Genomic DNA, 107,932 nt, shown 5'->3' with positions numbered 1-107,932 from the left:
TGATGCTGGACTGAAGTGAGTCTAGATTGTGGAATCCTAAAACTGCGGCCTTTAGGGGAAACTTTGAAGATACGTCAGAGAGGATATGAAGCGCTCCCCCAGAAGACTTAAGGTTGTGGTCAGTTTCAATTTCCCCGATCAAGCTGGTGAGACTGAAAGACAGCATGCAGACTTACATTACAAAAATGAGGGACAATGCAATTCTAGTGGCTATAATGAGACACATTAGGTGACCTGAATTCTCATGTATTTGAAAAGTTCTCACCAAAAGGTTTTTAGTTTCTGCTTAATGCAGCTACATCCAAATGGCCAATAAACAACTAATACTGTCATTGTGTATGATCTGATTTTTACACACAGAAAGCTGAAAAAGAGCAGCATCTCAAAAGAGTATTTACGTACACAGTGAAGTTACTATTGATAGATTATGTAAGTGTATCCAGTAAACGGTCATCAGTGTTCATTTGCAGTGACTTTGGCTGTTGCAGTTGCCCTGAACAGACATTCTTAAACCTGTAAAATAACACGTGGGCTTTGCTACCTCTAGTGGAGAAAGGTATGCAGTGCTTACCAAAGCTGCTGTCTGTCACCCAACTCTGGGGAAACCTCTGTGTGTGGCGATAATTTACTTCTGGATCACAGCCCGTACGTACGTGAGCAGCGAGGGCCCGATCATCGCTGCTTCCAGCTTTATATTTATTTGCAACCATTCTTGTTTATGTTGTTGTTTCTTCTTTCATGTAGTGTCTGTTGTTATTTTAGCGCTGTCATATGTGCTTTCTCATAATTCATTTCCAACATGGTCACAATTGTGATGATTCATTCATTTGCTCTTTTGTTTTTATTCACATTCATTTTTTTTTTAGAATTGTTTCAGCAGAGCTGTTATACCGGCATGACTTGTCTCAGCTCCTATAACTTGCAGAGTGTTTGAGGTAGGGCACTCATATTTTGACACAAAGTACCCTTGTTTGTCTACTACAATAGCAATGTTGTTCACTTCTCCAACTATCTCACAGAATTCATTATTTCATGTCAAATGCAAGGAGTGCCATTGTTACAACCTACCCACTGCCAGGGTATGTTGTAAACACAACCTGGGGTTCACTGTAACATTAAGATTGAATAAAACTAAACTAATAAAACTAAATTGAATAAAACTGAGACCTCACCACAACATCTTCATTTGTATAGGTTTACTGTGCATGTGCCAACACTAAAGCATCTTCCTGTGCTTCACTAAATAAATGTTTGCATCTCATGAATTTGACTGTTTATCAAATAACTTTGACTTCTAAATCTCATATTTATGACTTTTTATTACACAATTATGATGTGTATCTCAAAATTTCAGCTTCTTATCTCATATCTAGGGATATACTAACATGTCTAATCTCATCATCCAGTTTTTATCTCACATTTAGGGATATACTAACATGTCTAATCTCATCATCCAGTTTTTATCTCACATTTAGGGATATACTAACATGTCTAATCTCATCATCCAGTTTTTATCTCATATTTAGGGATATACTAACATGTCTAATCTCATCATCCAGTTTTAAGGTCATATTTAGGGTATGTTGTAGCACATCCTGGGGTCAATTCAACAGTAAGATTGAATAACCGAAACTGAGACCTCACCACAAAATATGCATCTGTATAGGTTTACTGTGCATGTGCTAAAACTAAAGCATCTTCCTGTGCTTCACTACGAAAAAAATAACTCATTACTGGTGCTATATGAAGAACAACATTAGACAAGCTTTCTTTAAGACCATTTTGAGATAATACCTGTGGATATTGTACACATAGAAATGGAAACCTTCAGCAGGTGATCAGAAGTTGCTCATAATCCACGTAAAATCACAGGAAGATGTTTGACACTTAGTAAAACAACACACATGCAAGCTGTGTCTGTCTTATATGAGAAAACATGAACCTGAGTGTGTGTGTTATCCATCTAAACAAAGGGATCAGAGTCACAGCGGTGACACATTTTAGTTGTTTGTCCCGGGCTTAGAACTTGCAGTTTACACTTCTCTCATTTCTAAAGGTGGCACGTGATTTTACCCACAGACACATGGAGATACGCGACATGACCACGTCACGTCATCATTTCGAACATAAACAAACTTGACAGTAGGACGCGACGGGCCGCAGCCATCTTAAAAGTATTCAAACAACTACTTGTGGAGAAACAACGACCTCTATCGACAAGTGTTTTCATCCCGATACCAACTGACTGACATCTGACCAATCTGACGAGCACCAGGGCTGTTTCAGCATGGAGCGTGTGAGATTTTTTTTTTTTTTTTTACCATGTTGAAATCCACCGAGTTTCGCTGTCGTATTTCTACCTTGAGGCATTCTGCAGTGCTTCAATTGAAAAAAAAAAAAAAAGTTTTAAATAACTTTTAGGGGTAAAATCATGAAATTTGACAGACTCTTGACAGAAGTATCTCTATGAAGACCCAAAATAACAGGGCACAGGTTTAGAAAAGGTTTGACGGACAGGTGTACGATTTTGAGCGAGTGTAAATAAATTTGCTATAGCTAGCAAAAAGAGTCATGAAGCAAAACTAAAAACAGAATATATATATATATATATATATATATATATATATATATATATATATATATATATATATATATATATATATATATATATATATATATATATATATATATATATGTGACATGGTGTGATGCTGATATATATATATATGTGTGTGTGTGTGTGTGTGTATTTTGAATGATTCATCAGGATTCTCTCTACTTTTATGATCAGTGTCTACCATCAAATCTAGTAATAGGCTATATTAATGTGTATTTTATCTACAGTCAGGCACCCAGCAAGTTACTTGGTGTAGAATTTGTCAAAGTTATTCTCTCAATCATTATTATCCTCTAAACACTGAATGAACAGTTTACAGAGGGTAAAGGGAATTATCTCGATTAATATTGATTAAGTATCATGTGATTTTGTTGTGAAATATACAGAACATTAAGTCAATGTTAATGTTTATAGGCTCTGAAACGTGGCTACTGACTACTATTAATTCTATTGGCATTATACAAACTAGCATTTTTTAAACGGCTTATGAGAGATTTAAAATGCATTCGATTTTTATTATTTTTTTTAACCAAATCTCTTGTGACTTGAAGCAGTATGGGGTTAATATACATTAGTCATTTTGTGCATTCAGTCTATATCATTGTGTGCTCTTTGATAGTGACACAAAGAGAAGCACAGTGTCTTAGTTTCTTGCACATGACATTAGCAACGTGCAGTTTTGATGGTGTGTTTATGTGACATGTGACAGAAGATTCAAAGGGTGGTTTGTTTTCTGTCTTCAGATGGAAAAGCGTTTCACTTGGACTTCTGTCTTCTTGCCGGACCCCAACCGGCCCGACAGCCCTAGGCTGGTACTTCGTAGGGTGCCTGTACCAGCCAAGTCCAGAAGTTCCTCCCCAGAGTCTACAACCAGGTCCCATCCTAACACACCTCTGCGCTCTCCCTTCAACTCTTCCTACAACTGTCCTGCGACCTCCTCTCCCAACTCCTTCTCCACTTCCTCTTCCTCTGCCTCTTTGTCTGCCTCGAACTCTTCCTCTGCCTCTTCCTCTTCCTCTTCCCCTGCCTCTACCTCTTCCTCTTCTTCCTCCTCCCCCTCTTCCCCTGGCATGTGGACTTGTTTGGCGCAGGATGATCAAATCAGTTTAATCCTAAGGAAGGTGCTGACTTCAAGCTGCCCTCTGAGTGTGGGGGCAACCATTCCACCATGTACAACTAGCACCTGTACAAGACCTCAGACACTGACCAAGCCCCCGCTGCCCCCAGCCCGCCCTGTGCCACAGTGGGTGAGGAACCTCCGGGCCATTATGATGGAGAGAAACAGGCAGTGTGGCATTATTAAAGGATTTAAGAGACCCGCTGATAAGCCAGAAGGAGCCCCCCTGGAAAAGCGCTCCTCTAACAATTGATTTGAATGTTAAGGACCATGTACTGACATGAAGGATCATGTCCATGGGTCCATAGTGATTATTGTGTGATGTGCTGTGCTCTGCTGTGACATGATGTGACGTGTTGTGCTGTGAAGTGATGTGCTGTGTTGTGATGTGATGTGATGTGATGTGATGTGATGTGATGTATTGTGTTGTATTGTGATGTGATGTGATGTGATGTGATGTGAAGTGATGTGATGTGTTGTGTTGTGTTGTGATGTGATGTGATGTGTTGTGATGTGATGTGATGTGATGTATTGTATTGTGTTGTGTTGTGCTGTGATGTGTTGTGCTGTGAAGTGATGTGCTGTGTTGTGATGTGATGTGTTGTGTTGTGTTGTGATGTGATGTGATGTGATGTGTTGTGATGTGATGCGTTGTGATGTGATGTGATGTGATGTGATGTGATTTGATGTGATGTGATGTGCTGTGAAGTGATGTGATGTGATGTGTTGTGATGTGATGTGATGTGATGTGATGTGATGTGCTGTGATGTGATGTGCTGTGCTGTGATGTGATGTGATGTGCTGTGCTGTGCTGTGATGTGCTGTGCTGTGCTGTGATGTGATGTGATGTGATGTGATGTGATGTGCTGTGATGTGCTGTGATGTGATGTGATGTGATGTGATGTGTTGTGATGTGATGTGATGTGATGTGATGTGATGTGATGTGTTGTGATGTGATGTGATGTGATGTGATGTGCTGTGCTGTGATGTGATGTGATTTGCTGTGATGTGATGTGATGTGACACGATGTGCTGTGACACGATGTGATGTGTTGTGTTGTGACATGTTGTGTTGTGACATGATGTGTTGTGATGTGTTGTGTTGTGCTGTGATGTGACGTGCTGTGATGTGATGTGCTGTGAAATGATGTGCTGTGACGTGTTGTGCTATGCATGTTGCATGCTGTGACATCACAGCACAACTCTGGCCAGCAAAATCATAAGACAGGTTCATTCAGGTAAGATCGTCCCTATGACAGGATTTTTTCACTTTGCAACTAAACCAGCAGTTGGAATAACAAAAGGTAAGTTTGTTAGCTACACAATTTTTTTAAACATACAGAGAAGCAGTTGAGGGTGGCAGTCATGTAAACATCAAAGTAAGGGGGAGGTCTCATCCCTAATAATGTGTTGGTGCAACCTGTGTCTTAGTTTATGTTTTTAATTTTTTTTCTCCCATATCCACATTATAGAACTTTATATTGCAGTACAGTTATTAGTTTGTATTAATAAACTTGCCACCTTAAAAGATACAAAAACAACCTTTTTACAGGCAAATTCAGGCTGAGTTCGGACAAAGTATATAATATCCCCATAAAAATGTCAAACTGCACCAGTCAGTCCATTTACACCTTGTAATTTTTTTTTGTTTGTTTCAGACGAGAGCAAGAAGCTGACAGGGGAGCAAACCACACACTTCATTTCAAGAGCCTGGAACAGCAGACAGCGCGAGGAGACCGTCCCATTTGTCACAGCAGATTATTTGTACTATTTTTAAATGAGACTCAAATAAAAAGTCAAAACCTTCTTCCTTCAAAATACATTGTTTTAATGTTTTCTGTCAGGAAAATGATTTAACCCTCGAAAAAAGCCTTCCAAAATACATTTTACCATTTCAAAAATGTGTAACAGTGTAATACCTTAACTCATCATTGTTTAAGTTTTTCAGAATATGTATCACCTCTTCAAACAGTTTGCTACAGTTGTCACTCTTGAGTAATTGTTAGATCACATAATCATGAAATCAGTCTTGAAACTCAAAGTGATGAATTGACTGGATGACCGAACTGAGACTTGGCACTGATTTGCTGGTGACAGACTAGGATACATGACTTTATGCATGATCAGTGTCAGTTGTGAAAGAAATGTTATTAGTTATGTGTCTGTTTGACAGGTCAAAGCCCCATAAACTAGAAAAAAGGTCTGTTCACTCCACTTTTTGAAGGAAATCTGTAGAAAAGTTATGAATGTTGCTGTTGTAACAAAATGTTAATCCACTACTCCTCCGTTTCATATCTAAATTACTGTCTCGTGACTGTCCTTGATTGTCTCAAGCAACTTAAAAAGACATCACTTGTTTCAGTACAAGTGAATACATGAAAAAATAATTACCCATTTTGATTAATAAATGAAGCTGTTGTTAAGAAAATTGGGTTTCTCCCCACTTGTCCAGCTTCCGACCTGCAGTTGGACAGCCCATAACTTAACATGCTACAGAGACAGTGACAGCTCAGCAGAGAACAATAATTTAATATCTGCTTTCTTGCACTTGCTGGATTTTGCAAATCAAAAAAGTATCCTCAAGATCTGCCAGTAGAGGGAGCTGTTGGGACGTATGTACGGGACTGAACATCCCTCCCATCAGTCTAACTGGGTCCTCACTGTGAGGTAAAGGCATCTCTGGTGGCAAAATGGAAAGGGTTTTATTACTCAAGTGCCAAACAATTCATTTCAGTATTCTGAAGCAGCAGACAGAGCTCGGATGCTATCCCTTTGACACAGCTGAAGAACTCTACAATATTTCACATGATCAGACTGGAGAAAAGTGCCTTAAATAGAAAGTTGAAACCTTGAGGATTGAGAGGCATTATTTTTTGTATGATCCTATACACTTTTTAAAAACTTTTTTTGATGTTAAAGATTCATTCACAAGTGTAACAGAAATAACTGCGTTATTAAGTGCCAAGAGGGATTCCCATAGCATTATATTTATAATAACAACATTCATTTGTGTGCTGGTATCTAGGTGATAATAGTGATAATCAATTCAGAAATGGCTGTTCAAACAGAATAAATGACTGTAAACAACTTGAAAATCCATGGTTATGGTAAAAGCTAAATAAACTGATAAAACTGATAAACTGACATCTCACTGATCTGCTTCATTCATTTTTTTTTTTTTTACTGTACTTATTTTTCTGCAGATCCTCTCAACCTATATACAGTGAAATGTAACCATATTTGTACCAGAGATCGAATAAGACACCAGGAAGAAGATGCAAAGACATATAATAATACCATTAAGGAGAACATCAGAGTAAACAATTACTTTCCTTTTCGTCTGATTCGTCTGATAAACGATCCTATTTACTCTAGTTCAGGCGCAACGAAATTCAAACAACCCCCACACCAACAAGTAAGCTTTTACTGACCTGTTATCTCACTGATATATATGTGTTTTTATTTCCGTTATTACCTGAACCTCCGTGTCTGTAGAGGGCAGTCTGCCTCGATGCCTCTGTAGAAAAAGCATTTGTTTCTCTCCGGACACATTTACCCTGCGTACCAACAGAAAGAAGCGCCGCATTCTCACATTTCCACAAGTGTGGCTGCACAGGTGAGTTTACGTTCGTATGATAGCTGTAATGAATACTTCAGACTTTAGGCCTTCACATTCTGCGACAGTAACACGTTATCTATCGCTCACATCCTCGCAATTCGCTCTAAGAATTAACAGGCCGCGAGTAGTAGTAGTAGATCCAAAAAAAAAACAATGAATGGAGCTAGCTAGTAGGCTAGCGTTAGCATGGAATAGTCGTGACAAAAAATGTCAAATTATTGACTACCACAAGTAATTTGAGTCAATTTCATGTTTCTGTCAATCGAGATGGGTGTAGCTTTATTAAAAAAAGACCAGCTCGACAAATTTAAAGGCACAACAATATGTGAAACGCAGCCATATTCTTGTGTTGTGACATGCGTTACAACTGTCACTATGACAACCGATAAGACAGACTCCTGTGAATTAAATCCATGTGTTCCAGTTCGCTTGACTAACTTAATGTTGACTCTAAAACAAGGAGTGAAACCTGAAGCCTTTCTGTTTAGTTCATATCTAAAGCATCAGCAAGAGCTACAAAGCGTCCATGGAAACCTGGAGTCACATACACACATACTCAAAAAAATCAGGCGCTGGGCTTTTGCATACAAAATTGTAAAATATATGAATCTTCCAGACTAATCATACACATAACTGTATTGTACGATTATTTCTCTGCACTGTTAAATCAGAAGCCTTCTTCACTCCTGGTTGTGGCTTGATATCAGGTGCAGTCAGCTACCAGCTGCACAAGACAGAGAGCTTTTCAGGTTTTGGATGCCTTTTTCGAGAGTGTAACCCACTGTAATAATAAATATGGTGGTATCTTTGTGTTGTGAACAAAATACAGTAAAAAGATCTGAATTGGTGTTATTACTTTGTCCCACAGCCCCTCCTTAACCTCAGACAACAAGGTCTTTTTTCCAATGATAAAGAAAGTGAAAAGGCTGTGAGGTAGTATTTTTTGTAATGACTCACTGTTTCCGTTATGTTAGAGATGGCGACTACAAAGGTTCCAGAGGTTCGTGACATCACACGGATCGAGAGAATTGGTAAGAATCCATATTTACACTTGGACCCTGACAGTTCAGCTGACAGACACCATTTAATGAAGATAAATATGAGTTCTCATTTTCCAAATGTGTTCGATATTAACATGTTCATTCCTCTCTTGTGTATAGGAGCACACTCTCACATTCGTGGCCTTGGTTTGGATGATGCATTGGAACCGAGACAGGTAGCGTTAAGTCTTCATAGTGTGTATCTGTTGGACTTGTTTACTTCTTTAGTTGGCATTTAACATCTAAAAAGATATTTTAAGTGTATATATCTATAAGGAAATCTTGTTTACCTAGATTAGAAGTACAAGTAATTGTTAGACTACAGCAGTATCGGATTATAAGCAGCAGTGGTGTAAATTCAACAGATAAATCAAATCACAGCACAGACTGATGTGCATTATCATTATGTGTCAAATTTGGCTTCAAGTGTGCCTGTTCCTATTCACCTGCAGGTGTCTCAGGGGATGGTTGGCCAGCTGGCCTCCCGTCGGGCAGCAGGGGTCATTCTGGAGATGATCAAAGATGGCCACATCGCTGGCAGAGCAGTGCTGATCGCTGGCCAACCTGGCACAGGAAAGACTGCCATCGCTATGGGTAAGGGCCACATTGGAGGCTCTCCAGAACACAATATAATTTCACCGTCCTCCCATGGAAGTCATATTGTTGCCTTGCATTGATGTAATTGGCTTAAGTTATGTTTTCATCAAAGCAAGAGATAAATGCTGTAGCTTGAGTATACATCTAGCTGAGATTTTTTTTTCTTTTTTCTGCAGGCATCGCCCAGTCTCTTGGCCCTGACACACCCTTCACAGCGCTGGCCGGTAGTGAGATCTTCTCCCTGGAAATGAGCAAGACCGAGGCTCTCAGCCAAGCTTTTAGAAAAGCCATCGGAGTGAGGATCAAGTGAGTGAGCACACACACAGAAAAATGTGTTTTGTATTTCTAATTGTTAGAAATGAATGACTTCTCATAACTGGTTTCTTTCTACAGAGAAGAGACAGAGATAATTGAAGGAGAGGTGGTAGAAATCCAGATTGATAGACCAGCCACTGGAACGGTAGGCTGCTATAAATGCACTTTTATCATATTGCCTTATACAGTTAATCTTTTAGGCCTGCTTTGGAAAGTATTTCACAGAGTACACTTTTTGAGTTTGTACATACTGTGCTGTCATTGAAGAAAAACTCACACGTTTACTTTTGACTCTCAGGGTGCAAAGGTGGGCAAGTTGACTCTAAAGACTACGGAGATGGAGACAGTATATGACTTGGGAAACAAGATGATTGACAGCCTCAGTAAAGAAAAGGTTCAAGCAGGGTGAGTAAATCCTTTGTTATTTTATCTTTACATATCATGATTAGGGTTGTGCCTCACAACTAATTTGCCTGATGTTTAAACTTAGAATAATCAAAGAAACACACAGAAAACAGCTGAAATTGAGCACCCCCCCCACACACAATTTTGTTTATTATTTAGAACCATTTGAAACCTTTAATCACATTCTTTAATAACCAAATCCTATTTTAAATGCTGATGAAAAGATTGACTCTTTGTGCCATGCATTATTAACATTGTATGTTATCCTGAAAACATGGCGACAAAAGTTAATAAATCAACAGTATTAAACATAGCAAGACAACCTGGATGACTAAAAAACTTCATCAACAATACTAAGGAAACGTGCCTGATTATTTCAACAGAATTTTCATTGGGTGAATGCTATCCGTGGCAACTATGGGGAAAAAAGTAATTTACCAGTAATATGGATAACATCTTAGACCCAACAATTAATGGGTGTTTTTTTTTGTAAAGCAAAAGTTGGTACACAGGTAAGTAATTAGTTAGTAGTAATTAGTTAGTTAGTAATTATGTCAGTATGCAACATAAACCTGTACAATAATAGAATGATAATAAGTTGAACCAGCTAGCTGACTAATCTTGTACATCCATAATCAGGAACGCTCAGGCCTGTCAGACAGCGGTACTTAACGTAATCTGTCTCTTTCTTTCTCTGCGCCCCTCTCTCAGAGATGTTATCACCATTGACAAAGCCACTGGAAAGATCAGCAAGTTGGGTCGCTCCTTCACCAGAGCCAGAGACTATGATGCCATGGGAGCTCAGGTATCAATAAGATTTTACTGCTTCGGTCATTAATTCACACTGGCAAACTAAAGTAGAATTTCAATGACCACGGCCTCGTGTGTGTTGTCCTTGCAGACTCAGTTTGTGCAATGTCCTGAGGGAGAGCTGCAGAAAAGGAAAGAAGTGGTCCACACGGTGTCCCTCCATGAGATTGACGTCATCAACAGCCGCACACAAGGCTTCCTGGCTCTCTTCTCCGGAGACACCGGAGAAATCAAGTCCGAGGTCCGCGAGCAGATTAATGCCAAAGTGTGCGAGTGGAGGGAAGAAGGCAAGGCTGAGATCATTCCTGGGGTAGGTTCAACTACATGTGTGTATATTTATATTTGCTTTCTCTGTGATTATACTTGACTAAGTTTATACATTTGTGGCCTCAGGTGTTATTTATTGACGAGGTCCATATGCTGGACATGGAGTGCTTTTCCTTCCTGAACCGAGCCCTGGAGAGTGACTTGTCCCCAGTTCTCATCATGGCCACCAACAGAGGCATCACTCGGTACTGTTTACACCTACACTTTCTACCAATATGGATATTTTCCCCTGATACCATTATTTGGAGAACTTTATTTCTTATAATCTGTGTGTCTGGCTTGTTGTTTTGTATTTTCTATTGCAAAAATACTGAGTTCTAGTTTGAAAATATCTCTGAATAGGAATTCATTATTGAATCTAATTTCTAAGCTTTTCATCCTGAGAATGATCAAAAATGTGGATACATAAATTATGCTATATTTCTTGTGATTTTAACCCTGAATATAGCTAAGTATCCATCTCTTTTGTCTCTCAGCATCCGTGGCACAAACTATCAGAGCCCTCATGGCATCCCCATCGACCTGCTCGACCGCCTACTCATTATCGCCACCTCCCCATACACCGAAAAAGAGACGAGGCAGATCCTCAAGATCAGGTGAGAGTCTGCGTTCATCATCTGTGTTTGCTTCTTGTCAAAAGTGTTAAAAGAGTGAAGTAAACCTGCATGGTTTCATTTCAGGTGTGAGGAGGAGGATGTGGAGCTGAGCGAGGAGGCTCACACCGTCCTGACTCGCATCGGCATGGAGACGTCACTGCGCTACGCCATCCAGCTGATCAGCACTGCCGGACTGGTGTGTCGCAAACGCAAGGTAAGCTCCGTCTGAGCAACCGGAGTGATTTCAGCTAAAACACGTGTATTGAAAACAGTATTGATGTCATCTGTGTGTTTTGGCTCCTCCAGGGGACAGAAGTCCAGGTGGAGGACATCAAAAGGGTTTACTCGCTGTTCCTGGATGAGGCCAGATCTTCTCAATACATGAAGGAGTATCAGGATTCCTTCCTCTTTAACGAAACACGTGAGTTTTCTGTTCGTCCTCTCCTCTGCTAGTAATTCCTTGGCTTTGCAACCCTCACAGCAGCTGTTCACTTTGGTGCTGTAAAGTAATATCAAAGTCAAGTAATGCTTTAAAATGCTGAAACATATTCTAAGCCAGGGGCACCTGCTGTTATCTGCTGCAGTCATTAGAGAGGATTTCACTTTTCACATGCTTCTTAAACTAAAATACTGCTCTGCGCAGTGCTCATTTGGTCTGTAGTTTTGCAGCTAAGCAGAAAGAGAGAGCGACGAGAAAAAAAGATTTATACAAAGGAAAAAATTGGTAGCCTCAGCCCTCTCATTATATAATTTAGAATTAAAAATTAAACAAATCCTTCTATAATCTCGATTGTACATTAAATGACGAATAAGCGTGATGTATCTGTTGTTACATTTCAGAAACTGGTCAGATGGACACCTCGTAATGAAGACGAATGCTTCCTTTTCGTTCTCCTCTGAAGTTTTTATGTTGTCGATCCCCGTCTGCCGTTGGAGTCATTTCAACTACTGCTGCTAAAGTTGAAGTAACTGCTTCTTCAACTTTAGTGGACATTGAAGTTAGAAGTTTATTCAAATGTATTCAAGTCACTGAATTTCCCGATATTTTTCTTCTCTGTTCGAATTCAAATGTATCCACTGAACTGTGACTTAATTCTAAATTTACCATGATGCTGTTCTTCATCGAGGCCTTTCCATTCCTTCGGTGTTTTCTTTTGTTGACTTATCTTTACATGGTTTATTTTTATGAAAATGATTAAACAGGCTTTTATGAGCACACTTTGATGATTTGTCTGCTTGTTTCTCACTTAATCTTGAACGCTTAATTCAGGAGGAAACATAGATTAGATCATCGTACCAAAACTTTTGTTTAATTTACATGAATGATATGACCCACACCAGGGTTAGGGTCACAGTGATTATCTGCCATTCCTGGTTTCGTGTCTTAGTTCACCTCTGACTGCAGCCAGCAACATGTGCGCAACAGAAATGTGCTGTTTTGCACCTGCAACTACATCCAATAATGATGTCACAGTGTCCTGAGGTAGACCTGCGCATGGCTGCAGTAAGGGGTTAACTTAAAGCACTAGAGTTCTGCAAAAGCAAAATTATATAGGATTGTATGGCTAGTTACGCTAATGATAGGCTTTAAAAGTGTATGTTTGGTTGAGAGCTGTGGATTTTGTTCCCTGTGTCTTACAGTGGAATCGTGTTGCCATTATGGACATTTTAAATTACTGCAGTGGCAAAGCATGTTTCGATGTACATATTAGAATGTAAATAACATTTTCAGACAGAAGACAAAAAGAAAGGAAATAAAACATGAAATTAGTGTGAGTCTTAATTGTTTAGTTCATTATTCTTGACAATAGTTTGGCTTACGGCACCATTTTGACACAACCCTTAACAAGAAAAACAGTTTAATTAAATACCTGGCATCGTGAAAAACTCAAATTCATAATTAACAGAAAATTCTTAATGTAATGAAATTAACTTGGGACGAAAGTCTGATGGCTTGAAATTGCCGCCACAAGGTGGCACCCAAAGATCTCTCTTGACGACATCTTTTCAGCAAACAATACAATGCACGAACTATAATGAGCCACATCCACGCTTTTCAATAAGCGAGTCAAACCGCATTGCTGACGGCCTAAAAATATCTTCTAGCTGCATCAGTTGCTTGAGGCCTCCTTCTTGCATGATGGGTGTGGGCTCATACTGTAAATGACTGCAGTCAACCCACACCTCGATCTCACACCCAGTGTGAGACACTGTAGGTGCTACCCTGCTCTGACACACACGCACTATGTAACAGGCTTCCTCACACCTAGATTCTTCTGTATTTAGATAATTAGTGTTGCGGATCCCATCCTCACAACCATGTTTGTGGAGGTTTTTTTTTTTTTCCATTTTAGGTTTAATTCATCCGAAAATGTCAACGAATTCCAGTTTTAACACTAAAAGCGGCCTCGCAATTAGGCCTGCAACCATAACTGCTTATGTTCGGTGATATGTTGTCACACAAATGGCTAGTTAGATTATTAGTTAGACTATTAGATAATGTGATTGCATAATAATGCCGGTACACCCCTTTAAGTGTAATGCAAACTTTTAATTATTAACAATATTCAGACACTGGAATTGGAATGTGAAACGAATATTAAGATATCATATATAAATCACAGATTAAAAACAAAAATGATCATGGTCATGTACATATATCTTTAGGTAAACAAGATGTATCCAATAAGATAAGGTCTATATGATGGAGATTGGGCATTTCATTGGTTGCTAAATATAATTTATTCTAAAACCCCTGTGTTGAATGACGAAGAGTATTTCATATTGGCTGGCTGACACTTCATGAAATCGCCTTTCAATCAATCACACTTATTTCTGTAATTTTTAAAATAACCGAGCCTGTACTCCCAGTCATGAACATCACCCGCATCCCTCTACCAAGGAGCTTCATCTCTCACTCGACCAATTAGAGCAGATCAATCAATTTACCTGCATATAGTATGAGCAGGGCGCAGACCGTCTCCTATGTGGAAATGAATATTTAATGTTTAGTGCTGGTGGGAGAGAGCCCCGGCGCGGATTACCCTGCTGCCTGCATCCCATAAATCCCACCTCGGTCCCACGACGCTGCTGCCTACCTCCACATCTGATGGATTCACCCGCCGGATAAGAGCTGGGCTAGACTTCAGGATTGTTCAGTTGTTTGGATGTAAAACAAGCTGTGCACGCTGCTACCTTTTCCTATTGGGATAAACCCGTTTTCTGTCCGTGACTCTCAGTTTATTTAATCTTTCTTAGAATGTCAATATTGTAATCAGATTTTGGAGACTGGAGGCAGAACCCTCCTTTGAGCAGAACTGCAGCAGCCTCTGTGTTTTTAAACGTCAGACGGATTAAACTTAAACCGAAGACGTCTCCTTTTTCCAGTGTCCAGTGTTTACAGATCACATTCAGGTCAGGGCCTCTGGGTGCGAGCAGGTTTTCTTGGATTGGTTCCCTCTCTTTGTCCACACACACATACACACACACACTGTCCACAGGCTATGAGGCTGCACGGCATGCTAACATGTTGTGGCATTTTGCCTGCTGCACAGATTTGGATGCCCTTTCTCCACCACAGGAAGGCCATGCTAGCGTCCTCCAAAAATGTCCCCGTCTCACAGCGCCACGCTTCCATCTCTTGAAGCGGAGGCTGGTTAATTTGGTTCTAGAGGAAACGCAGACGTCAGAGAATGACCTTTCAATCACACCACTCAACGACCCACCCACCCACGACTGATGATTTTTGATGATTTCCACCTGGGTCACGCTGACAGGCAGGAAAAAAAGCTTTCCACTCCATCGACTGTGTCAGAGGTCGCTGGACATTCTCATAGTCCAACGAGGCTTTCGCTATGAATGCCATTAGCTTAATGTATCCGTATCAAAAATCAATTCCATCACCCATGAAGTGCATTGACTTGTTGACCAGTTCAATTGATTTGAGTTATTTACAGCTCAAGTTGGGACTGACACATGCGATCGCCCCGTCAACCTGGATCTGATCACGGTGAGTCCTTTTGGTCTTGTGCGTAGAAATTCTGCATGAACTTGTCTGAAACCACAACTGCACCTTCGTCCTGTTGAGTTTTGTACATACGTTATCCCAAATGTTCCCAGCAAGGTCCAAACCCTGAGAAATCCATAAGTTTACTCAAGGTAGCGGTGTGTTTTTCATTTGGACGTGTAGGAATGTCTGGCAAGAGACATTTTTTTTTCTTTTTTTTTCTTAAATGTATGATTATGAGGTCACTTTTGATGACACAGTGTATTGGCTTTAGAATAATGAAATCCGTCAGTGAGATTTAGTTTAGTTGCATATATAAACCCCTTCTTTGGCAGCCTGGGAACATTTCTGTCAGTGTCTCATTGCTATTAAATACCACACGATTGAATAAACTCCGCGTCCTGCAGTTGTCTTTGCAACTCTCGACTCTACACCTGACTCACGCGCCTCCTATTTGGTGCTTCTGCATAAGCGGACATCTTAAAGTGCGGGTCAGGGCCAGAAAGCCCAGTTGGCTTTCAACGAGAAAAGACCCATCAACACAATTACTACACCTTACAGATGGTACATACTCATCTGGTACAAACCCCTTCAGCATATTTCCTACGCTCCTCCACCATCCCATGTTTATTTTTGTGTCTGTCTCTACGCAGTCTCCTCTCTGACGTCGCGTTCCTCAAATACATCGAAGGATGCAAGCACCATTTGGAATGCGGTGCCTGCGAGCGCGTAGGACTCAAGTCCGTTTCCTGGGGTTTTCCGAGAAAAAATAAATCTTCACCCTCTCTCCTCCCGCTGCCATATGTGAAAGGGCCGCGCTCGTGACTCCTGTGGTGAAGTCGGAGAAAGAGGTCAGTGGAAATGCACTGTACTGTATGCGCTCTCACATATGGTACCGAATGTATATGTTCTTTTCACGTCAGAAACACAGGGTTAGGTGACGCAAAGTATTCATGCTGCATCAGATTTCACACAAAGCAAATTCAAGGATCATTTGAACAGAAAAAAAAAAAAATTGAGTTTGAATACATGATATCAATAGTAGCATTAAATGTTGAAATAAATGATGGGTTTGGGCTGCCTCAGTCCCCCCCCCGTCACTCCAGCTTGATCCAGTAGTTTTGACACTATAATCCGTTTTGCGGCACAAGTGAATACGGGGGACTGATCTGAAAGTCTGAGGCGCAACATGCATCCAGTTCCTACATCATTGTCTGAGAGCATGCAGTGGCTGCGGCAGGTCACCTGCCGTCATGAATAATCCATCGACCCAATTTATCACCCGTTTCAGAGCGCTCCCTCAATGACATTCATTCATTTGTGGTTAACAGCTCCCCGCTCCCATTCCTCCGGATGTGTGAGAGGTGAGGGAAATTGAGAGGAGAGAGCGAAGCATGAAAAGAAGCCTCGCTGGTGCAAATCATTTTTGGTTCAATTAAGGGTTTGCCAAGAGTAATGTCGGGATAATTTCTGACTTTAATGTACGACAAGGAACTTTTTAAACTGGTTGTGAGGCAGTCTCAATTTAACGTATGACTTTCAAAATGAGACTATCGATAATTTAAAAAAAAAAAGATGGGCTATGGTTGTTCTTAATGCCTGCCACAGGGTTGGATTCCAAAAAAAAAAAAAATTACAATTATTGCAATGTGGAGTGCGGAGGAGGAATTGAGGAGTTTCACAGCTAGAGGAGAGAAGCTGCTCTGTAGTTTGGTGGTGTGGCAATGGAAACGTCTGTATTACCAGACAGCAGCAGAGCAGCCGGGCTTATAACTTCACATTTGATGTCGGCCTTGCTACCGAGCTAGATCTCGCTGGTGTCTGATCATTTTGAAGACATGACATCGCTGGAGAATGTTGCACTTGCTGATGTGAACAGACTTCAACTTTTAGAACGGGGGACGGCAACGCTCTTATCGCTTTTGTCCGACTTGGCTGTCAAAGTCAACAACAACAAAGTTTTAGATTTGTAGCTATTTTAAATAGACGCCAAGGGTCAGATAGATAGTCTAAGACTTTATTCAGGTAATGACAAAGGAACTAAAAATAGAGGACCATAAAAATACCGGTCCAGGATTATTTTGCTGCGTGATGCTTCACTCCTTTATGACAGAGGTCCTTTTTTTTTTTTTTTTTTTTTCAAAATAAGTCATGGATTCATTTCCAAAACGGAGACAGTTCATCTGTATGATTTGTTTCCACATACTAGTTCCTAAGCCCTCTGTGCTGCATGTTTTAGATGTTTCCCTGCTCCAGCACACCTGATTCAAATGAATGGGTCGTCATCAGGATTCAGCAGAGCTTGATGATCATCATTGGAATCTGATGTGTCAGAGCATGGAAACTTTGTAAAACATGCAGGGTGGCGGGCCACTAAGACCAGAGCTGAGAAACACTGCATGACATTGCTCCATAAAAATATTGTGGTACTTCACATTTTCACTGAGTCAGAGTCAGAGTTGCTGCTTTTTCCACCAAATTAGCTTTGATTCTTGTTTCAAGTGAACCAGTCTGTTTTTTTTTTTTTAGCCAGTTTTGAGCTCAGCCATTCTAATCAATGAGGGGAATTGCATATTGCGTAATAACCTGCTGAATATGACATACCCACTTGGGTTTGTGCTTTTGGTCAAGGAAAACCTAACCTAAGCCATTTATTGGTTCCAGCTGGGAGCCAACTTTTCGACCAAGCCAATACAATTTAAGGTCAAAATGCTCTGAAGAAATCCTGTGTGGTGGTTCTTTGAGGGGCTCTTTCTTGGCCCACATTGATGAAGCATCCTTCGTTACAGTGGTTTCTGCTCAACACTGGTAGAAGTGTGGGTTGATTCACCACTGGACACCGACAAGATTCAAGGCACCATGAAACGAAACCAGTTCAAGACCTAATTTGGTGGAAAAGCAGTATCATACTGTGATTAGGTACAGTGTCATACTGATATCAGGATGCTAACATGCTGAAAGGAAATTGCTATAACTCTGATTTGTGCAGGTATAACAATTACCATGTTTACTCATGTCAGCCTGCTAATGTTTGCTAATAAGTATACTGCGCACAAAGTAGCAGACATTTTCATTTTGACCCGATGATGGCGGCGAATGAAAACTTCACATGTCGCCAAAGCCGTCACCATTTCATCCACACCAGGACAAGCGTGTCTGCTCTCTGAGGCAAATTCAATGGCACTGCGTCCAATAGTTGTTTTGATATTTCAGCTTGTGGCGGATTCGAATGCCAAACCAGCACTGACATCACCGGGAGCCAGAGCCGCTAGTTTGGCTGAAAAAGGCTCAGTAAGTTGTACTGGAGAAAACACCGAGGGTGGTCGTGGACACGTGGGACTGATGCTCGTCTGACTCCTCTGTTCAGGCACGGAGAGCTTTTGCTGCGATGATTCAGTGGTTCGAGCAGTGGGACTTTGTGCGCTGTAGATATACAGATCTGCTAAGCTCCGAAGTATCAGAGCATAACTGATTCAGCCCAGTTGCAGAACACTTAATCACCCAGGGAGGTGCAATATTAGCTGTACGCGTGATGTACTCCCGGATTGAAGCACTTTTAATTACACAGCAAAGAAATAATGGAATATCCTGAATTATTCTTTTCTTTCTTTTTTTTTTTTTTTTTTTTACCTATCTATATTTAACAACCAGAAATGCTGAAACGAGTCCTCTTGATATCTTGTGCTCTTGTAAGAGTGCTTGCCTGTGTGCATTTAGAATTCTGTGTGTGTACTCGTTGTTGTGGGCTGTTTGATCTATGAGTCTGCTTCAGTGTATTTTTGTGGGCCCTTGGCTGCACACACCTGCGTAACCCTGAGAGAGACGGCCATTCGTGGGGCAACACTCCATGCGTAGCGTGTGATCCGCTCATCTGCCTCCATTCACACCGAGACGTTCGCCATTCATTGCCTCACAGTCATTCACAAAGACCTCCCCCCCCCCCCGCCTTGGGCTTCGCGTGTGGCACAAATGGATGGCGTGTGCATAAATAGCCCGTGGATGTTTTTGTTTTGTTTTGTTTTTTTCCCCCCAGAGACAGTTTATGCTACAGTGGAAACGCTAGTTCTAAATATAGAATCGTGTGAGCTAAAAACAGCATCCGAAGCCAACCAACATCATTCACTCTTTGCCAAGTCGAGCATAAGCTCATGTTTAATTCACAGAACTCTGGTGTTCATAACTCCACACTTGCTGCGCCCGAGACGCTGACCCCGCCGCGGCACGTAACAAGCGCAGTTGCGGTAACACTATTCCACTGTCAATTAGCATTACATCCTCGTTAGCGAGCATGCAAATCAAATTAATCCCTCGTCGCGTTGTAGACCTTGCTGACACAGCTCGAACTGAAGCCATACTGCTCCGGGGCCCGACGGGAGGCGAGGAGCGATCATTAGAAGTGGCTGCTGGGTAATGACGTCCTCTGCCGCGGCGGCTCCGACGACCGTTTGCTTGCCATTCATGTCTTCTCGGGTCGCTCCGCGTTGGTTCCCTCATTGACATTGCTCAACCCACCATGAAGCACATCTCTTTATTCATTCCACACGGGCAGACAGCAAAGACGAGGAGCACATCTCATGCCTTCCCCCGGAACATGTGTCGGCCTCTTTAATGACACTGTAACGCGTGCAGAGCCACCCATTAATGCGGACTCTTGACAGCTGAAGGTTAGCTGGCTCCTCGGGCCTGACCGCCCGTTCACAAACGAGAAGACGTGATGCTCCGACGATGAGCGAGGAAAAGCGGGAAGAAAAACCTCTCAGCTGTTTGACATCCAACCAATGTGGCACCTATGCCGTACAATGAATGTGTGGATGTCAATTATTTTTGTACATTTTCTCCTCGAAATAGCCGCTGATGTATCGGCCTCCTCATTATTTTACCAGTTGGTGTATATCATCCTGGTTTCCTGTCTAAAACACAAGCAGGCATGTCAGGAGCATCTTGTGTTTGTTGATTATTTTGTCTTGTCGTCTACAAAGATAATATACGGTGTGCCTCAAGGATCAGTTCTTGGACATCTGCTGAATAGCTGACCTCACTATTTAGTTGTTTGAGCGATGTGAAAGTATCCTTTTTTTAATTTCTGGGGCTTTTCACCAAAGGCACTGTTAGCTGGTCGATTGGTTTGTCCACCACTTCCGTCCTGACCGAGTTCCCTCAGATGGATTGGCATTGAATCCGGAAACGAGATCCGTGTTGCGCAGAGAATGAGCTCTCACCTCGGTAATCCCCCCCATTTTTATCCGTCTCGCGTCACCGGCAGGTCAAATGGCTCTCTCATCCTGTGGAGTACCGCAACATCTCTGAAATGGATCACGACAGCATTTTGTGCAGTGCATTTTGCGGTTTTTCCGAATCACAGTGACTCACAACATCATGTAACGTTTGTCAAACAAGCAGTGGAGCAAGTTTCTGTCGGGGTTTTTAAAAATGGATGTGCTAAAAGAGCTGGACATGATGACTCACCATCCGTTCAGATTGGAAGCTGAATGCAGGGCAGTCTTGTGAGAAGACACTTTGGACCTGTGGTGGAAAGAGCACTGAAAATCTGCACGCAAATACACAAGTACACTTACTTCACTACAATATTACTCAATTACAAATCAAACTACAGATATTAAAAAGGGGTCTTCTGTGGCGTTTTGTGTTTTTGTCCATATATCAGGGTTATCATTGGCTCGTTTGTCATCGTAAAACCCTATTGGCTACAAAAATACTAAGGAAAGGTTTAGATATTAATTCAAATTATACTTGGTGCTCAGTTGTGATTTTAAAGTAAACGCAACTGGGTTAATTAGATGGTGAAATGCAAGTACGAGTAAATGTACAGCGCGGAAAAGATTACCCTTAAAAATGACAAACACAGTAATTTGAGGAGCTGTAGTTAGTTACTTCATTCCCTTCTTTTGACTGTGGCCTAAATTTCATAAAGGATATGAAAATAAATTGTTCCCCGCATCTGTTAGTAGTATTTTTTTTTTGCTCATTTCAGCTATTTGTTTGTTATTATTAGTTCAGTGTGCAGCACCTACTTTGTATAAGTAGTCAAGGAAAAAACGTCATTTGATCAGCAAAGCAGCAAATTGTTACATAAAAAGGGAATATTATACATATGTTTACAGAGCACTTTGAGTTTGAGCTTCCGCTGAGCAAGCTGCATCACCTTGTCTTCATGTGTAATTCTGTAAAAAGAAAAAGTATCATTATTTGATCCTATTTAGGAAAAAAACTACATAATGTAAGAAAGAATAAAAAAATGTGTTTTTTTAATGATTTCCATCAGTGTGATCTGAAGGGTGTTCATTATGTCTCTTTGTAATGACAGTGGTTGAGAACTTGAGCACGTCCCCGCCTCAAGTAAACCTCTAATGAAGCAACGGTCTATTTTTATCTTTTCCCCTCAATTGCACTAACAGCCTTTAGAGTCATTTGTTGTTTTTCTCTTCTCTTCTCCTCCCTGTTTCTCCTTTTGAATCCCTCATGTTCAATCCTGTTTGGTGGAAAGAAATATGTGCTACATGGGCCAGTGGATGACTTGCTTTGTCAGTGCTCATCTCTGTCTTCACGCGGTGCAGTGTGTACCGAAGTCAGTGCTCATTTCATCAATGTTTCATCCGTGTTTCATTTCTGTAGAATACATAATAATGCGCCGTGACTCTGAAATGACGCTAAAACTCTCGGTTTGTTGGATCGGCCGGTGAGAAAACAGATCCCAGGTCTCACATTCACACGCACGTGACGTTATTTCACATCCGATGAGTCTGGGAACGTCTCACCAGGTGCAGTCGGAGGCTTCTATGATTTTTCTCCACAGCACTTGCTTTGGTGGAGGTTACTGTGTTTCTCCAGTGTGAGGCAGGTTGGAAAAAGTGGGTGTCTGCAGAGAGAGGTGAGAGATTCACAGTGGAGGTGTGATGCTGCAGGCTGCACAGTCTTCTTTTTCATGTGTTCCTTCACAGACAGCCTTTTTTTTTTTTCTTTTTTCCAGTTTGAGACAGATTATCACGTCTCCTTTTCTTTACCCCGACCTCTATTTGTACTGCGCTGGTAACTTCACATTAATCATCCGGTCAGTCTAATTACACGAGTGTCTCTGCCTGCAACCAAAGCTTTTTGCGAAGTACTCAGCAAACCCAGACATTCCTACAGAGAGCGCTGCAGCCGTTACGTCAGTCGGAAATCCCTTGTTCCAGCTCACAACAGATTTTAGGAAGAAGCACGTAAATCAAATAGATTTACTTGTTGTTTAATGTACAAATCCGCGGCTCACGAGTGGTGTGAGTCATGTTTCTCGACAGATTGTTATTTTAGAAGTAATTGAGTAAGATTGTGGTCGACACCACAACAAAAACCTTTTGTGTTCTAAATTTATAATGAGACGCTGCCGAGATGAAGTAGATAGAAACCACTTTAGGTCTTTAATTTGAGCCTGTACATGTTTTCTTTAAAGCAGAGCAAGAATCAAGGATTTACTACCCTGTTGAACTGCCAGGTTTTGTTTTTAAATACAGCACAATGGATTTTAATTGTATACCCCATGCTGTGCGGTGTAGCTGGATGATTCTGTTTTGTTCTATTGATAATTGTATTACATGTTCTCAGTCACATGAGTTGCTTGACGTGTATGTTTAAAGTCCCAGTGAAACAGTCAGTGGGGTGCTGGATCCTCTGACATAGTGTGTCTTGTAAAAACAGACAGCAGCCAATAACGCAGAATGTGCATCATGCCTCACCCCAGCCACCTAACCGCCGACTCACCGATGTTGACTCTCCATGAACTGGATTAGCTGCTTACAGAGCTAATGGTAGCTACCTCCATTTGGCAGCAGTTGGTGCTCAAGGCTACTACTTAAGCAACAAAGCTACCAGTGTCTATCAATCAGGAGACTCCGTAAATTACGTCGGCGCTGTAACTGGCCTCCAATGTCGGTTTTTTTTGGAAGCCATGTAGATCCCTGGTCCATAGCTGTATGTGCATTTGCAGTTACAAGTAAAGCTATCTGTCCAGCGCTGACCCAGTTTCACCCAAGTCGCTGAATAATTTCATAAAGTTGTGTTTTCGTACAGTAATACGGGAAGGCCCGGCCCAGCAAAACACTCGTCTGTTTACGTTGCTCTCGCAGTATCATCAAATGCAGTAAAGAAAATCAAAAATCCAGTGTCTCAAAATAAAAGAATATTACAACAAAACACAATCAAAAAAGCGTTTATAAGACAGAAATGTAGCAAACTCATTACTACTCCTGTTGGAAAGGGAAATCAGCATCTCCATGCTGTATTTTCAGGCAAGGAAGCTACCAGTGACTCGCTACCTGATATGAACCCCATAGAGAATCTATGGTCGGGCGAGTCGGCTGCTCTTGAGGAAGATGAGAGACAGCAGACCCAACACTATAGAGAAGCTGAAGGCTGCTATCAAAGCAACCTGGGCTTCCACAAACACCTCAGCAGTGCCACAGGCTGATCGCCTACATAGCACGCTGCAGTGATGCAGTAATTCATGCAAAAGGAGCCCTGACTCAAGTGTTAAGTGCGTAAATTAACATACTTTTCAGACATTCGACATTTCTGTATTATAAATCCTTTTTTTTTTTAGATGTGTCTTGTCTTATAAATGTTTTGAGATACTGGACTTTTAATTTTCAAGAGCTTCATGTTTTTCACAAGATGTCCGTTTCACAAATCAAGTAAATGATTTCAAAGTAATAGTCATTTCCAAGCGTATATGTTTTTGATTCTGTTTTCTGGATCTGAAACATTACAGATGTGTTTTTTATTTTTTATTTTTATGTGACCTGGAAGCTGACTTTATCCTTCAGGAGCCGAGTAAATATCAAAACAACAGGCCCCTGTGCCTCCAAATGCACGGTAACATTAAAAAAATGGATGGCCCAAACAATGCGGCTTTCAAACCCCGAAACAAGCTGACATTTTGAAGCTTACGTCCACCGGCGGCTATTTTTCAACCTGAGTTTACCCTGCGTGTTCTACAGAGTTTGTTCTCTGTGAGTTTAAGTGCAAATGGAAATTCCAGCGCTTGCTAGAATGGCTCCCCTCTTCCTGTCTACACCCCAGTGTTTCCTGCCCGCCGCATGACTAGGTGTGTTGACTTTGAGATTGGAGCGTCTGACTTAGGGGTGCGTATCGGTCCTAGTGTGGGAACACTAACTCTTCACTTTGAGCTTCCTCTGGCTCCTATGTAATCTCCCCCCCCTCAAACTGACCGCACGTCAGGTAAAAGGATCCGTAAGAAATGTAGCTCTTCTTAATTAAAGGCCTCACGACATCTCAAGTCTTCTTTTGTCACAAATGCAGCGTATACTTACTCATTGTGTTTGTGCAGCCCTGTCATAGACAAGTCCATTAGTGCTGTTAGCTGCAGGATTAGGTAACTCTGCCCTTTTCTAATGAACGCGGGCACACAGAGGGCCTTCAGCTGTGGACTTCCTCACTTCCTGTGAAGGTAAATATTATGTTTTTTTTTCCCTTTCACTGCATCCACAGCACGGATGGAGCCCTGTGTCATGTCTGTGATGTGTCAGTGCGTCTGTACACCACTCCAGGGACTGCAGGATTACTTTACAAACTGAGCCTCACAGAGGCCTGCCTGACTGCTCCTGAACAATACAGTAGTTCATTCAGGGACTAACTCCGGCCATCTCTCACTGTGATACAAATCAAGGCTTTGTAAGTCCCTGCAGAGACGAGGAGGAAGGAAAAAATGGTGTTATGTTGTGTTTTTTTTTGGGGGGGGTTTCTGATTAAAGAAAGTCTCAGTATTAATGTAAAACATGAGTCATCCTTGTGTTCACTGCGAGGGAGCTGAACAAGTGTATGAACTCAGTCCTGACAACTACAGATGACTTGGTAACACAAAATGTTACGGAACATATCAATTACTTAACAAGAGTATGAAAAACGTGTCCCATTTCATTGAGTAAATCTCAACTGCAGGAAACAACACAAACCAGAGCGCAGTCCTTAAATGCAGAGTTACCTCACGAGACAAGAACACCACTTATCAAATGTTCTGCGGTGCAGATGGTTTTGCTCGCTGCTATCCAAAGGAACGACTGACAACAGTCAACACTGTGGTTGTCAGCCAAACTGGACAGTTGGTCTGAATGGTGATTAATCCACAAGCGGCAAGAATCCACCATCTCAAAATATCTTTCCATGTAAAAAGTTTTATGGATTGAAAGACTTTACTGCAAATTTAGTGTACCCTGTGAAGGTTCGTAACAGGGATGCACAATGTGGACTTTTTTAAAGCCGATTATGATAAGCGATAATGAAGTGCTTCTCATGCCTCCTCCTCCTCCTCCTGGTGGTGTAGACTGGCATCAGCTCTTTCTGAGTGTGTGAGAGCTACCCTTGTCAAGTCTATGAAAGCAATTTAGCTTCATGTCGTCGGCTCCATCAGCTAGAATTTCACCGATACGAAAAGAAATAGCAGATAATATGCATTTCCTAATACTGGGCTGGTGATTTATCGGTCGGTTACATATTGTGCATCCCTTGTGATTAGTTACTGTTGTTCTGTTTAACTCATAGAAAGGGGTGCATCATATTGATATCCCTTCCTTACCATTTTTATCTTGCTATAGCTGTGCTTCCTAGAGTAAAGCCCCATCTTGCAAGACTTACAAGTAGCTACTTAGCTTTGACCTGGGAATTCACACAAGGTTCTTTCATAACAAACCAGAGACAGCAGGATTCTCAAAAACTTGTTTTAATCCTCACATTCGGAGCATACAGTCATATTCACGTCCATGTTATGATGATCGTGCAGGGAAACGTGAATGTGGATGGTGGGCCCCAATGAATAGGACTGGAAAACACTGTGATAAAATATTCAATTTCAGAGTCCTGCTCAATGTTGAACATTTGAGGAGAATCTAGCCATCCCTGACTTGTAATTAAGGAACTTACATGTAGGCATAGCACAGCATGTGGTGCTAAAGCTAAATCTGAGGCTCATTCTCACTTATGTAACTCTGAAATCCCATCTTCGGTCTTTCAAAATATCACTGGCAAGACTTAGCTTTGCTCTGAAGTGAAGCAAGTTCTTTATGAAATCATCCAAAAGTAAAGAAATCATTTCTTTATGGAGACACTCTAGGATTCATTTGGATGAAACGGAGACAGCACGGTGGCGTGAAGTGATTAAATAAGTTTATTTGATTTACAGACATGTACATTTTCTATCAACCCCACGACGGGAGCATCACAGTTCAGTTCTAGAATAATATCCTTTGATTTTTTTAATTTTATCTGACACGTCTCTTGTATTGACTTGCTCTAAAAATAAAAATAACCTCTGTTTTCTGCTCAACATCAGAAAAAGGCTTCTTTATACATGATTCTTGTATGACAAGAAATAGCACATTCTCAATACATCACTTCAGTGATTATTAACACAGAATTACAACAGACTTTTCTATTCCTAAAGGATCGGCGCTAAATCGACTAAATTTGGCAAAGTGAAACTCAATTCGTGACCCATCTGACCAGAGCCGACGTCCCCTTCTCATGACGATGGTATGTCAGCACTTACTGTGAGCATGAAGTGACAGACCTCCGCGGCAGAGGCTGTGAAGCTGATGCTAGGCTATGGTTCAAATAAATCCCTGAACATTAAGTGTGCAAAATGGTTTGATCAGTTGTTCTTGAAAAAAAAAAGAAGAAAAAGGAAAACAAACGTTTACAAGAGCTACAAAAATGAACGCAAAGATACCGCACCCTAAACATCAGACCAATGCGCCGTCTCGAAACCCGTCGCACTGCGGCTCCTTTTTCGCTTTTACACGTGTGACACGTCCTATTCATGATCACAGTAAATAGGGTGAATCTTAGTGATGTAGAAAGGTACTGTGTTGTTTCGTTGTGATACAAAAGGAGGAATAAAACAGGCATTTTTCTAAACCCAAGGACACGCAACAAAGTGTAGTATACTCAAACATTAAACTTCCCTTTATAGATTATTCTTCATTATGGTAACAAACAAATAAATACATTGCATCCAAGCCATCATTTACAATATATTGAACTTGGTGCGTGATATAGCTATATATTTCTCTATTGTAGTTAATTAAAAAAACAAACAAACAAAAAAACTCATTTGGTAACATTTAAAAAAAAAAAAAACTGTTAAAAGGAAGGTAAGAAGCTTAGTTCATTAAGAAGATGTAGGTGTGTAAACACGTCAGGTCGGACAGAATCACATTCAGAGAGCTCCACGCAGTTGGAGAGAAGCTAAAGCTAATGATGTGGCAACAAGGACACAGCCCACACAGCAGCACCCCACACACAGCCAGTGAGTCACGCTCACACATCAATGCTACGAGAAAACCACCTCGACATCTCCCTTTATTCCTCCACTAAGGTCACTCTCATCCATCCATCCATCCATCCATCCATCCTCCTCCTCCTCCACCTCCTTCTGTGTTTTCTTGGAGGTCTGCAAAGTGCTTTTTTTAAAAATTCCCTTTATGCAGAAGTTTGAAAACCTTTGACTCCATTAGTGGCTTCAAGGTTTCAGCGGAATTCAATTCGCCGGGTTGATTCGCCCAAAAAGAGACGTCCTTCGAGTTAGCTTTGAGTTGAGCTTTTGAATGAATGTTTGTGTATACAAGCAATTATAGCTGATTTCCTTTTCCTTGTGGAATGGTACAAATACAACGCTGCGATTAGCCGATACACCAGATCCGAGATCTTTTTTTTCCTATAGTGTTTCTTGTCTAAATCTCTATGTGATTCTCTAGAACAGAAGGGGACTCTGTTTATCCGCTCCTTCAGTGACATCTGAGGATATGCTGCTCTGGTTTCAAACAGGGATTCCTCGCTTATCAGTTATCAGCGATAAGAGCTCGCAATCAGTCTAACCTGGGGCTGAAGAATTTCCTCTTCCTGTCGGGGATTTTGATTTCCCCTCAGAAATACACTGATGACCGTGACTCCGGCTCATGTCAGAGCTCCTTTCTTCTAATCATGGAATGGGATATCTACAATTGTGAGGGTGGGGTGGGGGGGTTCTCTTTCAACAATGCCTGTTATTGTAACCGGCGTTGTCTGGACTGGAATCCATCATTAAGAGCGACTCCGTCTCTGTGTGGGCGGTGTGTCCAGAAATTTAAAACCAACAATCAGGGAGCGTCGCCCCCACCGGCTCACTGATAAGGCAGTGTGGATAAAAAAGGTTGGTTCCTATTGCTTCTCGTGTACACAAAAAACACAGGTGCTTCTCCTTAAAATACAAAAAGAGTAGCAATCACTTTTGGGAAAAAAGCATTTACATCATAAATTATAAAATATATGTGTGTGTGTGTGTGTGTGTGTGTGTGTGTATGTATGTATGTATGTATGTATATATATATATATATATATATATATATATATATATATATATATATATATATATATATATATATATATATATATATATATATATATATATATATATATATATATATATATATATATATATATATATAGTCCAGTGTCTGCTTTAAGTCGCCCCGATTGCATCATCGTCCTTCCGAAACAATCGTAGGCAACGACCTCCAGTTTCAAATCCAACATTAAACAGAAACAACAACAAAAACAAAAAATCAAAAGAGATCACAAGAAACTTTCCCGTGAAAAGATGTGCAGAAACCTCTCACCTCTGTCATGTTCTCTGGCACTGTCTGCGCTGACTTAAGTGCTAAAAGCTACAAATAAAAACACATGTGGGGGCTCAAAAGAAACAGCTGTTGATGGGGGGTGTCCAATTCTTAAGGCTGATTCACTGACCTTTAGACAGTAACACTTTTTGGCTCTTGGCTGGCGGCTATGTTTACATGCACGGCAGAGCTGCGATCGATCATGAGAACACTGCATCCAATCTCGTAAAAAAAAAAAACACTGTGTTTACACTGGAGCTCGTGTTTTTAATACTGCCTTGAAACATGAGCAGACTGATCTGATTTGGGTTTGTTTTGACCAGGCATAAACACTTTGAGAATTATTTTCCTGCTGCACATTGCTTCGCTCCACATAGCTTGAATTTTACAGCTTCTTAGCTTCTCCGACCTCAACGCTCGGGGCCAGAAGGAATTGTGGAAAATCTGAATGGGAGCAACAGAGATGGAGCCCCGTCTACCGACTAGCAAATCTAAACAGCTTCATCAGACTAATTGAATTATAGCGTGCATGTGAACATAGTCAGCGATGACGTCATGAGGGTTGATGGCGGTCAGTGCAAATGTCTGAAGGAATGTAATGATGCTATGGCACTTGGTGCAGATTGACAGCCAATGTAACAGACAGACAGACACATAAGAGACAGACTGTTGGACAGACAGGCAGACAGACAGGGCAGGTTCATGGTCAGCATTCAGTAGTATGGCATCAGGAGTCAGAGGGGTGTCACCCCGCCTCCTCCCTGGAAGGTTCAGTGGATCCTCGCAGACAGAGGTGAGGAGGACACCAGCTGTCGCTGTCGGCGGGCCTCGGCGCACCGCTGTGCACCTTAACACCAGCCTGTGATTCGGAGGCGTTTCCGAGGAGGGGCAAGACGCGCCCTCGTTCCAGTTCTGAGCAGCCTCCGACGGGCGAGTAAAAAAGGGAAGAGCAGCAGGGGCCGAGAGGCAGAGGAGGATGATGATGATCGCTGGCGGTGATGACGGCGGTGAAGAGGACATGGGCGTGGCTTTTAAATAAGTGGAGATCAGCTGCCCCCCTGCTTTTTTTTTTTCAACCTCCATTTTTTTTTCCATCCTTCTTGAGTTTGGTTGCTCCTTCAGACTGCTTCTCATTTGGCTGTCACCTGAAAGAGAGAGAGAGAGGAAACAGTGAGCCCGGAGTCTGGCCTCACCACAGGACATTCTCATGTAATTAATGTTGAGGTCGAAAGCTCCTGGGCCATCTGTTGGGACCTTCCTGATAACGCCTACACACCACGACCAGCCTGTGACCCAAATATTTTCCTGCATACCAACACATAACAGTTTGTTTAATGCGGACCCCCCCCACCCCAAATCTGTGCAGCAGCGAGCCATAAGCCACAGCTGCTGTCTCTCTGATATGCAGATTGGGGCTTTACATTAGACGCTAATATCAGTCTCTCAGCTTACAAAACAAATATGCCACCGAGCACGTACGCAAAGACTAATGGAGGACAAGGTCTGCGCATGAAAAGTCACAGTTCTAAAGGTTTTCAGAGGAGACAACTTGGACTCCAGTTGGAGATAAGACCATCAAGCGTTTGCGGCGCCACGATCGTGACCTCTTCTGATTGGATGAGAGAGATGGCCGCGCTTCCCGCTGCTTGTTGTGTGTCTGTCATTACGGTGCCCTGGATGCTCCAGTACACAAGCCGCTACCGCTGCTACAATAGGATTAGTGCAGGGAGCTCGTGGAGCGATGTTCTGAGGCAGGGTATTGCTCTCTCTCACACACACACACACACACACACACACACACACACACACACACACACACACACACTTTTGTACAAACAAAAACAAGTGTAATAGCCTCCACTGGAGGATTACAGGATTCTCCGAAACAATGTGTTTTGGTTCTGTAGCCGCGGAGCCCGTCCTCTGTGGGATGAACCATTTTATTAGCGCCAATTGTTGCCGTAAACTCTGCGAATTGTTTATGAGCCAAACTTGAAATTAAAATGCCAGCGTGACGTAGAGATAATTAAGAGCTGTGAATGCTTTGATATGTGCAACACTGGCCTGCCTCCTCGCAGCTTCACTACAACTGTGCTGGAGACTGTTGGCTTCGCAAGCAAAGGGGAGGTCTGATTGGTCTGGCAAGAGAATAAACTGTAATCAGACTGACTTGTAGTGGTTTTTGGCTGCGAGGACGCAAATCCCAACTGCACTCAGCTGGGCGGACACTGCTATAGATTGTAACTCGCCGATGGATGGAGAAAGCTGTAAGTGTTTCGGTAAATGAGTCCAAATACACATTACTGTAAAGAGAGAAACCCTTGAGTTCTTGCAGTGACAGAGGGAAATCTGAAGGTTTTCTGTATCCGAGTGTGTGTGTCTGTGACTGTGTGTGTGTGTGTGTCTGTATATGTGTGTGTGGTCTGTGGTCGCTGCCATGAACCCACTCCACACTGCTGACTGAGGATTCGGAGCTTTTGTTGAGTGATAAGAGAGAGAAGAAGGAAAGTATGCGCCTGCAGCTGTGCAAACACTTTGAACAGTTAAAGTTCGGCGAGCAGAGACTGAATCAGAGTTTTCGCCCTCGTGATGCGACTTTCCCTCCTTTCCGCACGGGACTGCGATCGCTCAAAGAAACGAGTGCCAGCGCTCACGCTGATCTTCTGACAGCACCCAGCTCGGGCATGTCCTCCTAGTTATCATGCGGCGCGGGGTGAATCTAGTCAGCGGAGGCCGACTCCTCCTGCGGAGGAAGTTAATTGGATCTCAGCGCATCTGATCTCCGTCTGGGATTGCATCGCTGGAGATTAATGGCTCGAGATGTGTAACAGCTTAGGCGATTACTGCTTCTCTTCATCCTCGTTTGTTCACTCTCCTTCACTAAATTGCTCTCCTTCACTTCCACTCCTCATCAGAATCTAAATTCTCCCCTTCATCCACCCCAGCACTTTCACAACGCCACCACCGCCGCACTCTGTCTTCCCATGCTTTAGCGTGTCGGACCTCTGGGAACACCAGAGTGTTCACACGCCAGAGTGAGTGTGAAGGGTGAACGCTTGTCATCGGAAGGGCAACTGAACTGTGAACCGTATTGATCCGTGACACAGACCTGAGGGAGGACCTGAGGAAACATTTCCTCGCTGATTGGATTATCCCCCCCCACTCCAAAACAAATGTTGAAAATCAATCAAGAGATCGCAGAGCGCCACGGTGGTTCACTTAAGAGCAGAAGTGATCAGCTCACAGGAATATTTAACTCTAACCTCATGTAGCTCCAGTCACTGTTCTCTATAATTAGCCCTGTTTGACAGCGGGGACAAAATGCTTTAGCTGCCGTGTGTGACAGAGATCTGGTGAAACCCTCAGGCTGAAAGCATAAACTGCCACCGAAACCCGATCCGAGTGGCAGCCGCGTGGGAGCCTTTCATGTCACCTGTCATTAGCCGCGCATACTAATGTCACCCTGTCAATGGTAATGGCATTACAGCAAAAAGAACATACCGGTAGTTTTGCATATTGGAGCCCATTAACTACCAACTGTGTTTACTTGGTATTCCTGCCGGCTATTTTCCAAAGCATAGCACAACTTTTTAGATTGATTTCCTGCCTTCGACACAGCTATGGCCTCCTAATTCGCCAGTGCACAATGCAAATCAACCTTCAGAGCTTCCGAAGTTGCCTGTGATGGGTAATCCATCATGCTATTACTCTTTTTTTTTTTATTTTATATTCGCTAAGTTATGCGAGGAGGCAGCGAGTGTCAACAATCTCAGAGTTGGAACACTGAAAGACACTTCTGATGGTGAAGATTTTAAATCTGGCTGAGTTCAGATAAATATTATCTAATAGCAACACAAGTGCAACAACCATGTTTTCTTGTTGTGTGTCTTCTGAGAGAGAGACTTTTTTTCGTATATATTCTTTTATTTCTATGTCATTTACCTTAAATCTGTTGCACGGAGCGTCTCTAAGCACGGTCTGATATTGCCGCGTTGGTAATTTTCCGGGAACATTATAATTTTTGCTGCTCCATTATCCTTTCCAACCAGAACCAGAGTAAAATAGGCAGATGGGAAAAGGATGACCCTTTATGACTCATAGCTAATGCTGTGAAGGGTCTATTTTAACCCAAACCATCTTTTCCAGAACAAAGTAGTTTTGCTGCCTTAACTGAACCCAACAGAAATCCAAAAAAAAGCAGAAAAAACAATACCTTTAAGGGGCACTTTGTAGTTTTGGATAGGAAATATTAATGAGATGTTACAACTGCATTTTATTGTCTGATTACATATGGTATACAATACAGCATTGCACAATGAAACGATAAACCTGGACCTTGAACCATGACCGAAATGCTTTTAATCAGCCGATGCTCAAATGTCCGATGCCAAAGCGGCCTTGAATGCACAAAGGAGGAACTTTTCTTTTTTTACAATGGTCATAACTAACTATACAGGATGCACTGACAAGTACATATTTTATTGCGCAGCAAAAAGGAATGGACACTAAAGGTTGTCTCTGAGGTAAAATAAATCTAGACACATAAATAGGCTTGACAAAACAGTCAACAGGGGGGAAACAGTCAGTGTTAATGGGAAGACAGGATGTCTTCCGCCTGAAGGAGTTTACACCTTCATACGGTTTTCCACCAAAATCGACTGTTCCCTTCAAATACTGCAGGGAACTGCAACCGGCAGATCGCACTGCTGCCTGAACTGAACTCTAACCACCCTGCAAGAGATCCGTTCACAACTCCACTACCTGGCGCTCACAAGTCGGTGCAGTTTAATCATGAAAGATTCAAATAGGAGCACTCATCGGGGGAGCTGATGATCAAACCTTTGCTGACGTGTTTTGTTCCTCGACAAGCAAGAAATGAGGGTTGCGTTTTTTATTTTCATCACGCACACGTTCAGCGCACACGTTGGGGGCCATTTTTTTTCGCACCGTGTTTACATGCTGTACAGTATTTTGACAGATGCTTACAGGACAAATGAACCCAGACGGGGTGATGATATGACGGGGTAAAACCTTGGCCTTTTGGCAGAATATGATAACCTTTACAAATAAGCCACAGCAGATTCCTTGTCCGTCTAATCAGTGAGTCAGAGTTTAATCTTGTTATTCTTTACCGGCAACACAAGTAGCTCCCCATTGTCCTGCAGTGCAGAGTTGGCTGGTGGGCTGCCAATTATTGTCTCTTTTCTTTGCTCAGTTAATAATTATAGAGGCTTTTTTTTTTTTCTTTTTTTTTTTTTGCGCCATGTGTCTGAGTCTGATAAAGGCAGGAAGTCAGCTTAGGTCTTGATAAAATGCCCTAAATTTCACATGGCCACCACCACTCCAGGAATGCGTGGGCCCCCTCTCTTAATACAATAGGACGGGAAATGTATCGTAGATGAATCATTTGCGTATCGTCCCAAGTATCCCCTCCTTCGTTTACGCTGTCATGAAGTTTTGGATGTCCTCGGGTCCAAAGTGACTTTTAAATCCGGATGAAAAATCTTGTTTTTAGATCTCCGCGCCTCCTAACGAGAGGAGCGCTCCATGATGCCAGCCGGGTAATGAGAAGCGAGCCCTATAAATGTTAATGTCCCGAGACTGTCTCTTTGTTATCAACCCCCTTTAACCGCTCGCAGAACTGCTGATGTGAAAAGCAATAAAGCGTCTTTTAGGAGAAAAAGGCAATTTACCTGATCATACCTTGACTGAAGAGGGCGGCCGTGTCAGCTGGCTCAACCTGAGGAGAGAGGAACTGATTTAAAAAAAAAGGGTGCGCAAAAACTTTCAAGCAGATCTTCTCACATCACATTTATTGTTCACTTTTCTCCCCCCCAAATGATATTCCAACCAGCTCGCTGAGCACACGCTAGCTGTCTTTCAGTCATCACTGTCTCTGGTCCTCCAGGCCACAGGGCTCGGCCTTCCCTGACCCGCGCTGTATCTGCACTAAGGCGCAGTGGCATGGAAGATGAGACAGTTCTGCTCTCATACCTCACTAAGTGTGAATGTGGATTAAGTGAATGTGTGGAGAGAGGGGGAACACGCACTGAACCTGAGCTATAAATGGCAACCCAGCTGCCAAAAAAAGCGAACAACCTAGAAATAATAAAGCGCTCTTTAAAGCTGGAAATAGAAAGGCGCGCTCCAGTGAGTAACTCGTTCGGCTCCGCGCTTTTTTCTTTTTTTTTTTTTTTTTTTTTATAAATAGCTCTGTGTATCTGAGGACACGCTCAAAAGGGGGAGAAAAAAAAAAAGAAAGAAAAAACAGCAGCAAGGCACTCTGTGAAGTCACAGAGAAATTTTAAATTGGGGGCTTTATAGCATGAATGGAATCTATAAATATCGCAGTCATGAAACAACTCCAGTTGTACGAAGTTGTGGATGCTGTCATCTGGGTCCCTGAGGTGCTGTTTGCAGCCTGTTACATAAGAACCGCTGCTGTTTAAGTTTGAGCTTTTCAATCGTTGGGACATTTAGTACAAACCTGTCGACTTCTATAGAGGCCTTTGGTATACAATGTGAGGTATGCAATGTACGCATAGCTCTCTGTGTTTGCTGTATATACATATATATCTGAATGTAATCTTACAGGTCGGTGTATGATTAACTCATCAGTGGGTGAGGCGTTCAAGGACTGTTAAAGCGAACGAGGAGAAGCTGAATCTACTCCGACAGTTCTCAGTAGATGGAAGTATGTTCAATAAAAGCAGGATAATAATACATGTTACATTCAATATAGATTAACAAACATCATCATTCATATATACTAGGGGAGATGGAATTCAGCCATATTTAGTTACCTATGACACCTTTTTAAAGCATCAAAAGCTAATGGGGATCTGTCTAAACCTGGCAACCCAAAAGTTGTTGCCGTAAAAGTTTAGGATTGATCGATGATTAATAATATTGCTTGCAAAATGGTTACACAAGTTTAAATACTCTGAGCTTTCAAATGTAGTAGTGTAAAATAGCAGTCCATCTGTATTGAGGACTGTATTTGTGCAAAAGGACACACAGGAACAACCTCCCAGTGCCTCTGAGTGTCTCTGTTTCCTATTTGAGACATTATGAATTCCATCTGTTGCTCTATTAGCTTTGCCTTACAGCGTGTGGTGTGAAAGTTAAAGGGGCTGCGGTTAGATATAGTTTGAGTGAACATGTGCCATCTGCCCACACTGTGCCATAATGTGGTCAGATAACTAGAACCACACACTGGACCACAAACTGGTGTCTATTTCCTGGCCACAGCAGCAAGAGTGTGACTTTTTCTTGAAGTCATTGTTCCGCATTTCATTCCTTTTTCGTTCCTGGACCATACCCAACAGAAGCCACAGCGCGGCTTAGAGGAGCCTTTGCAAGGACCCCTTTGAAACTATATATTAACATTACTCAGAGGAGGCATTTACAGCCTGGATGGCAGCTTGACCCCGGGATTAAAAAAATGTAGTAAATCCACTGAAACGTAAAGTCGACATTTTCTACATTTCCTTTGCAAATGTTCACTTCCCCCCCCCCACTAAAGTGAATATAAAATCATTCGCTAAACCTTGCTCACTTCTCTCTCTGAGGGAGTTTTTGGCGTGGGAAAGACCAACTCCACAGGGTGAAGAAAAGGCGGCTGCAGACAGACGTCAGACATCAGACTGCCATCCTGTCTAAAAACCTTCCTCATCTTCAACAGGAAGGAAGTCATTTCTGAGAGCGCTGGCACCAGGGGAGTAAGTCAACGTGATAAAAAAAAAAAAAAAAAAAGTCGGAAAAAATAGTCGAGAAGAAACAAGAAGTCGTGTCTCACCCCTCCGAAAGAGGATGAGTGTGTTTGTTTTAGCCTTTTAAGGCCATGACCGGCTCCCGTGCCCGCTGGGTTCACGTCTTTGGTGTTTGACAGAGGAAAATATGAATGCATGAATGAGAGGGCGGTAGCTGGTAAAAGTCTAAGTAAGCACACTTTAACAAATTGATGGCTAGAACAGCTTGTGTCAGCTCTGGAGCACTTTTAGCTGACTGGGACTTTCTGTTGGCTCAAGGCCCTCAGAGTCTTGCAGGGCTGGCACCATTGTTGGCATCACTGGGGCAGCTTGTCCCTGACAGACGTCAAACCCCAGCATCGGGGTTAAATAGCATAGCGCTGTCGAGATGAAGTCGCATACTTTTGTGTGTCTGTAAGTGAGGCACTCAGATTAAAAGCAATATTATCGCAACTTCTTCTGAGGTGGTGTGTTTGGATTTGTTGGAGTCAGTGGAGGACATCTCCAGCAAGTTTTAAATATTTAAAGAATAAACGACTAAATAATAAATGAAATAATGATGAGTTGCTCAAACAATGTCTGAGTCACTTACTGTTTCTCGGCCTTCTCCCTGTCATCCAGGAAAAACAGGGCAGTGGCCAGGAAAAACATGCCCCCCAGGACGATGATAAAGGGACAGAGCATGAGGGCATAGCCCAGACTGAGGAACCGCCACAGCGCTGACTTGGCGTAGCTCTGCTGAAGGGCGTCGGAGATCTGTAAACCAGGCGCGCCAGCACACAATGACAAACACACACACACACACACACCAAAACCACCACACAGAGACAAAAGAGAGGAGAAATTTTATTCAAACTAATCATCCAGGGAAAGTTCTTAAAAATATCCCATCATGCTCTGACACACAACGTGACACCGTTCACATGCTCGCACCGAACGCTCTGCCAGACTGAGTCCTGCATGTTTCATCATAGCAACAGATAAAAAAAAATAAATAAATAAAACTGACACACAGCTTGATGTTGGACTCCCTGCGTTTGTTTAAAGCGAGGCGGGATTTCACAGCTAATATCTCGTATTGTCGTCGAGGGCTTGAGTGGCGCTGGCGCTCAGTCTGTCATGCGCGGCGCTGAGGAAAACAGCAGCTGGAGAACAGTGGGTGTGAGGGGAGCGCTCCTGCCTGCCAGTTGTCACTCATGAGGCAGCTCTCAAACGAGCGCAGACTGCTGCACTGACAATCGTGACTGAGGGGAGGCCGCCGCCGGTTGCTTTTTAGCACACGGTGCGGATGCGGGCGCAGCAGTAACAAGATGGGGGCTCCTCGTGCGTGCGCGAGCGAAGAGTCTGAGCGGTCATAGGTCAACCCGGAAGAAGCACATCGATTCCGCGTTAGCGTCAGCAGAATTAGACTCTCTTGAGCCGGAGAACTGCTGACAGGAGGATGTCAGAGGTACATGCACATGCGCATCGTGAGAAAAGAGAGAGGACGCTGGAGGAAAATGAATAAAACACACATGTGTGACTGAATTCTGGCGTGCGTCCATCTGCTGTGTGTGTGTGTGTGTGTGTGTTTGCGTGTGGCTGGTGCAGAGCTGTTTCGTCAGGTACAGCAAATTGCCTGCAACTTGCACATTACAGCCTCGCTAAAAATACATAGCAAACTGCCGCACGTCTAATTATCGAGCTGGAAGGCCTTTCTTGGGAGATTGCTGAGAGATTGTTCCCGGCGTTCCCCTGCCACCCACTCTGCCCGCGGCCATGTCCCACTCATACAGTATAGGAGTGTAAGTCCATTATGCGTCTCCCCGGGGGAATCTAATGTGACAACTGATTCGGTCTACGTGCTGATGGAGGGGGATCTTGGCACAGGCTCGGGAGGATTTCAGATGTACTTAAGCAATAATGCACAACAGGAAGTGGCAGTTTTGTGGCACTAACATCTGCAGGCGTTCCCACAAAAGGCAACTATGGTGCACTGGGAACACCACACTGGCTTGCAGGGACGAGCACATCATCTGCAGGTCCGTGCGGCGCTCATGTCGAAAACACAATCGTGGACCAAAAAGCACTGACTCACTCGTGCACTTTCTCCTGCGGTTGCTTAGCAATAACCGCCAGCCTGTTTTTCTTTTTTCTTGAGATTCTCCACTTTGCTCATTCAAGGGATTTCAGCCAGGCTGTACGGGAGAGAGAGTGCATCTGCCCGCGCTCAGCGTGCGTCACGACGAGTCCATCACACTCTCGTGCTAAACCTCAGCTCGGGAAGTGAGGCGGCGGGTGGTGACGCACTTGGAGCGTTCCGGGCCTCGCTGGTCGGGCGGTTTGTGGAGGAGTGAGAAACCCCCGGACATTTGGGGATGTCACTCAGAGGAGAGTCGTGACCCTGGAGGCTGGATGGAGGACCTCGGTGACCGGCTCACTAAGGGGCCATTACTGGGTAACTCTGGCTGGCAGTGTGCGTGTGTGTGCGTGGGCTGCATTATTCTGACATGTGGAGCCTCCGCAATCAAAAATCATGTTGCCAGGTTGAAACTAAAAGTGGAAATAGAGATTACTGTCAAAAGCATTGTGCATCTGCCTCTGGGCCGTCACCAAAAAAAGTCGGCACAATAATACGGTAATATTCCGCAACGGGGTGGACTTGAGCTTCCCTGCAATTAGCTGGAAAATGTATGTGCAGAAATCGGCATCAATGTCGGCATTCAGCCAAAATGAGTTTGAGAATATTGGCACACCGTTTGATGGCAAACGTCCAGTACCGCGCGTCCCTGCTTTTCAAGACTGGTTACAATATATACACGGGTAGGATTAATGTGATCCAAGCTGAGTCAATAGTTGTAAGTCCTGTATCTCTAAATGTGTCAACAGGAAGTTCGTACGATATAAACTGCCGCTGGTTGTATTTGATCTGCAGAAACAACGCGGCACCCGTCTTTGAGCTGGATTCTATTTCCCAGAATTCAGATCATTTCTAAATGCCACTTTTGTTTAGTCTTTTGAAGAAGCCTGTCAGTGCTTGCAAGATAACTTACTGCTCCTTTTGTCTGGCCTCGACGAGAGTTTTACATTTCCATTTAAGGAGGACAAAAAAAAAAAAGAGAGAGAGAAAGAAACGGGGCACTTTCAATGCGGCCCGACAGACAGCTGCGCCTCTTGCCAGCCCGTCAGGCCCCGACAGAGAATCTCCAGGCTCAGTTTGATTCACTAATCAAAGACTTCCACTTTGCCTTTGTCAGCGTGACCTCGGCTGTGAGCCAGACGCACGACAATGTAAACACACAACACAGGGCGGTTCATTCTGTTCCGGCACCAAAGTGCATCATACGTGCCGATGTAAAAAGTTAATCATTAAGGTAAACTGTGGAGATTGTGTTATGTATTAAAGCTGTGAGTGTGCTGCTGCTGCTGCAGCTGATTCTGTGTTGTTCTTGCAACAAAAAGCTCCTTTTTCTGTCTTCTTTGTGTCCTGTATGTTTAAATGAGGAATTTACAGACACATGTGCACCCATGGAATTACTATTTAACTTCAGAAATGCTCTCTATCTGGAATGAAAAGAATGCTGCTTGACAGTCTGATGTGGATCCTGTTTCACACTTCATTGAATACTGAGCAGCACTTGTATTCTGGGCCTCCTGGATGCTTTTCTTTGGGTGTATGCGTGAGGAGGGGGACGTTGGGGGTTGTGGGGAGGGACTGTGACCTTGAGAGGGCCTGGCGTCCCAGTAAGAAACACTCTCTCATCTTTCTGACCAATCAAATGCAGTAACGCCGGCCCCTCCTGGGAGCCCGTGAGATTTACTAGAAAACGCTGGTGACAGCCCGAAGAGCGGTGGTGAAATCACAACTCTGTTCACCAGCCCTCCTGAGACGTGTGCTAAAAGCTCCTCTTGTACCTCACTTCGCGCTGGCCCACTTAAAGCAAGAGCTGAACTGGTATCTGTGTGTGTGTATAGTGCGACGCTTACAGATTCACCAAAGCTACGCTTTCCAGCTGGGTATTGCGACCTGGAGTGAAACTTAAACACACACCGCCTCCTCCCTCACACCTTTGTCAAAACACAGAACTGCCTCTCGGCGAGTCTTACCAGGCCAATCAGGTACGGACTTCCCGCGTCGCCCAGGAGATGAGAGGTGAAGCTCTGAAAGGCGACCGCCGTTGCTCTCCGCGTGGGGATAACGACGAACTGCACAGGCATAGAGAGAAACAGGGACGGGGGGGGGGAAATAAATGAGATCATGTGCGATAATGAAGAGACGGAGGTAGAAAGATTCACTCAGGCACGTTAAAGCGACTCTTGCCGCCCTTCAATTATGCAGGCAGAGCCCACCTCATCGGGTCAGAACACCACAGGAAGACCTGTCAGTGAAAATGTCGGTAATGGCCCAGGCCTGTCTCTCCCCGGTCTCCATCCTAATTACAAATTAAGGAGGTGGTTGGTAAGCCCACCTGACCGAAAGTCGGATTTCAGACCTCCTCTTGCCCCCCTCTAATAAGCGCAAAGTTTTAACTCTAGTGTCGAGAGTGTGTATGAATAAAAACGCTCTCTGTGGAACTTCTGTGCTGTGCTGGAAGTCCGATGTGAGCTCACTTAGAGACTTAGCGCACAACCTATTTGAAAATGGGTGCCTGAGCCTCAGCCACGCGGCATTTCAAATCAATCTGGAATCGATTTTGGAACAGGTCCCCATTTGCTTAAGTTGTTTTGGAGAATGCTGTTTTGCTGTGAAGCTCCAGAAATGGTTTGTGGTCTACACAATATTGTCGCTTCACATCGGCAAGAGGAGGATTTTCATGTCGGGGCAAAATGTTCCCTTAGTGTCACCATTTTAGTCACATTTTTGAGTGTACCCAAACATACATCGGAGAAAAGGGTCATCTTTGGTTTGTTTTCCATGCACGGTGCATGAATCAATGTCGGTAAGTAACTATAAGCCCCACCCAAACTGTAGCCAGCTCGGTCCTACTCACACATCTCACACATCTAATCGGACGGCTGCTATTTGGTTTGCTGCAGGAATTTCCCAGTGACCCAGTCGATAAGTATAGGTTCTCAGCACTTACCATTAAAATGTCTGCTGTTATGGCCCAGTTCAGGAAAAGCAGCGTCTCTCCTATAAAGATGCAAACCTAAATAAAGGGGAAAGAAACAGAAAGTCCATTTAGTGGCACTAATTAAGATCACTGCACAAAAGGCTGTCAACCAGACACGAAGCCAAAAGAGGAGGACGCAGATATTCGTTCCGTGTGTGGGAATCTTGCTGCTGGATAAACTGCGCGCTGGTCGCTGTGGTTCGAAAACATGTTATTATGCCGTGGCCCAATTATACGTGGAGGTGCAGGCCTTCATTTTGGTTCCGTCGAGCCGAGCATTTAGCCTTGCGAGCTGAAAAAAACAGCGCGGGATGATAAGGGATGTTTATTCTCGTCGAAGCCGTGTGTTCAGTGTGGAAACATTCAAACACTTCCTAAGTTTAGATCCAGCTGCAAGATTTTGAATTTATGTCCCTCTGCTGGATGGGTGGAGCAGAGAATGTAAACTTTAAATTACACAGAAGAGTTGATGCACTCAGAGTGCTACTGTACATGCATGCACACAGGCTGGGAGCAGCTGGCGTTTTCTAATTCGCCCACCTTCTTAGAAACAGCCCCAGAGGGATTTGGTTGCAGTGGATTCTCGTGTGTCTGTGTTTGGCTGGATTCGCCTGCCGCGGTTTAACACAGCCGGTTGATGTGCGTTTCCTGCTGGGGAATAACCCCCTCTGCCAGTGTGCCAGACCTACAGTACAGTACAGAGGGCTTACAGAAAGGAGTCTGACAGCGGAGATGTAGACAAGTGTGCTCCGAGAGCTGCGAACCAGACACCGTGACCGACGCGTTGCCTCTCAGAAGACAGAAGCCCGGCCTTTTTTACTCAGATTAGCTGCGTGTTGACGGGACAACAGCTGCGAGGGGGTCAATCGGCCCTCGGCTGAGCAGCACCGACCTGTTACAGCCACTTCACGCCTTATAATGTGACACATCTGTCAGTGCCCCGCCATGAAACCTGAGCTGATCACTTACAACTGTAGCCGTACTGTACGACGACTTGAACCCTGTACGGGAGGGTCGTCTGAGAAAAAGTGAAGTCACATGTTTGAAGTCGGAATGGTTAAACTATTAACTTCCACGGTAAGATGTGAAACAACTAAAGGGTATTTCCACTATTTTTACACATTAAAATGTGTTTATAGATCTTCAGGAGAACAACTGCGTGTGTGGGAAAAAAAGCAGCATAGAGCCTTCTGCGGCTCCACAAGAGGCTGCATGTAATCTGATAAACTGCCTCCAGTGATGTCACTCAGTGGCAAAGCTGCATTGTGGGTAATGCAGGTGCCAGGTGAACAATGCATAGAATAATAAAGGCGACACATCTGGTTCTGCTGTATCAGTTTTGCTTATTTGCAATGCTAAATCAGCGGACTGCTTTTCAGAACCTGGCGCCAACATTACCCACAATGCAACTTATTTTTTCCACACATGCTGGAGTACTCATTAACATTATTTGATGTGTAAAAATATTGGGAGAAAAAAAAACTGCCCGCACCTTTTAAACTTTGTGACCGTTACAAAGATAGAGATCTGGTGTCACTCGAGTGCACCTATGCCCTTTCTGTCACACAGCCTTTGTCTGAAATTGAGTTGGACAGGTTTGAATTAATAAGGATACTGCTGAACCTCAGGTCTAATTGGCTGAGTCATGCCTCTGTCAAACAGCTGATAAATGCGCGCCCCGTCTGACCTAACAGGAGTTCATAAGAAATTTAAATTCATTAAATCCAAATCAGCACTTACGCAAGTCATTATTTGTCATTTAGGAGCTCCTTTGTTGAGCAGCTGTTAAAGGACTACAGTATGAGGAGCATGGAGCATTTGATTAATAAGGTTATCGCTCCATGGCTTCGCTCAGTCGACGTTAAGTTGGTGTGTTATCTTCGGATTAAAAAAAAAACAAAAAAAAACAGTCAATGTACAATTATGTTGCTTAACATCCTGTACATAGAAACATTCTTAAACTTACCAGGTGATGGAAATTTACTCAAAGCGTTACTTCATTCCATTTTTGGGGGTATTTGCCTTTACTTGAGTATTTACATTGCCATGAGACTACATTTATGAAGGAAATGCTTGATGGCTTTCCAGCACTATTCACGCCCAACTTGTTGAGAGTCACTTCCTTTTCCTTTGTGCCTCATAAGAGTGAGAATTTTGCGCTCGGTGAGACCAGCTGCCCGGAATGCATTGTTTCAGATGGGTGGTTGTTGAGTTGCGCCCTTTCCTGCTTCACGGGGCAATTAGACACACAAGTTGCGAAGAATTTGCCTGGCACTCTAACATTTGTCCAGATAAGGTATGAGCGTGAGTCACCTGCGGCAGCTCCTGAGGCCGTCTCAATCTAACCTGCAAATTCACGCACTTGCTGCCTCGGGGCCTGACAGGAGATGGCATCAGGCAAGGTGTCTTCTTACTGCTTTATTCCCGATTCGAACATTAACCCCGCCCAGCGAGCTTTCACAAAGCTTTCTCTTGTCAGATTGGTTACCAGACTTTCCCTTTTAAATCCCAGTCCCTCGGGCTAATCCATAATTAACATGCTAATATTGCTCTTTGTCGGGTGGATATTTTTCACCTGGTGACCTGGTGATTCTTGGAGATAGTAGCTAAGCAAATGTCCTAATCACAACTGTGGCTGTAGACACAACATGTGCAAGAGAGTTGCAGGAAACGGCTCTTACGTAAGCGCCCACGATGCTCTTCTTGGCCACCACGAAGATGAGGCAGATGAAGATGGCCGAGCCCAGCATGCTGACGGCGCACACGAGGGGGTCGGCTCGCTCCGTCCTCTGGCGGCACAGGCGCGTGGTGGCTGCCCCGATGACGACGCCTAGCAGGCCGGTCACGCAGGTGATCGCCCCGAAAATTAGGCTGGACAAAAGGGGGAAATTACTGTTAATGACGTCAAAAACAAAAATAAGTTACCTAAAATGTAACTAAAATAAAACATGAAGGAACAAAAGTGATGAAGGTACTCCAGTGGATGCTGCCTTATTTGTTGGGAGTATGACTTTGAAAGGTCGCCAGCTCTTACGTACTGAACCTTTAAATCAAATATATATTGTGCATATTTCCTTAAAACCAACATGGGCTATAATAAATGGTGCATCACTGAAATACCTCAAAAATGAATCGACATACATTTTTTTTATTTAATGGCATAAATTCACCTTAAGCCAGCTCATTCAGCTTTTTATAAGCGGCACACAAGGGCCTGCCAGTATTCTTCTCTTTTACCGGGGTTTCAGATTACACCGGCGACTTCAAAAGATCGCTCCCCCTGTTTAGTCATTAACCTCTCACCTGTCTGTGCTGCTGCAGACCTCCTTTGTGCAGGCCTCGGCAGTCTTCTGCACCACCTGCGCTCTGACCAGGTACAGAGGAATCCACATACCAAACGCACCTGTGGCGAAGGACACGGCGGCGGACGCCAGGGAGGAGAACACGTAGCTCCGGCTGGCGGTGAAGAAGCACACGCACACACAAAACGAACACCAACCAGGTGATTATCGCGGCATTACAAATAAACAAGCCACTGTTCCCTGTCACGCAACCTCAAACATCTCTCCGGCTCTGATAACAACCGCAAACAGATCAGCCAGATAATAGGGGAACACAGGAGGAGTTTGGGGGATTATCTGATTATCTCCAAGGTAAGAAAATGAGAATTTAAAGGAGCTCCAGAAAGGAAATATATGCAGTTAATGCTGCCAGTTTTCTGTTGGAGATGAAAATAACACAGGATTTAACACTTTTCCATAGGTGGTTAATGTGGGACACTGTGTACATGCAGGGGATGACTAGGCGGTTGTTACATTAAACCTGCATGGCTATATTAAAGCAGCTATATGGATTTTATAGCATTTTTTTTTTTTTAGAGATGAAGCCCAAAGGTCGTATAATAACAAGGGCCTACAGTGTCTTGGATGCAAAGCTCCCTTCACAGCTCGGCAGCGTTGCAGAGTGGTGCTGAGTGAGCGATACTGGCCCACTGTGTATCGTGTTGACATTTCCGTGCCTCTAATAGCTACCATAAAAAGATCTCATATATAAAGCTTGTCACCTATCATTCAACAAGCTAAATTGTTAGCATGAGTGGCTTTTAGTAGGGGGAGATGGTGGTGGTGGTGGTGAGTCTAAAGGGGCCTACAGTCATCACTCCCAAAAACCTGCTGCATTCTCTGTCGCCTGTCAGGACTGGACGCCTTACTTTTTGGCGAGGGCCTTCATGTCACAGCACCAGGAAGTGCGCGTCTTGATGCGGCCCATCTGGTCAGCGCTGCCCCTCTTCGGCTCCGGCACGAAGACGAGGATCAGGGTTCCCGCGGTGATCCCTAAAACTGGGGACACCTACCCGGGGGGGGGGGGGACGGACAAGAAAAAGACCCTGTTAGACCCCCGGACACATCGCATGACATGCTGCTTGGAGTGGGCGGGGTTTGGGAGAGATGCAGGACAAGGAGCTGTGTGTTTACAATCTGAATCTGAATGGACGGCTGCTGAGTTTGCCGACACGCCTGACGTCCTGCACAAGCCCACTGGAGCTGAGAACATTCCCTCGGCTTACTCTGTGTGTGTGTGTGTATGTGTGTGTGTGTGTGAGACAGTGTGTGGGTTCGCCTGTGTCTATAAGAATACGAGACTCTCAAGCTTTTGAGAGCTGCTTTGTGCATCTAGGTGGAAACCTCATAAATGCCCATCTGCTATTATGTTCACTATCATCCTTTATGGGATATGAGGTAGCATGTTTCTGCATGTGTGTGTATGTGTGTGTGTATGTCAGTGTGGGGAAGACAAAAGGCGGGTTGGCGTGTGTGGGTGAGGATTTGTTCGGGGTAATACAAATTGCTCACAAAAGCAAAAACTAATTTCACCTGTCAGGGGAAATTCATCATATTATATTTTGTAGCCCATTTGATATGCAGTGGTAAAGTGAAACACGTGGTGTGCGCGAAGGGTTGTTTCACAGAGGGGGAGTAGCTAATGTGGCTTGTAATGTGGTCTCAGAGGTGTGGGGATTACACTAACGCTGATTATTTCCTTTCCCATATTGTCTTCTTCTTCTTCTTCTTCTTCCTGGGTGGAGCAGCTTAATTGGGTCCGCGTCTACATCCGACGCGTGTAATATGCTCTCGGCTTAATGGAAGAGCACGGCGCTCATTTCAAAGTAAATAACTACTGCTGCTATTTCGGCTCGAGTCCCCTCAGAGTTATTCTACGAGACACCAGGAATCTATAACCTCCGACCCCGACTCCCACGGGGCCCATTAAGACACTTCCCGTATGGACTTATGGCAATCAAACAAATTAGCTCCTGCCCCTCTCTTGCTCCTCGTTTCCACGCCCCCCCCCCAGCTCCTTCTTATCGCCAAACAAGGAAGGTAGCTGGAACACGCCGGGCGCAAAAACAAACGGAAGCGCTGCAGTGTTTTTTCCTCAAAGCAGGATACTGCTCCACAGAGCCCGTTTCATGTCTTGGTATTTGTTTTCCTCCGCATGCCACACCGGTGATTAATTGGCTTTGCGATTGTTTTATTGGAATGTTATTGTGGCTGCTGTGGAACAAACTCAACCCTTGCTCTTCGTGCTTTTTTTTTTTTTTTTTTTTTTTTAATGCAAGACAAGGAAAAAAAAAAAAAGAACGTTCTGTTTCCTGAAGTCCAGCAAGGTGTCGCGTCCAGAAATCTCTGCCACCGCGACATGCTGAGAGAATGTTTAATGTCTTCCTTTAAATGTCAGCCGGCTCATAAGAGGAGTCGGGTCGTCATTTGTTTTAAGGATTTTAAAAGCTGACCCTGAAGGCGGCGGCGGCTGCTGGGGAGTCCTGTTAGACCTTTCATTGGTCCTCACCATCACTGCTGGTATGTCTTATAGGGCTGTCCACTTCTAAACATTGTATATGGAGTCCCACTAAAAAAAAAAAAAAAGGGCCACGACAACAATGATTTAACACCTGCGTCTGCTCGTAAGTGCGCTACTGCAAAAACAGTCCAGTAGGTAATTTCTTTCTTAAAAGGTTGGGATGTCTCAGCAAATTTCTCACAGATAAATCTGAAATGAGCCTTTAATTAAAAGGGACCCAGCCTAATGCTCTCGGAGCACCATTACAGCATCAGTCCAGTAAGAAGCAACAACTTTGTGCCAGGTCGAACTCAAACCCTGTTCCCCTCTCTATCTCTGCCCAGACAGGAGAATTAGTGCTTTCCCTGGAACACGTTCTCCTTTCTCACAGGTGATCTCTGTTTTCTCTGAAAACTGCAGCTTCATCTAAAATCCTCGTCATTTCCCTTCCACTCATTGTTTTCCATTATTTACAAAAGCACAATCCGCAGCACAGCTAGCCAGTGGTGAAAGAGGAACTCAGATCATCTACTGAAGCAACAGTTTGAATATATCACTGAAAAAAACTCCCCAAAAAGCAAATTGCTAGCCTTGCAAACCTCACTAAAGTAAAAGTATGTAAGTATGTCTTTGAATTAATAAAACTACTGCAATAATAATTAAGATGTTTACAGTTGTGCTCATCTTAATTATATCATACATACTGTGTTTATACAGTATAAACACACGCATCCTATAATATCACATGTTTGTGGCATCACTGTCCTGTGACAACATCTAAAAACAGCCTGTTTTCAGCTTTGTGACGTTGCATTTTCCAGCTTGGCCTCGAGCGGTTCTTAAATTGTTTATTTGGCCTCAAAGAATTTTCCCGACTCAATTCTTAATTCTCATGACATTCGGAGATACGTGGCTTTAACTGGACAGGAACGCTACGGCAATTGCTATCTGAAAAGCAGCGAGTCACTAAATCTGTCAGTCAAACGTTGTGTCTCTCGGATCAGTGGGAGTAGAAGTGTTGAAGTTGCATTAAATGGAAAAGCTTGTACAAGTATCTGGAATTTGCACTTAAGTTCAGCATTTGAGTAAATGTGCTTAGTTACCTTTCACCACCGCAGCTAGCAGCCCTAAATTACCTGGGCGATTCAGCATTGTGTGCCAGGTAGGGGCCACATTGACCTCCAGCAACTGTGTGTGTGGCTATCAAGGAAACCTAATGCTATGCTTGTGCGCTTGAAAAAGAAACTCTGCGCAGGTTGAGGAGGCCCCGACACCGCGTTGCTTCTTCTGAGGCCGACATTGATCCCGCCGCACCGCAGACGACCTGCCTGGGTAAACTGCAACGAATGACAAATGTGTTTACAGCCTTACAGCCTCGATCCACTTTCCTCACTGCAGCCACTGCATCAAACTGAGCCATTTATCAACTTCATTCTTTTTACCTTGAACAGATATTAAAGGAACTTGAGTGAGTTTGATGCTAAAAGTTTGCGAAACATTTTTAGAAAATGTTCCGCAGGAGGCTTGGAGGCTGAGCTGCTGCTGATGTGGACGCATGTGTTAGCTGTCCAGCCCTCAGCTCTCCCTGCTCTGTCGCTTCCCTACAATGTCAGGCCCCAGACCGCCTGTTCAGCCATGTGTGTCCCCCCGGTGCTTCTGCCGCCACCGACCCCTCTGACCCCAGATCCATGACAGGCCTCCCCAGCAGGACTATGCTGCTGTGTTTGTGCGCTGCTTTAGAAGAGGACGACGACGGTGATGATGCTCTTACCCTTAATGCCCAGTGCCAGTCTCCTGCAGCCACCTTGGCGCTGGAGCCCAGGATGTAACCCAAACCGCTGCGGAGAGATGGAGAGATTTCATATTAGCGACACAAAATGCCATATACATTCCTCTGAACCTGTTCCGCTGAGGTCTATCAGTGCGTGTTATATATAAAAAGCCTGTGAGTCAGTGTCCTGAGTTAGCTGAGTCTGTCATTTCCATCACATAAGCTAACGCCTACGCCACACACATCCTGTTTGTAGTGTGATTAAAGCGGCGTTGAGTGTTTGGATACTTGACATGGAGCGCTTATGACAGTGTAACTGATCAAAGCACCGGTAGCAACTTGGCTAGCTGGCCTATTTGTGGACCGGGGGGGGGGATTTTGTGCGTGCAGTGACAAAATGCAGGTGCGCAGCCATCACCCATGGGCCAACGGAGCACCGCACTGATGCGTTTGTCTGGCCGAAAAGGCCGTGTTGTCAGTGTAATCGAATTTCACCACGTTTTACTCCAGTTTAAGGGTGTTTTGTGTCCGTCGTAAAGGGGAAATAACAGTGAGACGCTTTGAGGGAAATGTTGCCAGATCAGATCGCATCAGATAAGGCGGCCCCTATGCTGCTTTAAGCCTCAGCTGCCAGATAGCATCAGCATTAAAAGGACAAAGAGGATTCGAATAGGGGTAGGTATGAGTGGCAGAGGACTGATCGTTACTCTAGGCGTGTGAGCATTATCTTCAACACAGTAATGGAGTAGTAATTAAAGAGCGATCGCCACTGGGGCTTTTGACTCGGCACATCGGCCCAGCGCCGCGGAGATCTGCGTCTCCAGCACAACTTTAGCTTTAACCCACGCACTCGTCTCGAGCAGCGATCACGGGAGCAGCTGTAAATACCCCTTCCTCCCCGCAGCACTATCCAAGAATAGCTGCTAACAAAGCTCGGCCAATTCGGTTGGCAAACACATTTCGTTTCCTGTAAATTCTTCCCAATAAAAAGCACAAACAAACCCGCATACTACGGTTTAAAGCTCCACATGGCCTGAACTAGGGGCTGAAGCGATTGAATAAATGTATTAATCACCAAATTAATTGGTTCTACCCCCCAAGTTGTGAATATTTTTGAACTGTTGGTTGGACAACACCAACAATTGGATGGCAAAACCTGGAACTTTAGGAAATAGTGGCACAAATTTGACAATTTCATAGACAAAATACCCGATTGAAGTAGAAAAAAAATTGTCAGATGAATCTGTAATGAAACTGATGACTCTCAGCCCCTTATCTGAAAAGCCTCCCGTAAAGACTCTCAAGAATGGCCCCGCTATCTGTTCTATTTCCCGGGTGCGTCGGGACGTGAGATTTTCGAGCAATATCCAATTTAATGAGGATGAAGTGATATCTTATCTGGTCCTATCTATAAGTGAGTAATGTATCATCCATCCTTCTCTTACTCCTTCAGGTTTGCGATTCCACCAGAATTAGTCAGTGAGAGTCTTCCTGGTCTAAGTTCTTTGGACCTGTTTGTCTGAGGGTGCACAGCCTCTGGTCAAGGGATGCTGCTTTCCATTAGAATAGCAGATTGGAGCGGTAGATTGATGGTTCTTATCAGCACGAGCAGCTAAAGGCCTAAAACATGTTCAACTGGTTTTACACACACAGATTCTCACACGCTACACACTCAGAGCGGAGCGGGGGGGGGTTGGTTGGGGGAACTGTCCACGGTTGTGATTCCATGATCAGTCCTCCAAAAATAACACGGCAGTATAAACAGGCTCAGACAGCGTATGATATTTCCAGCGAGTGACTAACAGCTAATCTTATCAGAGTCGACCCAGGGAGTGTTTGGAAAGTTCGGCACCGACAATAAAACTCTCCAGCAAAAAATACGCTCGTATCAAACGCCGGCGTCGCGCAGACACCATCTGTCAGGCCGAGTTTTAAACAAATTATGGGGGGGTGGATAAAAAATGAGGGCAGGGGAAACCATTTCCTGTCAATCCGGTCTAATTCCTGAGGTCATTTCCTGGAAACGCTCACAACAACCTCGGTCAAGACAAACAAAGTGGGAGACTGGATAGGATGTTTGACTGCGCTTTACTGAGGCCCGCTCTTCTACCACCTATTGTCCGTGTTGCCGGGCAGTTTACGGTGACCCAAACATTCTGGCGGCTAGTGCGACCGCTCCGAGGTCAGGTTAGCCTTTCCTTTCCCCCATTTGTCCGACTGTCTCCAATCTGCCATCAGAAACTCATTTGATTAGTGCGCCGAATGGCTTGTACGAGCTTTTCATCGCCATGGTTTTTTTTTTCCCTCTGTCAACAAATTTAAGTGACATACGTGTTGAGAGTGGATAGACTCCAGCACATTCCCGTCGCGTGTGATTGTGCGTGCAGAAGCAGGAGTACGGCGCAGCGTGCGGCAGCCCGGGCCCATGCCGTGCAGCACTTACACCGTACAGCGATAAACCTCAAGTGGCTCCTGTGCCGCATCCACAAGTACATTCATCTTTTATTACTTGGCTTTGTTTGTTGTCTCCCTGTGGCCCTTTTTCTGATTGAATGAACTGAAAAGGCTGGAGATTTGAGCTTAATAATACCTCCTACTCTCCCACACCCCGCCCCCACGCCGCATCTCCGAAAAAGCCTCCCACCCCTCCTTTAAGCCTCACGCAGCCAATTGTAAGTTGTGCTTTTTTTTTTTTTTTGCTGCAGAGAGCCTGAGCCCTTTGTGTGGCTGCTTCTGAAAAAAAAAAAGAGAGAGCAAGATAGGAGCAAGCCTGACCCTCTCTATGTACAGATGATTTCGATTCTTGTGTGTAATTCATCCTCATTCCTGTGATTTAACATATGAAGAAACCAGCCGGATCGGATGAACATCACCGCCGAGCTACCAAGTGTCATTAATGTGAGCGTGAGCGTTTCCCAAAATAGGCCGCGGATCTTGCTGTTTGCGCCGGGAACACGGGACCTGTCTGGCTCTTACCTTCCCAGCGGGATGGCCAGGTAGAAGACAGAGAGCATCATGGTGCGGCTGTTGTTAGTGAACAGGTCTCCTATGATGGTGGGAGAGATGGAGGAGTAGCTGGACTCTCCGATCCCCACCAGTCCCCTGGAGAGCACAAACAGCCAGTAGTACTGCAGAGAGAGAGAGAGAGAGAATAAGGGAAAAGATAAGACGCTTTTGTTATTGAGCTCCACTGGAAACCTTCAGTCGGAGCACGATGTCGACCCACGAGACATTTCTCTTGGTCAGGAGTCTTTTTTTCCTCACCAACTTTTGATTAAAGCAGAAAACAGTAGCATGGCTGTAGATGTCTGTATGGTCATTAGAATCGGGCTTACAAGCACATATTGTATTATGTGGACTGACCAGCTGTTAACTGATGTAATACAGTCGAACAGTCACATGTATTTTCTGAAACGTCTGTCTCCCACATAATCAGATAAATGGCATACAGGACCGGACAATGAAATCAAGGCAGCATGTAGAGTTTGGACCAAGTGTAGCACTATGGAGCGATGGTTTTATGATTGAGTCTCTTTTGTCTTTGTTATGTGAACGCGCGTGGACACTTGGTGAGGGTTTTTTTTTTTTTTTTACATTCCTGACTGCAGTAGTGTGCAAACCAATAAAACGATGGGCTGAAAAGGCAGTGAAATGGACAGCCGGTTAGCAAACAGGGATATGAATAACAGTGGGCTGTTTAATTCATACACATAACTTCTCTTATTTGCAAAGCAGGCCCCAATGCGACGCCTTAAGCACAACTCATTAACAATGCTGCAAAAGGAGTTTATCCTGCTCAACCAGATCCATTTGACTAAACTGTGAAAAAAAAAAAATGCGACATCAGAATTCGAATGTGTTCAATCCCCCCCCCTTTTTTTTGCTGTATTAAATTACCAAAGCCAATTATCTCTCATCAGATGTCATAAACCGATAAACAAACAAAAAAAAGATGAATGCGTGGAGGGCTTTAATAGGAGTGGCACGCCGGCGGGGGCACCTGTGTAGGCAGCTGGATTGTTAACTGTTGCCATGGCAACTACTACTCGCTGGATTTCGTGTCCGCCTGTGTGAAGCTGCAAGGAAAATCTGGCTCCCTGACACAGCGGGATGATGCAAACAGGAAACGTTGGCCGCTGATTTGCATACTGCATCAGTAAAACTAGTAAAACTCCTTAAACGTTGCAATCAGGTCACATTGTTCAGCGGTGCTATGAACTGTTTGTATTTCGCATTCCTTTACATCATGTGCTACTTTTATCTCCTTCCACTCTCAGCATATTCAAGCACCCCGTGGGCCCTGATAATGTGAGTCTGGGGTGCGTGTGAGCGTGATGAGGTCGGGGCTGCAGGTAGCGGAGGCGGAGCTGAGACGGCGATCCCTGCGCTGACCCGAGCTCTCAGCTGTCACTCCGGACTTCACGCTGGCGGACGGGGACGACGTGGCATGAGGTCAGACACACAGCCATCAAACGTCCCCTGGAGACTTACCGCATGCACACATAGACACACACACACACCGCAATGTAAGATTACAGTTAATGGATGCCTCTGCTGTGGCGTTCACCCATATCGTTTTCAAAGATATGTGTTTACAACTGTGTTTTTTTTTTTTTCTGAACACTCTCCTCCTTTCGTGCTTTTCTGACTGATCGCGGCTGAGCCTTCTCTGTTCGTCACAGCCGCTTTCAAATGATTCAAAGCCAGTCTATTTTCTCCTGTTTTAATGGCCCGCCGTTTAGTGGGAAGCGCGATGATAGTTCTCTCCGTGCTGCGCGGTGACAAGATTATCATCGGCCACTTGGAACAGAAACACTACTATCAGTGACAAAAACAAAAGTGCAGCGCTGCCAGGGAAGCGCCGCAAAAATGAAGTTCAGGAACAGGAAAAAGCAGACTGAGGACTGCGAGGTGACAGACGAGAACAGGGAGGTCAGCGGAGAGTCCAGTCTTCGTTTGGTTGACATTTGATTACTGAAGATCATTGCTCAACCTGTGCCATCCTAGCTAAGGAATTACACGGAACTATTAAAGAAAACCAGTTCTCTCAGCTTGCATGTGAATGCAGAAGACAAACCGGTACCAATGTATCATGACACAATCTGAGGTGGTGAGGGAAAATAAAACTCATGTCAAGGTTACAATAATACCAAGAGATTGTCCAAAATGCAATAAAATATTCTGAATCTGTGCAGCTTCATGAGAACAACAATCGTTCAGCGATTCATTACTCTAGTCTCACCCTGTTTCTATTCACGAGAAACATTACATCAGTATGGTCAGTCTTACTTTCCATCGGATTAAATTATAAATAGATTGCCACTGATGCGTTTCACATTTTTCAAAGACCTACAAGTGATCACTTTGTGGCGATAATCTGTCGCGGTCGTGCAGAAAAAAAGTTGCGCGCTTTCACTTCGTGGCAGTGGCAGATTCGTCTTACGTAACATCTGACTTCTGAATCTGCCGCAAAAAAATCCCTCCAAAATGCCCCGGAGTGTCTTAAATGCGTAATGATAGGACTCAGTTGTAAGTGGTCATTAACATTTCATCGCACGCCATGTCTTTCATCTCTCATGGCGACAGCGCCGTGGAGCTGTTACATAAGAAGACATCTACGCTTGTCCCGTTTGATTGACGCGCCCGGGAACGTGTCTTGGGGGGGGGCGAAGTTAAAGTTCGATCTGCGCGCCTTCGCATCAGCAGTCGGCGGCCTTTGTGGCGTTTGTCAGAGGGGAAGGGGCCTTTAATGTCAGCTTAGCCATAAGCAGCCTGAATGTACTTCCTGCTTGGGCTGCCATCTTGTCTCCTAGCAGACGGGTCTATAGGGGATTGAAGTCAAAGGACGCCCTACTGAGACCATCGGCATCTCTGAGCTGTCAGTTCCTTCCGCAGCTCTGGGGCTGAAGAGTGAACAGGCTTACTCACAGGAGCGATGACACCGCGGGACTCCATGACGCTGCTCTGCGGACGTGCTGCATAAATTCAACTAACGTAGCCTTTAATGCCACATATCCCCGCCGGTGGAGCGATTTCAGACTGTCAGTCTGATTTTTCATTGCGACTGTCCATCAAGGCTGTAAAACACACGCGTACACATGCACGTGCACATGTACAGAGCCCGTCACTGTAATGTGATGACTACCCCTCACCCACCTCATCACCCACAGGAGCAATGGTATTATTTAGTGCATCCAACACCGCCCAGCACACAGGGGGGCTTTTGGAGATATCAAATCTAGACCCTCTTGTCAAGGGGCAGTGAAACAACTGAGCCTTATCTTCTGAAGCACTGTAATTGAGACAAGGCTGAGGCATGGGCCTTCATTAGTTGATTGGCTGGCAGCCAGTAAGAGGGGGAGGAGGGGCGGGATGGAGGGAGGGAGGGAGGGAGACGTAAAGAAAGCCTACAAAGGCAAAGCGGGTGTCTGGCTTAACGAGCGTATCATTTTATTTCACCAGCCTTAACATCAAGCATCAGGACCGTAACAGAATAATTAGCTCGTCGGTGTAGGCTGTATCACGGGGACGGGGCTTAATAGAATAACATTAGAGCTCCGGTGCTCTGCTTGTTCCGCCGTTTCCATCAGATGTCGTACCTCTTTGCTGATGAAGGAGCTCAACAGGGTAACAATGGACCAGAAGAAAATGCCACAGCTCAGGATGACCTTTCTGTTGAAGCGGTCGCCCAGGTAACCGAAGATGGGAGCTGCCACCATGAAGCTGCAGATGAAGACTGCGGAGGAGAAAAAGAGAAAAAGGGAAAGGAGACGTTATAGTGACAGAATGTGACATATCTCTCTCAGTCCTGACACCGCGGTATCACGTGTAACTTCGTTGCACTTTGCTGTAAAAACTCCAGCCAGACTGAGGCGTGCACTTTTAAGCTTTCAGGTCCACTACTTATTAAGCCAAGACCCGTCCAGATCGACTGGGCGATACCAGCGAAGGACTGCCAGAGGACAGCTCCATTCAACTCCAGCCAATTAGGATTCCATTACACCTCACCTACACCAACTACAAGAAACCCGGGGAAAGAATATTAAACACAGATGATACAGCAACCCAGAAAGGTGATGTCGGTTCAATCTGTAAAAAGAGGGAGTAGCGCCCTGCACAGGGAAGATTGTAGGAGGAGCTACAGCGTGGAAGTCAGCCAAATACAGTTCGTTGGAATCGAACAAATCAAAAATGAAAAAAAAAAACAAAACATGTCAGGGTTTAGTGTATCACTACTGGAATTACATTGAAAATGACCAGGTGCCATGTGATTAATATCAATATATCATATACCAGCACTGATTCTTTTCCACTTTCTCCCAGGGGCAGGAGGACTGTACGTGCCAGTGTGGCCATAAATAATTCCTCCATCTTAATTCCATGCAACTAAACCTATGTCCCAGTGAAAGGCACACAAGTGCTTTAAAATATGTTCCCCTAATTGCCCCGCCGCTGACTGGACAACTAAGCCCTTGTTCTCGGGGCTTTTAGTCAATATTTATGAGGACGAGCAACCCAAACAGACCTGCATTTTTAATGCTCTCAAACCGAGTTTTGTGTCTTTGCAGAGGAGAAAGGGCAGAGATGTTACTCTTGACAGCGGCGAGGGGAGCCGGGGAGGCAGGCTGGAGTGTTTTGACACATCATCAGCATAAACATACAGAAGTGGAAGAGGGGAGAGGAGATGACAGAGAGAGAGAGAGAGAGAGAGAGAGAGAGAGAAGAGGAGAGGAGAGGAGAGGAGGGGTGTGTTATATAAGACACAGGCATCACAGCTGTGATGCTGAGGCCAACCAACAGGATAAGGGACAATAATCAGATTAAAGCAGAACTGTAGGTTTGAACATGTGATATCATGATATGATGAAAAGAAAAAAGAAAATGTACTGTTGGACTGTGGGGAAGAGTTACGTAAAGCAGTTGTGTTGCAGGTATGTCTGTTATGCAATGTCATACGTTCGAAAATAACTCATCAGTTTTATTTCATTGATTGTCTTTAACAGGGGGCCCCCCAAGGGTCCTTAGAGTTACTGCAGGGGGCCGCCAAGCTATTGTCAGACCATTTTTTTGAAAGTTGTCCGTTTTTTTGAATGATTTAAGAAGCCACTGGAGAAACTGCACTGGATGGGGTTAACACGGCTGACGTTAGCCATCCTACAGCAGTTGCTGATTTGATATACGTTGAACGAAAGACCTCCCTACACGTTGTTGTAGGCCCAATTTATATTGCCACAGCATTTTTTAAACAATATATGCAGATCCAAGACCCCTGCTCTAACTAACTAAAAAAAAATGTAATTGTTAGGCAATTGTGGTTGTGGTTTTAATACTGAGGCTTTTATGTTTTGACATCTTACTTTTTATAGTGAATAAAAACCTCATGAAATAAAAAAAAAAAAAAAGAAAAGGAAAGGAAAAAATGATTCTGGGAAAAAATGTGCTATTCAGATTAAAAGCACAACTGTGTGAATACTCATTTTTTATAAAGCTGCGAACAATAGATATTCTGCAGTGAATAATCACATTGTCGAGGGGAAATATAGCGCCAGTGATTCCCACATTTTCTTATCCAATAAATTTGAAAACCATGGTGTCAACGCCAGTGGCACATTTTCAAGTACAAATTAGGTTTTTACACCAGCACAAAGGCAAAGATGATTCATCCTTTACCAACTGAAGAACTTTTGCATGGTTACTGTGTGGGGCAGGCGTCACTTCATTTCGGTTTGACTCATATTTCACACAAGAAACACCCACTCTGGCCCAACCAGACGTCGCCCCGGTGGGATCTCACTTCTCATTTTAAGGAGAAAGAATCCCATTTCAGCAGCTGAGGTGTAATCTAAAATCTAATTTTAAATCTAATGTGGATTACTATTAATGAATGAAATCAGTCACAGTTTGGGTCTGGGATTACTTTATCTGCTCGCTCCAGATAATGAGTCTCTCCCGCCTCCTCTCTGCGGAACATCTTCCCTCTCGGCCTCATAGTGTCACTCCCCTCCCTCGCGCTCGCCTGCGTTTTACTTCCTTCTCTCTCTCTCTCTTTCCGCAGCCTCCGTCGCGAGCGCCTATGTGGCTAAGTGCTGCAGGTCTGTTGTGTAATGCTAAATGACTCTGATGACTGCTCAGTGCAGGTCCAGGCTCTCTGGGGAGCTTCACCAGCTCGCCCTGCAGCCACAGACAACACACACACACACACACACACACGGACGCACACAAGCCGCAACGGAGCAGGGTGGCTGGGGTGCATGCTGGAGATAAGATGAGGGAGAGGTCTGCAATCACCCACCACCAGCTGGTTCCACGTGGGTTTTAAAGCCGGGGGTGGGGGGGACGGAGATCATTATTTGGTTTGTCAAAAGTACACGTCCGCACGTCATTAGCCGGTTTATTTTCAGTCATTAGCGGGACCACACATCGCCAACTCTCTGCGTCCTGTTTCGTGTGTTTTTGTGATTTTGTTGATAAGCCACCACAATTTCTCGAGGCCCATTATCACCTCTTAGCAGTGTCAGCGCATGGGAATAGAGCCAGGTTTTGACAGTTTTGCTCGCATTTATGCACTGTTAACCTCGCTGCTTATTAACCTCCTGTTCATATTGGTTTAATATCCTGCGTGTTTGGCGTGAGGACACCATACAATGGAGAGAGAGATAACATCAGCTCCTTGCATACCGAACTTGGCTAAAAAAACCCAACACAATGTGTGTAATACCGTCTGTTGTGTTTTTCGGGTCCAAACGTTCACGTCAGATCCTCGACCCAACAAAGCGCCATGTGTCAGAAGAACATTTTTCTCAAGAAGCTGCTTTGAACTGACAGGATAATAGGATGAACTACCGTCACACTTGAGTTACAAATAGATGTTTTGTTTCTTCACCATGAGGCATAGGGGAATATTGTCATGCTGTTTATTTTAGGCAGAAACAGGTACACCCTTCTCAAGAATCAGGGTGCAGCATTGAATTCTTCCTAATCAGAGTCGGTGCTGGCGACCCTGCCGTGCCGTCTGGTTGTCTTTGACCTACATTACAGATCTACAAGGGGATACAAAAAAAATGAAGCGGGCCTTTGTTTAGACTGACAAAAAAGACATCCGGCATTGTGGAAAATGTAAGACTGTCGATCAGACGTGTTGCTGTAAGGATTACAGGACACAATGCGCAGCACAACGAGGATCCACAAAGGAGACACCTGCTTCTCTTCATTCTGCAAAAAAAACAAAACAAAACAAAAAAAAACAGCAAAGGGAATGCTTCAAGGCGTCATTTTGTTCTAATTAATCCATTGTTGACATACAGTCAGATTAATCAACCTTATATAAGACACAGGCTGTCAGTGGGATGGGATGCACACTAACATCAGATGTAACCTTTGTGGAGCCTCATCTGCTCCCAGGAAATACCCTGTCAGTGCAAATCCTGCCTGTAAAATGATCTCCTGTCAGTCTTCCTTGAAAGCTGCGAAGCTACATGAGCAAAAATAAAGAAATCTGTCAGGCTTGGAAGCAAAGACATCCTCCTCCCAGTGCAACTCAGATTGAGGGATCCAGCATGTTGTTTTATTTAAAGCCGAAATACCTTGTTTAAGAGACTACATCACATTCTCTATCGGATTTATTTAATAGTTAGAATGTTTGAAAAGGTATTATACGTTCGCTGCTGCAACAGTTAGTCAACTAATCAACTAGCCGATTGAAACAAAGTTAATCGCCAAGTGTTTTGATGATCGATTCGTTGTTTCGGTTATTTTTCAAGCAAAAATGTCAAACGTTTGTTTCTTAAGTGTGAGGACATTCAGTTTTTTCTTCCTCATTTCATAATAAATGAAAAGTCTTTGTTAATTGGACAGAAGAAAAAATGTGTAGATTCTAGGAACTAGGAACTCATCATTTTTTGACAATTTACAGACTAGAATAATGAGTTGCAGCCCGAGGGCACACAAAGTGATTAGTGTCATCTCGCCAATGACAAGACAATAAATGTGTTCAGTCTATTTTAAGACGTTGCAAGGAAAAGACAAACAAACCATGACTAACAATAAGCCTTCACAGGCGGCAGGTCACACCCAAAACTCTCAGCGCAGGCACTAAGAGCTGATAGGAAAGGCTTCGTTATTCGTCACCTCATTCGTCATCTAATTTCTGCGGTCTTTGGCCTTAAATTGCCCCGTTGAACTTTTGTGAATCTGGCGCGATTAAGTGGTTGATTGACATACAGTAAGCGGCCCTTGATTATGAAACATGTTTAAAATGCTGCCCGTCCTCACAAGTTACATTCCTGGCCTGGCCACTATTGTCTCTCTGTTTGTGCTTGTTTATGCAGTGGAACACCGCAAGTCCACATGTTTGTGTGATCTCCACGGCGCCATCAGAGATAAGTCCTGGCTGATCACCAAAGATGGCAATCTCTCATAAATAAAGTGCAACTTTATGCAACAAATATTGAGCAGGAAAGCTCTCACAGCGAGGACGTGCACAAGTACTCGGTGGATGTTTACACCGCAGGCCGACGGGGAGGGAAGCGTATTCAGGGCCTAATTGAAAGAACAATGGTCAGCTGTGACTACTTTTCAAGACACGCTGACCGACTCGAGCCGCGTTTTCAGTGTAATAGAGGCAACATTTCCTTCCTGCTTCACTCCATTTCACATGAAACACCTCCGTTTGGATCTGAGAACTTAGTATTTGTCAGATCAGATGGGAGATAACAGGGAGGAGATGATGAGGAGAACAGATCTTAGCTAATGTAGAGATAATAATGGGATTTTCCAGTGCTGGAGGCACAACAAAGAGTTTTTTTTGTTTTGTTTTGTTTTTTTTTAAAGGCAGGACATGTTCCTGAAGGAATTACTTTGAATTTGGTAAGTGGCGTGTAATTATGATCAGCTATCAGTGTGAATGCCAGCATTACATAGACATGTTTTTTTTTTTCTAAAGGGAAGTGACTCAATGGTAGACTGGAAAACAGCTTACACAAACCCTACAGTATCGCCTCTGCGTGACATCCTGCCTTTATCGTGGGCTTATGTGACATGTTCCCCTCTATTAGCTCGACAAACACGGACTCCTTTTCTATTAAAACCATTGTTTGTCTCATAACTCCCTCCTCTTAGGCTGGGAGTGAACTGCAATTCTGCATAAGCTGTGCACTTAATTAATGGCAAGGACATTTGTGACTGAATTATCAGGTATGGTCCCAACAATGCTGCGAAGCTGCACGATAAATATGGAGATGATTCGGCGTAACCTTACAGAGTTGCTTGAACAATTAAGGTCATTTATTACTGCCGCCTCGTCCGACTGCAGGGCCCCCCCCCCTCTGAAGCCAGGAGAGGTGGTTTTGTGTTATAAAACCTCTATAGGGCTGATGAATTCATCTCTATTCTTTCTTATCTGTTTCATTCTCTTTGTAGCCAGGGTTTAAAGCAAAAAAGCTCAAAGTCTCTTGAACTTCTGACAGAATAGATAGCAGCAGTCCAGTGGAGAAAAGAAACTCAAAATGTTCCACAAAGAAGACAATGAATTGTAATTTTTCAGCCTTACACCTGTGAGTCAGGTAGGAGTGCCAAACCGGTCCCAAAATTCTTCAAATTCTTATTGAAGATGCTGCACATATTTCTCACAGTCTCTCATAGAGCAAATTACATCAATTACCATAGTCTTTGCACATTCCATGTGGGGACAAAGGCTGTCTAAAAAGGTAGGAGACACCGGTGGAAAACATTACTGCGTCAGTGTGCGGTGTCAGACACAGGTGAATCACGCTGTATGTGTCTGACGGTTACCGCTGCGTTTCCAAAAATGTAAGATGTGTGTTTAGAAAGACGATAGCCTGAAATATATTCAGTGTCCGCTTACTGATATTCAAAACCGTCTTCTCGTGAAGTGGAACAGCTCTTGACCTTTAAACGAGCAAATGTTTCTCACTTCACAACGCGCCATTAAGCCTGCAGATATAAACAGTGCGGTAAACGTCAGCGAGTCCTCGCCTCATCATCTATCATCCTTTATTATCATCACCATCAGCGTTTATCACCTGTTATCTTTAGAGGCACTTTATGCTCCCCTTTAACCCTTTGCGAGATGGACTGTGACGAAGTGCGTTTACTCAAGTGATGTACCTGAGTACAGTTGAAATGAATATTTCCATTTTTTGTTACTTTATGCTTCTACTCCATTGCATCTTGGAGGCCAGTGGTGCACTTTTTACCCCACTGCACTTGATTTTGATGACTTTATTTACTAGCCACAGAAGCAAATTGTTTTTTTTTATTTAAATAAATGTATTAATCAGTAATAGGATAAAATACACACAGATTCTAGTCATTGGAAAAATGCTGAATGTCAGATCCTTTAATTCACCGACCATCAATTATTAGTCAGCCTGTAGTAAACAGTATATACTGTACATATCTGCAAATATCTGTATAACTAACTTTTACTATTACCTTTGATACTTCAATCCCTCTAATATTAGACATGTTAAAAGTTTTACTCAACTATTGTTTGTCAGGGGTGGAATTAACTAAATAAGCAGTAACTTTTTGGGGTTATTGTAATTTTACACGTACCTAAGTATGCATGTTGAAGTAATCTAGTCTGAGGATTCTGAGAAACAGAGACCTCCTTGACTGAATGCCCACTATTGTTAATACATTTAACATCAACCAAAAAAAAAAGTAACCAATACTCTGAGTAACATTCGAGAAAAATACTTTGTACTTTTACTTAAGTGTCATTTTGATAGCAGTAGTTTCACTTGAAATACAGCGATGTATCTGTACCCGTACCTGAGTACAGATATCTAGTACTCTTTCCATCACTTTTATTTGTATGGGTGACCTTCCCTATTACTTGAGAGTGACTTTGGGGTATGACTCTGCTACAGTCATTGTTAGCTGGTAACAAAACTGTGCAAAACTGACATATGATACTTTAAACACTAATTCAAAACACTTCTAGCTTCCTTGTCTTCGTGTGTCAGTTTGGTTGATGTCATGTCATTGAACGTACTGTATATGTGGTACAGAGGAGCCTCTCGGAAGCTCCCTGAGTGGTGGAAAAACATAGTAATTACAATTAATTTTTCAGTGAATACAATTGAACAAGGTGCATCCCCACTGGCAAGACCCCCCCTTAACACACAAACACACACACACACACCCTATTCTCCTGCCACACAGAAGGGGGCTGGCAACACCGGACGTCCAGCTCTGGCTTTGATTGGCCAGCAGAACAAAACCCCCGGGGATGACTCACTCCCTATGATTCAATGCCGCGGTGAATAGAGCATCGGAAGGAGATGCACGTATGTTGAGTGCGTGTGATTGATATTCACGGAGCCTGTGCAGATACATTTCCCTATGAAACAGTAGTTTCCCCTGTAGAAGGCACCTGTGAGGCTCTGCATCCGGATGTGGGATACCAGGCGCTCAACAGCCCATTTGATCCTCAAACAAAACGGAGTGTGTGTGGAATAATTCACACTTCTCTTGACGGTGACTGACAGTCATTCAGATGGGAAAAAAAGTGGAAATGAAAAGCACTGAAAGGCACCTTAATTCCCCACCAATGCAGATGTACACTTGAAGTATTCTGCTGCTTTCAAGTGCTCCCTTAAAGCTCCCCACCACTGAGATTAGACTCTTGAAAGTAAATATGATTTGTCACGGATTCAGGTGCTCCTGCTTGGAAATTAAAATCAGTTTTTATTCAGTGTAGAAATCAAGTGGCACGGAAGCACTTTGTGCTGCAGTGGCAGGATGCAAAACGGAGCAAGAGCTATTTCGGGGGGCACGTTTGATTCAATGGGTTTATCGAGAAATGAAAATGAATTACCACGAGAAGCTGAAACGATAACATTCAACAGTGCTTGCTACCATGCGGGATGCAAACCAGTAATGTCTTGCAACACATTACATCATTATTATGCTCTCTACCCCCTTCAAACCAGATCTGATCAATTTAAATCCTCCTCCTGTCATTGAGTTTCTCTGTTTTCTTGGATTTGGAATTTGGGTATTTCCCACCGCCATCCTTGCAGCTGTGAAACCTGACAATCGGGGGACGGTCTCGCCGAGGGACAACGGTTCGAGGAATCCGACCGTCCATCAGCTGCCACAGACAGAATTAGAGGAACAGGAGACGCACGTCCTATCGGCAGGTCTGTACATGTCCGCAGGCTGGGCGTTGTCGCTGGGTGCCATTTACAGCACGGCAGAGTGTCACTTTGACCTGTTCGCCGTGGTTCGAGGTGTGTGTCTAGGTGTCGGCGTTCATTGCATAGCAAACGCGCCGCTTCCATAAATACAACTTCCCTCTTCAGCGTCTGTTGACTCATCCCCACCTTTGTGCCCTTTCTCGTCAGCGCAAGGTTACGTGCTGGCTGCAGCCGGAGGCGTTTGTATCGAGACTAAACTATGGATGAGTAATGTCTGTTAGTCAGTAAAACAACTTTGCAACTCCGTCCGAGACAGTCTCAAGTCAAAGCTAATGTTGTCCTTATTATCATATAGATGAAATAACTCATTTACACCCGGTAGGCCAAGAGCATAAATGACTGCCACAAACACCTTGGAAAATGCAATGCACTGTTTCACATAAAAGTTCCACTGTGCAGCAACAACAGAGACGCACGGACGCAGTCACACACATCTGATCAAAAGACGCAGAATGAATGAATGTGTCCACGATGTTGGACGGCGTGTTTGGCAAGAGCTGCTGGCTGACACATCCTCGACAACACCGCCCACCAAATCTGTGACAAAACAACATTTCTCCTGTAGTTCGTTTCCCAACAGGGTGAACCTTTCACAATAAGAGCACCTTTTTAAAGTGAACTGCCGTCCGTACAGAAGCCGCAGGTGTTTGTTTGTGACAGAAACTGTTTCTACACCAGCATTTTTGCACGTACGGAAAAGTACCTGAGGTATTTCACTGCTACACCTTAGCGAATTCCTCATGAGTGAAACCTCATGGTTTCCAAGAAGGAAGAGATAGTGTAACAGTTGAATGCCGGAGTGAAGGAGGAAACACCTTCATATGTAAGAATTGGCCATCTGTCAAATTCCTACTCAAAACAAATAGGGGCGGCTTATCACTTGTGTAACCGCCAACTGCTACTAAATGTAGCTCTGATTAGCTAGTTAGCCCAGTTAGCAGTGCAGTTTGTAACCCGGTATACAACGCTAGCACAGGAGCTTTGGAATGGGACGGGCCTGGAATAGCTACTTAGCATGCAACAGATAGGTTTTTGAAAGTTTTCAGCTAAAAGTCCTTTAAATGGAAAACATAATGGTATGTGCGTGATTTAACTATTGTGTAGAACAATGGTTCTCCATAACGGGTCCTTTTCCTGCCTTAAGGCACGCAATTACAGAATGCATGACTACTTTTTGTTTCATAAAGCATGTGTAATCAAACATCAAAACGCAAAACGATCTCATGCGCTGGGGCATCTTACCGTATTGGGGCCCCTTGAAGTGAAAAGGCACGTATAAATCTCTGGGTGGATATTCGCAGCCGAATTGTGGCTGCGGCGAGTTTAAGCGAGCATGTATTTGCTTAACAGAATGCAGCCTGGAGGTTTGAACTGTCTCTGGTGTATTATATTTAACACAACGCTAAATCTAATGCTGTTTACTGGAGTGCTGGCTCTAATAAAAGACAGCTGTGTATCCATGTGGTGCGGAGTAATTTACTCTGCCTCCTTCGCTGTGATACTCAGATGAAACAAGAACGTGAGAAAATCAATTGTGTTACTACAAAGGCTGTAAGAGGCTATGTATATTTCATTATCTTCATCTTGCCGACAGACAACGTGCAGAGAGAACGTTAATGCCACGACGAGGGAGCGGAATAAGGAAGCAGGATATTTCTTTCTGTCATCACCAAGCGAGCAATGTTGTCCACTGTGGCAACAGTTTGTTGTCATTTCCATCAGGTGTGCAGTACCGGTGGGAGCGGCAGCTTTGTTTTCTCCTTCCTTTAATGATTAATGGGACTGCCTGGTTGGGGCGTGACACATAGCTTTGGCTTGAGTAGGACACCAGAGCCGACCAAAACGTCTCAACTCAGACGTTCTCATACATCACATCCCTGCCTCCTGGAGTCCCCACAACGTTTCGGCATTCCTCGAATTTCTGATCGCCGCTAATTCTCTCCCGAAACCCCTCCTTTCGGACTTCACCCGGTGTTGGATTACCGGCGCGTTGACCGCCGTTCTGATGAATGCCACATGCGGCCTGGGAAATACCCGCGCGGCACTCTCTCGCCTGTCTCAGCAACTCGGCGGCTAATTCCCGCAGAAGCTGCCATCGAGTCCAACCTAAACCCCTCTTATTTCATTCAGTCTCTCAGCTACTGAGAGCTGATAGGTTGTCAGTGCAGCTGCGGCAGATCCCCCCCCCACCACTCTACCTGCTCGGTGTGAGAACTGCAGCTGGAGAGAATTACACGCTGCTTCGAATACCAGGCCGGCTGGCGAGAGAGCGCGCTGGAACATCATCTATTGCACATCGCCGGTGCATATTATAAGCAAACACATGTGGTAAGGATAAAGGAAGGTGGCTGCCTCTGTCCTTAAAAGCAAGAAGCAGTAGTGAGATGAGGGTTCAGTTGAGTTCCAGACTGCGATCCAGGCTCCAGCTTTAGTAAAAACATTTTTTTTTTTTTCCCAGAGACTCTTTCCTGTGGCTGGTGACATGGCAAGTGTTTGTGTTCTTGCATGTTTCCCTTAAAGGTGAAAATGGGATAAGAAAACAAGGGCTGAGACACACACACAGACACGCACACGCACACACGGGTACAAATGACTTCCACGAACCGTTCCCACTTTGTAAATGATGAGTGAGAACAGAGCAAATGAGGAAGCAGCAGCCCTGTCTTTGACCTTGACTTGCTGAGGTATGTGCAATGGAGCACATGTGTTTGACTGGAAAGGGCATCAAGAGTGTGTGTGTGTGTGTTGGTGTGTGCGTGCAAGTGTGTGTGTGTTTCTAATTGATCTGTTGATGTCACTCGGAGCAGAGGCTGAGCAGCAGCCTCCCGTGGCTTTCGGCCGATCGATCGCTCTTCAGCCTGTTTTTTCGGAGAGGCGAGAGAAAATATCACTAAAAGTCTTGTTCCCATGAATGCCCGGCCGCTCCCATGACGACCAGCAAAGATGATGAAATAACAAGCCCATTTTCACCGCATCCCCCCCCCCAGTGTTCGTGCGAGGAGAGATCTGATAGGACGTTTGCACACCGAGGGTTTGACAGCGCACATGTTTAATTGGCCTTAAAATCCTGATTGGATTGGCAGTCACTCATCGCCGCCGCTATTGGTGCATCGACAGGAAGTGAGTGGGAAGTAGACGGGGGAACGGGGTGCCAATCATCACCCAACAGCTGCCCTCCTCTGAGACATGGCCTATAAAAACAGCCCGAGACTGAGACACACACACACACACACACACACACACACACACACACACACACACACACACGCTGCAAAGTCGATGCATCATCGGGTCACCGTTCTATTCTCGTCCCAGCAGGAGAGCGGCCTCCGAACACCGTCTCGTCGCTTTTTTTTTTTTTGGCTTTGGGAGTCAATAGCGGAGAAGATTAAACCTCGCTGCCATGCATGACCGTGGGGAGGAAGTCACAGGTGGCTCTTTCTTCGGCCTCCATTTCCCTTCATCCCCCCGTCGCCTCTGACTCCTGTAAGGTGCCGATGGGAGTGACAAACAAGGCAACAACAGCTGCCAGACTACTGATAGAGAGAGAAAGAGAGAGAGAGGAGAAGAGAGAGAGGGAGAGAGAGGGAGGGAGGAGGTATCGAGGGATACCAGCGAGGCCAGGAGACAAAATAGGAGCAGCTGTGAGCAGCCAAAACAGCTGATAAAGCACCACTAGCTCCACTTCCAATTGTAGAAACTGTTTGATTGACGCTGATCATGAACCTATATAATTGTGGACACCTCAGAGACGGTAAATAACAGTTTCCATAGAGCCACTGAGCCTTCAGTGGCCAAAACCCCGACTTCAACTAAATACAATGCTGCCTTCCTGCGGTTCGGGCTTAAATGCCTTTGTGGCCAGTTTAAGTCTGATGTGTTAGCAAAGCTCAAGCCTTAAGTCTTACACAGCACCTGTGGCCTCATTCCTCACCGCTCACATACTGGCTGAATGGCAGACTGACACCATGTTAAGACCGGGGCAATGTCAGTTGGGGTATGTGTGTGTGTGTGTGCTGGTGTCGTGTTTCAGACAAGGTGGGCAGCCACACGGGGCGCAGACAGTCTGCGAGCTGTTTTGAGCGCCTGGCTCTCCCTATTAAGCCGCTGCCTCACTGTACATCCAGCCTGACTGACCCCAATAACTCTTGCTTCCACACTCAACCAGCGGTGGATAATTACTATGCATGCATCCATTGTGAGCGATAATTCGACCCATTAAGGCTTATTTTCCGATTTGCCTCCGAGCGCTTTAGTTCAGCTTGTTAGTAGGAGACGAGAGAATTCTCTCAGATTTCTCACTCCGGGAAAAAAAAAAAGCAGAGCGAAAACTCCCCCTGACTGAAGGTAACACCATCCAGGTGAAGCCCCTCTCCTCTTCCTCTCTTCCATTAACCTCTCGTGCCCTCTGTCCGCCCCCGGGGACTGGTCCTGTTCACAGCTGTGTGCAGGTGTCACTCCAGACACCCCCCACCCCGCCCGAGGACCATTAGCGCAGAGGCCTGTCATTTCCAGTGGGAGATCGGAGCCGCCCCGGTGCTCTGACTGCTCTGCTGAGCTCAGGTGAGAGCGTCCCCGCCTGCAGATGGACGGGGCCGGAGAGCTCCAGGCTCATGCCTTTACCCCAACCTGACTGACAGCTATGAACAGAGCTCATCCTCTTACACAGAGACCTGACGCCTCAGCTCCTCGGGCAGTAATGACTCTCGTGCACACACGCACACACATGCGTGCACGACAGAGATGAGCACATACCTCAGGTCAATTTGTGTTATGTAAGCTGCTTTTCGAAAGGGTCGGTGTTGCCAAATAACAGAAATAACTGGTGGTGCGGAGGCTGAGCTGACCACAGGGTATTTTCCTTGTGTTGTCCTTTAGCATGACAGCACCAGTGTTCACCACCACCGCACTGCAGAAAGCCTCCATCTTAACCTGCCAGTCAGTCTCAAGACATATGTTCATCGTTTTCCTGCCAATGTGAGTGTGATTATTGTACTTTTTCTTTCCCAGGAATGAGTGTCAGTAAGGGGTGGGCGATGTGGCTTAAAAAAATTTCTACATGTTTAGTTATCGTCAGGATACAATTTATATGTCTTGATATTTTGAAAGCACCTCATAAATTCTTGCAATCAAACTTAACAATATTATTACCTAATACCTCGACCTCAATTCTCGAGATGACTGTACTTTACACTTATGTTTTATCATGTTTTAACAACATCCAAAATCTAAGATGACATACTGTCATAGTAATATCATACATATTGTTGAGCCCGAGTGTCGTTATCTTAAAACAAACTGTGAAGAGGGACGTGTAACGGACGATAACATACTAACCAAAATCAAACTACATTTTTGTCGGAAACAGATTCATTATGTTATTGTCACATGCATTATCTAATGCCTCTCACTGCTGTTGGCTTGTTTCAAAAAATGGACAGATGTCTTGGAGCGCAACAATCAAAACACAAACACTGCAGCAGGTCTAAGAAACTCCTCAAGTGCTAAGGCAGGCTAGTATTTCCCGAAAGCAAACAACCTGTCAGTAACTCCCAGATATGGGAAATCTTTCATTCTGGTAGTTCTGATGCGGAGCCAAAGAAAAGGGTCAAAACGATCCTTTTTGCACAAGCTGATCCAGCACAGAGTTCACGGTGTGTGTGATTCTGACTCACGCTGTGTTTGTTCTACGACTTGGATACGGCAGTGTGTGGTCAGTGTTTTTAAAAAATGTGAGGGTGACCTGGCAGCGGAGGAAGAGAGAAAGCCGCAGCGCACACAACGCCCACGGCCTGCAAAACACCTACGTTGGCAGTTTGCGTTCCCAGGTGGACGAGAGCTGCCAGGACAGAGGGAGCGAGGAAGGGGAAAGGAAGGCCGAGCCGGCCTGGCCTGGCCTGCAGGTGCTCACAGAGGCAGGGATTGTTCCCTCTTGAGATGGAAGTGGTGGGGGTGGGGGAAAGCCAGGAGGGACATGGGCATATTATAAACACATACACACACTCACTTAGTCCCTTCCAGCACCCTGATTACGTCAACCTCCTAACCCCTTCTTCACACCTAGGCTCTCTGTCTGCGCCCACCCACTCTCACAACTCAAGGCACGGACACCCAGCATTCCTCAGGCCTGTGTGAGAAAGAGGTCGGCTGGAGATCAGGGGCCAAGCGGAGTCTGAACAGCGACAGGCCGGGACAGGCCAGGCAAATCAAACACGCAGCGGCCCTGCTTTTTAGCCCAATCAGCTGGGTGCCTCTCAGAGACCTGCAGACGGTGCAGAGGACAAGTCAGCTGCACACGGCCCTCAAATAACACACTGTGTGTGTGTGTGTGTGTGTGTTTAAGTGTGTGAGTGTGCATAACGCCAGTAATGAGCCAATGCAAACAGAATTAAGAGTCAAACACACCTCGCACTTACAGTTTCCTGTTTCTTGTGACGATTTTGTGCAAATTTGCAGAGCGTGCTGGTCAGAACAGGCATCACCTGGAGATGTCGGCGTTCAGGCACCCTGCCGATTAAACAAACTAATAAAAGGTGTTTGATTTGACACCACTACCAGCCGGTACGGGCTTCACACGAGGAGCTCTGGTTGTGCTGGAACACCAGGCTATTTATTTTTTTGGCTACCGCCGGATGAAAAAAACGACTTAAAGAAGGAGCTAAAGCAGAAAAGTGTGTAAAGCAGAGAGAGTTGCTGATGGAAAATTAATTGAGTGCAATATAGATTCGGGGCTGGAAATGAGTTTTGGAGATGATGAAATGGCTCATTCATCGGAAAAAAAGCCAACGCCGACTTATTTTTCCTGCTGGATATTTTTGTCCTCAACACGCTATTCAGCTCGCCTAACGTCGGTCTAACAACATCAAGTGGAGGAGGAAAACACTGGGCCATATTCTTTCCCCCCGCAAACTCCAACCTGCCTGCTCGCCCTCAATGGCACTTTGTGTGCGAGTTTGTTGGCGTTTGAATGAGTTTGAGGGCATATGGAGACAGGACTGGCTCCTGTCCTCCGGTGAAAGGGCTTTGCAAGGTATCTCCCTCAAAAAGGTGAATTCATTGGGGTCTAGAGTGGAACAGGAAACCCTGCCCTCGACCCGCGTCCTCAGACGCTCCGGGTACATGCGGGCAGGCTCTCCGGAGAGCAGCCTGCCTGGCTCCCGCCCGTGTTTTCCTTTTTCTGTTGACCTGCCCTGCTGTTGCTGCGGCTGCTGCTGCGAGGAAGTGGCGCTCAGTAAATATAAAAAAAAAAAAAGCTTTTGGCGCATTATGTCAGAATGAGCCGCCTGTCAAATTCATACTCAGGGCAAACGAGGAGCAGCATCATCAGCAGAGTAACCGCTAACCTGCCTGTCATTGTAGCTGCCATTGGCTAGTTAGCTTGATTAGCCGTGCAGCTGTCTGTCCGGACATGGAGCTCAGGGACCAGAAGTTTGCTGGTGTTTAATCCACTTAATTTATCTTATAACTTCAGTTACTAATTACTTTGGAGATTGAATGCTACATCATTTATTTAATCTGCAATGACACTGATTCTGAGTACAGTTATTTCCAAAAATGCCCCTTGATATCTAAGGACATTCACTATCAGACACTTTAATATTTTTGCCCAGGTAGTATTTGTGAGCTTGCCTTTCACTTTCACCAGTTTGATAGATTAACGAGATGTCTTTACTTCTGTTCGAATATGACTTTTGGGCACTTTTACAACACCGTCTGATCAATACTGCAGTATTCAGGCTTTCTTCAAATCACAGGCAGCACTTGGAGATACGAATTCTTGCAAAAATTAAAGCACATCTTGTCGTTATGGCCAACAATAATCTATTTCTGTCTCAGGCTGGCCGGCTGGACAGCAACAATGAGCCAATTTATATCTGTTTTCCTGAGAAAACTTCGAGTCGGTTTCTTTTCAAATCCTGCAATCAGAGCACTTCGGTACATATACAGGAGACAGTTTACAGCAAATACATGAGTGAGTCGATTATTTAAATTAACCCCACATCCGAGCTCCTTTTACTGAGACACCGTGTGTAAAAACATTGCAAGCATTGCTGCTGTTAACGGGGATTCAGCATGTATTTTTCAGCATTGCCATTTACAGGAAGACAAGAGGCTGATTGGGATCGGAGCCTCTACCTCTTTCGCCGCTCCATCCAATTCGGCGAACGTCGGAATATCACCGCTGCACAACAATTACCCTCATCGTGCGGTGAAAGGGTTGAGCTAAAAAATTAAAGCTCCACACATGCAATTATGGGATTAAAGGTGATTTACCTGTTTGCAGCAGGCCGACTCCGCTGTCTGTCTGTTCGTAGTGCCGCTGGATGTCTTGCACAACACCTGCAAAACAGGAGCAGAGGGGAAACGTGAGTGTGGTTACGAGACATAATAACAGTCATCATCACAGGTACCGAAAAACGCTGAACTCCGTTTGACTGCACGGCTGAATTAACTCCGGCTTTATGGGAGTGTTTTGTGGTTCGGGATTATTGCCGGATATGATGGATGGAGGGCTATCATTCACTTAAGATCGCTGAAGAGCAATGTGACATCCCGATAAGTGCTCTCTTGGCTGCCAAGCAGCGCTCAACTTAAGTAAATGGCAGCGACGACTTTAAACCGAAAGGGGTGTCATGTAGGAACAACGTCTGGCGTTAAACGGCCGGACACACCTTCCGTTGAGCGCTCGCGCTCTTTCGCCACCATTAGCTGCCCACTGGCTCATGGAAATGGCTGGGGCTGATGCTGGCGCGACCAGATGAGCTGCAGCCAGTCAATATTTCTGCTGGCTCCCATCAGTCACACAGGCACACGGCAGCAACCGACACATAGTTCTGCCGCGATGAAACCACAAGGCCTTTGAAGTCGTCCTCATCCTGTTGCCTGTAACCAAAGAGCAGCTATGCCGGAATGGAGGAAGCGTACATTCTGTGCGTGGCTCTAATGCCTTAATGAAGTGAACGGCACTCGACGCTTGGCCGAAAGCCACGTCTGAACGGCTGAATATCCGCTCATCAGAACATTATGACCCGTGTGTGTTCAACATATAGGAGAGGACCGCAGAGCATGCGCGGGGGGGGGGATCTCATAAACTTTTTAACACTTCGTAAAACTTCAGAAGATGAAGATGAAGAAGAAGATCAGAGGGCGATAAACCGCGAGTGGAGAAACCCCTTCATGGCTACCGTACAATTTTAAGCAGCAGTAAACAAGAAGCAGCAAGTCTGCATCAAATGAACTCGGCTCCTCTTGAGACCACCGGCTTGGAAAGGTTCAAAGTCTTATTTATTTTTATATATATATATATATGTGGGGAAGAGAGGAGAAACAGAATAAAACATCTCTATCGGAGTAATCCTGGTGTGCTTGGTGGTGCTAGCTGACTCTCTGCGAAACTGGCAGGCTGGTCCCGGGGATTGCAACACAAGCTCATGAAAATGGAACAGCGGAGGCATGACTAACATTTTAAAGAGCTGGCCGCCTCTGACCCGTCTGCTCCTCTCCTCCGAGCCCACCGCCACGCCGGCCTAACCCAGCATAACCCTGACCCCCGGACTGGTGCACCTGCAGCTTTGGGCTCGTGCAGAAATGTCCTTTAGTCATCTCTGTGCCTTGGAAGATGGTGATAAGGATCGCAGCCTTGCGGGCAGATAGCTGCGACCCACATAATGGAAGTCGATTCAGCGCTCGCCGGCATTGCATCACCTCACCTCACCTTGTCAACAGAGAGGCTCGGCGTGTTTCAAAGGCGGTGCGACGGCGAAGGCAGGTGCGGGTCGGAACTGTGACTGGGAGAGCAGAGGCATACGTCAGATTCCTGTCATCCGAGTCGAACCACCTGCTCGCATTCTCACACTACAGGCAGCATTCTTGCTCAGAGCGCTGCACTCACAACTCACTCGTGCCTTGTTTCTCTTTCATAATGACGGGGCTTTTAAAAGGTGCTGGTGTGCTGGTTTTCACCCAGTGTCAGTGAAACTCACAGTTTAGACTAGCGAATGACAAATAACTGGTTTGCTACAGCACATCTGACTGTGTTTCTTGTCGGCACACAACAAGCCTAGGGTACAATATCAAGATTAGATTGCTATCGTGATATGAGACCGTATATCGTGTTAGATTTTGGATATTGTTATATTGTGTTGTGACATTATGCGTTTTGTCCTTTCACGGTTTTAAAGTGATGTATTTTCTAAACTTAACAGAGAGCACTACTTGTTTCAATACCTGCCTTTACCCACTTGTTCAGTATATCCACAGTGCTAATGATTATTTAAACAAATTATCAATATTAAGTAAAATAATAAAATCATGAATGTTTTTGTCAAAGGTTTGAGGTATTTGACAGATATCACGATACGTGATTTTACCGTCCAGTCCTAGAATTTATGAAGTGCATTTGAATCAAAGTGAATAGTTTACTAGCAACATAACTAGTATCTAAATTTATCAAATAAATGTAAACTAATATATAATAAAACACTCAAGTGAGGCGCCTCAGAATTGTACTTTTGACACTGAGATTTTACTTTTTACTGCAATTGTCTGGCCTCCTTTGATTGCTAATAATCGTATCATTGTCAGCCCTGAAGAAAACACATCGGCCGTCCCCCTAACATACCGCGATGTTATCTTAAGGCCGTGTCGTCCTGCCCTATGGCACACAATGTGGCAAATATGCGTCAACAGCCTCGAGACAGGTAAGGCTCAATTCACCATTCCGAGGCAGGTAGATCTCAGTTCATATCCTGTCAAAGTGAGGGTGGATAATTCACATCAAAATTCTTTGCTCTCTCAAAATGAAGGAGCGGGCAGGCGCTTGGTAAGATGACCTGTCCCCCCCCATCCACTCGCAACACAGGCGCTTCCAAACGCGTCTTATCAAACAGCACATCAGGTTGTCACCCCTACACGGCCTGCGGCACCAGACAGGTTGGCTGTGACCACAAGCCCCCCCCCACCCCCCACAGCCCCCCCCGTCAAGCCCGTCATACAGCGACAGCAGTGTTAAACAGTGTACTGAACAACTGCAGCTGTACTCCAATTAGCCTGGAAGGAGCGCGCGGGCGCACACACATACGCCAACACGTACACGCGGCCTGCTGGGAGGGGGATTCCTGCGGCAGATGGTGGAGCGTCCCTCCTGGACAGAGCCTGCGTTCGTCTGAGCCACGCCCGTCTACAATTACCAGACAATTAATAAAGGTAGAGTGGGCCAAATGTGCTGTGAGATTAGGGAAAAAAACACAAAAAAAAAACGAGTAGAGCTGTGGCCACTGTGTAAAGTCTTGCGGTGAACACAAGATTGGATTAGTAAAAACACGAACATATCATGTAAGAAGTTCATATTTTCCTTTACTCCAGCAGCTAAATGTGAGTCCATTTAAGTGAAATGGTGGAAGTCCGATCAAAGCAACAGTGTTTATTGTACCACGGATTCAAGTGCAATGAGCTGAGTAATGGACTGCGTTAATCTGCAAGGGATTACAGAGAGCCGGCAGCTCTGTGTTTGTGTAGCGGCCTATCATCTCTACTCTGAAAGAGGCCGTTTAATTCCTAGAAATCAAACTGTCCTTTTGCTTTCTCTTTCTTCCTGTTCTACGCGCTCGGCACTGCATTTCCCCTTTCTCAAATAGGCCTGTAAGTGCCGCCTCTCCTTTTTCTTACCTGAGACGAGTGTTCTGGGGATTTTTATCGGGCCACCTTTTATCAAGACAAAGAGATTCAGTGAAGTGTCTGATTGCGGAGGGTACCACAACCCTCGCCCAAGCTGGCAGCGCCCAGTCTCGTTGCCGTGGCAACGCTGTGCGGGCACTCGGAGAGATAAAGGTCAAGAGACCACAAAGGAACTCAGCTTTCCAAATCTCTGCCTTTTTCTAATCCTCATCGTGGCTGCGTCTCGCAACGCAGCGTCTGCCAAGTGACACAAAGCCGGCGCTGACTCCAACACAGCGCCGAATAGGGCGATCGTATACGTTGAGAGCTACATATCAGCTCATCACTGTGGCTGTGGCGACACCGATTGCAACATCTAACCCAGAGGATCCATTAAACTGCGCAACGTTAATGAGTTTTCTCAAGTCTCGGGCCTCCAGGGGTTCCGTGCTCATGTGAGGACGATGCCAGGCGAGAAACACGGCAGGAATGTGGATCTTCCTGACGGCGCACAACAATAACACCAGCCACTTCCACGTTCATTCAGCGTAACAGCAAGGCACGCTCATAGCCACTCCCTCTGACACAATACACTGTCCGCTCCCTCGGATTACACAGAAAAACAATGAACAAAGCTGGAAGAAGTCATTAAAGTAATCACGTTTTTTGTTTTTTTTGTCACTCATCAAACATTTCCCGGTTTGAACGCACAGCAGCCCTGCGGTTTCACTTGTCTTCGCGATCAACTCGACTAGTTCTGTGGCGTGTACCAGCGCAAGTGCAGAGCCGCATTTGTGTTATTCTCTGACACTTACGGGCCCCTTTCATGAATTTACTGAGATGCTGAGCTGTACATAACAAACGGCGCCGCCGCAGACGGTCAAAACACAGAGCTGACACAGAGTCGGGGGGGGGACGGCAGCGTGCAGCTGACACTTATTCCACCCTCTCATAAAGTCCGCCTTTATGACCACTTCTTTTTTGTTTTTTCTTCAGCGTGGCTCGAGAAGAAATGACTCAAAATCGGTGAACGTTAAACATGCCACAAATGCTGCTTTTAGAGCAGTGAATTGTGAGTGAATAGTACTTTCTTTCAGTCAGCTGCTGTTTCCATTATAGACTGCTCACTAACAGGCGAGGATTTATGAATCTCGTGGATCAAAACATACGAGCTATGACTCCATTTACCATACTGCTAACACGTCGGCTGTTATTTCCTATTATACTTGTCTTGATCCAGAGGAGATGTTTAACTGAAGATACTGCGTGCTGTTTTGTTTTTGTTTTTTCGCAAAGGCCAGCTTTTGTGCAGTGACGCACGCTGCCAGCATTGCTCCTTTGGGACCACCGTACACTCACAAATACACCATAAGTGAACACACACACCACACACGCCCACTCACACCACACCCCATAAAGCCATACACAGATTTACACACACACACACACACACACACACTGTAGAACTCCATCAGCTAGGAGAGGACAGATTTCATATCAAATCCCCGACCAGAATCCCAGACTCCGGGATCTCTGGCCCCCCTCTGGTTCTATTTCTGCTCAGAGAAACTAGGCTAAGAGGAAGGAGAGAACAGTGGTCCAATTTAACGGTGACGCGAGGCGGAGAGAGACAAAAGCAGCCGGAGATAGAGGAGTCATGAGGAAAGAAATAGGTGGTGGCCACAATGGGGTCAGCCTGCGTTGGGTTCGTCTTGTAAATCGTGTGTTTCCATTGTTTATATATATAGTATGCGTGTGTGTCTGTGTGTGTGTCTGCGTGTTCCCCTTTCCCCTGGTTTCACTGAGTGTGTGTCTGAGTGAGAGGGAGCCAATGGATGGAAGTCATTCATCCTGGCCTGAGTGTGACGGGCAGCGGTGTACCGCTCTGCTGATGTGGCCAGATTCCTCCCCCCCCCCCGCCACCACCATTCCTGCAGAGGGGTGATCCCTTTTCATGTGTCAACCCCCATCAGTATAAATAGTCTGGGAAAGGAAGAAAAGGGGGACATAATGAGTGAGGAGAAAGTGCATCTTTTCTGGTTGTTCTCGCGACCGACGTTTTTTAGGATTTGCGAGAGGCAGCGGGGAGCAGCAGCGCGGAGGCGAGCCGGGGCTGCAGAGCGCCTCAGACTGAAGCGAGGAGAGAGGCGACCACAAATATGCCCGACTGTGGCCGGCGGGCTCCTGACCGACTGCTCTCCTCCCTTTGCCATGTGGCCGCAGTGGGTGGGGGGGGGGGGGCGCTTTTTCCATTCCACTTCCTTTCCCTGCCACACAGAAAGGAAACGTGCTGCAGATGTCTGGGAAAAACAGCGGAGAGCGGCCTGCACGGGAGGCCCTCGGAGCTCCGGCAAGAGTATGAAATCAGCGAGCGATGGGGCGGGTGCGAGTGCGCTAGAAAGTTCAAGTCCGGCTGCCCACACTGCTTCACCCAAAAACCACTTGTAGAGCACACTGTGTGAGAAACACAGTGAGATCTCAAGAGCAACAGTGAGAGTCACTCCACAGACAAGCTCCTGCTTTGAGGATACAAAATAAAACATCGTCTGTTTGAGAGCTGCTCCACGTCGACCACCGGTAGCCCTTTGGAGCGATGGTTTCATGAATGGATCGTTGTTCTATTTGTGTGGCGCACCGCAAGAAGAACTCACACATATGCAAGCAGGCAAACAGTCGGTGCAATTGACATTGTTTTGTTGGTTTGTGTTCTACTAAACAAAAGGTGGTGGTGGTGGTAACACGCCAAGAGATGTAGCAATGCACGAAGAACGGAGAATGCTCAGCAGTAACCGCCGCCTCTTAATGGCCTTCTCTGTCCTGACTGGCTAAAGTGGGCAGGGATACCACAAAATTGAATTTATTTTTTTTACTGCATGAGCGGGAGGAGGAGAGACACGGGTTACTGACCAAATACTCTATAACAGTGCTGACTGTTGGAATATAGAGGTATTTGATGCTTATTTTAATATAAATATATCACCAACAGCAGCTTTAATGAGAAGGAAACATAGGCTAAACACCCTTTTGGTAAGAAATACTGCATGTAAACATAACATGACCTGGAAGTTTAGGACTCGTGACTTGACTTGACTTGACGTGAGAAATAACCTGACGACTTCTCTGTGCTCATTTTCAGTCTGGCTGTCAATTTTCATTGCACAAAAGAGATTTCCAGTCTTCCAACAACTCAACTTTTCACTCCAACGCACACATGCACACACACTCTGCAGCGTCTGATAAGCCTTCATTTCGTGGATGCTTTCCTCAAGCTGTACATCCCGCGTCCTCCTCTCACCCGTAGCAACACGCCCACACCAGCGTAAATACTATTTCACACAGCGTTCCACAATGCCCGGATAAGCGAGCGAGACTGCTGGTTTCAGTTCATCTTCCTTTTTTTTTTTTTTCCTTCTCTCTTTTGTTTTTGTTTTGCTGCCGTTGGTAGGATAACCTAAGGTTGAAAGTTTCATCTACTCGTCTAAACGTCAATCTAGATAACTCCCCACCATCCCAAGATCGAAACTGGAGGTGAAACTCAAGTTCACTGTGATTCAGACGATTTGCTTGTGCTGCAAGAGGCAGGTTTCAAAGCAAAATTGCATTGTCAGTGCATTGGTGGTTTTAGTTCATGATTCTTATCTTTATTTTGCTGACTCCGGTTTGGATGCCATTTCGAGTCAATGTAAAATGACAGGTCACTTGCTACACCACTGTGCTACAGCAGGGTGACTGCACTCAAATCCGAACTGCTGCCACTGCGTTGAGGATGAATATTCTGTTAGAACAGTGATGAGGCCCCCTTTGACATTTGAGACAGCTTTCACTCTAATCTTCTAATTTGTGACAGCCAAACTGGGGCAAAATCAAATTAAAGGCCCGCAGGTTTGCCAGCCGTACCACTTTGATAAATCAGGCTTTTTTCCTCTTTTTTTTTTTTTTAAAATCCTAATTTTCTTTCACTAATCAAAAGCTTGAATTCAGCTCAAGGGTTCGCGGTGCATTAGTCCCAGCCGGCGCGTGCTAAATATTTGATGGTAGCGGAGAGGACGCATTGTGAAGCACCGAGGGAGCAGACTAAACCTATAGCTCATCAATAATACATCCGACTCCGGGGCCACTTGTTCGTATGAGATAATGCATTAGATGTATTGGACGGAGACGCAGTGAGGCGAAGCAAAGGTATTTGAGCCGGGATGAGACTGTCTGACTGCCAGGGGATCTCCGTGAGCTGCACTCGTTCACACCGTCGCCTCTCAGGAATACTGAGCAGCAGTTGAACTCAACCTTGAATGCGGACCCCGGAGGAGGGTTATTTATGTGGAATTTTGAAAAGGAGCCACGATAGTCTCAGAAAATCACTGAGAGAGACTCGAACGCTGTCGGCTTTTATCTCAGAGACAAGCGATATGGACGGCGTCCCTTTTGAGAAACCCACAAAAAATGCCCCGAGGTATAAATTCAGTTTGGCTGAGCCTTGAACCATTTCAACATCATCTTGGAAAACAGCCTCAGTCCATAAAAAAAAGAGAAATATTGATAATGGCACTATGCCTTCCAGACAACAAACACTAATATTTGAAAGGAAGATCTCTCAAGACAGTCGTAATGATAACCAAGAGGCCAAAAGCCATGAAATCTCTCAAACACACAGTAAGACAAAGAGTCTGCAGCCACGCGAGCAGCTCTGTGAGCCCGTACAAAGCAGTGCTTTGAAATAAATGCTAATGTGAGCCCGATGACATGCTCACAGAGATAAAGCGAACATGCTGACCTTTGTGCATGTTGTGTTTAGCATGTTCACCATCATAGCTTTGTGTGTTCACATGCAACTCCTGCCAATTAGCGCAGACGATATAAGATATGAAGGTGAAGAATTGTTCCTTGGTCTCTGCAGACATTTTCTCATAAAACAAAGGATTAAACAAAGTGAAATTTTGAGCAGAGGGTGGCACAAGAGGAGAAATTATGGACTCACCACGAGTTGTTTGCAGTTCATCCTCTGGAAAGGATGAAAGTCTGTACCATAATTTGTGCCAATCTTTTCTTTCAGCGTTAGAAATATTACACTGGTTGAGTCATAACTTTAACTTACTGGAGGCATCAAATAAAACTGAGGGGATTCCCACATTGAGTCATCCTCAGGGGAACATGATTTTTCTTGGATTGAAATAGTTGCTGAGATTGTTTTAGTTTGGAACAAAGATATTTCAGTTTGGCCACCACTGCCGTACCTAAATTCACCCAGAGAAACACACCATACATATCATCCTGCGCTCTTTTTAATTATGGAAATGTAGGGTTACATCAATGTGTGTGTGTTTGTGTGTGTGTGTGTGTGTGCCAGTGTCCGCACATGTGAATTTGAGAAATCCTGTCAGTAATCCCGGCGCTGTTTTACATAACAGTGTGGAGGATTAAAGTCATTATGTAGTGTTTTTTAATGAGATTTCATTCCTCCTCTCTCGCTTCCTTTTCTGCTCTCTGGTTTTATGCAGATGTGGGGAATCCACCGTCGGGGGTATTGAAACATTATGCTGTATAATTATCATAAACTGTATCTACAGTCAAGGCTGGCTTTCAAACATGATCTTACCTGATGACACATCTTTAATTATGCAAAGGTACTGTAAAGCAGCATGCTCAACTATCCCGCTGATATTTGCGTTTAAATACTTTATACCTGCCCATCTACTGTTAAAAGAATATTCTCCTGCGCTCTCAGCTTGACAACTGACTCATCTTCTTCATCTGACTTCTCCTTGATTCAGTCGCAGCGTGAGCTGTAAAGCTTGACGCTAAAATGTCCACAGGCTGTCGAACGCACCGTCTAGACCTCGGCGCTGTTTCTCCACGAAGAGATGGTGCAACGTGACCCGAACCCGTGATGAAGAGAGGGGAATATTGGCGACGAGTTGCATGTTCAGCTCAATTTAGCATCAAACTGCGTCATTGCAGCATCTTCTCTGGATAATCACCGTGCTTAGGCTTCACAAAATGGAGAATTCAGGGGCTGTCGGGGCCCAGCTGGTCCCATATAGCTATATGTATATAGATATATGTTTTTTTAACAACAAAATTTACTTATTTATTCTATTTTTTCTATACATAGAAATGGGTGAAAATTGAAATAAATCAATAATACAAAATTTGTCTGCTACATATCCATTCGAAACGCTACATTTTTCTTTAGGTTTAAGTAGAAAAAATTTGACATAGTTGATTAGTTGTTATCTACTGAATTAGAAAAAGTCAAGATTCTGTGTTTCCAGTTCTTTTTTTTAAATGTGCATATCTTCTGGTTTCCTTCCCCCTCTGAAATATCTTTGGGCTGTGGACAAAACACGACTTTTAGATGACGCCATCTTCGGCATTTTCTGACATTTTACAGACCAAACAGTGAAACGGTTGATCAAGAAAATCATCAACAGGTTAATCGACAAAGAAAATAAGCATTAGCTGCAGCCCCTCTCTTGGGGATTATCTACTGTAGTACTGCCATGGACCACTGAGATCCCATCAACAGTCAGTCAGTGTGTAATAAATGCGGCCCGGGTTTTTTTTTTTATTGATTCTGGCACCGAGATATCGCCACATCTCTGCCACGCAATTTAGAGTCCATTTTGTTTGCGTCTGGATCGTGCGGCGGCTAAGTATAACTAATGAATCGAGGGAGGGCACTCTGCCATATTTAGCCTTTATGTGCACAGTGATAACATCCGTCATAAATGACTTTGTTTCTGCTCCCACACATCAACCGCAATTCTCCACGGGCGGCCGCGGCTACTCCGTTTGGGCTGTAACTCATGGGATGTGTCTGTCGCTCCTACATACTGCGTGCGCACTGCAATGTGTGTAACTTAACAGCTTACACTTTGATGACCCATGGGAGTTTATAATGTATAAATGCGAATGTCTGACATGTCCTCAGACGGCTAGAGGAGCAATCAGACGTATAAAAGCATTTTCCTTCTGAGATACTGTCAAGGTGACCTCTCTACAGCTGTACCACTCAAAACCAATCCGGACAATGCCACTCTCGCGCTGAGTCTTCATTTAAGGGGGGGGGACAGTTTAGCTTATGGGAGGACAGTTTAGTTGAGGTTCATCTTTCATTGTCTCATGAATTAGATATGCATCTCATTACCTCCTCTGCTGTTTCATCAAACACTCTGAGAAACCCAAATATGTCCCTTTTGCACAAACTTATGAGAAATGACCTCAGAGGCCCGGTTTCAATCTCAAAGGGCCCCAAGAAGGAAATGATTATTAAACACAGTGTGATTTAGCTGACAGTGTGTTTGAACTCGCCTCACACCATAAAAAATATGCAAGCCCCGTTCCCAAAAGTGAACTCGATAACTTTGCGATCGTGTTTCTTAAATCGTGAGGTGAGTGTCAGTTCTTCCTAGCGTGGGAAAAAAACACACCGAGGCATCTTGTGAGTTCATCTCTGACTTCCTCCACATACCAGGCAGGCTTTATCAAAGAACAGCCCACATACCTACAGCACACTGCCTCGGGCCATATGCACACTCATCAGTCAGTCAATTACGCTTAGAAATATGTGTAAGAAGCCCGGATAATTCCATCGACAACCAGAATAACAACATGAGCCACTGCAGTGGGCTGTCGCCTAAACGTCGCTGAGCATCTAGGCCGTGTAGGAAAAAAGCACCATCATGCCGCAGCTACCACATTCAGTTATCAGATTCAGCCCGATGCATAATGTTCATATCGATGTAAATACATGCAATCAAAATGTAAGCATTTCCGAAGTGGTTGTGGTGACAGGCTGCCTTGCAGATTTGTCTATTTAAACATGGGGGGGGGTAAACATTTATGGTGGTGAAGAATCAAAACAGCCCTGTAATAACTCTAACCCTGGGCAGTGAGGTGTAACCGAGCATTCTGGTATGTAACTGCACTGCAGAAACAAACAGGAACACTCAGGCCGTCGCTGTCTCATAAGCAAATTCTCCCACAGGAAGACAAAGCAGACGCAAACGTCTATTTGCCTTCTGATCGATGTCGTGCACTGCGGAATCTAAATGAGCGGCCGGACTGATTGGAAAGATAACGTGTGTCTGCCTGATTATAGCCCAACATTAACTTTAAAGGGTAACGCCACCAATTGTACACATTAAAGTGTGTTTACAGTTCTTCGGGAGGACTAATGCACGTGTGAAAAATGTAGTCTTTCGCGGCTCCAAAAGAAGGGCCATGTAATCTGATAAATCGCCTCCAGTGATATCAATCAGTAAACTGAGTTGCATTGTGGGGAATGTAGCCACCGGGCCCTCACATGCATCTTCCTCTGGAGCCACAAACGGCTTTATACTACGTTTTTTTCACACACACAGTGGTACTCCACAAAACCAGTAAACACACTTTAATGTGCAAAACTGCCGGAGTTCAATACCTGTACATTTTGTTGTCTCTGTGACATCACCGACATCTCGGAAACACAAAACCAATGACACATTCTCCGAGGAATTCAATCCTAAGTGTGAACTGTTGCAGCAGAAAAACAAACTAAGGGTTGTGTGTGTGTGTGTGTGTGTGTGTGTTTGTGTGCGTATCCACCTCTGACCCAAGGCATTAACAGCAAGTCTTTGACAGAGGTCAGTGCCCTCATTCAACCCCTGGTTCTTCCCACGAGCGCCGTAACGCATACGCCAAACACAGTAATGAAAATCCCCCCCCTGCAATCTCATCTCGCTCCGACAACACGACAGATATCCACAAATGAAATCAAAAAAAGAGCCGATGAAAACATGTGAGGGGACGCGCATGAAGCAAACGCGCACGACCCGAGAAACGTATCCTGGCGCTGATTGGTGGATATAAACGATTGCATAATCCCTCCAACCGGGCTCCGTTATTTACTCCATCACATGTAAATGGGGGGGGGGGGGACAGATTAAATTTCTCCCAAAGAAGGAAGGCTTTTCAAACACACGGCTGCTGTAAATAAGCACTGTAAATATTATTCTAGCAGCTGTGAGATCTTCCAGCGGCCGAGAGCTAATATGCCTGCTAGCTGCAGGTCGCCTTTCACAACTGCTGCTTGTGACTCCTGCTGCAGGCGGGTCAATATTAAAGTCCAATCCTCTCAAGAGCAACTTGTTAATGTGTCAGAGAAAAAAAAATCCAATTTCAGGGTGTCTCAGGACATTACGGTTTCATCACTTGTAACAAATTCCAAGCTGCTGTTCTGTTGATCTCTGTTGATCAATATTCAGTGTGTGTGTGTGTGTGTGTGTGTCTGAGAAATGGATTATTCCATTTCCATTTCTTCATGTATCAGGGGTCTCAGCCAAAGCACAGGGCTCGGGGGAACGTTTGGGCATGACCTTCAAAACACAGACATTTCACTTGTTTTTGTTGCTTTGTTTTGTTCTCCTTTCTCTTTTTTTTTTTTTTTTTGAAAATGTCTCCTGGTGTGTGTGTTGAAACGGATGAGAATGTCACAGCGCGTTTGGGGTGGCTGGAGGAAAGGGAAATGCCCAGTGTAGTGTGAGAAGTGAAAAAGTACAGTAGTTGTCTGACAAACAAAAAAAATGTTTCTTTTTACTGTTTAACTGGAGAGTAAAGCGTAATAATATTGTTGTTTTGACCCCAACATCGGTCACACCATCATGACTTTAACAGTTTTGCGGCGAAAAAAAGAAAATTGCGGCGTAAAAATGATCACTCCCATAATTAGCGAATCGTGTCACTGTTGTTATACCTGTCAAAATACGTGCAGTGTGATTTATTTTATTGTTTCACCATATAACGCAGACTGGATCTGAAAACCTATGTATTTTCATTTTAACACTGCATCTTAACCATTCCCTGTTATAATTCTGATGTGATAATCAGAGGAGTTGGAATGCAGGGAGTGGGGAAAACACATTTTTTCCCTATCACATTTCTTAAGCGTGGATGAGCTCTTATTTGACAGCGTGTCAAACGCAGCAAAGGGCTCAGCGCATCCCAATCCCCCCCCCCTTCCTTCCTGCAATCTCGCCATCTCGTGCGTGAGGACACGACTTTCAGCTCTTTCTCCCGATAAACACAAACAATCTTCTTCGATAATGAGGCAGGAAGGGAGGAGGAGGCGGGGGTGTCTGTTTAACATGGGGGCAGACTGCGAGCGGGTCTTTGGGAGGGTCCCTCTGCTGCTGCTCATGATTCATCTCGCTGTCACTCCAACATGCCTTAGAAGCTCCTAACTGGACCGAGCGAACGCCGCGTTTATCTCGGGGGCTGTAATCTTAAAGCAAACTTGCAGGTGGAGGACAAACACCAAAGAAAATACGAGCGCCCCGTCCTTCTGTCCACACACGCTCCTCTGATGACAAAGGAGAGGTCAGTGATTATCGGGCTGCCGCTCACCTTCGCATGTCAAAGATCAACAGGAGGCTTGAGCGAGCACCGTGGTCGTTTACAAGTTGACTCATCAAGCTGCTGGAAGTTAAAAGATAAGAGCCTCTTAAGAGTTTAAATGATAAGGAGAGGCACTGTATGTTGAAACGGCCACTCAGATTCTGGCCTGATATTGGATTTTGTTAATGACATGTGGTGAGGCTTTGTTCTCCAAGAATATGTAGCGGGGGTGGGGGGGTTTAAAGTCTGACACTCTTAGACAAAATTACAGACAGCTGGCTGAGCTTTGACAGACAGAAGTACAATTTAAGATGCAAATTGGGGCAATTGTGCAATAAGGGTTTTAAGTACCTTTTTCCTCGGCAAAGCTATGTTTTCAGAGGGCCGTGTTTTCTGTGGGAGAGACTATCTCCCATTGGTGCGGCCTTGTTAACTTTCAAGACCTTTTACGTGCAAAGGAACCTATATAAAACAGTGTAGGCGAAGGAAAAAAAAACAAAACAAACACAATAGGTCTCATTTAAGTAAAGTGCATCTGCATTCACCTGCCGCTCTGTGCTGCATCAAGACATCGTCATTTTCCTACTAGCGACTGTGGGCGCCAAAGAAATCACCGGTTCAGTTTGGTTGTATTCATTAAAGAAAGCCGATTTAATTAATAAAGGACTGAGTCATCCGATCCAGTGAACCACTTGTTTTGAACTAAAGATTTAAAAAACAGGTTTCTGAGGCGGTGACGTCAAGAATGACGACAGGTCTTTGTATCGAAAGCCTTTAACAGACTGTAAAGAAAATGACCTTCGGTACGGCCCTACAATATATAATAACGAGATTTCTGTTCTTCTAAGGACACCTGACCCCTCTCACCGCACTCACATCGCTCTGTCTGCTCCTTCCTCTCCTACACACAGTTAGAAAACCTCCAGTCTCTATAGCATGAGTATAAATATCCTCCCCAGAATGCAATGGTCTGTGAACGGTCGTGCCCGTGATGAGCGATGGAAGGATGCGAGTTTGGGGTGATGCCAAAACAACAGCTGTACAGAGGAGAAGAGTCGAGGAAGTGACCATCAGCGGGGTCCATGAAACGGTGCCTTCGTGGTCCGGGGAGTTGGGGGGTGGGGGTCACGGGGTGAGAGCTGCTGCGAGGGAAGTGTGTCTGCATGATGGTAAAATCTGGAGTAGCCACATGAAAGGGCCTGCACTGGCAGAGGAAGGAGCTCCGTCTAATTCCATCGGTTACTATTACAGACGTCGGCTAAATCGGAGCCTAAGGAACACACAGACTGTTTTCTCACAGCAGCGGTGCTGGCACGCCAGGATACAGACATAAAGGGATCAGTGGGATATCTGTGGGAAGCCGGTCTGGAAAAGTCCACTCGGTCACATATCGTGTAATTGTTAATGAGTCTGCGTAACATCTGTTGAGGAGTGTCAATATTTTGCTTTCAACAGATTTTGAAAGATGTTGACACGTGTTGAACAAAAGAAAAAGCGCAGATGCGATGATGTTGCCTCTCAGAGAGACGTTTCACACCGCACAGCGTCCTCTCGCCTAATTCGAAGCAGCTCGACATCAGATGGAAAAGGCGCGGCGAGAGAAAGGCGGCAGCCCCATAAAGTAAATTACCAGAGGCCCTTCCATCTTTTTAATGGCTCGGCTGTTGTTTGGGGGACCTTTTCCAATGTGAGCGCTGTTAAACAAGAGAGGGTGAAACGGGGGGAGAGGAGTGAAAGGGTGAGGCAACCCCGCGCCAAACCCCAGAGCAACCCGAGCGTGGCCCACACAGCCTCTCTCGCAGCGTGGTGGTGAGGAGACACTTCCCGTGTGTCTAATCCTGATGTATTCCACTGCAGGATCTGCGGCGGCTCGCTTCCGCCGGGGGAAATGTCACAGGGAATTTCAACGTTCAACGCGGTAATCTACTTTATACTCGCGTAGAATTTTGCATAGACACCACCCCCCCACACCCCTCTTGATAGACACCTCCACTGTCTTCACTTCTCCTCTCTTCCAGCCTCTGTGGAACTGAAAGTGCTGCACTCTCAAGCATGTTGTGCACTTCCACCCAAAAAAAAGGGCGCCTTATTTAGTGACAACTGATGGGAAAACACAAAGAAGACAGAAAATGTGCTCAGCGCTCGCCCCCTGAGGAAATGCTAATGCAGAAGAAGGCCCCAGGCTTAGTGGACAGTGATAACGAGTAGCCACAAAGGAACTGGACGGAACTATGAGGAATTAATCTGCATAGCCTGTCAGACTGGATAGATTGGTCCATCTTTCCTGCGGTGTGACAAAGAGCTTGCCTTAAGAGGATTATGACCCCGCGGTCATCTGTGTCTGTACGCCAGGATGCCAGGAGTCCACATGCAAGGGTCCTGCACCTGTCCAATGGGACGCGACCCTGTTTTGGGGTATTCCTGGAATGACAGCTTGACGGAGACGACTCGGCTCAAGGTGCCTGGAGGGAGAGCTAATCTGCAGCTCCCCAACAATTTCTGATCAGTACAGATTAGGCTGCAGACCGTACCCCCCCCCCCCCAAAACTGCCCCCTCCGCTGGCTGAGAGGTGGATGATTCTGGGTGCGCGCTGGGGGGAGGTGGGGGGGTGGCTGGAGTTTACTTACTTAAAAAGCAAATAACTTTAAGTGCCGAGTGTCTGCCACGCATAACCTCATATTCTCTGAAGGAGAGAAAAAAAACACTTAATCCCTTCTTTATGATAATCTGTCGAGGAGCTTGGACTGTCTGCTGCGGGACTACAGAGGGACCGACAACAGGATTTAAGGTTTCAAAGCCACCTCAAATTAAATTAAACATAGTGGCCCTCTAAATCTCAGAGCTCTTATGCACTCTAAAAAGCAAATGGAATATTTGCACAAAGTGACCCAAAAGGGCGGGGGGGGGGGGGGCGACGTCGTAATTCATCCAACTCTGCTCCGGCCTCCACTCCAATCTTGCCTCCGTCTCACTCCCCTTGCATACCTCGTCCGGACACCCTCAGACGTTGCCCCGTTTCTGCCCCCCGTCTGCATCGTAAAAACACACGCGGGCTTCTGAAGGAGCGCTCCAGGTCGGGTCTGACCCCATCGGCTGAACAGCTGAGCCTAAAGTACGAGTCACTTGCCTGTCACACCCTCCTCCCGTTCAGCACCCCTTTTAAACTCAATACTGGTCTCCTTTGTGCCTGTTCACACTTACACTTGGTGCATAAGTGTGCTCGACGAAAAGCAGATCGCGGCCTCTTTGCCAGTTCTACAACGCAGAAAATCGAAAGTGCAGAAATGTGGCCTTCCGATGATCCCCAGCCGAACACGCCGCATGAAAAGAGTGAAACAGATATTCTCCACGCAGCATGGAAAAGTTGAAAAGTTCATGTGTTAGTTTGCCTGAATTGCAGTGGATCTTCTCTCCCGGACTCAAAGTTTCTCGGCGGATGACAGTTTCTTCACGCAGTCTTAATTCCACACTGAGATCATAAACATGCCACCCAGCAGCTCGAGTCCCAAAGTCCCGTACAATTACTTTGTTCTGAAGCCGTCCCTCCTCCCAAACGGTATTAAATATTCAAGTCTTGTAAAAAAAAAAAAACAAATTGGCAGCACATCTATCAAAGCCAGAACAAAACAAGCTCCATTGTGACTTCTCCCTTCTTTTGTGGTTCTCGCCATCATCTTGGATGAGTCAAGTGCCGGAATCAGAAGAGTTTGTGATTATGTGGTGTTTTGTTTATGTGCGTCTGCGTGTGTGTGGCTTCACCTCTGACACTGGGAATTAACAGAACGATCTAAGTCTTTGACCGGGCTGCTGTGCGTTGCCGGGTGCAGTTTTCCCATCATTGTTGTGGAGCAGAATAGCCCCGGTGTCTGGAATGGTCGCCCTCTGTCTCGGTGACAATGCTTTAGTGATCCGCACACACTACAGTAATGGTCGTCGGTACAAAGGCCTTTTGACGTCGGGCAGCGCTCGGGCTCGGGCGCTGCGTGCATTCTGCGTCCGCTTCCCTCCCTGACTGCCTGCCTGCCACTGCAGCAGCCGGGCCCCTCCCCTCGCTGCTCCCCTCTCCCATTCACTGTGTGTTTTCTGTGGGTGTGTGCTCACGCTCGCTTAATTGACATTAAGATCTATGAGTTGGGATGTGCTTTGGGTACCTGCCACTGAATGAGAGGGAAGAAAAGCTGAAGGAGGCGGCTGGTTTCACTCGGAAACGGCGTTGCAAGCACAGGATTACATATGAAAAACGCTAACTTTAAGGTAAATGTCCAGATTTTTACGGGAAACAAACTGCCCGCGGTTTCCGATTCAACGGCACATCATCGGTGCTATACTGATATATCATACTGCTCCATGTTACACCCCCCTCCACACACACACACACGCCAGAAAACACTCTGCAACCGACACACATGCACTGCTCACACCACCTAATTACTACTGCAATATAGCTCGCCCAGCAGGAGAGGAGAGGAGAGGAGAGGAGAGGAGGGGAGAGGAGAGAGAGAGAGAGAGATGGAAGCAGGAGGGAGAACAGATCAGCTCATGCTTCACATACTGTATGTATAAGTGGTGTCGGTTGTCGCTGGTCCTCATCCTGCGTGAGGATCCCGCGCACATGCTGCCCATGCATAATGCAAAGCGGTCCAGCGGCGTTTAGGTGGCAGCGATGGGGGGAAGAGGGAAAGGGACCCCTCTGCACCACATGAGCACGCCCCACAAGGGCTAGCCCAAGATGCTGCAACCAAGCCCCCTCCTCCCTCCCCTTTCCCACTTTTCCCCTCATCTCTCCCCGCTCCCTCGTCCTCCTGTCACAGCACAGGCGCAGCCCCGAGGTCCACCAAGGGATTCTCTGCCCTGCAACTCACTGGTGACAGGATCCTGACGGAGAGGACGGAGGAGGATGGAGTTGTTTTGGGGGGGGGGGCCCTTAATGAGGGGGCTTCCCTCTGATCAAAGCACAGGGAGGTGTGAAGGAGACGGAGGCACAGAAATCGCCACCATACTGTAAGAGAGGAGATCCACTCATCCACGAGTGAGGATGAGGATGTGGCTCTTCAGTCTATCTACTGTGACTGAGTGGTGCTTGAAGATGTCAAGATTAGATACGGCACACATCAACGCATTCTTGGCACTGGGTCGGGCTGCTAAAGCCTCCTCGCTATAATGAGCATTCAGGAGCTCCGAGGCTTCACAGTCGACAGACTGGACCTGAAGCCTTCAGGATGACGAGCCAGAGGCATGTGGTTACTTAAGTGTACACATTGTTCTGTTTGGATTAGCCACTCCTGCTTTATGCCAGGGGGCTACAGAGCGAAGTCAGATACATTTTGTTGGGAAATCTTAAAGGGGCACTAGGTTGATTGACTCCGAGACAACAAATTCTTCTTTCTGTTGTCATGTCTGAATAAGCTGAATAGACGAACCGACCAAAAAGGGTTTGCTGTTGTTTAAATTTGTTTACATGTGGCGGACCCTGCCACCTCTCCGGCTTCAAACAGTGTTCTGGGGACCTTATTTTCCACTGAGAACATCCACTTTTGGAAAACAAACATTTCTGAGTCAGTGTCATTGCATCATTAAGAAATATCAAAATTCTTAGTTTGATTTTTGATTTCCTCTCCGAGACTGCACAGTGTCCCTTTAACGTCAACTGCAGTAGTGCCAGGTGATAAAATGATGCAGTCAAATGTCCAAGTTTCACATGGGTAAGTCATTAACAGCAACGGCAAGACACTTGCACTTTAACCCGGGACGGCTCTCCTTTGTACAGAAGAGCTCACTATCCTCAGGAACACACTTCCCTCCATTCTCCATGCTGCAGCATTATCTTTAACCCGTTCACTGCCACCCAGGTCCAGCGTGCAAGCCTTGATAAGCAGCTCGGATGTGAAATCCAGCGAGCCAAAAATACTGGTGAACATATGAGGAGGTTAAGATGTTGATCTCGGAGGCATCAGTGTCACATTTTGTTCACTAAAGGTTCATGCTTCACGTGGAATCCATGATAATGAATCAAAAAAATAAAAAAAATATACGGAGATCAGCACAGGAGGCAGACAGAGGCACTGTGTGAGACTACCAACTGAACAACTGTAATAATATGATTCTGCTTTACAGTATATAGGTGAAATATTCATACACACATCTAATTCATAATCTGACATTTTAGTCACAACCAACTGATGTATCACTTCCACAATCGGACGAAATAATGTCACTTAAACGCGCTTCCTACGTTTACACACACACACACTCTCCAACACTCCAGGCTTGATTTCCGTCTGTACACAGTGTTCGGCTTCAACAAACTACGCTCTCAGCTACACTGAGCAAAATGCGGACACTTGAGGAGGATTAACAGCACATGGCCCCATCGCAGCATCACACAACACAAACACACGCAACACACACTGCTGCTGCTGCTGCTGCTGCCGCACACAACGCTGGAGTACATCGCTCCCAGAAACGAACTAATGACTGATCCCTCACACTGATGCGCTCCCTCCTTCTCCCTATCTTTCTCATTTTGCGGTCGCTGAGGCCGGGGGTGACAGATGAGCCAACAGCGATAAGTCACACACGCACACGCACGCACTCTCTCTCACACACACACAAACGCGCGCACTGCGAAAGCACGCACTGAGGGGGTCGCGGATGGAGACTTGATCGCCTTAATTGATCGATCTGCAATCGTCGAAATCACTCATGTCAAGCACTTATTCTTGGGTGACAGCGAGGACGCGAAGGCTGTAGGATTAAACTACAACACACACACACACACACACACAAACACGCACAAACACACAGACTACAACACCTCACAGCCTTGCGGTTGTAGCAGATCGGCCACTGCGCTTGGGCAAGCCCATTGTTCCGCCCGTCTCAGCTGAGGTGAGCCGGCAGCTCTACAAATCAGCTCACCAGGCAATTAAAGCGTGTGCGATCACTCCGGCCAATAAAGACGAGCCCGTAGAAAAAAAGGGAGAAAAAAAAAAAAGAAAAGAAAAGAAAGAGAGGAGTCTGTTCTTACCGGCCACGGTGTACCTATCCATGTAATTGAGGACGTTCCCAAAGCTGAGGATCCCGGCGGCGGCGGCCGGTGAGCGGCATCTGAGCAGCGCGGCGCGGAATTTCTGGCCCGGCTTGCACGGGTGAAGGTCCGGGCTGGATTTCAGTCCGGGACTCATGCTGCCCGACAGCGTGCGCACCTCGTCCGAACTGCTGCAGCCCTCAATCTCGCACCCGTCGCTCTCCACACACATCTTCTCTCTCGAAAGATCCAGCGCAGAGAAATCACAGAAAGAGCGACAGAGAGAGAGAGAGAGATAGATATACACAGAGAGGGAGAGAGAGAGAGACTGAGAGGAAAAAAAAATAGTTGAAGAAGGAGCGGCGATCTGTGATTTTTCAGGTGAAATTAATCGCGGTGTAACTGTTGTTCTCAAGTGTTGAAGCGCAGCGCTCTTCTCGAGATCATAATGTTGTAGCAGTGTGAGGCGACGGGCGGCAGTGCGCTCCTTAGTATTTTTTTTTTTTTTCTGAGGGACCCAGCGCTGTGTAGTGCAGGGGGGTGTGACCCGGCTGGAAGGACTCCTCCCCCCGTGAGGCCCTGCAGCGAATGATGGAGCCGCACCTGATACTGTGCTGCGGATGCCGGGGAATTGCAACCGGAGTGCGGTGCGGTTGGAAAAACCTCGCTGTTATTTGAGGGGAGGGGGCTGACAGTGGAGGGAAACGGGTGGGTGGGTGTGACTCCATCTATTTATTTATTTATTTATTTATTTATTTATTTATTTATCTATCTTATTCATCGATCACCATTTGCTGCGGCGCTGACTGAGAGAAATACCAGTGTCATTACTAGTGAACAGAAGTAGGTCAGTAAAGTATGTTGCAGGGACACATTTAGACATCAGAGGAGGCTGCTGAAGCCCCCCTGCTGTGCTCGTATTTTTAGCAAATACACAGCCTATCTGGATTCCTTGTTTACTTTTCTGTATATTCTGTATTATGTCTCCCCAAATCATGACTGTCTTAGTTTAGGTCCCCTGACATGGTGGCTTTTTTTTTTTTTAACAGCCTCTGATCAAAGTCAGAGCAACCAAAAAAGAAAGCAAACACACACACACACACACACACACACACGCACACACACACACACACTCACACACACACACACACATTTAAAAACATCAGTGACCCAAGTGCTCAGAGATGAGATTAGGAGATTATCTGCCTGTAGTGAAATAAAAACACACATAAATAGGAGGATAGAAGATGAGTGAATCACTAATGCACAGGATAAAGTCATGAATAGATAACAGCACTGCGCTGAAAACGAGTCGTTAAACGTGTGAGCGGCCATGTTTTCCATGATAAATGATTAGATGTGATGGGTCTTCAGAAAGGCTTTAATTAGTTTAGGGCCTCCAAGAGAAAATGCTTTATCGCTCCAGGATCGTAACTCTGAGCCAGTGGTGGATGAAGTATTCAGAGCTCTAACTTAAAGGAGCACTATGTAGTTTTGGGGGAGGGAATTTTTTTAATCAAAAGAGAAAGATCTTCATGGACTAATTTTTTTAATGCCATAACAAACTATTTTCTTTATCAAGACTGAATAAACTGAATAAACAAACTGACCTCAAAGGGAAACTATTCATACTGTTTTACATTGTTTATATTTGGCAGACCCTGCCGTCTTTCTAACTATAATCAGTGTCCCGGGGAACCTTATTTTCCTCTGATAACAGCTTCTTTTCTCACATAAGGAAAAAATAGTTTGCATTACTATATTATTTAACTTGATATTAAAATTAGAGCTTGAATTTATTCTCCAAAACTGCAATGTACCCCTCAAGTAAAAGTAGAACTATATAAAAAATATTCTGTTAGTTGTGCATTCAAGATCTCATTTTAACTTTTTAAAATTATTTGCTCCCTGTAAGAGTTGTATTATTATAAACAGCACATATAATAATAATATTGATATCTAATATTAACACCTGAAGGCATCTAGCCTCTAGTGTGACCAACTGAATACCCCCCTCCTGCAAGAACGTAAATGAAATTACGGCGGCTGTGGGAAATACAAAATAAACACTGATGGCTCTTTCTGAAGCCAGTGTACAGTTTGTCAGTTCCTGGTTACTGCAGAAACCTGGCGGTGCAACATGGTGGACACATAAAAGGCTCGAAAGGCTCATTTTAGGTGATTAAACACTCACGAAAGCACAGTTTGTTGTAAAACTAGAAATGAATCAATGTATTGTTTAAAAAATTAAAGCATAATTAAGAATATTATATAGATCCCCCAAATCTTACACTCTGGATCTTTAACATGCAGCAGTATTCTAATGACAAAAACTGGCAGAGGTAGAACTCATTTCAACCACGCTTTATACTGTTATAGGTTAATCCAGCAAAGCTGTCCTTTGTTACTTTCTACAACTGCTAGGAGCACAAAGTCATCAGCACATCTGCAGGCTCTGCAGCTGGGTTTAGGGGGGTGAGGAGTTCAGAGATATAACCTGGTAGCAGTCTGCAAGGTGCCTTTAAAACGCATACAAATAATGTAGAAACCAATTTTGTATTTCAGCGGCCAGTACAGGGAAGACACGGCCTCTCATCTTGCGAACCAGCTGCGAGCGTCGTTGGTTGTCTGCATGACTAGAATGGTAATGCTGAAAAATGAGAAAAAATATAAGCGTGAACCCCAGTCCTCGCATCCTTAAATGCCAAGAGTGATTTTAATTTTGCGAGCGATCTAAGACAGGAGAAGCTTTAGTGCTGAAAACAGAGTCAGACAGAACAGATTTTTCTTTTTTTCTCATCAAATCTTAAACGGGATTGGAATTTACATTGAAGAGTGTTGATTGAGGTGTTGGAGCAAAGATTAATTAAAGATTAATTATGGTTTGCGGACATCCTGAGTCACGAAAAACAACTACAGTGAGGCGGAATTAAAGTCAAAGTCAAAGACGTGACGGTGCATTACCACAGCTCGAGTAAAGCAACTTTACTGGTGTCCATTAGGAGGAAAGACTTTGTTAGGCTTGTCCTTCATTTAGGATGAATTCCTCTGGAGGGAGGATTATGTGTATATAAATATAAAGAGAACGTCTTTGTGGCAGATTTTGGTTGAAGCGCATGAGACTGAGGTCAAGCTGTTCGCCTGCAGTGCAATGTGAGACGTTTCTAAATAAGCCCATGTGAGGTGGATGCTTGTATACATGACTCGATAAATAACAGAACTAACTGAAGATGCATATTCATATTGTGGACCGAGTCAAATTAGCGTGTTTAGAGGAAACACGGCTGCTGTATAAAGGAACCGTCTGATTGCTTTTGTGAGGACATTGCTGTGGTCAGGTGTACGGGAACTGCCGTCAAAGCGTGTGGGAATAACATTTCACTAGTCACTGGGCTTTCCCACCACAAGCAGTGAGCTCGCACAGAAGTGCAAGTGCTTTTAAAAAAAAAAAAAAAAAAAAAAATTAGATTATGATTTTACTCAACCCATTTATTTCACGTTCTCTTTGAATGTGTTTTTATAGCCTATGGCTGTCATGTAGTTTGCACTGTTGATGTTGTAACTACACCACTGCACACAGTGTAACCTAAATATTGATAATGAATACAACACGTATTTGCTTTGAATATGGACCCCCAGGAACAAGGACACTTTCAGGTGCATTCTGTAATTGTAAATGGTGGGAGTTGGAGTTTGACCACACTCGCGTCACTCCATTGTTCCATCAAGCAGAAAGGAGAAATAAGAGTTTCAGTGGGGTCCTAAAGTCCCTTGGAGCTGGTCGTGTGGGGGCGGATATCAGACGTGTTGATGATTAAACCATGCCTTCCTATATACCTGCATTTTGATATTCGTGTATTCTTTTTAAACGAAGGAATCCCCCCACATTTTTGCGATCCAACAAGCCAAAGGGACGATATTCGACCATCTGTGGTTTGCAGCATGCGTGGAGATGTGCTGAGCAATGAGGCCAATAGCTGCTGGGAAATTCATATTGTCATATTATTCATATTCATATTGACTTTGAGCTTACAGCAAACAAAAAAAAAGTTATTTATGATAACTCTACATATTAATACATTTCCGTCAGACCATCTGTCTGAGCACCACCCACTAATGAATCCCCATCTTGTCACTGCACACATTTTGGGAGACGTTTACGCCAGACAGCAGCATTTATTGTTTAAACAGTCAGCAGATGACACTGAAAATAGCGAATTATTTTAATGGCAGCCGTTTAGAAAAGTTACCCATCACTCATGAGAATAGAAGACCCAGTAGAGCACTGATTGTTCACTCCGGCCCAAATGTCACTTTGTCTGGGAGAGTTCTGAAAGAGTTTGGCAACAAAATGTTCTCATTAAAAACAATTTGTGACCGGAAAAGTGCATTTTTGTTAATTAAGACGCTAAATTTAAAGGAGTGAAATTGTTGCCTGAGAACAGTGAAGTCAGCTTTGCTTGCAAATCGATTTTTGTTTCGCAGACAATCTCCGACTCAAGGGCACAGCAGTCAAAGCAGAACGGAGCAGTAATGCTGCACGAATCCTGCTTTTTGTCTGTGTGGCATTCCTAGCGGTCACAGAATAAACATCAGGAAGGATAAACACAATGCAACTGGCTCGGTGCTGACAGCTTCAGCGGTTTCTGTGCTTTTCTTACAGCCATCGCTGTCCCTAACTTCATCATAATCTAGAGAGGATACAGAAAGCCTTAAACTCCCGCAGGGTCCCACACAGGACTATCTATATCAATGCTACTGAGTGACTGCAGAGTTCTTAACTTACACAATAATGTCTTTAACACCACCGAGGAAGGTGACAGCGCCTTATAACTCTGCACGTTGTGTCGTCGTCTGATGTGAGCTATCGCTAACCCTTCGCGCCTCACTGAACTTTCAGTGGGACGACTTTTGATAAGATGAGCTTCTGTTGTGAGATCACTGTGTGCCCGCCAAAGGGAAAAATGATCTGTGTCTGAATGGCTGGGAAAGGTCCAACTCTGCATGCAGATGAGTGCTTCTGTGCCATCTGTGTTCTGTCAGAAAGGAGCCACAACATCTCCGGCGAATTGTTCCACCATCCCATTGTGCGCACAGAGCTAGTTTGTCTTTTGCCACAGACGGGAATCAGCTGCATATCGCGGGGAGGAGTGACGGGGATTTTTTCTAAATGTGAACCAAGAAAAACGCTGAATGAATTAGAAAAAAACAAAGGTGCGAAGCCGAGAAAGAAAAGCTGGGGAGCTGTCGAATTTTCTCGAGCGCAGAGTTCTTCGTGCGGGTGTATGAGAGGTGAGTGTGACGAGGGGGGCATCCCCGGCAGGTGCAGTTTGATTTAGCTGAAAATCGACGGGGGCGTCGTCCAACAGGCTCTTGTTCCCAACTAAATGCGCAATGTTTCATTTTTTGCCGCCGTGGGGGGTCTCGCTGTCGAAACAAAACAAAAGACGTCTTCCGAGTAGTTGTGTTTGGAGGGCTCTGGAGGTGAGAGCTGGGTGGAGAGCCAGACATTCTGGAGGAATAAACACCCGGAATCACGTCAGATTCTCCTCTGATCCGGAACTGCAGCTCAATCCGAGCTCCATTTTCTGATGTTTATGTACTGTAACGTTGGCTGCGGCCTGAAGCTGGAGAGGGAATATACTTCACTTCCTAAGCATAACGTTCAGGCCAAAAGCAAACATCTAGTGAATTGTATGAGATACAAAACGGTGCTAAGATCCGAAATTCCCTTAACGGACTTTCTGACCTTTCTTATTCTATCATGCAATCAACTGTAGAAACACAAGCATACAACCATATGCTATTATCCCTAAAAACAATCAAGCTGTTTTGTCAGTGGCTAAACTAAATCCGGAGAGGAAGGTAGGCAGAAGATGAGGCAGAACATGAGGCTGAAATGAGGCCGGAAAGGAGGATGGATCCTGGCGTTCCTCCGGGACGAGGCTGGGCGCTTGCCTGGCTCCGCTCTGCAGGCGTTTGGCACGGCAAGGGTATCGGAGTAGGGTTAGGAGTTCTGAATCCATTCGCATGCCGCGGGGGTTGACCTGTATTGTTTCGCCCGGCCCGAAATGCGAAAGTTCTGCCAGCGAAACCTGAAGCCCCCACCCCCCCCCCCTCGCAGCGTTTGTTTGCGGAACCGCTTTTCAAATCTATCATCCCAATAACTTTGATGTTTGAAAACCCCCCTCTGCTTGAATCTGGAAAGTATGATGCGAACAGTGCCGCCTGGCAGGCTGAGCAGAAAATGATCAAATGATACTGACAGGATTTGTTTTTGTAATGCTGCGTGCGGTCTGACATCCAGGATAAGAGGATGCAGGAAAAGAGGAGAGGGCCAAAGCAGCCAGTGGTCTCACGCCGAGCAGCTTAGGAGGGAGCCCCAGAAAACAGTTGTTCCTGTCTCCCTCTGTGGAGCCCCCACCTCCCCTCCTCTTTCTTTGGGATGTGCTTGATATGCCGGTCATGTCTGTGGGACCCTGTGTGTTTTTCCATCGGGCAGAATGGCTCGGCGGACCCGAACCTATCTCTCGCATTATTCTGTTATGTGGCCCGGAGCCACTGAGTCACTGCCCCGGCCTTCCTTCCTGTCTCAGCTCAGGGCCAAGCCTCCAGTGCAGGATGGGAGATAACCTGCTAATCGCTGGGCCCAGTGCCTGCTGGACGATAAGGACGACCCTCTGTACGTTCTATCGCGTGGCTGCCAAAAAAGTTTAAATGTCCCAGTGACACGTGTCTATCAGCTGAGTGTCTATCAGCTGTGCTTCTGGTAAACACGCCTCTGCCTCTTTTAAACCCGTGAAGTTGGCAAGAACCCACAGTGCGTCCAGCAACTACTTCGAGCAAGCAGATTTTAGTAATATTTCACCAAACTAATGAATACACAGGTTTAAATAAAACAGTAGAAATAAAAAATAAAAAAAGCTCACAAAAAAAAATCAATTCAGTCATTTTCTGCTCATACGGGTAAACTTTTATGGAGTTGCAAAGGTAAACAGCGATGCAGCATCCGTCTTAACAACAAAGCAGTAGGGGACGGAAAAAAAAAAAAAAAGAATCAATCCACACAGTTTGTCCAATCTAATCCAAGTCTCCCAAAGCCCAGAGTTCCCAAATTGAATTGAGAATGGGTTATATACGCCCTTCTCAAAGTTGAAATCTTCACTCTAGCTGCTCCCCTAGCACACCCATCTGTAGTGGCTGCGCTGACTTGACCGCGTTTGAGGGTGTCCATAACTATATTTCAAATCAATTTGTGGTCTCCGGGGTTCCAGAGACTTGGACTGCGGTAGACAAACTGTTTGAAGTCATTTTATGGGCTTCGTTTCCCATCCACTTCAGCTGTTTCGGAGGATTACTGCAGAATCTTCACCCGACTTTTCCGTCGGCATGGTGCTGAGTCAACAGTGACTGAAACTGAGTTTTGAATCTTTCCTTTAAGCGTTTTAATTGCATTTTCATTAAAGTTCGATACAAACTGTAAAAATCTAATGCCACATTTTTCCTACCGTTTAGTGTCCATGTGAATTAATCAGGTAACAAATTAAGTTGAATAAATGGAAATGAATATATCAAATCAAAGTGAACTGCCCTTAAAAACTGTTTGTGTTTTGTCTTATTGCTTTCTGAACGCAGATGTTTTTCCTTGTAGTTCCGGTCGTTGACAGTCATAATGAATCTCTGCACTAAGCCTGTGTGTACATCTCCCAAACTTTTGTTTTTAAATTGGCAGTGATGATGTTTCATCTGATTGCTGTTTTTATTTTATGCAAATATCTAGTTTACTCCCTACATTGTCGCTTTCGTTGCTTCGGGAAATCAAGTAGCTTTAGATTTAAATGAATGAACGATGTGTTAGCCAGTTAAAGCAATCAAGGATTCTGTTTTTTTGTGTGTGATTTTTTCAAACACAGTAATCACGCAAGAGTTTGTGAGTCTTCCATTGTTGTCTCGATCGGCCACGTTTACGCTAAGTTTCCCCTTCCTGTGCCGAGGAACCAGTGTCCCAGTCCCCCCCGAGTACACTCTGTACATTAAAGACCTTGAGGAAAAGAATGAACAGTCCACCTTGATGTTTGGTTAAGCTGAGGAAAAAAAACAACCCGCTGTACATTTATGTCGTACATTCTTTTCAGTGGAAATGAGATGAGTCCGTCATGACATCTAAAGCGTCTCAGCCCTTTCGCGTTTCAGTACAAGGTGGCCTCCGCTGACATGCTCTCATTCCCTATTTAGGTCAGAACTCATGTTATATCACACTTGTATACCCAGTTTTCTCCCCCTTTTCTGGATCCTCTGCAATTGTTCTATTCTGGGAAGGGAAATTAACTCTCTCTTAACTATTTCGATTTGACCCATGTAATCAGTCGATATAATTAGGCGATGAAGCATCTAACTGGACTCATTTCACACAGGCCAGTGAGCAGAAGTGACTGAGGAAGATCTCACTCCGTTCATTCATGAGAGGTCAGGCTGGGAGCGTTAGCCTGGGTCAGCTTCAACAGAACGAGGCCATGATACTGCCAGGAGACTTTCAGGTGGCCAACAGGAGGCTGGGGGAACACACTCGGTCCGTGAGAGCAGCAACCTTCAGCGAGATATCTTGTGTTGAGCCGTTATCATCAACACGTGTTCGAAGCTTTCGACATCCCACCCTCCGTGCTGTCTGGTGCCGCTGGACCACCCTCCTTCCGCTCTCCTCGCGTATTGTTTTTAGAGCCGGAGCCGTCTAGGCTTTGCTCAGCCTTGAGGTGTGGGCTCTGCCATTCTGACCCTCTCTCATCCAACCTCCTGACCTCTGGACTGTCAGTCTTGCTGTAGCTGCTGCTGCGCCCCCCCCTTTCTTGCCATGCACTCCCAAACTCAAGCAACAAGAGTGTCTGGCAGCAGAGCAGCTGAGGATTTGAACAGATCTGGGCCAATGTCTCCGCTCCTTGGAAGTGTGATCGGGGGGGGCTGTAGTGTACAGCGCGGCAGCAGCAGGAGGCAGACAGACAGCAGGGCCTAAATATAGTGTTCAGGGGGCAGAGACGGCGTCTTTTATCTGCCCATTTAATTATTTATTTGACAGCTCCATCCAAGCTGGACTTCTTGGTCACTGGTCATCAGTCTCAGTTGCTCTGTCTGTGAGGTAAAAGCAGCCCGTCTCCGCTGTCTGACCCCGTGTCATCGTGTCCTCAGTTTGGATCGTTTTTTTTTTTTTTTTACCCGACTGCATTCTTTATGCAACTGAAAAACTCAAAATCAAGCTGTGCCTAATTGGAGAAATCTGAGCTGCTGCGCGGCTGAGGTTGACCTGCAGCGAGAGCAGATCGGTGTGGTGCTGGAGCTCATATTTATAGACTGCATGGGTCTTTGTAATTACCCCATTGCAATGGCCGTGTCTGTGAATCAGCTCTCTCCAGCGCAGTGGCCAGCGAGCCTCTGTAACAGGAATGCTAAATACATAGGACCAGAATGTGCATATGCCATTATAGGGCAAACCTCAGATCTGGCTGCATCCCCATTGTAGTCCGCACTTGTCCTCCCTGCTCCCGACAGTCAGTGACAGACAGTGAGAAGTGACTTGACCGGTCTGCCGTGCAGCTTTATATCAAAAACTAAATCACACGCAAACAGCAATCATCATCACATTGTTGATTACCTAAAAATGTCACACACATTTTTCAAATCAAGTTAAAAAAAACAAGACTTTCCTCCACACTGTCGCCTTCTCTTCAAGTACGGTTTCGTTCTTGGGCTGCATCTGGGTTATTTGCATTTACAGTCACCAAATCCCTGTGTTGATTAGTGCCAGAGGGGGCAAAAGCATGCACATTCCTTACTGAAGAAGAAGTACTTGTATAAAAGTAGAAGCGCTGATTCAATTTCCTTACCGAAGTAAAAGTAAGAAAGTGCAGTCTACAGAATGCACTGTAGGCCTAAAGTGACAAGTATCCATCTGTGGGACATTTTGGTGCAAAAATACAGTCAAATACCACCATTTTGGCTTGGCAAAGCATCCCGAGCACAGCAAAAACTAATTGAGAACATGAGAAACTACATGCAGAGGGCTGCCAGGCCCTCTGCAGAAACAAGACACTAACACACAGTGCCCGCCTTAGAGACTTCCGCCAACAGGGCCGGCTGAATTCAGATTTAGCGCCCGGCTAACTTGAATAGAGATAAAATGATTTCATCTCGCGGCTCATCCAGACTTTCAAATTATTAACAATTAATTTTTGTATCCATCGTTTTACTGCCACCTCTTTTACTATGTGAGCTTATGTATAAAGTCTTTTTGGGCCCCAGCGCATCGCTTGACATTGTATTTACATGGTTTGGCCTCTATGAAAGTCTGTGCCACTCTTGTTACGACTTGTGGAAAGGCAGCATGCAGTGACGCAAACTAAAAATGATTTGTTAATCCCCTTTAACGCATTAAAACTAAATTAACGAGTTGGTTTCGAAATTTGTGTTAAAATGTAGGGAGGAGAGTTAAAAAAGTTTCTTTTTGATAATGCATGTGTAAACAGTCCAACCAACACATACCGTTTGTTCTCGTATCACACAGCAAAAGCACAAACACTCTGCAGTGTAAAGTACTCTGTCTTGTCTCTCTTTCGTCACTGCTCTTTTTTTTTTTTTTTTTTTCCTCTCCTGACACTCTACAGTAAAAATAGGAAATGTATCCTCCTCCCTACAGGCTGAGGATGGTCCATGATGTAATTTTTCCAAATAAGGGGCAGTACAGAGGGCGGAGGGCTCTTCCTCTCGATGATGTCATGTCACCGCAGCAGTTTGCCGGCGATAAGGAGAGGCACATCCACAAATGTGGTCTGACTCGTCTTATCAACGCCGTGCGAGTGGGGGAGAAAAAGCACAAACATGGGGTCGATAAGCTGTGTCTCCTGTTCCAGTTAATATGCGCAATGCGCTTGCGTCACTTCCTGCTTATTGCCGATATCATGACAGCCGTCCGATTGCACGCCGACTGCTGCCGTGTTGCATGTATCAGCGTGTTGTTTTGCGCCGGTGGCTGTTTTTCGCGACTGCAATGCTCCCCATCCTTGTGTAAACACTGACTGTATCCGCTCTGCCCCTGGCTCCCGGCCCCCCCCTCATTGATCGGCCTAGACAATTTATTAGCCATTGTGACGGTTTCCTGCTCAGCCCAGGGTCGGCAGGGGAAACGGAGAGGTATGCAGATAAAGTGCTCAGAAACATTGTGCACAATAGCTATTGTGTTTTAATTGCAGGTTGAACTGTTACCTCTCGAATGTTTTCCACATACCTTTCGGTGTGCGTGTGTGCTCGCTTGTTATTCCACACGCACGTACCTGCTGCCCGAAAACCATTCCCCTGGCGAGCCGAGCGAACCACGAGGACTTCTGGAAAATCACAAGCGCCGGGCCTGAGTCGCTCGAGAAAAACAAAAGGAAATTCCAGCAAATTCCACAATAAAAAGCGATTAAAGCTTTAACAATGGCTCGGCGTCCTTGAACCGGGGGCTTTCATCCCGCGTGTAAATGTCAAGCTCAGTCGACAGTTCCGACACTTGAGTCGGAAATATTTGTTCAGAAATGTCACAAAATCAGCAAACACATTCTGGTAAACCGTCCCACTTGAGCCAAGTCGTCCCCATGTGCATTACTTAACAAGTAAACAAGATCGTGATGACAATGCAGCTCGATTACAGCATGACCTTACAGCATGACCTTGACCGTGAAGGTGACAGAGGCAGTGACCTTTGACCCCCCCCCCCACACACACCCATGCGGTTCACTCCAGTGCAAAACAATGGAGACACGCAATGACATGCAGCTGTTAGAATCTGCCGGGGGACGCCTCTGCAGCAGAAGTCTGAAGAGTTGAAGTGACTGACAAGCAGCTGTCACACTGGGGTATGTAAATACGTCCCGCTCGTCTGGTCTGTGCCGGTCTGAGGCGAGAGCAGCCAGGCTTAAGATGACGAATGTTAACACCTCTCGCGTTCCGTGAACTCGGCAGAGGTCACAGACTCGCGCTCGGTTAAGGGTTCAGCGGGTATCAAAAGTAAACACTCGGAGGATTTTTACATGGTGGCACATCACATATGAGGACGCGAGAGAAATGGCTGATGGGCGATACAGGGCTCAGGCCCGAAACCTGCCGGATTTTCGGTCTGAGCTGTGCTCGTATTACATCCCCGCCACCTTCAGCCTTCAATGTCACACCCGCCTTCATCATACCTTGTGTGAAAACTGATGAGACTTATAAAAAAAAAAGGAAAGAAAGAGTCGGGAGGCACACCTGTGAAGCTGTGGTGTTCAAATACCTGTCTGCCTCGTGTTTGTGTTGAAAACGGATGTATGTGTAAAATTGGGCAACACATTGAGGTGGTATTGACTGCGGTTAGAAACCGGGGGTAGGGGTGTTTATTTTTGTTTACAGAACATTCATTTTAGAACACTATATCCTGTTAGCGATGCCAGAGTATGCATTGTGAACACGCCTTTATGCTTCCGTTTGGTGTTGAGGGGCTGGTTTCAGTCCACCTACCAGGTATTTATATGTACTCTGTGTGGTTTTGTGTTGTAGTGCTAAGCGCTAACACGACGAAGGTGCTCGTGTGGTTGGGGCGTGGAGGTGTGACGTGGGTGTCCGCAAAACAGACAACAACACAGATGATGGAGACAGAAAGGTATGGACAAGCAACAGCACCGGCATTACATAATCAGGATGCACAAAAAGGGGACTGGATTCCGGTAAATTTTCAGAAATACAGTTATAAATAGATTACAGATACATCTGGTAAAAAAGAAAAAAGAGAATTACTAACAGGATTATAATTTTAAAATAAAGAATGGTGTACTGACTGTAACCGTGCACACATGACAACCCTTCATGAGTCACACATCAACATCATCCTGGTGAGCCAGACCGAATGCACAAGTGTGTCACAATCGCCAAACAGTGAGGAGACAAAAACATGCGGGCAGATGGAAAACAAGGTGAACTTTAAGGAGTGTTGATAGACCAACTACAGAAATACAAAATCCTAAAGGATAAGGCAACAAAGGCAGGCAGAGAGAAGCCCAATAAAGCCAAGGCAGGCGGCCAAAACACAGGCCACGACACAGAAATCCATAACTGTAAAAACTCAACAAACCAAGGGGGACACGTGGAAGTACAGGAACTGACAGAGGTAGACACGAGCAGAGTTCAGGACCGGGGACAGGTGGGACACACAGGAAGCAGCGAAGAGTGAGGGGGAAAACAAAAAAGAGACCGAAGTAACAAGGATGAAGGGAGACAGGTGTGGGGGGGAGGGACATCAGGGAGAACAGGAAGGACAGACAACACCGGGAACACCGGTGAGCAGGAGGTGGAAAGTGACAATAAGACACACAAGGATGTAACTACAAAATAAACCAGGAAAAAACTCACCAAAAACTAAGATCGGGACAAAGTGTGTATTCTTACAGAACACACTCGTAATAATATAATAAAAAACAAAACAAAAAACAAACTCCCAACCTTGGGAGTAAAACATAAAATGACATATAAGCTATTTATCAGTTTTCTCCTCCAAGAGGATGAGGTTACAGTATGTAGCAAGATGTGTGTATGTATATTTGTGTATGTATATGTGTTATAGGTGTGGGTCTACAATACGTATGTGCGTACATCTATCCGTGTGTGTTTTCCTTGTCTCTTATAGTAAGATAACTATAAAAAATATCATTGATAATAATAAAAAAAAATCAAAACTGCTTGCTATCACATGCCACAAATTGTTTTCCAAAAGGAGTGCTAATTACCTAAGTCATATCATTACAGTGAGATCATTACGTGTAATAGTGCTGCCCAAGACACACAGGGATATTAACGGTCATTACAGTAAATATGCACATTATGTACATGCTGCATTGGCACACTCGGTGCAGTTGTCCTGGAGGTCCCAGTGAACATCTGGCAGATCCACTGCACCTCACTGATGAAAGGAACCAGTAGCCTCATGTGAACAGAAATGCAGCAGTGCCATCTAGTGGACACGCTCGGAACAACTGAGGAGAGAATACACTGAATACAAAACATTAAAAGAGAAACACACTGTTTTCTCACA

The 107,932-nt window shown here is 44.9% G+C and overlaps 3 protein-coding genes and 1 long non-coding RNA gene across 6 annotated transcripts; 3 read left to right on the top strand and 1 right to left on the bottom strand.

The window, feature by feature from the left end:
- The first annotated feature begins 2,062 nt into the window (after positions 1–2,062).
- On the top strand, positions 2,063–4,171 carry LOC119031686 (osteocalcin 2-like). Its single transcript, XM_037120297.1, has 2 exons — positions 2,063–2,296; positions 3,361–4,171. Exons 1-2 carry the CDS (start codon positions 2,288–2,290, stop codon positions 3,985–3,987), a joined length of 636 nt encoding a protein of 211 aa, XP_036976192.1. The 5' UTR covers positions 2,063–2,287; the 3' UTR covers positions 3,988–4,171.
- A 3,079-nt stretch (positions 4,172–7,250) lies between these two features.
- On the top strand, positions 7,251–12,666 carry ruvbl2 (RuvB-like AAA ATPase 2). The gene is made up of 14 exons (XM_037120601.1): positions 7,251–7,349; positions 8,327–8,383; positions 8,513–8,568; positions 8,845–8,986; positions 9,166–9,295; positions 9,383–9,449; positions 9,603–9,709; positions 10,421–10,514; positions 10,611–10,829; positions 10,913–11,031; positions 11,323–11,442; positions 11,527–11,656; positions 11,749–11,863; positions 12,283–12,666. The coding sequence occupies exons 2-14, from the start codon at positions 8,329–8,331 to the stop codon at positions 12,306–12,308; spliced, it is 1,380 nt and encodes a 459-aa protein (XP_036976496.1). The 5' UTR covers positions 7,251–7,349; positions 8,327–8,328; the 3' UTR covers positions 12,309–12,666.
- Positions 12,667–15,219: 2,553 nt separating this feature from the next.
- Positions 15,220–37,617, top strand: LOC119031003. 2 transcript variants are annotated; one of them, XR_005078487.1, is made up of 3 exons: positions 15,220–15,451; positions 16,102–16,299; positions 37,485–37,617. It is a non-coding gene; the product is annotated as an uncharacterized LOC119031003 (long non-coding RNA). The 2 variants fall into 2 exon arrangements; XR_005078488.1 differs by lacking the exon at positions 37,485–37,617 and adding an exon at positions 24,953–25,188.
- Positions 29,241–94,365, bottom strand: spns2 (spinster homolog 2 (Drosophila)). 2 transcript variants are annotated; one of them, XM_037119052.1, is made up of 13 exons: positions 93,847–94,365; positions 73,067–73,132; positions 56,168–56,304; positions 52,545–52,696; positions 49,569–49,635; positions 46,167–46,306; positions 45,260–45,412; positions 44,638–44,827; positions 41,927–41,992; positions 40,950–41,048; positions 37,456–37,619; positions 34,816–34,852; positions 29,241–30,257 (listed from the first exon to the last, which is right to left on the bottom strand). In XM_037119052.1, the coding sequence occupies exons 1-13, from the start codon at positions 94,076–94,078 to the stop codon at positions 30,243–30,245; spliced, it is 1,518 nt and encodes a 505-aa protein (XP_036974947.1). In that variant the 5' UTR covers positions 94,079–94,365; the 3' UTR covers positions 29,241–30,242. The 2 variants fall into 2 exon arrangements, with proteins under 2 accessions (XP_036974947.1, XP_036974948.1); XM_037119053.1 differs by having other exon boundaries at positions 34,806–34,852; positions 93,847–94,357.
- Positions 94,366–107,932: the final 13,567 nt, after the last annotated feature.

The sequence above is a fragment of the Acanthopagrus latus genome, chromosome 13 (genome assembly GCF_904848185.1).
Source record: "Acanthopagrus latus isolate v.2019 chromosome 13, fAcaLat1.1, whole genome shotgun sequence".
In the NCBI taxonomy this organism is placed as follows: domain Eukaryota; kingdom Metazoa; phylum Chordata; class Actinopteri; order Spariformes; family Sparidae; genus Acanthopagrus; species Acanthopagrus latus.
Note: the sequence above shows the minus strand (reverse complement) of the source record. Positions and strands in the feature narration are given on the sequence as shown.

Coding starts and splice junctions, on each gene's coding strand:
- ruvbl2 (XM_037120601.1), top strand. CDS start 8,329: ATGGCGACTACAAAGGTTCCAGAGGTTCGTGACATCACACGGATCGAG. Junction 8,384..8,512: donor CACACGGATCGAGAGAATTG/GTAAGAATCCAT, acceptor TCTTGTGTATAG/GAGCACACTCTCACATTCGT. Junction 11,657..11,748: donor TGGTGTGTCGCAAACGCAAG/GTAAGCTCCGTC, acceptor TGGCTCCTCCAG/GGGACAGAAGTCCAGGTGGA.
- spns2 (XM_037119052.1), bottom strand. CDS start 94,078: ATGTGTGTGGAGAGCGACGGGTGCGAGATTGAGGGCTGCAGCAGTTCG. Junction 49,636..52,544: donor CTGGCCATCCCGCTGGGAAG/GTAAGAGCCAGA, acceptor ATCTCTCCGCAG/CGGTTTGGGTTACATCCTGG. Junction 45,413..46,166: donor ATGAAGGCCCTCGCCAAAAA/GTAAGGCGTCCA, acceptor CTTCACCGCCAG/CCGGAGCTACGTGTTCTCCT.